Raw genomic sequence first — 144,179 nt, 5'->3', positions numbered from 1 at the left:
TCTCTCTCTCTCTCCCCCCTATCCCCCTCCTCTCTCTCCCCCCTCTCTCTCTTGTTGGACTTACACTTTGTACATGGTCATAAGAATGGGATATTTTCACTTCTTCTACATGCTGGCTTCCAGTAGAACAAGCCCTATTTTTGAAAAATGATATGTTTCTTCCTTTGGATGATTTTATCTCCTTTACCAAAGATCAACTGATAGGTGTTTAGGTTCATTTCTGAGTCTTCAGTTCTATTCCACTTCTTGATCTGTCTGTCTCTGTACCAACACTATGCAGTTTTTTTTTTCACTGTTGCTCTGTAATACTGATTGAATTCTGGGTTGATGATTCCCCCAGAAGTTCTTTTATTGCTGAAGATAGTTTTCACTATCCTGGCTTTTTCTTAATCCAAATGAATTTTCACATCACTCTTTCTATCTTTATTAAAGAATCGAGTTGGATTTTTGATGGAGATTGCATTGAATGTGTAGTTTGGTTTTGGCAAAATGGTCACCTTTACTATATTACTACTGTCAATCCATGAGCATGGGAGCTCTTTCTATCTTCTAAGACCGTCTTCAAATTCTTTTTTTTTTTTTTGGTTCTTTTTTTCGGAGCTGGGGACCGAACCCAGGGTCTTGCGCTTCCTAGGCAAGCGCTCTACCACTGAGCTAAATCCCCAACCCCCAAATTCTTTCTTCAGATACTTGAACTTCTTGCATACAGATCATTCACTTTTTTGGTTAAACTCACACCAAGATACTTTATATTATTTGGGACTATTGTGAGGTGTGAAATCACTATTTTCTTTCTCAGCCTGTCTATGGATACATTGAGGAGAGGAAGGCTCCTGGTATTTTGAGTTCATTTTATACCCTGACATTTTTCTGAAGTTGTTTGTCAGGTAAAAAAGTTATCTGTTGGAACTTTTGGGATCACTTAATTACACAATCATATCATGTGCAAATAGTGATATTTTGATTTCTTCCCTTCCAATTTGCATCCCTTTGTCTTCCATTTGCTGTCTGATTGCTCTGGATATGACATGAAGAACTGTTGAATAAGTAGGGACAGAGTGGGCAGCCTTGTATAGTCCTTGATTTTAGTGAGATTGCTTCAAGTTTCTCTCCATTTAGATTGATCTTAGCTAGAGGTTTTCTGTATATTTCTTTCACTATGTTTAGACATGGACCTTCAATTCCTGATCATTCCACGACTTTTATCCTGAATTGCTGTTGAATTTTGTCAAATGCTTTCTCAGCATCTAATGAAATGACCATATGTCCTTATCTTTGAGTTTGTTTACATGTTGGATCACATTGATGGTTTTCTGTATATTAAAACGTTGCTGCCTCCCTGATCATGACGGATGAATATTTTGATGTTTTTTTAGATTTGGTTTACAAGTATTTTATTGAGTATTTTTGCATAAATATTCATAATGGAAGTTGATCTGAAGTTCTCTTTCTTTGTTTGGTCTTTGTGTGGTTTAGGTATAAGACTAATTGTGGCTACATAGAAGCTATATGATAGTGCACTGTTTTAATTTTGTGGATTAGTTTGGATAGTATTTTTATTAGGTCTTCTATGAAGGCTTAATAAAATGCTGTACGGAACCCAACTGGAACTGCGATCTTTTTGTTTGGGAGACCTTTAATAACTGCTTTTATTACTTTAGGATTAATGGGGTTGTTTAGATGGTTTATTTGTTCCTGTTTTAACATTGGTACCTGGTACCATTGCCTCCATATTTTCCAATTTTCTCGAATATAGGCTTTTATAGTGGAGTCTCATGATTTTTGCAATTTCTTCAAATTCTGTTATTATGTCTCCCTTTCATTTCTCATCTTGTTACTGTGGATACAGTCTCTGTGACCACGGGTTAGTCTGACTAAGGGTTTATATATCTTGCTGTTTTTCTCAAAGAAACAGCTTCTGGTGTTGTTGATTATTTGTAAAGTTTTTTTGTTTCTACTTGGTTCATTTCAGCTCTGAGTTTGATTATTTCCTGCCTTCTACACCTCTTGGGTTTACTTATTTCTTTTTGTTCTAGAGCTTTAAGTGTGCTGTCAAGCTGCTGATATATGCTCTCTACTGTTTCTTCTACCAAGCATTCCGAGCTATAAGTTTTCCTCTAATACTGCTTTCATTGTGTCACATATGCTTGGGAATGTTGTATCTTCATTTTCATTAAGTTCTAAGAACTCTTTAATTTCTGTCTTTTTTCTTCCTTGACCAAGTTGTCATAGAGTAGAGCATGGTTCAATTTCCATGTATACATGAGCTTTCTGTCATTATTGTTTTTGTTCAAGACCAGTCTTAGTGTGTGGTGATCTTATAGAATGCATGGGATAATTTCTATCTTCCTGTATATATTGAGACCTGTTTAGTGACCAATTACATGGTTAATTTTGGAGAAGGTTCATTGAGGTTCTGAAAATAATGTATATCCTTTTTTCTAGGATGGAATGTTCTATAAATATCTGTTAAATAAATTTGGTTCATAACTTCTGTTACTTTCTCTACATCTCTGTCCAAATTCTGTTTCCATGATCTCTCCAGTGATGAGAGTGGGGTGTTGAAATCTCCTACTGTTATCTATTATGTGAAGTGCAGTGTATGCTTTGTACTTTAGTAACGTTTTTATGAATGCAGGTGCCCTTTCATTTGGAGTATAGATACATAGGTTTGAGAGTTCATCTTGGTGGATATATCCTATGATGGCTATGAAGTCATCATCCTCCTTATCCTCCTTAGAAAGCCATTTCCTTCCTTATCTTTTGTTAAAGACTTTTATTTGAAATTCAATTTTATTTGATATTATATCCAACTTCAGCTTGCTTCTTCAGGCAATTTTCTTGGAAATTTGTTTTCCAGCCATTTACTCCCAACTTCAGCTTGCTTCTTCAGGCAATTTTCTTGGAATTTGTTTTCCAGCCATGTACTCTGAGGTAGTGTCCGTCTTCGTCTCTGAGGTGTGTTTCCTGCTACAGCAAAATGCTCGATACTCTTTATGTATCCATTCTGTGAGTCTGTGCCTTTTCATTGGGGAATTGAGTCCATTGATGTGGAGAGATATTCATTTTTCTAATTAGAGGTAGAATTATGTTTCTTTGTCTCTCTTTTCATTTCATTGCAAGGACATTATATTCTTGTTTTCGGTATGATGTATTTTCTCTCCTTGTGTTGGAGTTTTCCATGTATTTTCTTTGTAGGCCTGGATTTGCTGTAAGAGATTTCATAAATTTGATTTTGTCATGGAATATCTTGGTTTCTCTGTGTATGTTACTTGAATGTTTTACTGGATACAATAACCTGGTCTGGCAATTTTGCTCTCTTAGGGTCTTTTTGACATCTGTCCAGGATATTCTCACTTTCATAGTCTCTTGTGAGAAATCTGGTGTAATTCTTATAGGTCTGACTATATATGTCACTTGTACCTTTTTCCCTTACTACTTTTAATATTCTTTCTTTGTTTTGCACATTTGGTGTTTTGACGATTATGTGATGGGAGGAATTTCTTTCTCCTCAAATCTATTTGGAATTCTCTGTGCTTCTTGTTTGTTTATGGGCATCACTTTCTATAGGTTATGGAAGTTTTCTTTTTTAATTTTGTTGAAGATATTTACCGGCCCATTAAGTTGGGAGTCATCTTTTTCTTCTATACCTATTAACCTCAGGTTTAAACTTTTCATTTTTTTCCTGGATTTCCTTTATGTTTTGGGCCAAGAACTTTTTGTTTTTACATTATCTTCATCAGTTGAATCAATGATTTCTATGGAATGTCCTGCCTTGAGATTCCTCTTCTATCTCTTACATTCTGTTGGAGATTCTTGTATCTCCGGATCCTTGTTTATTCCTTTGTTTTTCTATTTCCATCTTTGTAAACTTTTGCTTTCTTTATTATTTCTATTTCTATTTTCAAGTCGTCCACCTATTTGGTCATTTTTCCTGTAATTCTTTCATGGATGTTTGTGTTTCCTCTCAAAGGGCTTCTCCTTTTTCACTTTTGTTTTCCTACATTTTTCTAATAGATTTCTTTTGGTATCTCTCCATCACTATCAATAAATGTGATTTGAAATCTAAATCTTGCTTTTCTGGTGAGTTTAAATATCCAGTGTTTTCTTTGGTGGGATAACTGGGCTCTGCTGATGCCAAGTAGTATTGGTTTTGTTTCTTAGGTTTCTACGCTTGCCCCTAGGCATTGGGTTTTCTTTGGTGGTCTTTCTCATGTGTGTAGGCAGCTCTCTCACCTATGGGATTTGGGTACAGGGAACAGTTTGGCCATTCAGCGAAGTCCTCATTGCAGACCAGAATTGTGTGTACCGGTGGCTGACTGTTCCTATATCCCAGTGTCCAGAAGCACTGTTCAATATCTCCTTGCATCAGGGATCTGGGCTGAGGTGCGCAGCTGTGTCAATTTGTCCTGCAGCCTCAGGATTTCTCGCGAATCATTTTTATTGCACAAATTTAAATGTAAGTATAACATTCTGGTTCTTGAGTTGATTTTCTGGAAATTTAACTGTAAGTGGAAAGGCCACACTCTCTACCTAAAGAGCTTCCTTTACAAATACAGAAACTACTAATGAAAAGGAAGTTTCTTTATAAATATTTCAAATTTAAAAAAGTATTCATTTTCTGTGTTAGCTGTGGGAAGGTTGTTTACTTGTTTTTGTTTGTTTTAATTTAATATTGAGAAATATTTACAGTACATCAAAATAAGTGTGAAATGCATCCCAATAGAATCCTCTACATTCCAGCAATTTTTCTAAAGAGCAGAGTCCACTGAAATGTCAAGTATGTACAACAGACCTCCTGCTACATAATTGTCAGAGCTTTAAGTCTGTCTCATGTTCTCTACACTTAGATTTTTATAAATTTTGCATGAATGGATGCAGATCTAATCTAATAGATCTAATAAGCTAGTATAACTGATTGTGTCTCCTGCCCCCATGGGAAACTATGTATTGCCTTGATTTTGTTGTTGTTGTTGTTTGGGGAGCTGTGTTTTTTTATTATCCCCATAAAAATTAATCTTGTGATGAATTAGTGAATAGAAATGAAAATTATGTACGATGATGAGAAATTCCCCAAAACAGAGTGTACACAAAGTTAAATCTGAAATGTGTGTGAGTAGACATGCACACATTCTCATGACCCATGTAGCTGAGAAACATTCAACACCAGCTCAACATAAGTGATTTGGGAAATTTACTTATTTCAAACACAATCAAACTCATTGGGAATACATTGTTTTCTCAGCCTTGTCTTTAAGTGACCAAATGGTAAAATGGATGTAAACAAATACTGTTACCCTGCATTGTTGTTTATACTAACATTTTAATTCATGTACAATCTCCATGTGCTCTTTTTGTATTCTGTTTCTCTGTGTCTGTGTTTCTGCATGAATATATAGGAACACATGTGTATGTGGCATACATGTGAGTGTGTGTGCATGTGTGTGTGTGTACGTGTGAGTGTGTGTGTGTGTGTGTGTGTGTCTTATATGGTATTTGTAAACATAGGTAACATGTGTATTTGTAATTTGGAAATACTGAAACTCACATTTGATTTGTGGATCAACCATGCAACTGATCTACTCACATATCTCTGAAATTCCATTATATCCAGTGAATAGAGAGAAAACCTAATAGGCTTGTGGTATCTCCTATTCTACCTTTATCAGGAAAAAGTATTTTTTGGCAAGAAAACCCAAACTTCAGCAAAGACATATACACCCTACAAAACAGGAAAGGTTATGTCATTTGAAGGGAAAAGATTTCAGACTGGGAGAAAAATGAGTTTGCCACATCTCCAATACTTGAGAGACATGAGATTGAACTTCAGAAGATATAATGGGAAGGGACAGGCAGAATCCCAAAGGAGCCAAAATAAGCTAAACACTGGAGCTTCTCATTACATGAGAACTCATGGATTGGTATGGTGGTAAACATAATGATAAGAATGTTGCAGTACATACTCAGTCTCCATATAAGGCTACAATGTGAACGAGATGAAAAGTAGTCGCCACCACAGTGCTAACAGCTACTTTAAAAGATACACTGTGAAAAACAGAATGTAACTATAGAAAGAAGAAAGATGTAACTGTAGAAAGAAGAAAGAGTGGTATCTGAAAACAGACAAGGCTGTGCTGGAATTGAACATGTTTCCATGTAAGTTACCAAGCAAGCACACAGCAGCTGCCATATGCAAAAGTGAACAAAGAGGAATGAACTGTATAGATACTATGTGTATGGAAATACAGGCAATTTGGTGGAATTCTAAGATGTTGAGATAAAAGGATAGGAAGAAATTTCTATCAAGTCGGGCACCATGTCTTGCTTTTTGAATACTCACATTCAAGAGACTGAGGGAGAGAAATAAGGAATTTCATGTTACCCTGGAATACATATCAAGACAACACCTCTTTTTTCTCTTTTTTTAAATTTAAATCAATAGTCTGATTGATAGAATATCATGAACAATATTAAGAAAACAGAAATTTAATGCCTACGCAGTGATACTTTCATTAAGAAAACATGTTCTATGAAGAGACAAACTATTAAGTTACAGATAACAACTGCCATATTGAAGGCAGTTCAGAATGAAGGGTTATGGTCCTGTTTGGTTGATCCTTCTTCTCTTTCATGGCTCAGATGTGTCTCTGACCATGTCATTATTGTTCAGACATCTAGATGTACCTTGGCTTTAAATTTATGTATGTAAACCAATAAACTTTTTTTAATCAAATGATTATTTGATATTACATTACTTTCAAAAATAATGGGTCTTGAGGAAATTATACCTTTATTGTGTGGGTTTGAATATTCATAATAGCAACAGAGAATAATTGGGGTCCAACACACACACACACTGGGTGGTTGGAGACTATACCTGTGGCAACACGAAAGCATAGAAATAAGTAGGTTGATCTGTTTTTCTGCCTAACATTTTTAACTAATTAATGATTAGAATGGGTAAAAAATTGAGATACAGTCAACTTTTTCTTTTCCGTAATTTGAAGGATTGTTTACACAGCATGTGAATCTGAACTCAGACCCATGGTAAATCTTCAGCCTGAACTTCATTAGTGCCAAGACTACAAGTTTGCACCATCTATGTAAATATTTGGACACATTGCTCAATGCTTAGCACACTTTGGAAAGCACCCTGGTGTTAAGAAAGTATTAGATATGAAAATCTGTGAGAATAAATCACTTCTAAGCTTTGATTTTTGTGAGTATAGAGAAAGACTTTGACTCCGATGCAAGTGAGTGTCTAAAAGTATTAAAAAATCAATATTTCTTTTCTGCAAGTATTCTTCTAATTGCTTACTGCTCTGTCTTCCAGAAGATGAGTGTCAATTGTGTCAATTGCTCTTTGTGGCAGGAAAAGGGCTTGTCTTTCGAATGGTTTACAATTGCCAAGAACTTTGAGGTTCCTGGAGAATGCTTCATCCTGTTAACCCTCATTCTGCTCTCATAGCATTTGCTATCTACACAAATCCAACTCGACACACCCCCATGTACTTCTTTCTGGCAAACTTATGTATCCTGGAAATTGGTTACACTGTCTCTGTCATACCCAAGATATGGAGAGCCTTGTAAGTGAGATCTGAGGAATCGCTCAGGAGGGATGTGCCAAACAAATGTTTTTCTTCACACTTTTAGGTATAACTGAGTGCTGCCTTGGCAGCCATGGCCTTTGACCACTGTATGGCCCTACTTCACTATTCAACACAAATGAGCAGTGAGGTATGTTCCCGTTTGGCAATTTTTTCCTGGGGAATAGGTAGCCTTGTAGGGTTGGGACAAAACTACTTGAGACCCAAATGTAACCACCCACAAGTAGTTGATAAATTCTTGGTCATCTTCCATACTACTGTGATATTCATGCTGAACCCCATCTTCTATAGCTTAATGAACCAAGAAGTCAAGGCAGCACAGAGAAGAACTCTGGGTCAGAAGAAAGGTCTGATAATAAATAGGTAATTAAGAGTCCTAAAGTGCTCTTTCAAAAAGGTGCAAATTCTGTGAAAGAAAGAAAACAAATCCACTATGCTCTTTCTTGCTGTCTTCAAACTTTAAGTAACATAACTTTGTTTTTTTTTTTTTATTAACTTGAGTATTTCTTATATACATTTCGAGTGTTATTCCCTTTCCCGGTTTCTGGGCAAACATTCCCCTCCCCCCTCCCCCTCCTTACTGTGTTCCCTTTATTCACCACCATGCTTAATTGCAAACAATTGTAAAGCATGCTTGCTACTAAATTACTTTAGTAGATTAGTCCAGTACTTAAACGTTTTCATCTGGTCAGAGTTTAAACCACATACTAATCTCTCAGGGGCCTTGAAAATTCCCTATATCCATTCTTAGCTCTTTGAAATCTTCCAGAAATTGTTTGTAAATGATCTCAACTCATTATGCTACAATTCCATATTCCTCAGTACATGTAAATTCATTGCATTGAACTGGAACTGGTAAGTAGTTTTCAGGACAGTGAATTGTTATCCTCTGCTTTGTGTACTATTTGGTCAGTCCATACTTCAGTTCTGGGCACCCAGGTCCTATGATTTTGGAACATGAGTCGTCTTTCCTCCCCTTTTTGATTTCTAATAAGGCAGTGGAAAAGAATTTCAGCTGGTTGATTCTCAACTTCAATATCATAGTTTCAGATAAACAAACACAGACACACATACACACACACATGTACAAACACACATGTACAAACACACACACACACATACACACACAGACACACACACACTCACAAACACAGAGACATGCAAAACTGCTCTTTACTTAGTTTACTTACTTACTTACTTACACACACACACACACACACACACACACACACACACACACCTGCTTCTTACCTTCAAGGTTACCTAGTTATTTTCATAGTTATTTGTTTATTTATTCACTTTACCTACTGCACACTCCCCCCCTCCAGTTCACCCTTCTCACAGTTTTTCTCCTAGCCCTTTCTCCTCTGATCAGGAGTGGACCCCACGGGTATCTCCTCACCTTGCATATCTAGTCTCTGTGTTCACATCATCTGCTACAGAAGCCAGATACAGCAGCCTAGATGGATATAGGTGTGGAGGTAGAGGTCATATCCAGAAAGAGGCAGAGAGCTGGGGTAAGAGATGCCCATGAATCAATGAGTGTTTCCTTAGCTGAGACTCACAGCCTCAGTGATATGGACCTGAAGAAGCCATCTCCTGTAGCCAGAGAGCAAACCAAATGGAATGATAGAGACACCAACTTTTGACCCAAAATTTATTGTGACCACAAGAAATGAATTTCCGTGAATAGAGCAGAGAGTGTGGAATGATTGACCAATGGTTAGTGCAGATTAAGACTCACCCCATTGATGAGCACCGATCCCTGACACTATTAATGAAACTCTGTTATGTTTGGAGAAAGGAATCTAGGTTGACTTCCCTCTGAGATACTCCACTAAACTGCTGACTCAGACAGAAGCAGACATCAACTAGACAAACTCTAGATAGAGCTTGGGACTCTGATGGAAGAATAGAATGAAAAGGATTATGACATCTAAGGACATAAGCACTCCAGAGTCTTCACGTGGGTACCAAAAAAATAGAATTGGGCTTTCACAAAACATGTTGTCCATAGATGGGACATCTGTGTCTTTAAAATACATTTATTTATTTATTCACATTACATCCCAATATCACAGATGTGCATTCTGATCTTTTAAAGCAGATATGACATATTTATACAGATGTTTAGATTTCTGTTTTTTTAAAGATTCTTATAAGAGTAATTATAAAGATAAATAATACAATACTTAACCATTTATTTCTCTGTAAATTCAAATTGCTTGCTTATGAAGTTGCGTTGGCCTTGGGAGTAATTTGTTTTCTTTATGTGTACTTTGTAATATTTGTTCTAATACAGTATTGGGTATCACTTTTTTCATCACTAAGCAAGAGAAGAAAACTAGAACATAATCACAATTGTGTAATACAATATTCAATAAATTAGTGGTCTATATGGAAAATACTGCCTGTTGGGAAAAAGAGAAAACATAGAATATTGAACTGTAAGTCACATGAATGAACCTGGGAATAAAAATATTATCTAGAAGAATCTCCTAAACTTTTGTTTCTAAATCATTTCTACCCATGCCAAGCCCCAGACTAACTTTCTCCATTCAGAACATGTAACCATTGATGAGGACAAAAGAAGTCTCTAGACTTAGAGAGATGGAGTACATAAAGGTTTACCCTGTGTCACAAGAGAGTCTCCTGGAAAAGGCACTCTCAAAACTGGTCAGTGTAAGGAAAGCTGTTCAGCAGGTAGGCCAGGGCAGTTCTCAGTGACATTATCATTAGGCCCTCCCTGAAAAATCTCTTTTTTCCTGGAGAGCCCTAGCTCCTTCTGTAATGTCACAAGTGTTGCTGTGACAGCAAATGCCTCTCAGATATTCTTTCAGTACCTCTAGGGCTTACTAATTGGCCTTTAATTCAGAGTAAACAGCCATTTGGGAGGGAGAACAAAGAGGATGAGGAGATCAGAGATGGGGAGAAAGAAGCTGCCCCTCTCTATTGGTATAAAAAGGAAGAAATATGTGGTCCATTGCAGAGCTCAGTTAGCACAGGGTAGGGGTTTAGTGGGTTCCCTGAAGAGACAGCCTTGATCTGAGCCTTCCACATATGGGAATCCGGAGATGGAAGCATCTTAGAAGCATCTGGACTTCCCTGATCTTATGGTTCCTGAAAATCAGAGAGTTTATATCATTCATTTCTTTATTCCAAAAGCCATGTTTTGGGAATGGCACAGTTGTTTCTTGAGAGCCCATGGCCATTATTCTTTTTGTCAAGAAGAAAAACATCTTAAGGAAGAGGGATGGACAAGTATTTTGTCCTTAGCTCAGAGTAAACTCCTCCAGGATTATGATCCCTGTAGTGCAGTTTGTGTATGACACTGATATCTGGGAGAGAGAAGTGCTTCTAGTTCAGTCTTCATCATCTCTGTCTTTCACTAGTATTGATCTGACTACCATTCCCTGACAGTGACTCTCTAGACTTCAGAGTCAATCGGTGTGATTAGCTGGCAGTTTCTTTTTTTCATTTTCTTTTTACTTTTTACCAAATATTATTACTTTTGTGATTGGATATTTCTATAATAACATTTCAAATATTTTTCCTTTCTCAATTTCCTGTACAAAAGTTCCCTAACAGGTCCCCCTCCCCTTCTTCTATAAACCCCTTGCATACCTTTGACATTCCCTTGAACAGGGTGTCAACAAAGGAAAAACCAAGGAATTCTCTTTCCATTCGTGCCCACCAAAGCCATCCTCTGCTTCATATCCTGTTTGAGCCACAGTTCTCTCCTTGCACATTCTTTGAATATGAGTTTAGTACCAGAAATCTCTGGTTCATTGGCTTTGTTTTTCTTATGGGGTTGAAAGTCCCTCCAGCACTTGTAATCCTATCTCAAAATCTACCAACAAGAGACCCTTTTCAAGTTTACTGGTTTGACAGTAGCTTTCCTTTCTGTATTTGATATGCTCTAGCTGTTTCTCTCAGGAAAGATCTATATCCAGTTCCTGGCATCAGGGACTTCTTAGCTTCATCAATCTTATCTAGTTTTGGTGGCTGAATATATATATATATATATATATATATATATATATATATATATATATATATATATATATACTTTTGGTGGCTCCTACAGATATGAGGCTAGGTGGAATTGTAACATGGATTCTGTGCAACTAGGCCAAGAATTTAAAATCCAGAAATGACAATGCCAAATAGACTCCATCCTGTACTTATGAAACTATTGAAGTTGAGGTTTCCCTTGACTTCAAGACATTCCTCTCCCTGCCCATCTTCCAGACTCTTATGTTTGGCCAGAAGAAAGAATCATGGTAAAACATCCAAAACCCTCAACTCTGGCCCTAGGAACATAGGAAGTTAGATATTATAGAACTAATATCAAATGGGACTATAGAACTGCATTCTATAGTCCATGTTGTCTTTTGCTTTACAGATGTCTCGTAATTTTTGGATGAAATATGCATTTCAGAGTTCATCATTTGAAGTAGGCACACAATATTTTCACTGTTCTGTTCACTACATAGCTGTGCCCCCTTTGTTACCAAAATCATTGCAAAAATTTAAATGGAAAACAGAATTTTTGAATGCACATTCAAGAATATATATATATATATATATATATATATATATATATATATATATTCCCCTATCATGTAATGTACAATTAGAAAATGTAATACAATAGTCATTCAAGTAAAGGTCTGAAGGAAAATCCTGGCCTTTGGGAAACATAGGAAAGCTAGGAAATTGAACTGTAAGTCACAGGAACAGACCTGGTAATAGGATAATGATCCAGAAGAATCTCCTCCACTTCACGTTCTGAGATCATTTCGACACATGTCAAGCCCCTGAATAATTTTCTCAATTCAGAGCATGTAACCAATAATGAAGCAAAGAGAAGTCCCTAGCTTTAGAGAGATGTAGCACGTAAAGGTTTCCACTGTGTCACAGGAGACATCCTGGAAAGGGCACCCTCAATACTCTTCAATGTAAGGAAAGCTGTTTAACAGGTAAGCCATTGCAGTACTCAGTGACATCATAAATAGGCCCTTCCTAAAAAAAAAATCTCTTTATCTTGCAGAGCCCTTGCTTCTTCTGTGATGTCACAATTGTTGCTGTGACATCATCTGTCTCTTAGATATTACTTCAGTCCCTCTAGAGTATACTAATTGATGTGTAATTCAGAGTAAACAGTCATTTGGGAGGGAGAAAAATGAAGATGAAGAGATAAGAAATGGGGACAAGTAACCTGGACTTCTGTCTTGGTATAAAAAAAGGAAGAAATACGTTGTCCATGGGAAACCTCTGTGAGACCTTTGTAAGGGTTGAGTTGGTTCGCTGAAGAGATAGCCTTGAACTGAGCCTTCCACATATGGGAATCAGGAGCTGGGAACCTCTCAGAAGCATCTGGACTTCCCTCCTTGTTATGGTTACTGGAAGTCAGAGAGTTTCTATCATCAATATCTTTATCCCAAAATCCAAGTGATGGGAAGGGCACAATTTTCTTCCTGAGAGCTCATGGGTTATATTCTTTTTGACCAAAAGTAAAAGGACCTAAGGAAGAAGGGAAGGACAAGTATTGTATCCCTAGCTCAGAGTAAACTCCTCCATGATTTCTATATCTATAGTGAAGTTTGAGTCTGACACTGATATCTGGGAGAGAGAAGTGCTTCTAATTGAGACTTCACCATCTCAGTCTTTCCAATATTATATCTGTGACTACCAATCCCTGACAGTGACCCATTAGATTTCTGTGTCAATAGCTGTGATTAGCTGGCTGTTTTCATTTCTTATATTTCTTTTTTTTAATTTTCTACAAATTTTATTTGTTTTTCTAAATATGTATTTCTCTATTTAAAATTATAATATTATTTCCTTTAAGAGTTTCCTCCCATAAGATCCCTAACCGGTCCCTATCCACTTCTTCTATAACCCTCTTATTGTCCCTTCAAATTTTCAATAAATCTGAATCAAACCAAGGGAGGACCAAGGGTTTCTTCTTCCATTGGTGCCCAACAAGGCCATTCTCTGCTACATATGCAGTTGGAGACATAGGTCTGTTCACGTTCATTCTTTCAATATTAGTCTCATACCAGAAAATTTTGGTTCATTAACATTGCTGTTCTTATGGGGTTGAAAGTACCTTCAGCTCTTGTTAGCCTTTCTCAAAATCTACCAACATGAGGTCCATTTTCAGTTCACTGGTTTGCCACTAGCATACACTTTTGTATTTGACATGCTCTAGCTGTGTCTCTCAAATCATATCTATATCCATTTTCTGGCAAAATGCACTTCTTAGCTTCATCAATCTTACCTATTATTGGCAGCTGTATGTATATATATATGATATATATATATATATATATATATATATATATATATATATATATATACATTTTTTGTGCCTACAGGTGTTTGTTTAGGTGGAATGTTAACGTGGATTCTGTGCAACTAGTTCAAGAATGTAGAATTTACAAAGGACAATGTTAAATAGACTCCCTCCTGTACTTGAAGTTGAGGTTTCACTGTTCCTCAAGCTTTCCTAACCCTGCCCATCCTCCTGTTCCTTATATTTAGCTTTAAGAAAGAATCATGGTAAAATATTTAAAACCTTCAAGGCTGGCCATGGGTACACAGGAAGGTAGATAGTGTAGTACAGATTACAAATATGAATAGAGAACTGAATTTATAGTCCATGAGGTCCTTTGTTTTATTGATGTCTGGTAATTTTTCGATAAAATAAGGATTTGGGATTTGATCACTTGACTTATGTACACAATATTTCCACTGTTGTATTGACTCAATAGAGCCAAGTTTTTTTCCGAATTCATTGCAAAAAATAAAAGAAATTGGAAATATGAAATTTTGAGTACGCATGCAGGAATGTATATAATGTCCACTGTTAATGAATGTACAATCAAAAAATGTAAAAAATATTCACTCATTTAAAGGTCTGTATGTAAAATACTGGCACATGGAAAACTGAGGAAACCTAGGGAATAGAATTGAATGTCACAGGATTGGACCTGGTTATAAAATTAATCTCCAGAAGAATCTCCTTCACTCCTTGCTCCTATATCTTTTCTACCCTTGCCATGCCCCTGAGGAACTTTCTCCATTCAGAGCCGTAATCACTAATGAAGCAGAGAGAATTCCCTAGAATAGAGAGATGTAAAATGTAAAGGTTTCCACAGGAGATTCTCCAGGAAAGTGCACCTCCAAATCTGGTCAATGTAAGGAAATCTGTTCAGCAGGTAGGCTATGGCAGTTCTCAGTGACGTCATCATTAGGCCCTCCCTGAAAAATCTCTTGTATCCTGGAGAGCCCTTGCTTCTTCTGTGATGTCACAAGTGTTCTTGTGACTGCAAATGCCTCTCAGATATCCCTTCAGTACCTCTAGGGTTTACTAATTCGCCTGTAATTCAGAGTAAACAGCCAGTTGAGAGGGAGAAAAAAGAGCATGAAGAGATCAGAGATGGGCGAAGGAAGCTGGCCTACTGTCTTGTATGAAGAAATGAAGGAAGATGTGGTATATGTGAAAGCTCAGTGAAACATGGGTAGTCATTGAGTGGCATCATTGAAGTGATAGCCTTGATCTGAGCCTTCCACATATGGGAATAAGGAGATTGGAGCCTCTCAGTAGAATCTGGACTTCCCTGCTTGTTATGGTTCCTGAAAGTCAGAGAGTTTATATCATTACTTTCTTTATTCCAAAGGACAGATTTTCATCTTGGCACATTTGTTTTCCTGACAGCTCATGGCTTTTACTCTTTTTGTCCAGAAAAAAACCCTCCTAAGGAAGAAAAGAAAGACAAGTATTGTGTCCTCAGTTCAGAGTAAACTCCTCCATTATTTGGATACATATAGTGAAGTTTGTGTCTGACACTGATATCTGGGAGAGAGAAGTGCTTCTAGTTGAGACCTCATCATCTCAATCTTTTGACTAGTATTACTCTGACTACTATTCCCTGACAGTGAATCTTTACATTTCTTAGACCATAGATGTGATTTGCTAGAAGTTGTCTTTTCTTTTATTTCTTTCATTTTTTATTATTTTAAAAACTTAATTGTATTTTTAATTGCTTATTTCTATATTTACATTTCAAATGTTATTTCCTTTCCCACTTTTCTGTCCAAAAGATCTCTAACTAGTCCCACTCCCCTTCTCCTCTAATACCCCTTACTGTCCCTTGACATTTCCTTGAACTATCAGTCAAACCTAGGGAGGACTAAGGGCTTCTCCTTCCATTTGTGCAAGACCATCCTATGCTACATATGCATTTGGAGCCAGAGGTCTGTCCACAAACAGTTTTTGATTATTGTTTTAGTTCCAGAACGCTCTGGTTCATTGACTTTGTTGTTCTTATGTGATTGAAAGCACAATTAGCTCTTGTAATCCTTTCTCAAAATCTACCAACAAAAGGTCCATTTTCAGTTCACTGGTTTGGCACTAGCATTCACTTCGCTATTTGACATGCTCTAGTTTTGCCTGCCAGGAAATATCTATATCTGGTTCCTGGCAGCATGCACTACTTCTTAACTTCTTCAATCTTACCTTGTTTTGTGCTGCACATATATACTCTTGTGCTGCTCTGACTATTATTCACCTGACAATGACCCTTTAGATTTCTGAGTCAATAGATATGATTAAGTGGCAGTTCTGTATTCAGGTATATTATCATAGGCTAGCTATGGAAGAGGCTTTGATGAGGGACAAGCTCACCTACACATCTCCTCCCACCCCAGGTAAGAATATTTTTGTCCTTCAGTCAAATGAGGCCAACATTCTTTTCTGCCTACTGTCCTGATGCCTTTGCTGAAAAATCAAGAAATTGTCACTCCTGTGTGCAAAGCTGGACAGTCAATTACTGGTAAGAGAGTGATATATTCATGAATAAAGGGCCAAAGACATGTGACTGGTGGGCGCCATTACTTGCTGCCTTATCCCATGACGGACCCTGGCTAAAAGAGTCTCTTGGCCATGTGACAAATATCACTCCAACCTAAGACCGACAAAGTTCTGGAGGGGTTCATTCCAGGATAAGCATGGCCATTTGACACATATTCTCTTGAGTATAGGAAGGGGGAGATGTTGGGATTGATGTCATTGAAGACCTATGTTGTTGATGTTATTATTATGGTTAGAATTAAGTATGACTGGGTTCATGCAAAATCCCCAGCCAGGTGCAGGAGCCTATTACAAATCTGGTGGTTAAGAAAAATAATAATATGATAAAGTTGTCCTGATGACTAATAATATGACAAATCTGTGAACTTTCTGACATCCTGTCAACATTGCCCGATTTTCTGACCACATGAATATTTTGTCCTTGTCCTACATAAGTGTTTCTTACTTCCCCCTCCCTCTGTTACCCCTGTTACAGTATAAATTCAGCTATGGTGAAAAATAAAATTGACGTGTGGTTCAGACTCTTGTCTTGGTGTCCTTCTTCACGTTGCTTGTCCCCATTTCTCTAACAGGTACCCTCAGACCCCTAACTTACACAGCTCCTGTAATCCTTTCTCAAAATTTACTAACAAAAGGTGCATTTAAAGGTCACTGGTTTGCCACTATCACTCACTGCTGTATTTGACATGCTCTAGCTGTGTCTCTCAGGGAAGATCTGTATAAAGTTCCGGGCAGGATGCACTTCTACCTTCATCAATCATACCTAGTTTTGGTAGCATACACACACATATTGGTGGAATATATACACATTTGGTGTCTCCTAAAGCTTGGAGGTAATGAGGAATTTTAACATGCATTCTGAGCAACTAGGTAAAGAATGTAGAATCCACAAATGACAGTGCCAAATAGACTTCCTCCTTTTCTGATGAAACTATTGATGTTGAGGTTTCCCTGGACCTCAAGCCATTCCTCTCCCTGACCCTCCTCCTATATTTTATGTTTTTCCTGAAGAAAGAGTTATGGTAAAACATCTAAAACCCTCAAGTCTGGCCATGTGAACACATGAAGGTAGATATTAGAGAATGATATCTAATGGAACTACACAACCACACTATGTAATCCATGTTGTTCTTTGCTTTACTGATGTCTGGTAATTGTTGGATAAAATAAGGATTAGGGAGTTTTTAATTTGGAGGAGGTCCACAATATTTACACTGTCATATTCACTCTATAGCTGAGCCCTCTTTGTTGCCAAAATCATTGCAAAAACTTGAATTGGAAAACAAATTTTTGAATACACATTCAGGAATATAAAGTCCCATATAAAGGAATGTACAATAAGAAAATGTAAAAAAAAATATTCACTCAATTAAAGGTCTGTAGTGAAAACACTAGACTTTGGAAAAAAGAGAAAACCTAAGAAATTGAATCATATGTTACAGGAATGGTTCACTGAATAAAATTATTATCCAGAAGAATCTCCTCCACACCACATTCCTAGAACATTTCTACCCATGCCAAGCCCCTGACTAACTTTCTCTATTCAGAACATGTAACCACTAATGAAGCAAATGAGGTCTGTAGCTGTAGAAAGATGTAGTACATAAAGGTTTCCTCTGTGTCACAGGAGACACTCCTGTAAAAGGCACCCTTGAATCTGGTCAATGTAAGGAAAGCTTTTCAGCAGGTAGGCCATGGCAGTTCTCAATGACATCATCATTAGGCCCTCCCTGAAAAATCTCTTGCGTCCTAGAGAGCCCTAGCTTCTTCTGTGATGTCACAAGTGTTGTCATGTCTTCAACTGCACCTCGTATATTCCTTCAGTACCTCTAGGGTTTACAATTACCCTTCTATTCAAGGTAAACAGCTATTTGGGAGGGAGAACACAGAGATTGAAGATATCAGAGATGGGGAACAGGAAGCTGGCCTTCTATCTTCATATAAAAAAGGAAGAAATACATGGTCCTTGGTAATACTCAGTTATTCCTGGGTAGAGGTTGAGTGGTTCCACTGAGGTGACAGCCTTTATCTCAGCCTTCCACATACGGGAATTGGGAGGTGTCATACTTTTCAAAGCATCTGCACTTTCCTCATTTTAATGGTTCCTGAAATTCAGAGACTTTAAATCATTAATTTCTTCATTCCAAAAAGCACGGTTTGGAATGGGCACAGTTGTTTACCTGAGAGCTCTTGGCTTTTATTATTTTTGCCCTGAAGAAAAAGGTGCTAAGGAAGAAGCCAAAGGCATGTATTGTGTCCTCATCTCAGTATAAACACCTCCATGCTTTGGATATCTATTGTGCAATTTGTGTCTGACACTGACATCTGGGAGAGAGAAGTGCTTCTAGTTGAGACTTCATCATCTTAGTATTTCCACTAGTATTACTCTGATTACCATTCCCTGACAGTGAGCCTTTAGATTTCTGAGTCAATATGTGTAATTAGCTGACAGATTTCTTTTCTTAATTTTCTTTCTTTTTTTTAATTTTTAGCAAATTTTATTATTTTTTTAATTGGATATTTCTATATTTGCATTTCAACTTTTATTTTCTTTCCCAGGTCCCTGTCCATAAGAGATCTAACTAGTGCCCCTACCCTTCTTCTATTACATCGCTTAGTGCACCTTGATATTCCCTTGAACTGAGAGTTAAACCTAGGTTGGACCAGGAAATTGTCCTTCCATTGGTTCCCAACAAGGCCATCCTCTGCTATATATGCAGTTGGAGCCATAGGTCTGTCCATGTACAGTCTTTGAATATTGGTCTAGTGTCAGAAAGCTCTTGTTCAATTGCATTGTTGTTCTTATAGGGTTGAAATCTCCTTCAGCTCTTGTAATCCTTTCTCAAACTATACCAAGAATATGTCCGTTTTCAGTTCACTTCTGTGCCACAAGCATTCACTTCTGTATTTGACAGATTCCAACTGTGTCTCTCAAGAAAGATCTATATCTGGTTACTTGCAGCATGCACTTCTTAGCTTCTTCAATCTTATCTGGTTTTCGTGATATGTATATATATATAATATTTATTATAATATATATACATATATATATATACACATATATATATGCATATATATATATATATATAAATGTATATTTTCCATGAGGATGTAATGCTCAGAATGGGATCCTTCAGTTTCTCCTCTAATTTCATAGATATTTTTGTTCCCCCTTTTAAAAAAGAGTGAAGCAAGCACATTTTGGGAGTCCTTCTTGGGCTTCCAGTGGTCTGTAGTCTGCATCTTCGGTAATTTGAGCTTTTGCGGCAATATCTATTTTTGGTGATTTCATACCATGTGTGTGTTTCTGTGGTTGTTACCTCAGTTAGTATTACATTTTCTATTTCAATCCATTTGTCTATGAATTTCTTGAAATCTTTGCTTTTAATAGCTGAATAGTACACCATTGTGTAGAAATACTATATTTTCTGTATCCATTCCTATGATTTGTGCAGTTAGGGTTCCTTCTAGCTCCTGGTATCATGAATAAGGCTGCTATGAACATAGTTGAACGTGTCTTTTTTGTTTGTTGGAGCATGCTTTGGTTAATGCCCAGCATAGGTATATCTGGGTCCTCAGGTAGTGAAATTTCCAATTTTTTGAGGAATCTCCAGACTCATTTCCAGAATGGTTGAATCAATTTTTAATCCCACCAATGAAGAAAGATCATTCCTCCTCTTGACAACTTTATCAATATCTGCTGTCTCCTGAGTTTTTTACTTCAGACATTCTTACATGTGTGAGATGGAATCTCAGGGTTGTTTTCATTTACATTTCCTTGATGACTAAGTACGTTGAACATTTCTTTAGATGCTTCTCAGATATTTGATTTTCCTCGGTTGAGAAATCTTTGTTTAATTCTGGAACATAATTTTAATAGGGTTATTTGTCTCTCAGAAGTCTAACTTATGAGTTCTTTGTATATATTGGTAATAGCCCTCCATCAGATGGAGGATTGGTATAGACCTTTTCCAAATCTGCTCCTTGCTGTTTTGTCCTAACAGTATCCTTTGGAAGACAGTTTCCTACTACAGTGAAGAACTGTCAGTTAGTAAACTAGAACACGGAGTGGCTCCTTCCTGACTTCCTGACAGTAATTGGGAAAACTAAACAACCATGTTATACTCCCTACAAGCATCCCTATCTATAGTAGTGGGTCTAGAGAGACTTATCTGTGATTGTGGGCATCAGTCAAAGAAATGTAGGCTGGGGGAGATTGCAGTTTTCATCCTGACTTCTTTAACTACAGGCTGTGGTGTTGTGAAGCCAAGATATACCATGTGCAGCTGTGAATAGGCCTGAGAAGGCTAACCTCTTGGATTTCTGAAGCATTGCTAAGGGATCCAGAGGAAATCAGCACCCCCTGCACAACAGAGCTCTGGGAATGCTGACACTCTTGCTTCATATCTATATGAAGCTAATTAAAAATATCACCTCTCAGGAATGTTCTTGAATATCCTTCAGTGTGCTAGCATTGGACTGCAATGAAATACTATGCAGGAGAGGTGTGGGAATCACCTGAAGTCTTCCATTCAGGATCAGAGCGATGAGCTGTATTCACATTCAATTGACTGTGTACGTTCCTGATCTTTTGCTTTGATCATGGAGATCTATTGTATCATACTTCATTGTTCATGTGGCCAAGTTGTGGGGGAAGCACGACACACTATTATTTCCCATTTTCTAACTCTTCATTTTAGGGTAATAGATTTTAGTGAAACCCTTCACATTTTATATTGTAAATCAACTGACCAACCTTTTCTTCAATAAACTCTTCTCTAATATCCATACACCGTGTGTGTGTTTGTGTGTGTGTGTGTTTGTCTACTTATATTTTTAATTTTTATGCAAGTTTACAGAAATCTTGTCACTGAAAGGAGTCTATGTAAGAAATTTAGAAACTGTGGATGAGGAAGCATCCAAATATTCTCCCAAACATGACCTTCTAGAAATAGTAGCATAATCTACAATAAAATAATACACTTGAAAGTAAAACTTGGAGGAAATGCCCTGGCATGGCTACATTATCACTGTTAACTGTTACATATTTCTTTTGGCTTCTTTGGCCAGACATGAAGGCTCTGAAGCAAAGGTGCATCCTGTTGATCTGTGAATAACCTGTAGCAGACTATCAATTGGTCATATGAATCATATGAAAGGAGTGACAAGAGAGTATCAGGCCATTGTGACACTGCTCTACCAATGGAAACATCGAAGGGTTGACAATCACAGAATGAGGTCTCATGTTTGAACTTTGACACCCAGCTTGGCAAAGTGTAATCAGTCAGTTCACTTCCTGAGTACCATCCACAAGCCAAGGGTAGGCTCAGATGATGGACCGTTGAAAATAGCTGCTATTCATTTTGAGCTACTTTTCAGGATAAGTGGAAGACCATTCATCCTCTTGTGATATGGGAGATCAGAGTAATGAGAGGGGACGGAGGGGACAAATCTGTGTTTTTTTTTGGACCACCATAACTACATTTTCCAAGCTAAGGATTTGCTCAAGGAAGTCTAGTGTCTCACATTGGTATAGACCAATTTTGTATGATCTCAATAGCAGAACTGGCTCCAGGTTTCTTTCTTAGTTACTGGGATTTACAGGCAGTCATTTATACTTTGTTTTCTAGATTGACAAATTATTTTCTGGCTTCTTATACAAAAGGCATAGTATTCTCTCTCTCTCTCTCTCTCTCTCTCTCTCTCTCTCTCTCTCTCTCTCTCTCTCTGTATGTATGTGTCTTTGCCTCTTTGTCTCATCTCTCTTTCTCTGTCTGCCTCTCTGTCCTATTTTCAGCTTTCCTACAACACTCTTTACTAATGATAACATATTTCATGTCATTTTATGCACTTGCTTCTCTCATAAACCCCAGTGTGTTCTGAACTTGCTGTCCACTGGAGAACCACAATTGAAAAAAGAATTTATGTCCAAATCTACTAGACTAGAACTTTAACAACTGAGAAGAAGTAGAATATTCAACAACTCACAACAAGCCTAGGGGCCAAGGATCATGTATGGAAGGAATATTGTCAGAGATCCAAGAAATGCATGCCAGGCTGACCATGGACTGTCTTCTCTTTACAGGGACGGCCAGCATCAGGAGAAAGGTAACATGGGGTTTTAATAAACATGCATCCTGTAATAATACCTAGTCTCCTCCCTTACTTTACCCTTCCCTGTCTGTGTTTTCCTAATGGATGTTGTACATAAATGTAGTAGTGACTGCCTTTCAGCAGTACAGAAGTTGTCACATGTGGCACCCAAATGAAGAATTTGACTTCTCTTCCCTGGCTGAAACTCCATACCAATGATCTACATACAACATCTTTTTCCCAATGATTCCTGCTTTGTTTTGTGTGTGTGAGTGTGTGTGTGTTTTTTTTTTTGCGTGTGTCTTTCTGTCTTTCTTTCTGTCTTTCTGCCTTTATCTCTGTCTGTTTCTTCCCCATGATACCTCTCTGTACTTCAGTTTGACAACTTAATTGCTCATTCCAAGATTGACCCATCATGTTTTCTCTGAGTGTTTGCTTTTGATGACTCAAATTACACCTGTCTTAATCAATGCACCAGTAGCCAGAACTGTGTACCACTGATGTCATCAAAACCATCCTCATGGCTAAAATAAGTAGTTTTCGAGGCTCTGAAGGAAGTTTTAACAGAATGTATGTTTTCTGTATTTTTTACCCCCTATCCAATCTGTTGTAGTCTGTGGATCTTCCCCAAGTCTTTGCTTAATTGTATTTATCTATGTACATGGCCTACTGGGAAGCCATCAACACAAACTACCAATATTACTTAGCAGGAGGAGTAGATGAAGAATTTGGATAAATTACTCATTGAGCTACAGAAGATGTCCCCTGAGATGGATTAACTGTGTTGAATCATCGAATCACTGACAAACAGTCTGAACTATGTTTTCAGTTTACTTTCTTCTTTGTCATTTTGAGTGTGCTACCGAAGGTGAGGGCAAAAATTTGTCGGCTATGTTTGAAAATTGAGTCTTCTCTCTTCATGCATGAATGTGGTAAAAAATACAATAGATCAGTGATATCTCTGGGTAAGAAGGGACAGTGATAGAAAGTCTTCCCTTGTGTCTCAGGCAAAAATCTTTGAAAGGGCAACTTGGCTTGTTTATTTGGATAAGATCTAGTTAATGGGTAGTTTTGTGCTGTTGAAGGGGACTCTCATCTGGATATTCTAATGTATGCTGGAAATTCCACGATAGTCTCTGTGATGTCTCTAGTGTAATGGAAACAGAAACTGCCCTTCTGGCATTTAGTAAGTACTTATTGGTTTACCCACAAAAATGTTTTTCAGTATGATCAAGCTATTTACAGAGAAAACAGAGAGCATGGAGAGGCAAAAGAGAGAGGAAGAATAAATTAAGATACTTTCTTGTTATAGAACTGAACACATAAATTATCTGGTGGGAAAGGGAGAGGGAGAGCAGTGGACTGGTTCTTAGGAGCTTCCTAGAGGAGGTGTTCTTGCCTCAGGCCTTCTAGGAGTAGGACTTATGACCTGAAGTCTCTGGATTCCTAAAGAAGAGACCCAGAGTCAGGAATACTTGATGAATTTTTGGCAGAGAGCCAGGAATTGTCAATCATGCAGCTGGTCTACTATGACTTCCTTAATTTCATTCTAAATGAGGAAGAATACCAATAAGATCTACAGGGATAAAAGCTTTGACTCTCAGGGTACAGTATTGAATTTTATCTTCAGAGGATTTCTGGACATGCCTTTGGAATATTATGACAAGGGCTACTTCTCTGGACATCCATCAAGGTCTCTGACTCTTTTTCTTTAACATGCATGATTAAGTCTTGGTGGTTCTAATCACTATGGACTCCAGGACTTACCTGCATCCCATCAGATAAGAACTTAAAATGTCCTCAATTTCTTCATGTATTGGACTGATTTTGTTGTTAGGTGACAGGGGGACTACAGAAAGGAGTGAGTCATATGTCTATCGATCATGGTTGGGAGAAAGAAAATAGCTAGTAGGCCAGCTTGAAGAGAGCTTTCCTCCTCATTCAGCGCTTCAAGTGTCTGTAGATTTCCTCTTTCATCAGGCTTCATTGGGGGATTCAGCATATTCTATCCTTTGTGTGGGCCTTTGCTGTGCATGTTCCCTGTATTTATCTACACGATCTGCAGGAAAGCTATCATTCCAAACTTCCACCATCAATGAGCAAGTACAACAGATTAAGAAGATGGAGAAACTGACTATTGAGATCCAAAAGATGAACTGTGAGTTGGAAAACTCCCATGTATACTGAACAATTGCACGAACAGCATTTGGATTTAAGTTAGTCATTATGCCCACTTCTTTGTATACAGTCCTGACACCTCTGTGTTAGCCTCAGTTTTCTCACACAACAGGAAAATTCAACTGTAATGTCCTCATGTACAAACTAATTTTATTATGTGGCTCTCAGAGCAAGGACATGAAGAAAGGATAGGAGTGTGATAAGAAGCTATTTAATTTCTCATAAAAGCAGAAGCTGTGTTTTGAATAACAGCCTAGGAATATGGCAAGTAATGTGTGAGCTCTCATCATGGATTTTAATAGACATGGAACACATTTTCTGTCCTCAGTGGAATACAAAAAGCTGGTCAGCTAAAGAAGCACAGTACTTAAACTTAGATAAGTAAACTTTTATTTATTTCTTTTTAAAGATTTTTATTATTTGATTTTTGATTATTCTGTAACTTTCAGACACAACAGAAGTGGGCATCAGATGCCGTTATACATTGTTGTATGCCACGATGTTTTTGCTGGAAATTAAACTCTGACTTATGGAAAAGCAGTCAGTTCTCTTAAATGCTGAATCATCTTACCAGCCTAAATTACTTTTGATGGTGATGGTGATTTTATTGATGATGCTGATGTTATTGATGATGATGATGGTGATGGTGATGATGATGATGATGATGATTAATATTATTATTATACTGCAACTCTAAATAGATCAAAACTTACCCTCCTCCCATGCTCTTCCCCCTATCCTGTCTCAAGAAGAACCTACAATAAGGAAGACACCATCAGAGCTGCCCATCCCCCCCAGCACTAAAGAAAGAAAAGATTTTCTTTGACTTGGTTATGGAGATTTTCTTGTTGACTGGGCTCATAACTTCAGACCTGAAGTCAGGTAAACTATGGAAATGGGAGCTCTTTTGGAGGAATCTGTTTATCTTGGAGTAACTGCGAAATAATGAGTAAGCATAAGATGTTGGTCCACCACCTTATCCCTTCCTGAGAATAAAGTCTCCTGAGAACTGGGTAAGTAGGGTAAGTACGCATGGTTAACAAGTCAATCCAGGTGGGTAAACGTTTGTCCAATAGGTATACAGGGGGAGCATTTCATTGACTAAACTCAATGTATCTCCTGTCCACTATGTCTAATCCCAAGAAAGGAAAGTATTGTTGATTTTGTCTATCCTGTGGCCCAGCAAGTGTTTTTCACATTCTGTGTGCAGTTTCTTCACTGATATGAACCTTGTGAGAATGGAGGGAGTCAAGGAAAGACACAGAAAACAACATTCTACATTCTAGAATGTCTAGGCCTTCTCATACTTTCTTGTAGCTGTGAATTCACCAGGGAGGAAAATTACAACCACCCTCTGATCATGCTGCATAAAAATTAGCATGAGATAGAAAAACGACTTAAAAATGAGTCAGATCTCTGATACATAGCAAGAAGTGGTCCCGGACAGTGTCACAAATAACATGAAGGTTATTTTGTTGATCAAGAGTTACTCTCCTGGAGTCCTCAAATGTTCATATGTGCTTGGAAATCTGTCATGGAAGATTGTATTGATATCATACTCTAATCCAGAGAGACCATACCCAAAAGTATATTATTTGTTCTGCAGTACTGAGTTAAAATTAATTCACTTCACACATTTGTATGTGAAGCTGAAATTAATGTTCTACATAGATAAAAGCATTATCTCAATACTTGTCTTAGTAATTTGTTTTGTTTTGTTTTGGTTTGGTTTGTTTTGTTTTATTTTTTTTTTAATTTGGAAAACGACTGAGTATTCTTCAGTTCCACAACTGAACTGTAGTCACTGTCATAACCTTAGATGGTATACATAGAGGACATCTGAGTAGTAGCTGACATTTTTAGTCGGCACGTCTCCCCATGGATATATTTGGGCCTGAATAAGCATGCATAGACTTATTTCAGTTACAGGATTCATGTAGTATCCAAAACATTACAGAATCCGTCTGCTGTAAATATTTTCTTTTACACAGGTGAAGGAAGGTGTATCAAAGGCTGTGTATCAAGGGTTGTAGATATGACACCATCAATAGAAGATAATATATCAAGAAGAATTCTGTAGGGCTACACAGATTGATCTAAGTATCCTCACCCAATTCTAAGCCAGGATGGAGAGAAAACACTTCATGGAGAAACTTAAAATAATCTGATGCTATGGTATGTGGACTGTTAATAGACAAAGAAAAATTTAAAAATTATCCGGAGGAATGCAAACTTCTAAAGCAACTTTAGAAATCAGTATGATGTTTCTTCATGAATGTAGAAATGGATACACCTAAAGATATACCTCGAGGACATATATCTAAATGTTGATTTATTCTAGTATAGAGACACTTGATAATTTGGAAATATTCAAGTTGTTCTTTAACTTATGAATGCATAAGGAAAATATAGTGCATTGACAGACTGGAAGAGGAAAGCATGTAATTTTCCGGACAGTGACTGGATCTTGTGAAAGTCATCATTGATGACTTAACCCAGATCAAAAAGGGAAAATGGGATACTTATTCACTTGAACCATAATGTTAATTCAGAAGACTCTGTATCTGTGTGATCAGTTTAGTGCCCGCTGTCCTCATTTTGGGAAGTACCAGTGTACTTATGTATTGCTGAGGGACACTGTAAGGAACACGAATATCAAATGTGAAGAGAGAGAAGAGGACGACAATGGAGGGAATATAGAGATGTACAACTAAAAGTGCGAGAAATTTGAGTCAGAGAATGGAAACCAAATTGAGTAGAAATACTTTTTTTTTACATTTTTATCAAGGTTAATAACAATTTATTATAGGTACAGGGACAGAGAATAAAATATTGATTGGTTTTATTTATGTAAATTTTCAATAATAAGTACATCTCAAAAATTATGGATTTCAGCTTTCAGTAAACCTGTAGTAGAGATAATGACTGTACAGTCCTTAAGGAGTGAGATGTGAATGTCTCTGTTGGAAACATATATGTATTATATTATAAACACTATATGTGTACAATAAACTATTCATTTGTTTACATTTCAAATGTCATTTCCCCAATTTGTCTTTCTTTATTGAATCACCCAAGCCATTCTGATCCTCTCTGTTTTTAAGATGCTACTCCCCCATCTAATTGCCCACTTCCAATTTAGTCTTCTACCATCCCCCTTCTCTGGGATATGACGTCGCCACAGGACCAATTGACTCCCTTCCCAGATATGGGAGATGAGGCAGTTGTCTTCTCCATACACTCTATGATCTATGTAGTAGAAGCCATGGACTGACCCAAGTATGCACTTGTCTGTGGTAAATTTCCTGAACCTCTGAATGGTAAACTTAATTGATAGTGTTATTCCTCATATTGGGCTCCAATCCCCTTCAGATCCTTCAGACAATCCCCTAACCATTCTTTTCTGGCTCTCAGTTTCTGTCAAATGGTTATCTGTATGTGAATCTGTCACTGTCAGTTGATGGCAGAGCCCCTCAGAGGACAGACATATTAGAGTCTTATCTGCAAGCACATCTTGATATCAGGAATAGTCTGAGGATTTGGAGTCTGTGGATGAAATTGTTTTTCTGGTTGGTTGGTCTCTGGATTGCCTTTCCTTCAGTCTCTGCCTCTTTTTTTGTCTTTGCAATTTTTTTTGGACTTTGAACATTTATAGGTTAAAGATTTTGAACTGTGTGGGCATCACCTGGTCTTCACAGGTGGGCATGTCTAGCGACCGGAGGCAGACTCTTGTGGTTCTATCTCTTTGCTGCTTATTATTTCAACTACCATCATCCCAATACATTTATGGGACCCTCTTGCATCGCTGGCATCTGTGACTTTCCTGGCAATACCCAAGTTCACCACCCACCACTGATGCTTATTGTTATTTATTCCAATTTTCCTCCAGACTTCTCTCTTTTCTCTTTATATTGTTTCTACTCCCCCTATTTTGTCCATCCTTCTCTACTTCTAGTAAGGTCCCTCCATCCCTCTGTCTTCCATTACCATTTTGTTCTCACTTCTTAGTGGGTTGCAAGAATCCACAGTTTGGACTTCTAACATTTTGCCCTCCATGTGATAAATGATTTGTGTATTGGGTATACTGATCTTTGGGGCTAACGTCTACTTCTTACTAAGTACATCCCATGTTATGTCCTTTTCGATCTCTGTTACTTCACTAATTTCCAGGTCCATCCCTTTGCTTAAAATTTTTTGGTTTCCTCATTTTTAATACCCAAGTAGTATTTCATTCTTTAAATATAGCACACCTTCTGTATTTATTCCTCAATTGATTTGACATATATCACGATTTTTCCAGTATTTGACTAAAAAAAGTAAGGCTGTCCTGAACATGTTCAACCCCATGTCACTGTTATATGTGGATCATGTTTGAGTATTTGCATTGAAGTGAGTGGTAAGGCCGGGTTTTCATGCAATGCTATTTGCAATATTCTCAGAACCTTCACACTGACATCCAAAGTGGCTGTATAGATACCAATCCCACCAGAAGTGGAGGAGTGTTCCATTTTCTCTACATCCTAGCCTACTCTGCTACTGCATTAGTTTTTGTCTTAGTCACACTGGTGTAATGTAGACTCTCAAGTTCATTTCTCTTTGCATTTTTCTGATAACTAAGGATGTTGAACATTTTATGATGTGTTTCTCAGCTATTGAGATACCTCAGTTGAGAATACTAGATTATCTCTCTAACCCATTTTAAGAGTTGGGTTACTTGGTTGTGTGGGAGTTTACCTTTCTGAATTATTTCTACATTTTTATTATGCCACACTACCAGATATAGGGTTGTTTAAAGTCTTTTCCAAATATGTAGATTTCTGTTTTGTCCTATTGGCAGTGTACTTTGCTTTAAAGAAAATGCTCAGATTGATGAGATTTCATATATTGACTGCTGATCTTAGAGCTTGAACCATTGGTATTTTTTCTGAATTTTTTCTCCTGTGCAAATGTGTTTTAGGCACTTTCTGACACTTTGCCTTCTGTTGGTTTCTGCATATATGGTTTTATATAGATTTCTTTGATGCACTTGGACTTAAACTTTTAAGAAAGAGATAGAAATGGATCAATTGGAACTCAGCTATATACAGAACAACAGCTAGGGTAGCATCATTTCTTAAAATGCTTTCTGTTATGTTCAACATACTTAGTCATCAGGTAAATGCAAATCAAAACAACGCTGAGATTCCACCTTACATTAGTTAGAATGGCTAAGATAAAAACTCAGATGATAGCAGATGCAGGAGAGGATGTGGAGAAAGAGGAACATTCCTCCATTGTTGTTGGGATTGCAAACTGGTACAACCTCTCTGTAAATCTGTCCTGAGTTTCCTCAACAATTGGACATTGCACTGACTGAGGACCAAGCTATAACTCCCCTGGGCATATACCCAAAAATGCTCCAACATATAACAAACAATCATGTTACACTATGTTCATATCAGTCTTATTCATAATATTCAGAAGGTGGAAAGAACCCAGATGACCTTCACCAGAGGAATAGATACAGAAAATGACATATATTTTCAGAAAGCACTACTACTCAGCTATTAAAACAATGAGTGCATGTAATTCATTGTCAAATGGATGGACCTAGAAAATATCATCCTGAGTGAGGTTTCCCAATCACAGAAAAACACACAAGGCATGAACTCATTGATAGGTCGATATTACTCCCAATCCTCAAATTACCTGGCATACAATGCACAGACCAAATGAAACTCAAAGAGGTCCAAAATGGAGATGATTCACTCCTTCCTTAAAAGGGTAACTAAAATATCCATAATAGGTGTAGGGCGGCATTGTTTTAGGAGATTGAAGGAATGGCCACTCAGAGTCTGCTGGACATGTGCTGGATATATATATATATATATATATATATATATATATATATATATATATATATATATATGTCAAAACTTGATAAGGTTGATGAAGCTAAGAAGTGCATGCTGGCAGGTAATGTTTATAGATCTCTCCTTAGAGACACAACCAGAGCATTTGAAACACAGAAATGAATGTCAGCAGCAAATCACTGAACTAAGCATAAGACCCCCTTTGGAGGAATTAAAGGAAGGACTGAAGGAGCTAAGGGACTTGCAACCTCAAAGAAAAAAAACTGCCAGCTAACCAGATATTCCAGGTACTAAACCATAACCCAAAGACTATACATGATCTGATCCGGGGCTCCAACTGCATATGTAGTCCTTTTGGGGCACCATTGTGAAGCCCTTGGTCCTATTAAGGTTGGACCCTTCATGTAGGGGAAAGTACAGATGGGTGATTTAAGGAAGGGAATGGATGTGGAGAGTACAACCACATTATAGAAGGGGAGGGGGAGAGGATAAGGCTGATGGCCTGGAACCACAGAAAAGGAATAAAATTTGAAATGTATATAGTAAATACCCAATTTAATAAAAATGGGAAAAAAGGTGTAATCTTAAACGTCAAAAATCTTACTCTTAAATAAATATAGCTTTTGTGATTTTAACACATTTATTTCCTATGGAGATTAGTATTGTGTATGCACATGGAATACAAGTGTTCAGCACTATATTAGCTAGTTATATGGAGCCTGAGAGTTGAACTCAGATATTCTAGAAATAAATTTCAGAATAATTTTAAAAAGTTTTTTAATTATTTCTACATTTATCTGACACTTCTTTATTGAATGTATCCAATTGCTATTTAAAAGATACAGAAAAGTACTTATGCTTATTACAAACATTATTACACATATTCCAGCACTGACTCAATGTTAATTCGGGTCGATATTATAAGGTATTATTTACCTACTGTCTTCCTATAAAAGTAAATTCTGTAACTATTTATTCATTGGATCTTTGATTTTTTTATTGTATGAAATATCAAAATCTACATTTGCATGCCATTGTCATTTACAAGAATATTAAATTAATTGATTGTAATATGGCCCACATGTAGTGGACTATGGGAGAAATGTAAGGATTGCTGAAGAGCATACAGTCTGCTCTTTGTTATGCTTGGTATGTATCAAAATCAGAAAAGTAAAGTGATTGATATTGATATGTAAAAACGAAGTAATTACATATGGTGTTTTATGCTGTTAAAATGATAAGCAAGCACAATATTCAAGATTTTTAATATTTAAAGGAAACAAAGTTGTGTTAGATTGCTTTTAATGGATATCCTTCTGAGGAGATAATGGGCATTAATAAGAAAGGCCCACAAATATGATACACTGCTATGTTATTATTTTAAATTAATAATACCTGGAGGAGGCAAATGCTATATGAAGTTTCATCCACTATACCCCCGTTTAGAGATTGGATATGTCAGAGATGAAAAGGGTTATCTTCGGTTCCTTATTGAATTTTATTTAATTAAATAAATGTACTTAAAAAGAAATATTAAATAATATAGTTTTCTCCCTCCGTGAATTTCACTATAGAGTCAAGAAATTTTGGGGGTTGGGGATTTAGCTCAGTGGTAGAGCGCTTGCCTAGGAAGCGCAAGGTCCTGGGTTCGGTCCCCAGCTCCGAAAAAAAAAAAAAAAAGAACCATAAAAAAAAAAGAAATTTTGTTAGTATATATGAGTCATTCATCAAATTATTCATCCACTAACCTTCAGCATGTTGAAATTAACAACATCAATATTGAAACCTGTACCAACTTTAACTTTATTTCCTTTTCTGCCCTATTACTATTTGTTGCCATTTTTCTAGTATTTACCATGGATTTGTAAATAAACATATTTATGTAGTCCACTCAGAATCACTTGTAAATATTTTTCAACAACTTTCACTCTATATAAAAGTTCAGGTCTTTTACATTTTTTGTTTACAATTGCATGACGCACTTCCCTGCATGAGGTCTTCTACAAGCTCTGCTTTCCCTTCCAGAAGTGTTATTCCTATTCTTCCTGTCACATGAAGCTATCTTCCACTCCACCCCCATTCTACCAGACCTCTCCACTCCCTGGGGTCTCAAGTCTCTTGACAGTTAAGTGCATCTTCTCTTGTTGTGTCCAGAACCAGCACCCCAGTTTTAGGGGCTTCATATTAGCTGGTGCATGATGCCGCATTGGTGTCTCAGTGTCTGAAAAATCACTGAGGTCCAGGTTAGTTAACACTGCTGGTCCTTCTACAGGGCTGCTCCCCTACTCACGTTCATCCAGTTTTTCCCTAGTTTGACCACAGGGCTTAGCAGCTTCTGTTCAATGGCTGAGTGTAATTGTCTGCATGTGACTCTTTCAGCTGCTTGTTGGGTCTTTCAGAAGGCAGTCATGACACGTATGCTGTAGGAATATTGCAAAGCATGAGTAATAGTGTCAGGCCTTAGGGGCCTCTACTTAATCTGCTTCTCAGATATGGCCGGTCACTGGAATTTCTTTTATTCATGCTCTTCTCTGGTTTTGTCCCTGAAGTTCTTTCAGAGAGGATTGTGGATGGCAATCTTATCCCTCACTTGATGCTCTCTCTTCCTCATGGAGTTAGTCTCTACAAGTTCCCTCTCACCACTCCTGGACATTTCACTGAGTCCTGATAGTCTGTTACGTCTCAGGTCTCTGGAATATTCTAGAGATACCACCCACCCCCAACCTTTTAGTTCCTGAAGTTGCCTTTTTCCATTCATTCTGCTGGCACTCAAGGCTTCAGTCCTACTCCCCATCCATACCTGACCATGTTCTCCTCTTTCCCTTACTGTCTCCTTTCTCACCCAGGTCCCTCACTCTTCTCTCCTGGGGTTTATTTCTTCTCCCTCTCATGTGGGATTGAGATTCATCACTTTGGCTCTTCAGCTTGTTAAACTATTATTTTTTCCTGTTATAAAAATTGGATATTTTTGTTTAATTTCAAATATTATTCACTTTCCCAGTTTTCCAGTCATAAGACTCCTATCCCTTCCCCCACCAGTTCCTCTATAAAGATGTTCCCCCTCACCAACTACTCCCTTTCCCAGCATCCCCTGACATTCCCCTACACTGGGGGTCCAGCTTTGGTAGGCCTAATTGCTTCTCTGCCCATTGATGTCCAAACAGGCCATTCTCAGCTACATATGCAGTTGGAGCCATAGAACTGTCCATGTACAGTGTTTGAATATTAGTTTAGTATCAGAAAGCTATAGGTCATTGTCATAGTGTTCCTATGGGCTTGAAAGCCCATTCAGCCCTGGTAATTCTTTCTCCAAATTTACTAACAAGAGGTCCGTTTGCATTCCAATGGTTTGCCAATAACCTTCACTTCTGTAATTGGCATGCTCTACCTGGGTCTCTCAGGAAAGATCTATATCCTTTTCCTGGCAGCATCCACTTCTTAGCCTCATCAATTTCATGTAGTTTTGTGGCAGATCTATCTATCTATCTATCTATCTATCTATCTATCTATCTATCTATCTATCTATCTCTATATCAATTTCCAATTTCTATATCTTTATCTATATCTTTATCTATATCTATATCTATATCTTTCTCTATATCTATATATGTATATATTTGGTGGGTCCTACAGCTATGTGGTTATGTGGAATTTTAGGATGGATTCTGTGCAAATAGGTAAAAATGTAGAATCAGCAAAGGCCAGTGCCAATGAGATTCCCTCCTGTTATTATGAACCTATTAAAGGTGAGGATTCTCTGGACATCAAGCCATTTCTCTTCCTGCTCATCCCCCTGAGACTTGTGTTTGGCCTGATGAAAGAATCATGGTAAAACCTCCAAAATCTTTAAGTCTGGCCCTTTGAACATAGGAAGGTAGATATTATAGAACTGATATCTAATGAGACTAGAGACCTGCATTCTATAGTCCATGATGTCCTTTGCTTTACTGATGTCTCATAAATTTTGGGTAAAATAAGGATTTAAGAGTTTATCATTTGAATTAGGTATACAATATTTACACTGTTATATTCACTCTATTGCTAATTCATTTCAAAAAATGGAATTGCAAAACAGAATTTTTGAGTACATATTCAGGAAAATATATATATATATATATATATATATATATATATATATATATATATATATATATATATATATATATATATATACACACACATATAGTCTCTTATAAAGGAAAGGACAATGCAAAAATGAAATACTATTCAATCAATTAAAGGTCTGTAGGGAAAACACTGGACTTTTGGAAAGAGAGAAAACCTAGGAAACTGAAGTGTATGTCACAGGAATGGACCAGGGAATAGAATTATTATCCAGAATAAACTCCTCCTCCCCATGTTCCTAGATCTTTTCCACCCATGGCAAGTGCCTGAATAACTTTCTCCATTCAGAGCATGAAACCACTAATGAAGCAAGAAGAAGTCTCTAGCTTTAGAGTGATGGAGTATGTAAAGTTTTCCCCTGTGTCACAGGAGACACTCCTGGAAAAGGCACTCTCAAAACTGGCCAATGTAAGGAAAGCTTTTAAGCAAGTAGGCCAAGGCAGTTCTCAGAGACATCATCATTAGGCCTTCCTGAAAAATCTCTTTTAACCTGGAGATCCCTATCTTCTGTGATGTCACAAGTGTTGTCCTGACAGCAACTGCCTCTCAGGTATTCCTTCAGAACCTCTAGGGTTTATTACTTGGTCTCTACTTCAGAGTAAACATCAATTTGGGAGGGTGAACAAAGAGGATGAAGAGATCAGAAATGGGGAGAACGAAGGAAGCTGGCCTTCTGTCTTGGTATAAAAAAAGGAAGAAATACCTGGTCCTTGGTACAGCTCAGTGAGTACTTGGTAGGGATTTAGTGGGATTGCTAAAGGGATAGCCTTGAACTGAGCCTCCCACCTATGGGAATCAGGAACTTGGAGTCTCTCAGAAGCATCTGGACTTCCCTGTTCTTACGGTTTCTGGAAATCAGAGAGTTTATATCATTAATTTCTTTATTCCTAAAGCCAAGTGTTGGGAAGGACACAGTTATTTTCCTGAGAGCTCATGGCCGTTACACTTTTTGAGAAGAATAGAACGGTCCTAAGGAAAAAGGGAGAGACCAGTATTGTGTCCATAGCTCAGAGTAAACTCTGCCATATTTTGGGTATCTATAGTACAGTCTGGGAAGCAGCAGTATTATTAGTTGTGACTTCATCATTTCAGTCTTTCAACTAATATTTCCACTAACACTTTACTTTTCTGAGTCAATAGGTATGATTAGCTGTCAGTTTCTCTTCTTTCATTTCTTTCATTTTTTATGTTTTAGCAATTTTTATTGCTTTTTTAACTTGACATTTCTATATTTACCTTTAATATTATTTCATTTCCCATTTTATTACCATAGGATTCCTAACCGTATCCTTCTCCTTCTTCTCTAACCCCCCTGACTGTGCCTTCACATTACCTTGAACTGGGAGACAAACCTAGAGAGGAACAATAGCTTCTTCTTCCATTTATGATGAACAAGGTCATCCTGTGCTACATGCAGTTTGAGCCATAGCTCTGTCAGAGTACATTCATTGAATATTGGTCTAGTACCAGAAAGCATTGACATTATTGTTCTTGTGGGTTTTAAAGCTCCTTTACCTCTTGAAATTCTTTCTCAAAATCTGCCAACAAGAGGTCTGTTTCAGTTCATTGGTTTGCCACTAGCATTAATTTCTGTAGTTGACATGATCTACCTGTGTCTCTCAGGAAATACCTATATCTGGTTGCTGGCAGAATGCACTTTTTAGCTACAAAAATCTTATCTAGTTTTGGTGGCTGATGTACATATATACTTCTGGTGGCTCCTACACCTATGTGATTAGGTGGAATGGTAACATGGATACTGAGCAACTAGGTCAAGAATGTGGAGTTCAGAAATGACAATGCCAAATAGACTCCCTCAAGTTCTTATGAACCAATTGAAGTTGAGGTTTCACTGCTCCGCAAGCCATTCTTCTTTCTGCTCGTCCTCCAGTATCTTATGTTTGTCCTTCAGAGAGAATCATGGTAAAACATCTGACCTTCAAGTCTAGCAATGGGAACCAGGAAGGTAGATAGTGTAGTACTGATACCAAATAGGACTAGAGAACTGAATTCTATAGTCATTTTGTCCTTTGCTTTGGTGAAAATGGAATTGGAAACAAAATTTTTGAGTACACATACAGGAATATTAATAAAGTCTCATATCATGGAATGTACAATGAGAAAGTGAAATAAAATATTCATTCAGTTAAGGTCTGTAGGCAAAATACTGTGCTATGGGAAACAGAGAAAAACTGGGATATTGAACTGTATGTCACAGGAATGAACCTGGGAATAAAATGTTATCTAGAAGAATCTCCTCCACTCTATGTTCCTAAATCTTTTCCAGCCATGCTAAGCACCTGACTAATTTTGTCCATTCAGAGCATGTAACCACTAATGAAGCAAAGAGAAAACTCTAGCTTTAGAGAAACATAATATGTAAATGATTCCACTGTTTCACAGGAGACACTCCTGGAAAGGGCACCCTCAAATCTGGTCAAGGTAAGGAAAGCTGGTTAGCAGTTAGGCCATGGAAGTTCTCAGTGACATCATCATTAGGCCTCTCTGAAAAATTTCTTGTATCTTGGAGAGCCCTAGCTTCTTCTGTGATGTCACAAGTGTTGTCCTGACTGCAACTGCCTTTAAGATATTCCTTCAGTACTTCTAGGATTTACTAATTGGCCTCTAATGCCGAGTAAACAGTCATTTGGGAGGGAGAACACAGAGGATGAAGTGATTAGACATGGGGTGTAGGAAGCTGGCCCTTTGTCTTGGTATAAAAATGAAGAAATTTGTGGTCAATGGGAAAGCTCCTTGAGTCTTGGGTAGGGGTTTAGTAGGTTCACTGAAGAGTTAGCCTTGATCTGAGTCTTCCACGTATGGGAATCAGGTATTGGGATCCTCTCAGAAACTTCTGGACTTCCCGGCTTATTATTTAACTTGGAAGTCAGATAGTTTATATAATTCATATCTTTATCCCAAAAGCCAGGTGTTGGGAAAGGCACTATAATTTTTTCTGAATTTTTTTGCCAAGAAGGAAAAGATCCTAAGGAAGAAAGGTAAGACAAGTAATGTGTCCTCAGCACAGAGTAAACTCCTCCATGCATTGGATTCTAATAATGCAGTTCGTGTGTGGTACTGATATCGGAGACGGAGAAGTGCTTATAGATGAGACTTCATAATCTCAGTCTTTCCACAAGTAATACTCTAACTACCATTCCCTGACAGTGACCCCTTAAAATTCTGAGTCAATAGGTGTGGTTGGCTGGTAGATTTCTTTTCTTTTATTACTTTCATTTTTTATTTTTTAATAAATTTTATTGCTTTTTAATTGTATATTTCTAAATTTACATTTAAAATATTATTTACTTTTCCAGTTTCCTGATTATAAGATCCATTACCAGTCCCCTTATTCTTCTCTTATAAACCCCCTTACTGACCCTTGACATTCCCTTGAACTGGGAGTCAAACCTAGGCAGGACCAAGGGTTCTCCTTCCACTGTTGACCAACAAGGCCATCTTCTGCAACACATGCAATCGGTGCCATAGGTCTCTTCATGTACATTCTTTGAATATTGGTCTATTAACAGAAAGCTCTGTTTCATTGGCATTGTTGCTCTTATGGGGTTGAAATCACCTTCACCTCTTCTAATCATTTCTCAAAATCGACCAACAACAAGTTCGATGTCAGTTCACTGGTTTGCCACTAGGGTTCATGTTGTGATTTGCCCTGAAGTTATCTGTGTTTGATGCTAATTCCACTACCCCAACGTCAGCTACATAGTTCTCTACTCAGAACTCAGGTGAATTCACCAGAACCACCTCCCTATTGAATTTGTAAAGTATATGTGAGTGGCAGGAATAGGATAGAAGGACGGTTATCATGGAGGAGAAGGAAGAATGGGCAGGAGAGATATTTGAAGGAAGAGGAAGAGACAAGAGGAAAAAAAGAGAGAAAGGAATGTAACAGAGTGAGAAGCCATGGCAGGTGAATTTAAGATTCTGCTCTGTGTATTTACAGGTCTTTATTAATGTTCCTAAGTGATGGATAGTACCCGACGTTGTATGTTTCAGTGGGCAACTATATCTAATCAACTAAATCAAAGATTATTGTGCTGTGTGTTTTTTATGTGAGGGTTTGAGTATAGGAGAGTGTGTGACGGCATGAAACACTCGGTAGCCGAGGAGCAGGGTGGTGTTTCTCCCAAGATATCTAGCAGAGAATTTCAGACTCTTCAGTGCCAGAGTTAGCAGGGTAAAACAAAATTTTACTTTTTTTATTTTATTTTTATATTTTTAAAAGAACACATTCAGTTCTCTGTATAATATGCTCTAGCTGGGTCTCAGGAAATATCTATATCTGGTTCCTGGCAGAAAGCACTTCTTAGCTTCATCAATCTTATCTAGTTTTGGATATATATATATATTCTTCTGCTACTTGGGTAGGGGGAATTTTCACATGGATTCTGTGTAACTAATTCAAGAATATAGATTCCACAAAGAACAATGTCAAATCCCTCCTGTTCTTATGAACATATTGAAGTTGAGGTTTCACTGGACGTCAAGTCATTCCTCTCACTGTTCTTCGTCTTGTATCTTATTATTCCTCAAGAAGGAATCATGGTAAAACATCCACAAACCTCAAGTCTGGCCACGGGAACACAGTGAGGTTGATAATGCAGAACTGATATCAAATGGGACTAGAGAACCATTGAATTCCATAGTCCATGTTGTCCTTTGCTGTACTGATGTCTGGTAATTTTGGGATAAAAATAAGGATTTGGAAGTTTATCATTTCAAATAGGTACACAATATTTACACTGTTATACTCATTCTATAGCTGGGCCACATTTGTTGCCAAATCATTACAGAAAATGGAATTGGATAACAGAATTTTTGAGTACACATTCAGCAATATTTATAAAGTCCCATATCGATTAATGTACAATAAGGAAGTGAAATACAATATTCATTCAATTGACGGTCGGTAGGGAAAATACTGGCCTTTGGGAAATAGACAAACCTACAAAATTGTACTGTATTTTTCAGATTGTACCTGGGAATAAAATTAATATCCAGGAGAATTTCCTCCTCTCCATGTTACAAGATCTTTTCTACCCATTCCTAGCCTTGACTAACTTTTTCCATTCAAAGCATGTAACCATTAATAAAGCAAAGAAAAGTCTCTAGCTTTAGAGAGATGGAGTGCATAAAGGTTTCCACTGAATCTCAGGAGACATACCAGGAAAGGGCACCCTCAAATCTGGTCAATGTAAGGAAAGTTGTTTAGCAAGTAGGCCATGGCAGTTCTCAGTTACATCATCATTAGGCCCTACCTGAAAATCTCTTGTAACCTGGAGAGCTTTATCTTCTTCTTTAATGTCTCAAGTATTGTCAAGTCTTCATCTGCCTCTCAGATATTCCTTCAGTACCTCTAGGGTTTAGTAATTGGCATCTAAGTCTGAGTAAACCACCATTTGGGAGTTAGAACAAAGAAGTTGGAGAGATCAGAAATTGGTAGAAGGAAGCTGCCCTTCTGTCTCGGTCTAAAAAATGGAAGAAATATGTGTGTGTGGGAAAGCCCAGTGAGTCCTTGGTAGGTGTTGACTGGTATTGATGGACAGATACCACTGATATGAGCCTCCCACATATGCAATCAGGAACTGGGGTCCTCTCAGAAGCATCTGGACTTCTCTGTTCTTATGGTTCCTGGAAATCAGAGAGTTAATATCATTATTTTTTTTTATTCCAAAGCCATGTGATGGGAAGGGCACTGTTGTTTTCCTGAGAGCACATGGCCTTTATTCTTTTTGACAAGAAGAAAAAGGACCTAAGCAAGAAAGGAAGGAAAAGTATTGTGTCCCTTGCTTAGAGTAATCTCCTCCAAGCTTTATATATCCTTTGGGCAGTTTGTGTCTGACACTGATATCTGGGAGGGAGAAGGACTTCTAGTAGAGACCTCACCATCTCACTCTTTCCATTATTATATCATTTATTTCTCATATTTTTTATTTTTTACAAATTTTATTTGTTTTCTTAAACATATAAATTTCTATATTTACATTTAAAATATTATTTCCTGTAAGAGTTTCCACCCATAGGGGCCCTAACAGGTTCCTCTCCACTTCTTCTATAAACCACCTCACTCTCCCTTCACATTTCTTTTAACTGCGAGACAAACCAAGGGAAGACCAAGGCCTTCTACTTCCATTGGTGCCCAACAAGTCTATACTCTGCTACATATTCAGTTGGATGCAGAGGTCTGTCCAATAACAGTCTTTGAATATTGGTTTAGTGCCAGAAATCACTGGTTTTTGGCATTGTTGTTCTTATGGGGATCAAAGCTCCTTCAGCTCTCATTATCCTTTCTCAGAATCTACCAACAAGAGGTACATTTCAAGTCACTGCTTTGCCACTAGCATTCACTTCTTTATTTGACATGCTCTAGCTGTGTCTCTCAGGACATATCTATATCTGTTTCCTGGCAGAATACACTTCTTAGCTTCATCAGTCTTATCTAGTTTTGGTGGCTGATATATATGTATGTATGTATGTATGTATGTATGTATGTATGTATGTATGTATATACTTTTGTTGCCTCCTACAGCTATTTGGTTAGGTGGTTAGGTGGAATGTTTACATGGATTCTGTGCAATGAGATCAAGAATTTAGAATTTACAAATGAAAATATCAAATAGAAATCCCTCCTGTACTTATGAAGGTATTGAAGTTGAGATTTCACTGTTCTTCAAGCCTTTCATCTCCCTGCTCATGCTCCTGTTTATTATATTTGGCCTTAAGAAAGAATCATGATAACACATCTAAAACCTTCAAGTGTGGCCACGGGAACACAGGAAGGTAGATAGTGTAGTACAGATATCAAATGTGTCTAGAGTTCCGAAATGTATAGTCCATGTGGTCATTTGCTTTATTGATGACTGGTAATCTTTGGATAAAATAAGGATTAGGAGTTTATTATTTGAGTAGGTACACAGAATTTACACTGTTATACTCACTCTGTACAACAGCCTATTTCATTGCCAAAATCATTGTGGAAAATGGAATAGAAAAACAGAATTTTTGAGTACACATTCAGGAATATTTATAAAGTCCCCTATCAAGGAATGTACAATAAGAAAGTGAAATACAATATTCATTCACCTAAAGGTATATAGGGAATATACTGGCCTTTACAAAACAGAAAACCTAGAAAATTGAACTGTATATCACAGGAATGGACCTGGGAATAAAAATATTATCCAGAAGAATCTCCTTCACTCCAAGTTCCTAAACCATTTCTACCCATGCCAGGAACCTGACTAACTTTCTCCATTCAGAGCATGCAACCACTATTGAACCAAAGAGAAGTCTCTAGCTTTAGAGAGAAGGAGTACATAAAGGTTTCCCATGTGTCACAGGAGAAACTCCTGGAAAAGGCACTCACAAAACTGGTCAATGTTAGGAAAGCTGTTTAGAGGTAGGCCTTGGCAGTTCTCAGTTATATCATCATTAGGCCCTCCATGAAAAATCTCTTGTATCCTGGAGAGTCCTAGCTTCTTGTGATGTTACAAGTGTTGTCATGTCTGCAAATGGCTCTCAGATATTACTTCAGTACCTATAGGGTTAACTAATTGGCCTCTAGTTCACAGGAGGCATCAATTTGGAAGTGAGATCAAAGAGGATGAAAGGCTCAGAGTTGGGGAGAATGAAAATGGCCTTCTGTCTTGGTATAAAAATAAGGAAGAAATATGTCGACCCTGGGAAATCTCACTGAGTCCTTGGTAGGAGCTGAGTAGTTACGTTGAAGAGATAGAATTGATATGGGCCTTCAACACATGATATAAGGATCTTGGTGCCTGTCACAAGCATCTGGACTTCCAAGCTTCTAGTGGTTCCTGTAAGTCAGAGAGTTTATATCATTAATATCTTTATCCCAAAAGTCAAGTGTTTGGAAGGGCACTGTTCTTCCTTTAGAGCTCATGGCTTTTATTTTTTTTGCCCAGAAGAAAAAGGTCCTAAGGAAGAAGTGAAAGACAAGTAATGTGTCCTCAGCTAAGAATAAACTCCTTAATTATTTGGATACCTATAGTGCAGTTTGTGTCTGATACTGGTTTTGGGAAAGAGACGTGTTTCTAATTCATCATATCAGTCTTTCCTCTAGTATTACTCTGACTCCAGTTGCCTGATAGTGACCCTTTATATATCTCAGTCAATGTGTGTGATTAGATGGCAGTTTTCTTATCTTTAACTTATTTTTTTATTATTTAGCAATTTTTTAGACCAAGGGCATCTCCTTCCACTGGTGCCGTACAAGGCCATTCTCTGCTACATATGCAGTTGGAGCCATAGGTCTATCCATGTACAATCGTTGAATATTCGAACAGTACCTGAAACCTCTGCTTGGTTGGCATTGTTTTTCTTATTGGATTGAAAGCTCTTTCAGCTGTTATAATCCTTTCTCAAAATCTACGGACAAGAGATCTTTTTTCAGTTCACTGGTTTGCCACTACCATTCACTTCTGTATTTGACATGCTCTAGCTGTGTCTCTCAAGAAAGAGCTATATCCATTTCTACTAATCATGGAAGTCTATGCTTCATCAATTTTATCTAGTTTTGGTGGCTGATATATATATATATATATGTGTGTGTGTGTGTGTGTGTATTTACATATATCTATATATCTATATTTATATCTATCTATATATATACATATATATATATATATGTATGCATATATATATATATATATATATATATATATATATATATATATATATATCCTATAGATATGAGGTTAAGTGGAATTTTAGCATGGATTCTGGGAAATAAAGTCAAGAAAGTAGAATCCACAAATGACAGTGCCAAATAGACTCTCTCCTGTTCTTATGAACCTAATGAAGCTGAGGTTTCACTGGACCTCAAGCCATTCCTCATACTGCACATCCTCATGAATCTTATGTTTGGGCTATAGAAAGTATCATGGTAAAACATCCAAAAACCTCAACTCTCTTCCTGGGAATACAGGAAGGTAGATATTAGAGAACTGATATCTAATGGGACTACAGAAACACATTCTATAGTTCATGCAGTCCTTTACTTTAATGATGTTTTGTGATTTTTGGATAAAATAAGAATTTTGGAGTTTATCATTTGAAGAAGGTACAAAAGATTTACACTTTAATTGTTGGTAGCCACCCATACAGCTGTTGTCTGTTACTACAGGGTACAGCTATTGTCCCCCCCCCAAAGGACGAAGTGCGCATGCGCAAAGGTTTGTTCACGCCAAGTCTTTGCCCACTCTGGGGCGTTCCAATGAGAATACGGCTATGCAGCCAATCAGGAAGGAACACGTTGCTTTGGGGGATAAAAACTAACACTCTCTGGGGCCGCGGTGCCGCTCCTCTTCAAGATGCAATAAATGCTTTCCTGCACAAGGATCCTTGTGGCCGTGTGCGTTCTTGCTGGCAAGACAATAGCGCGGGTCATTTAATATTCACTCTATAGCTGTTCCTCCTTTGTTGCCATAATCATTGCAAAAAGTCAATTGGAAAACAGAATTTTTGAGTACACATTCAGGAATATATGTAATGTCCCCTATCAAGGTATGTAGAAAAAATTTAAATCAATATTCATTCAACTGAAGGGCTGCAGGAAAAATAGTTGCCTTTGAGAAGCAGAGAAAACTTAGGAAATTTAAGAGTATGACACAGGAATGTATCTAGGAATAAAATTATTATCCAGAAGATTCTCCTCCAATCCATGTTCCTAGATCTTTTGTACCCATGCCAGGACCCTGACTAAATTTCTCCATTCACAACATGTAACCTCTAATGAAACAAAGAGAAGTACTTAACTTGAGAGAGATGGAGTATGTAAAGGTTTCCACTGTGACACAGGAGAAACTCCTTGTAAGGGAACCCTTGAAATTGGTCAATGTAAAGAAAGCTGTTCAGCAGGTAGGCCATGGCAGTTCTCAGTGACATCATCATTAAGCCCTGCCTGAAAATTTTTGTATCCTTGAGAGTCCTAGCTTCTTTTGTAATGTTACAAATGTTGTCCTGACAGCAACTGCCTATCAAATATTCCTTCAGTACCTCTAGAGTTTACTACTTGGCCTCTAATTCAGAATAAACAGCCGTATTGGAGGGAGAAGAAAGAGGGTAAAGAGAATAGTGATGGGGAGAAGGAAGCTGGCCTTCTTTATTTGTATAAAAGAGGAAGAAATACTTGGTCCATTGGAAAACTGAGTGAGCCTGTTTAGGGTTTGAGTGGGTTAGCTGAAGAGTTATTCTTTATTTGAGCCTTCAACATATTGGAATCAGGAACTGAGAGCCTCCCAGAAACAGCTGGACATCCCTGCTTGTTATGGTTCCTTGATGTCAGAAAGTTTATATCATTAATTTCTTTATACCAAAAGCCAGGTGTTGGAAAGGACCCAGTTGTTGTCTGAGAGATCATGGCTTTTATAATTTTTCCTAGAAGAGAAAAGTCCCAAGGAAGAATGGAAAGACATGTATTGTGTCCTCAGCTGTGTAAACTCCTCCATGATTTGGATTCCTATAGTGGAGTTTGTGTCTGACACTGATATCAGGGAGAGAGAAGTGCTTCTATTTGAGACTTCATCATCTCAGTCTTTCCACTAGTATTATTCAGACTATCTTTTTCTGACAGTTACCCTTTAGATTTCTGAGTCAATAGGTTTGATTGGCTGACAGTTAACTTTTCTTTTTTTTCTCTCATTTTTTTAATTCTTAAGCAACTTTTATTGCTTTTTCTAATTGAATATATTTAAATTTACAATTCAAATGTTATTTCCTTTCCCAGGTTCCTGACCATGAGATCCCTAAACAGTCCCACTAACCTACTTCTATAAGCCCCCTTACTGCACCTTGACATTCCCATGAACTGGGGGGGCAAACCTAGGGAGGAGCAAGGGCTTCTCCATCCATTGGGGCCCAACAAGGCCATCATCTGTTACCTGTGCAGTTGGAGCCATAGGTCTGTCCATACACTGTCTTTGAATATTGGTTTAGTACCAGAAAGCTCTGCTTAGTTGAATTGTTGTTCTTATGGGGTTGAAAGTTTTTTCAGCTCTTGTAGTCATTTCTCAACATCTACAAACATGAGGTCCATTTTCAGTTCTCTGGTTTGCCACTAGCATTCACTTCTGTATTTGACATGCTCTAGCTATGTCTCTCAAGAAAAATCTATATTCAGTTCCTGGCAGCATGCATTTCTTAGCTTCAACAATAATATCTAGATTTGGTGCCAGGTATATCAATATATATATACTTTTGGTGGCTCCTCCTACTATGAATTTTGATGGAATATTTATTGGAATCTGTCAAGAATTGAAACCAGGTCAAGTATATAGGATCCAAAAATGACAATTTCAAATAGACTACCTCCTGTTCTTATAACCTATTGAATTTGAGGTTTCACTGGACCTCAAGCCATTCTTCTTGCTGCCCACCACCCTGAAACTGATGTTTGTCCTGAAGAAAGAATCATGGTAAAACATCCAAAAACCTCAAGTCTTTCCCTGGGAACACAGGAAGGTCGATATTAGAGAACTGATGTCTAATTGAACTACAAAACCCCATTCTATAATCCATGTTGTCCTTTGCTTAACTGATGTCTGGTAATTTATGGATAAAATAAGGATTTGGGAGTTCATCATTTGAAGGACCTAAACAATATTTACACTGTTATATTCACTCTATATCTGGTCCCCGTTTGTATCCAATTTTATTGCATAAAATGGAATTGGAAAAATGAAATTTTGAGTACACATGCAGGAATAAATTATATATATATATATATATATATATATATATATATATAGTCCCTTATCAATGAATGTACATTCAGAAAATGTAGCACAAAAGTCACTCAATTAAAGGTCTCTAGGGAAAATACTGACACTTGGAAAACGAGAACACCTAGGGAATTGAACATTATGTCACAGGATTGGACCTGGGAATAAAATTAATCTCCAGAAGAATCTCCTTCTCTCCACATTCCTAGATATTTTTTACCCATGCCAAGCACCTGACTAACTTTCTTCTTTCAGAGCATGTAACCACTAATGAAGCAGAGAGGAAGTCTCTAGCTTTAGAGAGATGTAGCTTATAAAGGTTATCACTGTGTCTCAGGAGACATTCCCAGACAGGGAAACGTTGAATCTGGTCATTGTAAGGAGATCTGTTCAGCAGGTAAGCCATGGCAGTTCTCAGTGACCTCTTCATTAGGCAGTGCCTAAAAAAACCCTTGTATCCTGGAGAGCCATAGCTTCTTCTGTGACATCACAAGTGTCATCTTGACAGCCACTGCCTCTCATATATTCCTTCCTTATATCTATGGTTTACTAATTGGCCTCTAATTCAGAGTAAATAGCCATTTGGGAGGGAGAACAAATAGGATGAAGACATCAGAGATACAGAGAAGGAAGCTGGGCCTCTTCTTGGTATAACATAAAAGAAGAAATATGTGGTTCTTTGGAAAATACCCTGGGAAGATGACTTTAGTTCATAAAAATCTAGGTGCACCGAGCTCTTGGAGAAGTTGCTGAATATCCTTAAGACTTTTGGGCAGAAGAAGACTTTTGGTAAAGTTTGTAGATACCCCTTTTTAGATTTCAATTGTCCTGGGGATTGTATGGCAAATGGTAAATGTTTCCCAGGAAGAGTGCTAGAGCCCGATTGATTTTTAGATGTTTTAGAAGACATGTGATTTTTCTAGTATACTTAGGCTAATGGCATAAAGTCCAAATGATTTTCTTTTCGATGTGGACATTCCTTCAGACCTTTAGAAATATAAAAATTTTTGTATTTTTGAAGTGTAATTTGCACAATGAAAAAATCACTTTGAGCATCATTGGACGACATGGGATGTCCAGCATTCCCTTGAATGGATTGGTAACTTTTCACATTTCCTTCGTCATTTTTTGAAAATCCAAAGGCCCTTTGGACAGATGGAGAAGGTGTGGGACTCACCTGAAGAGTAGTTGTAGCTTTTGGTGTCTCTTTTGCAGAAAAAGATGGCACAAGATTCCTTTTGGCAGAAGGGGGATGGTTGAAACTGTCTTCCTTAGAGGAGAAATTTTTCAAGACTCCATGAGAAGAATAAAATCTTAACCCTTTGTTTCTAGAAACTGGATGCCTGTGGTCCACTTTGGTTGAGGGAGGATGTCGACTATTTCTCCCCAGAGTGAACATGTGAAATAAATCTACTTGGGTAAATGGGGATAGTTGTAAAGAATGGTGTTCAGACTCAGTAGATCCTAAGACATCCTCCTCAGGTGAGGAAGGTCTTAATGTACTGTGTATATGTGGAGAAATCCTGACTGAAGTCAGAATGGGGGTTAGGTATTAGAGCTTCCTCTGAAGAGCTGACCTCTCCTAAAGCATCATGGACATATGTGAGAAGTCTGAGAGTCTCATGAGCAAATAAGGATGTTTCTATATATTGTTCTGAAATTGAGGAAGTTCCAAGAAAAATTACTTCTGCTGGAAAAGAGGAAACAGACTTTAGTATAAAAGAGTCAGTTTATCTAGCCTGATTGATAGGCAAAACAGGTTCCAAGGCCCCTTCAGGAGATTAGGGAAAATCCAGAGACTTTGAGGTATTTGGCAGATGTTCTGGGTCCCCTTGTGGGTATAAAGAAGGACAGGAAACCCTTTGTGCACATTTGGAAGAGTGTGTAGCATCTTCTGTAGTTGGGGAAGATGGCTGATCAGGAGACAAGGGAGACAAGGAAGTTCCCATATCCTCCTGTGAAATTTGAAGAGGTCGTATGCATTCTTTTGCACAAATGGAATCCAAGGATTTGGTTTCCTCAGATGTCGAGGATGCTACAGACACGGGTGTTCGCATATTATGTTCCACCACTACTCTTTCACATATGGTTGGATCCATAATGTTCTCTACAGATGGAATATATCCAAGAAAATCTTTTGTATACGTGTCACATCCACAAGCCGTTTCTTAAGATGTGGCTGTAGGAAGAATGCCTTTAGTAGATGTTTCTTGTCCCACAATCTCTTTATGAGATAGAGTACTCCTCAGAGTATCCTGCTTAGTTTTGAGAAATTCTAGCATCTCTGATGTATATGTGGAAAATTTTGGAGCCTCTCCTTTTGGACAGAATGACCTAGAGTCCCCTGTGGAGAAAGGGGATATTTACTCTTCTCTATACATTGTGTAAATATGGAGTCTGCATGGCTCATTGACTGTGTGTTGTGATAAACTTGTCTCTTCCTGGTCTAATGACAAGTCAGGAGGGTCCTTTTGGGTGGTACAGGATATTTGAATGATTCTCTGATGTATAAGGATATAGGAAGCACTCGGGGAGATGGTGAGGGCAGTACATCCCATTTTTTTATAAGCACAAGGCACAAGAGACCCTTGGGTAGACTCAGAATTTTCTACCACATCTTGTGTGTTGTGGAAATCTAAAGAGCCCCTTCTAATTGGCAATGGTCCTTGATCTAATGGTGTACATGCAGAAAGGTTTCTCTCTTCTTGGGCTTGTATGTGTCTTATGAGGTTCACTTGGGGATTTGTGACTACATTTTGACCCCTTGGACCATAAGTGATGATTTAAACCCATTTTTAATAGTGTAGTACATTGAAAGTCCTCTTTGTTTAATAGGAAATTTCTGAAATTCCCTTTGTCAGCAGAATCAGGTTTCAAACTCATTTAACCGAAATCTGATTGCTTAAGACACTGTGGTGGAGACGGGGAACATCTTAGACTGTCTTTCTGAGTGAACACAGCTCTGCCCTGCTTTGACAGGTGGCAAAGGTATTAAAGTCTCTTGTGGAGAGAGGCAGGAATTAATCCATTTGTGGAATATGAGAAATCACTGAAATTACCTTTAAGAGAAGAACTTTTGCAGGCGTCTTTGTCTGATGCGGCCTGTTGTACCTCCCCTTGATTAGAGGGGTCTTCTCCAACACACTATGGAGGAGAATTGGAAAGACTGGAGACCTGCAGGATAGGTAATGAACATTTCAACCTCCTTTGGAAACTCTGTGGGACAGAGAGCTGATCACCCAGAAGAGTGGGCAATATTGAGATCTCAGGGAAGGAGAGACTCCCACTTCTGTGCACCTGTGCCCACATCGCTAGCCCAAGAGGAAACTGCATAGTGCCTCTGGACAGATGAATATAGGAGCAGTCAAGCTGCAGGAGCCTTGCAGTCCAAACTGCTCCTGTATATGAACTGGTCCAAACAGTATTCTACACCCTAATCTCGTGTGGGGTGAGGAAGTCTTAGACCATGAGAGGGGAAGAAACTCCTGAGAACTCTGCTCACTTTCCTGAATCAAGAAAAAAAGACCTAGCTCAGTGTGGGCCTCCTGTGCATAGGGACCTAGGAGCAGTAGAGGCAGAACATTTCTGGTTTCAGCCTTCATGGAAAGCTGCAAGTCAGCCCAATGAGCGAATTCAGGCCTGCTCAAAGTGAGCTGACTCGTGCGCTCAGGACAAGCAAAAGAAAAACTACCTCGGGACCAGGCACTCCAGTTTCTAGCTGGCTCCTGAACCTCCGTGATCCCTGCCCAGAGCTCCCGATCCTAGATGCTGTGGAAGAGATAGCTGATCACCCAAGATTTTGGGCAATACCGAGCGTACAAGGCACAGAGACTGCCACTTCTGCCCACCATTGCCCACACCTCTAGCCCAAGACAAAACTGTCTAGTGCCTCTGGACACAGCAATGTAGGAGGAGTAAAGCTAAAGGAGCACCATATTCCAGACTGTGCCTGGATATGAACTGAACTGGTCAAACAGCTCCCTGTACCAAATCCTGAGTGTGGGGGAACTAGACCTTCAGAGAAGTAGACACTCCTGGGAATCCAGAGAGGACTACACTCTGCCCAGATTCCTGACTAAAGAGGAAAGCATTTTGTGCCATCTGTGACCCCATCCTCTACAGAGGGACCTAGGAGAAGTATGGTAATTTCCTTCTGGTTCCTGCCCACAGGGACAGTTGAAAGCCAGTGGACAGGACCACCTACATGCCTGAGAGCAGAATAATCTGTTCCCATAACTAGGTTAAAAAAAAAACAGGAAAACAGGTCTACAGCAATCCTGACACATGAGCCTAAAGGGCAGTCAATCACTGTCAGAAAGACCAAGACATGCTAAATGTAGAGACAACCTGATGGCTAGTCAGGAGCACAAGCAACAGAAATCAAGACTATTTAGGCAAAACAGAACCAAATTCTCCCATCAAAACAAACACTGTATATCTAAACACACCAGAAAAGCAAGATCTAGATTTAAATTCACATTTTATTTTTACGATGGAGGATGTTAAGAAGGTCATAAATAACTCCCTTAAGAATATACAGGACAATAGAAAATTCAGAACTAAACAAGTAGAATCCCTGAAAGAGAGTACTCAAAAATACTTTAAAGTACTTCTGGAAAAACAGCAAAACAGGAGAAGGAAATAAATAAAACCATCTAGCAGTTAAAATAGAATTAGAAACAATAAAGAAAGCACAAGGAAGACAACCATGGAAATGGAAAACCTAGGAAAGAGAACAGGAGTCACAGATGTGAAAATCACCAACAGGATAAAAGAGATAGAAGACATAATCTAAGGAGCAGAGGATTCCATTGAAATCATTGACACAACTGTCAAAGATAATGTACAATGGAAAAGCAGCTAGCCCAATACATACAGGAAATCCAGGACACGATGAGAAGATCAAACCTAAGGATAACAGGTATAGAAGAGAGTGAAGACTGTCAACATCAAGGGACAGTAATATCTTCAACAAAATTATACAATAAAACTTCCCTAATCTAAAGAAAGAGATACCCATAAACATATACAAAGCCTACAGAACTCCAAATAGATTGGAACAGAAAAGGAAATCCTCCCATCACATAATAGTCAAAACAACAAAATCAAAAAAATAAATAAAAATATTAAAAGCAGTAAGGGAAGAGGTCAAGTAACATATAAAGGCAAACTTATCAGAATTAAACCAGAATTCTCACCTGATAGTATGAAAGCCAGAAGATTCTGGACAGATGTCATACAGACACTAAGAGAACAAAAACGCCATTCCAAGCTACTGTATTCAGCAAAACTGTCAACTGGAGAAAGCAAGATATTCCATGACAAAACCAAATTTGCAGAATATCTTTCTACATATCCAGTCCTACACAGGACACTAATGGCATAACCCAAAAAAAGAGGCAAGTAAAATTATAGATAAAGCAAGAAATTAATATTTTCAGAACAAAACAAAGATAAGAGAAGCACACAAACATTAACTAACCTCAAATTATGAAAATAAAAGAAAGTGACTGTCACTATTCCGTAATATCCCTCAACATCAATGGACTCAATTCCCCACTCAAAATACACAGATTGACCCACTGGATATCTAATGAGGACCCAGCGTTTTGCACTACAGGAAACACACTTCGGAGACAAAGACAGACACTACCTCAGAGTTAAAGTCTGGAAAAAACTTTCAAAGGAAATGGTCTGAAGAAGAAGCTGAAGTAGCCATTCTAATATCATATAAAATTGACATTCAACCAAAAGTCATCAAAAAGCATAGGGAAGGACACTTCATATTCACCAAAGGAAAAATCCACCAAGAATAATTCAAAATCATAAATATATATGCTCCAAATACAAGGGCACCTGCATACATAAAAGAAACCTTACTAAAGTTCAAAGAACATATGGCACCGCAAATAATAAGAGTACGAGATTTCAACACCACATTCTCACCACTGGACAGATCACAGAAAGAGAAATTAAACAGAGACATAGACAGACTACCAGAAGGTATAAACCCAACGGACTTAACAGATATTTAGAGAACAATCTATCCAAAACAAAGAATATACATTCTTCTCACCACCTCATGGCACTTTCTCCAACATTGATCATATAATCAGTCAAAAAGCAGACCTCAAATGATACAGAAAGATAGAAATAGTTACATGCACTCTATCAGACAACCATGGGCTATCGCTGTTCTTCAATAAAAATTAGGAAGGAACACTTACACATACATGGAAGTTGAGCAATGCTCTACTGAATGATAACTTGGTCAAGGAAATTTTAAAGGAAGAAATTAAAGACTTCTTAGATTGTAATGAAAATGAAGGTACAGTATACCCAAACTCTTGGAACACAAAGAAAGCTGTGCAAAACGAAAACTCATAGCTCTGAGTGCCTGCAGAAAGAAACAAAAGAGAGCATACATCAGCAGCTTGACAAGACACCTAAAACCTCTAGAACAAAAAGAAGCAGATATATGCAGGAGTAGTAGAAAGCAGGAAATAATCAAACACATGGCTGAAATCAACCAAGTAGAAAAAAAGAGACTATACAAAGAATCAACAGAACCAATAACTGGCTCTCTGAGAACAGGATACATTAACCCATAACCAGACTAGCCAGAGGATACAGAGAGTGTGTCCAAATTAAGAAAATCAAATATTAAAAAGGGAGAAAAAACAGCAGAATCAGAGTAAATTTAAAAAAAAATATTATTGTACTACAAAAGCCTATGTTCAGTAAAACTTGAAAATCTGGAAAACAAGGAAAATTTTCTGGACAAATACAATGTACCAATGGTAAATCAGGAAAAGATAAACCATTTAAACAACCCAAAACTCACAAAGGAAAACAAGAAATCATCAAAACTCTCCAAACCAAAAAGAGTCCAGTATCAGAAGGTTGTAGTGCAGAAATCCATCCAAAATTAACTGAAAATTTCATAACAATACTGTCCAAACTATTCCGTAAAATTGTAACAGATGGAGTACTACCAAATTGCTTTCATGAAGGCACAATTACTCTTATAACTAAAACACAGAAAGACCTAACAAAGAAAGAGAACTTCAGACCAATTTCTTTTATCAATATGGACGCAAAAATACTCAAAGAAATTCTTTCAAACCTAGTCCTACAACACATTAAACAATAATCCACTATGATTAAGTAGAATTCATCCCATGCTTGCAGGGATGCTTTAATATACAGAAAACCAACAACCTAATCCACTGCATAAAAAAACAAAAAGATGAAAACCACATGATCCTTTCATTAGATGCTGAGAAAGATTTTGACAAAATTCAACATCCCTTGATGATAAAAGTCCTGGAAAGGACAGGAATTTATGTCCCATACCTAAACATATACAGCAAATCTGTAACTAATATTAAACTAAGTGGAGACAAACTTGAAGCAATCACACTGAAATCAGGAACTAGACTAGACTGCCCACTCTCTCACAACTTATTCAATATAGTTCTAGACATCTTAGCCACAGCAAGCAGATACTGAAGGAGGTCAAAGGGAAATAGATCGGAAAGGAAGAAGTCAGAATAACACTTTTTGTAGTTGATATGATACTATACTTAGTGACCTTAAAAGTACCACCAGAGAATTAATAAGCCTGATAAAAAATTTCAGCAAAGTGGATGGGTATAAAAAAAGAAAAAACAAACAAACAAAAAAAAAAACTCTGCAAAAAAGCTAAACAAGTGGAGAAAGAAACTAGGGATATGACACCCTTCATTATAGCCCCAAATAATATAAAATATCTCAGGTGACTTGATCCAAGTTAGTAAAAGATGTGTATGAGCAGAACCTCAAGTCTCTGAAGAAACTGAAGGAGATTTCAGAAGATGGAAAGATCTCCCATGCTCATGGACTGGCAAGATTAATACAGTAAAAATGGCCATTATACCAAAAGCGATCTACAGATTCTTTCCAATCCCCATCAAAATTCCAATCCAATTCTTCATGGAGTTAGACTGATCAATTTATAAATTCATCTGGAATAACAAAAAATACAGAATAGCTAACACTGTCCTCAACAATAAAAGACTTCCTTGGGAATCACTATCCCTGAACTCAAGCAGTATTACAGAGTAACAGTGATAAAGACTGTATGGCATTGAGACAGAGCCAGGCAGATAGACCAGATGAATAGAACTTGAGACCCAGAAATGAACCCATACACCCATGGTCACTTAATTTTTGAGAAAGGAGCCAAAACCATCCAATGGAAAAAAAGATTGCATTTTCAGCAAATGGTGCTAGTCCAGCTGGGAGTCAGTATGTAGAACGCAAATTGATCCACACTTACTGCCCTGTAGAAAGCTTAAGTCCAATTGGATCAAGGACCACCCCATCAAACCAGATACACTCAAACTAACAGAAGAAAAAGTGGGGAAGCATCTCGAACACATGGTCACTGGAGAAAATTTCCTTAACAAAACACCAAAGGCTCATGCTCTAAGATCAAGAATAGACAAATGTGATCTCATAAAACTACAATGCTTCTGTGCGGAAGAGGACACTGTTGTTAGGACAAAATGGAAACCAACTGATTGGAAAAAGACCTTTACCAATCGTACAACAGAGAGAGGGCTAATATCCAAAATATACAAAGAAATCATGAAGTTAGACTAAAGGGAGTCATAAAACCCTATTGAAAAATGCGATTCAGAGCAAAACAAAGAAATCACAGCTGAAGAATTTAGAATGGCAGTGAAACAGTTAAAGAAATCTTCACTATCTTTAGTCAAAAGGGAAATGCATATCAAAACAACCCTGAGAATCCACCTTATACCAGTCAGAATTGCTAAGATGAAAACCCAGGTGATATAAGATGCTGGTGAGGAAATAGAGAAAGAGGAACACCCATCCATTGTTGGTGGGATTGCAGACTGGTACAACCATTCTGCAAATTAATCTGGAGGTTCCTTAGAAAATTGGACATTGAACTATCTGAGGACTCAGCTATACCTCTCTTGGGCATATACCCAAAAGGTGTCCCAACATATAACGAAGACACGTGCTCCACTATGTTCATAGCAGCCTTATTTATAATAGACTGAGGCAAGAAAGAACCCAGATTCCTTCAACAAAGTAATGGATACAGAAAATGTGGTACATCTACACAATGGAATATTATTCAGCTATCAAAAACAATGACTCTTCTAAATTTATAGGCAAATGCATGGAACTGGAAAATACCATCCTGAGTGAGGTAACCCAATCACATAAAAACACACATGGTATGCACTCATTGGTAAGTGCTATTAGCCGAAATGGTCGAATTACCCTAGACGCACAGAACACATGAATGTCAAGAAGGATGACCAAAATGTGAATGCTTCACTCTTTCTTTAAAAATGAGACAAGAATACCCTTGTCAGGGAATAGGGTGGCACATTATAGAACAGAGGCAAAAGGAACATCCTCTCAGAGCCTGCCTCAAATGGGGCCCACACATATACAACCACCAAACGAGATAAGATGGATGAAGCAGGACAGAAGTGCAGGCTCACAGAAACCAGATGTAGATCTCTACTGAGAGACAAATCCAGAATATGGGAAACACTTAGGCAAATGCCAGCAGCAAACCACTGAACTGAGAAAGGGATCCCAGGTGAAGGAATCAGAGAAAGGCCTGAAAGAGCTGAAGGGGCTTGAGACCCCATATAAACAAAAGTGCCATCCAAGCAGAACTTCCAGAAACTAAGTTAGTACCCAAAAACTATACATGAACTGACCCTGTACTACAAATTCATACGTATCAATCACTGCCTATTAGGGGCACCAGTGGAAGGGGAAGTCTTTGGTCCTCCCAAGACTGAACACCCCGTGAATGGCATTTTTGGGAGAAAGGCAGTAATGTGGGGAAGGATCGGGAGAGGAACACCCCTATAGAAGAGGAGGGGGAGGGACTAGAAAAATGTTAACGGGGAAACCTGGAAAGGGAATAACATTTGAAATGTCCCAAGTAAATAATTCCCAAGTTAATAATGATTGAAAAAAAAAACACTCCTTCTGGAAGAGGAGAATGTATGATTTTCCGTTCAGGATGTGTGGTTGGAATTTTGGACACCTTGACAAATGTGGAAAAAACCTATAGAACATTGGAAACATTTAGTTATTTCCGGAAAGTCTTGGGTGGGTAGGAACATCTTGGGGAAAAATGGGAGATCCAAGTTCTCCATGTCTAGATAGGGAATGATGTTGGGAACCTGTAATGTGTGGGGAAATTACCTGTGCCAGTTTGTCAGTAGAAGAGTCAGCAGATGGTGGCCCAGGCACGGTGTGATCTTCTTTGAGACTTTCACTGCTCTCTCCACTACTGTGTTTTGTAGATGTTGCAGGCACTCTGGCTACCAACTCGTCATAGTCCACATGTTCTTCAAACCCAGTAAACAATCTGCCTTTTTTTTTTTTTCATCTTCCCAAGAATGGGCACTAAAGATGAGGCCACTCTTTTTCTAGTAGCAGGATGTAAAGCAGATGTTCTGGTATCCCTGGCCAGTGGGTTACTCAGTGATGTGCTAACCTTGGTCAGTGGATTACTCATGCCCTCAGAAACCCTCAAAGGAAGTGGAACTGTCCATTTCTTGTACTCCGTCAGTTCCCTTCTGGGGTTTAGGGCCCTCTTATTGACTGAAGCCTTTATATGATCTTTGAGTTTCTGTAGCTTTTCTGTAACACGAGCATCAGGTTTTTTTAATCTCTGGTCTTCATAAGGTTTTGTGCATCTGAACTTGTGCCGAGTCCTTCTAAGATGTCCCGGAGGTGCAAAGTCCCTCGGGTTTCTGCTGTTCAAGTGTTTCCCCAGTTGGGATAGGATGTTGCAATCTGGTTGGTGGACACTGAAGGGGGTCCAGGCGGCGGTGGCTGGGAACCCTTCAAGTGCTTCCACCATTGGAGTCCTATGTTATAATCATCTTGGAGGGCACTGAAGGGGTTCACAGGCTGTGGAGGCTGGGATATAGGCGGTGCATGGTCTGAGGGTAAAGTCCGGTATGAGGCTTGCTGGTCCCTCTCCACACGTTTGCCCATTGAGTCATTAAGGAAATTGAACAAGAAATGTCAAATGGCCTACTACCCCGTGAAGGGGCAGTGAATGTGCTTTCCAATGGTGAGTCGTGGAGAACATCAGTTAAGCTGTACTCTTTGAGTATGGCTCTCTCTCCCAAGAACCATGGACACTTCCTGAACTGGAAGCAGGCCGAACTCAAATGTACATTGATCTCGAGAAACAAGCAAAGCTCGAGAGGGACTGTTCTCGAGACTGCACCGGCCGTCAGGAGCTGCCTCACTTGACAGTTCTGCTTATAGTAGCCGGGCGATCATCCAAGCTTTCTGAATAAGGGGGAACCCTGTCGACTATCTTCCTTTGAGTTCACCACAGGAGGGATACGGATCACCTCATTATTCTACAGCTGCCCTGGCAAGGGGACAAGCCTGCGCATGTGGCATAAACTGATTATTACCAGACAGGACTGGATGTGGGCACCATCTTTATTTTACCGAGCCGCTCCCTACCCTGAAGGGTGGTTGAATTTTGTCAAATGCTTTCTCAGCATCTAATGAAATGACCATGTGTCCTTATCTTTGAGTTTGTTTACATGTTAGATAACATTGATGGTTTTCTGTATATTAAAACATCCCTGCATTCCTGATCAAGATGGATGATTGTTTTTAGATTCGGTTCGCAAGAATTATATTGAGTATTTTTGCGTCAATATTCATGAAGGAAATTGGTCTGAAGTTATCTTTGTTGGGTCTTTGTGTGGTTTAGGTATAAGAGTAATTGTGGCTTCATAGAAGCAATTTGGTAGCGCTCCGTTACAATTGTGTGGACTAGTTTGCACAGTATTTGTATGAAGTCTTCTATGAATGTTTAATAAAATTCTGCCCGGAATCCTTCTGGAACTGGGTTTTTTTTTTGTTTTGTTTTTTTGTTTTTTTGGTTTTTTTTTTGTTTTTTTTTTTTTTTTTTTTTGCTTGGGAGACCTTTAATAACTGCTTCTATTTCTTTAGGATTCATGGGGCGTTGAGATACTTTATTTGATCCTGATTTAACGTTGCTATCTGGTATCTGTCTAGAAAATTGTCCATTTCCTCCATATTTTTCAGTTTTCTTGTATATAGACTTTTATAGTGGAATCTCCTGATTTTGTGAATTTCTTCAGATTCTTTGTTCTGGATCCATTTCATTTCTGATTTAGTCAATTTGGATACATTCTCTGTGACCATGGGTTAGTCTGTCTAAGGGTTTATATATCTCAAAGAAACAGCTTCTGGTGTTGTTGATTCTTTTAAAGTCCTTTTTGTTTCTACTTGGTTCATTTCAGCTCTGAGTTTGATTATTTCCTGCCTTCTACACATCTTGGGTTTACTTTTTTCTTTTTGTTCTAGAGCTTTTAGGTGTGTAGTCAACCTGCTGATATAGGCTCTCTCCTATTTCTTCTCCCAAGCATTCAGAGCTATATGTTTTCCTCTTAGCACTGCTTTCATTGTGTTACTTATGTTTGGGACTGTTGTATCTTCATTTTCATTAAGTTCTAAGAAGTCTTTATATTCTTTCTTTATTTCTTCCTTGACCAAGTTGTCATAAAGTAGAGCATTGTTCAATTTCCACATATACGTGAGTTTTCTGACATTATTGTTATTGTTGAAGACCAGTTTTTGTGTGTGGTGATCTGATAGAATACATGTGATTATTTCTGTCTTCCTGCATATGTTGAGGCCTGTTTAGTGACTGATTATATGGTAAATTTTGGAGAAGGTTCAATGAGGTTCTGAAAATAATGTATATCCTTTTATTTTTAGGATGGAATGTTCTATAAATATCTGATAAATAAATTTGGTTCATAACTTCTGTTAATTTCTCTACATCTCTGTCCAATTTCTGTTTTCATGATCTCTCCAGTTATAAGAGTGGAGTGTTGAAATCTCCTACTGTTATCTATCATGAGAAGTCCAATGTATGCTTTGTACTTCAGTAAGGTTTCTTTTATGAATGCAGGTCAACTTTCATTTGGAGTATAGATACATACGGTTGAGAGTTCATCTTGGTGGATTTTTCCTTTGATGACTATGATGTCATAATCCTCCTTTTCCTCCTTAGAAAGCCATGTCCTTCCTTATCTTTTTCTTAAAGACTTTTAGTTGAAAGTCAATTTTAATTGATATTATAATCTAACTTCAGTTTGCTTATTCAGGCAATTTTCTTGAAATTTGTTTTCCAGTCATGTACTCTGAGGTAGTATCCGTCTTTGTCTCTGAGGTGTGTTTCCTGTCTACAGCAAAATGCTCGCTACTCTTTATGTATCCATTCTGTGAGTCTGTGTCTTTTCATTGGCGAATTGAGTTCATTGATGTTGAGAGATAGTTATTTTCCTAGTCAGAGGTAGAATTATGTTTCTTTGTCTCTCTTTTCATTTCATTGCAAGGAAATTATATTCTTGTTTTTGGTATGATGTATTTTCTCTCGTTGTGTTGGAGTTTTCCATGTATTTTCTTTTGTAGGCCTAGATTTGCTGAAAGAGATTTCATAAATTTGGTTTTGTCATGGAATATCTAGGTTTCTCTGTCTATGATCCTTGAAAGTTTTACTGGATACAGTAACCTGGTCTGGCAATTGTGCTCTCTTAGGGTCTATTTGAAATCCGTCCAGCATATTCTCACTTTCATTGTCACTAGTGAGAAGTCTGGTGTAAATCTTATAGATCTGACTATATATTTCACTTGGACCTATTTCCCTTACTGCTTTTAATATTCTTTCTTTGCTTTGCACATTTGGAGTTTTGACTATTATGTGATATGAGTAATTTCTCTTCTGCTCCAATATATTTGGAGTTCTGTGGGCTTCTTGTTTGTTTATGGGCATCACTTTCTTTAGGTTAGGGAACTTTTCTTTTTTAATTTGGTTGAATATATTTACTGGCCCTTCAAGTTGGGAGTCTTCTCTTTCTTCTATACCTATTAACCTCATGTTTGAACTTTCATTTTATCCTAGATATCCTGTATGTTTTGGGCCAGGAACATTTGTTTTCCATTATCTTCATCAGTTGTGTGGATGATTTCTATGGAATCACCTGTCCATGAAATTCTCTTTTCTATATCTTGCATTCTTCTGGTGATTCTTGTATCTACGGTCCTTTGTCTCCTCCTTTGTTTTCCTATCTCCATCTTTGTCAACATTTACTTTCTCTATTATTTCTATATCTATTTTCAAGTCATCTTCCTGTTTGGTGATGTTTCCTGTAATTCTTTCATGGATTTTTTTTTTCCTCTTGAAGGGCTTCTACTTGTTCACTTGTGTTCTCCTGCATTTTTCTAAGGGAATTCTTTAGGTTCCCCTCAAAGACCTCCATCATTGTCAACAAATGTGACTGTAAATCTAAGTCTTGCTTTTCTGGTGTGTTTAAATATCCAGTATTTTCTTAGGTGGGATAACTGGGCTCTTCTGATGCCAAGTAGTATTGGTTTTTGTTAGTTAGGTTTCTTTGCCTGCCCCTAGTTATTGGGTTGTCTTTGGTGTTCACTTGCCTTACTGTTTCTGTGAGTGACTTGACCCTGCTGTAGCCCTCTGTGTCAGCACTGTGGTAGAACTCTTTTCTTGTTTTCTTTCAGCCTTTCCTGCGAACAGGTGTTCTGTTCCCATATGTGTAGGCACTCCTGGAGACCTTCTTCCAGCTCTAGGAACAGGCAGGAATCAAATGATCATGACCCTGACTGTTCCTGTATGTACTTACCCTCCATGGGCAAAGTTGGCACTGTGCAAAACCCTCTTGGGTCTTTATGGTGGGAAGCTGGGTATTCTCCTCTGACATCTCAGGATTATCCACACTCCTGAGGGTCCAGCTCTCTCCACTAAGGGATTTGCGTACAGGGAACTGTTTGGCCATTCAGTGCAGGCCTTGGTACAGACCCGAATCGTGGGTACCGGTGGCTGACTGTTACTGTATCCCAGTGTCCAGAAGTACTGTTCAATTTCTCCTTGCATCAGGGATGTGGGCTGAGGTTTGTTTTAATTTAATATTGAGAAATATTTACAGTACATCAAAATAGGTGTGAAATGCATCACAATAGAATCCTCTGCATTCCAGCAATTTTTATACAAGACCAGAGTTTACTGAGAGGTCTGTACAACAGACCTCCTGCTTTATAATTGTCAGAGCTTTAAGTCTGTCTCGTTCTCTACACTTAGATTTTTATAACTTTTGCATGAATGGGTGCAGATCTAATCTAATAGATGTAATAAGCTAGTATACCTGACTAAGTCTCCAGCCCCCATGAGGGACTATGTATTGTTTTGCTTTTTTGTTGTTGTTGTTTGGAGAACTGTGTTTTTCAGTATCCCCAATAGAAAATTAATCTAGTGATGAATTAGTGAATAGAAACGAAAATTATGAATGATTATGAGGAATTCCCCAAAACAGAGTGAACACAAAGGTAAATCTGAAATGTGTGTGGGTAGACATGCACACATGCTCATGACCCATGTAGCTGACAAGCATTCAACACCTGACCAACTTGAGTGATTTGGGAAATTAACTTATTTCACACACAAGCAAACTCATTGGGAATACATTGTTTTCTCAGTCGCGTCTTTAAGTGACCAAATGGTGAAACAGTATGTAAACAAATACTGTTACCCTATTTGTTGTTTATACTAACATTTTAATTCATGTACAATCTTCATGTGCTCTTTCTCTATTGTGTTTCTCTGTGTCTGTGTTTCTGCATGAATATATAGGAACACATGTGTATGTGGCATACATGTGAGTGTTTGTGCATGTGTGTGTGTATATGTGTGTGCATGTGTGTGTGTGTTTTATGGAATTTGTAAACATAGGTAACATTTGTATTTATAATTTGGAAATACTGAAACTCACATTTGATTTGTTGATCAACCATGCGACTGATCTACTCACATATCTCTGAAATTCCATTATATCAAGTGAATAGAGAGAGAACTTAATAGGCTTGTGGTATCTCCAATTCTACCCTTGTCAGGAAAAAAATATTTTTTGGCAACAAAACCCAAACTTCAACAAACACATATACACCCTACAAAACAGGAAAGGTTATGTCATTTAAAGGGAAAAGATATCAGACTGGGAGAAAAATGAGTAAGCCACATCTCCAATACTTGAGAGACATGAGATTGAACTTCAGAAGATATAACGGGAAGGGCCAGGCAGAATCCCTAAGAAGCCAAAATAAGCTAAACACTGGAGCTTCTCATCACATGACAGCTCATGGGTTGGTAAGGATGGTAGACTATACTCAGTCTCCATATAAGACTACAATTTGAACAAGGTGAAAAGCCTACAAAGTGCTAACAGCTACTTTACAAGTTACAGTGTGAAAAACAGAATGTAACTGTAGAAAGAAGAGAAGGATGATATCTGAAAGCAGACCAGGCTGTGCTGGAATTGAACAGCTTTCCATGTAAGTAACCAAGCAACACAGCAGCTGCCCTATGCAAAAGTGAGCAAAGAGGAATGAACAGTATAGATACTATGTGTATATAAATACAGGCAATTTGGTAGATTTTTAAGATGTTGAGATGAAAGAATAGGAAGAAATTTCTATCAAGATCGGCACAATGTCTTGCTCTTAGAATACTCACATTTAAGAGACTGAGGGAGAGGATTAAGGAATTTCAGTTTACCCTGGAATACATATCAAGACAACACCTCTTTTTTTCTCTTTTTTTTTAAATTCAAATCACTAGTGTGATTGATAGAATATCATGAACAATTTTAAGAAAACAGAAATGTAATGTCTATGCAGTGATACTCTCACTAAGAAAACATGTTCTATAAAGAGACAGGTATTATTAAGTTACAGATAACAGCTGCATTATTGAAGGATGTAGCATGAAGGGTTATGATCCTGTTTGGTTGATCCTTCTTCTCTTTCATGGCTCAGCATCTCTGACCACATCATTATTGTGCAGACATCTAGATGTTCCCTGGCTTTAAATTTATGTATGTAAACCAGTAATCATTTATATATCCAATGATTTTTTGATTTTACTTTATCTTCAAAAACGATGAGTCTTTAGGAAATGATACCTTTATTGTGTGGGTTTGAATATACATAATTGCAATCAGAGAATAATCTGGGCTCCACACACACACACACACACACAGGATGGTTGGAGATACTATACTTGTGGCATCAGAAAGCAAAGAGATGAGTGTTTTGATCAGTTTTTCTGTATAATATTGATGACAGGTTAATGATAAGACTGGGTAAAAATTGAAATACAGTCAAGGTTTTTTTTTTTCCTTCCTTTGATTGATAGCTTGTACAGCATGTGAAACTGAACTTAAACGCAAGGTAAATCTTGTGCCTGAGCTTCATTAGTGGCAGGACTCGATGTTTCCACCTTCTCTTGTAAATATATGGACACTTGGCTCAATGCTTAGCACACTTTAAAAGAATCCCCTGGTGTTAAGAGAGAAAGTATTAGATATGGAATTATGTGAGAAAAAATCTTTTCTAAGCTTTGATTTTTTTACTGCAGAAGAAGACTTTGACTCTGATGTAAATGAGGCTCTAAAATACTAAAAAAATAATATCTCTCATCTGCAAGAATCCTACTGACTTCTTACTGCTCTGTGTTTCCGGAGATGAGTGTCAATTGTGTCAATTGCTCTTTGTGGCAGGAAAAGGTCTTGTCTTTCAAATGCTTTGCAAATGCCAAGTTCTCTGAGGTCCCTGGAGAATGTTTCCTCCTGTTCACCCTTATCCTGCTCTCATTGTCTTTGCTATCTGCACCAGTCCATCTCTACGCACCCCATGCACTTCTTTCTGCTCAACTTATGTAACCTGGAAATTGGCTACATGGGCTCTGTCATACCCAAGATATGGAGAGACTTGTCAGTGTGATCTGAGGGCTCTCTTAGGAGGGATGTACCACACAGATGTTTTTCTCCACACTTTTTAGTATAACTGAGTGCTATCTATTGGCAGTCATGGCCTTTGGCTATGGTATTGGCAAGATTAACTATGCAATCCAAATGAGTCATGGGGTATGTGTCCATTTATCAATTATTTCATGGGAAATAGGTTCCATTGTAGGGTTTGGACAAAATTTCTTGAGGCCCGAATATAACCACACATCAAGAGTTGATAAACTCTTGGTCTATACAGCAGTGACATCCATGCTGAACCTCATCATCTATAGCATAAGGAACCAAGAAATCAAGGAAGCACCAGGAAGAAATCTGGGTTTGAAGAAAATTGTGATAATAATTATGTGCATAGTCTGTGAAAGAAAAAAAACAAAACACTGTGATCTTTCTGGCTGTTTTGAAAGAAACTTTAAGAAACATAACTTTGTTTTAGAGTGTTCTCTATATTCACCACCATTCTTAATTGTAAACAATATTAACGTTTGCTTGCTATTAAATAACTTTAGTAGATTAGTCCAGTACTTAAAGATTTTGATATGGGCAGAGTTTAAACCACATGCTAATGTCTCAGGGGCTTGAAAGTCCTCTGTATCCTTTCTTACATATTTGGAAATCTTCCAAGAAAATACTTCAGCACATTATGTTTCAATTCCAAACTCTTCAGTACATGTAAATTCAGTGCATTCGACTGGAACTGCTAAGTAGTTCTCAGGTCAGTAAATTGTTAGTCTCTGCTTTTTGTACTATTAGGTGAGTCCACATGTCAGATTTGGGCACTCAGGGCCTATTATTTTGGAACAGGAGTAATCTTTCCTCCCTTTTATGATTTCTAACAGGGCGGTGGAAAAGAATTTCAGCCAGGTGATTCTCAAAATCAACATCCGTGTTTCAGATAAACACACACACACACACACACACACACACACACAAACACGCACACACTCACACACTCACACACACACACATACACATGCATTTATCTGCACATTATACAGAAAATTAAGTGGGGTTACAAGTGACAGAAGACTAATATAAATGGTCAGCTTGTGTCAGATAATTAGATTCTGGTTGTTATTCCCAAATAAAATAAAATAAAATAAAATAAAATAAAATAAAATAAAATAAAATTAGAATAGTGTATAATGAAAGAAAAATAGAATTCTTTTCAAGTGTGCAGAAAATATGGAAGACTTTAAAATATAAATTACAATGACACTAAATCTAGAGTATTATTTTAGGCATGAGTCACCCATACAGAAAGACAATGATTAGATTCTCCTCAGAATCATTGTTCTCAGTCTACTTACACGCAGTAAGGACCATTAAGGCCAGAGAGTTGGAAAAAAATGACGGAGAAGCTGAAAACAAAGCCTAAAGTTTTGAAGAGACACACAGTCTTTCCATAGTCTTCAAGTACTTCTCCTATAACTTCTATTACTTTAAAAGAAAATTTAAAAGAAAAATACATTGAAATATTTTAAACTACAAAAGAAAAATAATTTAAAATAATTTCATTGCTCCTTAATTGGGTGTTATTAAGATGCCAGTCATCCACCTAATGCTGAACTGAGATAAACAAAGCAGGAAACACTTTTTGGCATCTTTGCCAAGTACATAGAATCTCGACCTAAAAGAGAAAAAACACTAGGCAAATCCAAATTCAGAGACATTCTAGCAAAGTAATTATTTCACTTCAAAGGTGTAGTCACAGAAGATAAAAATAGTAATGAATTATCACAGAATAGAATAAACAAAGATATGTAATGATTAAGGGTCAACTGGATTTCTGGATTTTATACGGGCATAGAACATGTACAGTAGTAGAACCATTGCTTTTATGATTTGCTCAAATCACTGTGGTACTTGTAATATGTTAATGTTTTTCAATTATCTGATTTTTGAGAATTACTCATTAGATGGATTATGGAATATAAAATTGAGGAATTAGATTACGATAAAAAAAGAGTACTGTTTCCTATCAATTAAATTTGATTTTCCTGTACATTTTGACTTCAGCTTTATTTTTGGTATTTATTCATTTTTTTTAATTTATATCTCAAATGTTGCCCTCCTTCCTGTCTTCCCCCACAGAGTCCTTTACCTCAACCCCCATCCCTTTCTGATTTCTTCTTCTAAAATGACAGAACAACAGTAGACATAAGGCATGATTAGTTCCTGAATAGCTGTTTTACATGTATTTGAAAATCTACAACACCGATAGTACAGACATCAGGAAATAGTTTCAAAAATGATCTTCAAAAATTAAATATTCTCAAGTTATCAGCTATAAGCTATCAGCTTGACAATACTGGAAAGATCCAAGAACATAAGTATCTTTGTCATATACATAGTTAAAAATGATCAGACAAGAAGAAAAACATATAGCAAACTTCCTAGATTCAACATAAGAGAGCCTCAACAGAGATTATGGGATAATACCTGGAAATGAACTCCTACAAAAACCAAGAACAAACTAACCACAAACTGCAATATTTATAAAAGCCAAACAATAGGTGGAAAGTATTATTTTCAGCTCTATATGAGAATATTAATGTTTATTAATTTGTATATTAATAAAATTTTAATTTCATGACTGCAAATTTTTATTGCAAATTTTTAAATCAATAGATTTTAAGTGACTCGTGATCATTAACTTTAGTGGCTTTGATTGCATTATAGATTACTAAAGTATTTATTTGACTGTGATTATCACTATGAATATTCACAAAAATCAAATTATGTCAATCAGGAACTGCTCTTCTGTTTTTATTCTTTTTGTTCTACATATGTAAGAGTTTTACCTGCTTGTTCACGTGTGCAACTCATCCATGCCTAGTATCCAGGAGGTTGAAGAGCGTGTCAGATTCAATGATGCTGAAATTACAGCCACTTGTGAGCTGTCACTCGGGAGCTGTATATCGGCACTGGGTTCTCTGGAAGAACAGATAATGCAATTAATCACCGAATCATACCTTCATCTTCAGCAACGCCATTTTTTTCTTAATATAGTGCCTAAACTGTCCTGTCTTCTGCATAAACCACTATTTTCTCAATTGTGATAAGTTAATATTAAACACATAGCCACCTGCTTCTTGCCATCATATATATATATATATATATATATATATATATATATATATATATATATATATATATATATATATGTGTGTGTATATATATATATGTATATATATACATATATATATGTATATATGTATATATATATGTATGTATATAATATAAACACACAGACACACACACAGACACACACACAGACACATTCACAACTGCTCTTACTTTCAAGTTTACTTACTTACACACATACACAGACACATGCACAACTGCTCTTACTTTCAAGTTTACTTACTTACTTACATACACACACAAACACACACACACACACACACACACTGCTTCTTACCTTCAAGTATACTTAGGTATTTTCAAAGCTATTTGTTTATTTATTCACTTTACATACTGCACACTGCCACCCTCCCGTTCACCCCTCTCACAATCCTTCCTCTAGCCCTCTCTCCTCTGAGCAGGAGGGGACCTCACAGGTATCTCCTCTGCTCGCATATCTAGTCTCTGTGATCACATCCTCTGCTACAGAGGACAGACACAGCAGTCTACATGGATAAGGGTGGTAAGGTAGATATCATATCCAGAAAGAGGCAAAGAGCTGGGGTAAGAGATACCCTTGAATCAATGGGTGTTTCCTTAGCTGAGACTCACAGCCTCAGTGATATATACATGAAGAAGACATCTCCTGTAGCCAGAGATCAAACCAAATGGAATGATAGAGACACCAACTTTTGACCCAAAATTTATTCTGACCACAAGAAATAAAAAGGCAGTGCATAGAGCAGAGAGAGTGGAATGATTAACCAATGGTTAGTGCAGATTGAAAACCACCCATGGATGAGCCCCAATCCCTGATACTATTAATGACACTCTGTTATGCTTGGAGAAAGGAGTCTAGCATGGCTTCCCTCTGAGAGACTCCACTAAGCTGCTGACTCAGTCAGTAGCAGACATCAACTAGCCAAACTATGGGTGGAGCTTAGAACTCTGATTGAAGAACAGAATGAAAAGGATTATGGCCTCTAAGGGTATAGGCACTCCACAGGCTTTGTCTTCATGTGGGTACCGAACAACTAGAATTGGGCTTTCCCAAACAAGTTGTCTACAGATGAGACATCTGTGTCTTTAAAATTTATTTATTTATTTTCTCACTTTACATCCCATCTTCAGGGTACACCAACACCCATTGTCGGGGGAACCCATAAAAAGAAAAAAAAAGCTACACATTTCCTTCCTATGTCCTAAGGGCTCAGGTTCAGTACAAGTTCACTCTCTGGTTGGTGGTTCAGTGTTTGGCAAAACACAAGAGTCCCTGTGAGTTGACTTTATTGGTCTTCCTGTGGAGTCCCTCATAATATCTGGGCCTCGAATCTTCACCTGTTTTTTTAAAGACTCCCCAAGCTCCAGCTAATGTTTGGTGGTGAATCTTTACACTTCTTTCTCTCAGCTGTTGGGTGGAGTCACTCAGAGGACAGTTATGCTAGGATTCTGTATGCAAGCATGATAGAGTATCTGTAATAGTGTCAGCGATCGGTGATTGCCCACGGGGTAGATATCAATCTGTGCTAACCATTGGTTGGACGTACCTACCATGTCTGCTCTATCTATCTTTGTCTCTGAAGGTCTTGTAGGTTGTGTTCATTTTGGACTGAAGGTTTTTTGGTTGTTGTTGTTTTTTTTTTTTCTTGTCACATCACTGGTAGTCATGTGTGGCAACAGAAGTGGCATTTTAAGAATCCTTATCCCCATTGCGAATGTCACCCTAATAGACACCCTGGGGATTTGCCTTTCCCAGGTCTCTGGCACTTCTTAGAGATGCACACCCCACACTTGTGATTTCCATTCCCTTTTCCCTTCATTCACTATACCTAGTTCCTCCAAACCCACTATATCCAATTCCTCCTACACATTCCCTTCTCTACCTCCCCTCCCATTCAGTTTCCTCCTTTCCTCCATCCGCCTCAATATCTATTCTGCTGAATACATTTTAAAGTCAATATTTAGGAAAAATACTGAGTAAGTATAGGGAGAATTTCAGTAATTATGGTCGATGTTTAGGCAAGATATGAACATATTAAATTTTATAGAGGCCACAATTACTACATATATTGATATAAGAGTCACTGTCTTTATTACATTCAACTTGAAGGAAAACCATTTATATATTCTATTAAGTTATACAAGGGAATCTGTTAAAAGAGTTACATACATCACACAACTTTATTACTTTGAATGCTCTCTTTATTGCAAATATTTACGAAATGAAAAGTACAACGGTTTAAACTCATGTAAGTGTACTTTGTTGTAAAGTTAAAGTTTATATATACAGGTTGATGACTACAGTCATCTCAGATTCACAGGAGATAAATACACCAGGGAGTCATCTATTACCTTACCTGTCTTCTTTCCTTTATTCCTGATGAAGACTCATCTCATTTGCAGCCCCTCATGTGAGAGATGGATCAGAAAATGCTGAGTGTCTACAACCCAGTATACAACGATAGAAAAGATAAAAGACAACATCTCCAAATAGTATACACAATCGAAACTTTCTTGTAGATCTTGAAACAAAATGCAAAGAACAAACCCACATCTTAGGATATTACCACATATAGGAAACGGTAGCTGGAGGAAGCATTCTCAGGGTATTTTAAACATTTGCACCTAGGAATGAAACTGGCTCCGTGAACATGAAGATTTACTCTTTTGGCAAGAAAGTCAGTCTGTCTCCTGATAGTCATGTCATCTGTCCATCACTAGAGCAACGGCCATGCTTTATGAATGTGTACAGATAAACACATACTGGTTTCCACGTTTTTCAAAGAATTACAAGAAGAACCTGAAAAAGAATACATAATTTTCCAGAGATGAAATATGGAATTTAAATTAGTCATCATACATATGTTGTTAAATTTTTCAGCCTACTATTATTTAATAATTATGACTATTCCTGCTATGAATGAAGAGATGGTTATTTAATGTCTACCAATCCTCAAAGCCTGAAACATTGTGAAAAATTGTATTATTTCTCCCTACCTTGTGTCTTTGGTCACCAACCTTTCCATTGCTCGTCCAAATACTCTTTCTCAAATAGATCAGAGGACTACGTGAGGGTGTCAGTCTCATGAAGAAGACCAAGGAACTTTCTGTACTTGCATGTATTTGCTCTACGGAACATGTAAATAAAACTTTCAGTTTCAAGAACTAAAACAGGGCCGTCCATTGGGGCCCACATGAACCATAATCTTCCTGGCATCAGTGAATATTAGCAAACTAGTAACAGCGCAGACAATAATATAATGGAATAATTCTGGGATAATAATAATAATAATAATAATAATGATATATAATGATGATGACAATAATAATAATAATAATAATAATAATAATAATAATAATAATAATAATAATAATGGAATATTCCCCTCAAGGGATCACAGACTAAGGAAAGTAAATGTAGAGACGTTTTTTTCAAGGGTTATTGTATCAATTAAAGTAATTCTCACTAGGACAGACTCCTCATACATGAAAATCACTCAACCTGTCATGTCTTCACAGAGAGTTGAGAACCAGGGTGGTCTTTTCTTAGGACAAGAGAAAGATTTGCCAACCTTCCAAAAAGAAAAGCAAACCAGACAGTCTGTGTGTAAGGATGGTTAGCTTGTGCATGACTAACACACACACACACACACACACACACACACACACACACGCATGCACACACACACACAGGCACACACACACACATGCACACAAACACAAACAGACACACACACGCATACACAAAGATACACAGAGAGACACAGACCGATAGACAGACAGAAACACACACACAGAGACACAGACACAGAGACAGACACACATACACACATATACAGACACACATAAACACAGAGAGACACACAAAGAAACACACACATACAAACTCTCCCACACATAAAAATACACACACAGACACACACACACAGACTCACAGAGAGACACACAGACACACAATCACACATAAACACTCACACACATAAAAATACACACACACAGAAACACACAGACACAGACACAGACACAGACACACACACACACACACACACACACACACACACCTCTGATGTATGCTTCCTAGAGTGTTTAGGTGCAAAAGGATGAAGTGGCCCCAGGAACTAGTCGGTCAACACAATATTGGTCAGCCTGCAAGTGAGTTGGGGGTTGCTCCAAGGTATTCAGTGTCACAACTCTCTTAGAAGGTATTCAGGGACGTGCTGTGTGCATATATTTTACTCAGGTTGAACAAGGGCTACACAAATCTTGGAGAGGGGGAAGGGGTTTTCGGGTGCATTTACATCGATAAGAGGCTTAAGGTACCAGGAAGGCATCATTTGCTTGAGCTTTTATAATCTCTGTCCCAGCATCCATCTGTTGTTCAGGGATCTCCATTTGACTTCCTCAGAAACGGACTCGACTGAATGTGACCATCCCCAATCCTGAAGTCCTACTCCCTTGATTTCAAAGGATTGAAGGTTCGGACTCTGCGTTCTCTATCAGATTACATCCTCGGGAGGTTGCCCTCTAGATGCCGTGAATAAACCAGTTCATCCATCAAGTTTCTGCACTAACCCGTATGTCCCCTAACTCTGGCCGGTTCTCTTTGCACCGCGCTATCTCTCCTTCTTCCCTTCTGACCTTCTGCTCATGTCCTCAGTCGCCCTCACTCATCCACAGAATCTCTTCCAGTTTTCCTTTCAGAGAGGTCAATGCTTTCCCCTCACCGGCCTTCACCTTTCCTGTGACCTCTCTCCATTTGTGGATTGTAGATAGAATAAGATTTATCTCACAGCTGATACTATCCATAGGTAAACGTGCGCCATGTTTGTCTCCCTAGGTCTCAGTTCACTCTCGGGGTGTTTTTTTTTTCCTAATTTCAACTATTTTCCATGATGCTTCATGATATCATGCCCTCATCACGATGATATCATGCCCCCACCTCCATGATGTCATGTCCCACTCTCATGATGTCATGTCCCACCCACATGATGTCATGCCCAACACCCATGATTTCACGCCCCCATCCCAGTGATGTCATGCCTGCGCCCCTTGCTTGAATAGTTGCATATATTCAACAGGTAACATTCTGAATGCTGCCCTTTCACCACACTCCTCCAGGCTCCACCCATTTACAGCCCCTCCTTCTATTCACTCCCCTTCTTCTCTAACAGAGTGGAGGGCCCCTCTTGGTGCAACCTCTCCCCTGGCACATCAAGTCTCTGCAGAACTAGATTCATTGTCTCCCATCAGGTACTGAAAACGCAGCCCGAGTAAGAGAACAGGATCCACAGACAGGCGACAGGTTAAGTGAACACACGTGAAGACCATTGTGCTCCTCTACTTTGTCAGTCCTTCCTTCAGCTCTTCAGTGAGAATCACTGAGCTCCTTCCGGTATTTGGCCGTGCACCTCTGCTTCTGTGTCTGTCGGCTGCTTGATGGAGCCTTGCTGAGGACATAACGCGACCCTCCCGTCTGCAAACACAAGAAAGGACCATTAATAATGTCAGTGTTTGTCGTTTGCCATTAGGATAAGGCTCACATCCGGGCACTTATCCTTTGGCCATTCCCTCATTTCCTTTTCTATTTCTGTCCATGTGTTTCTTATGGTGGAGGCAATTTCTGAGTCAAAATTTTGGGGGTGGCTTTGAGTCCTTATCCTTCCACCTTGGGTCCTCTCTGGCTGAAGAAAGTGAACATTTCAGTATCTGTATCCCCACTGTTAAGAGTCTCAGCTAAAGTCACTCTCATGGACGCAGGGGTAGTCTCACCCATCCCAGATTGCAGGGAAATCACAGAGATAGCACCCACCCTGCCCAGTCTTTGATTTCAGTTTATTCTCTTGGCCCTCTGTCCCACTTGCCCGTCTCTCCCAAGAAATGATTCTCAAACCCCATTTCCCTTCCCATCCCCTTAGGCACACAGTCTTTTCCTTCCATCTGCCTCTTCTCATTAGTTTATTCCTCCTTCTGAGTGAAATTAAAGAATTTTTCTTGGCCCTTTCTTCTTCTTTATCCTCTTTGGTTCTGTAGATCTTAGTGTGTGAATTCTGTAGTTTATGCCTAACACCCCCTTTAAGTGAATATGTACATGTTACTTTGGGTCTCAGTAACCTCATTCAGGATAATACTTTCTCATTCCATCTACTTGACTGCAGCTTCTCAAAGTCCTTATTTTTAATATATGTGTAGTATTCCATTGTGTAAAGGAACCACATTATCTGTAGCCATTGTTTGGTTGAGGGGCATCTGGCTTATTTCTATTTTCTGTTCATTATGAAGAAATCCACTATGAACATAATGGAGTACATGTCCTTGCGGTATGGCAGAGGTCTTTTCAGATATAAGACAAGATGTAGTATAGCCGGTTCTTTAGGAAGAATATTCCCCATTTTATCAGAATCCACTGGATAGATATGGAAAGCATTATAAGTATTTGCTCTTCCCCCAGCAAAAGTAATTTGTATCCTGATATTTATCTGCTTCCTCAAAGGAGGTTTCCCCCCGACTGGCCCTCTGTCATGGACTTAGGAGATGTCATATGAACCTTCTTCCCATTATAACCGGTCAGTAAATGCTAGAGCCTATTACTGAGAGCCAGAGGGGAAAGTTGGTACTGGAGGTTTGGCTGCGGGGTTAGGTAGAGAGGCAGAAGAGGGTAAGAGGGAAAGGCAGAGGACTGAAGAAAAAGAGGAGGAAGTAATGATGGAAAGAATCCATATGTCCTTGAGAAAGCACATGTAGCAACGTGTTTTCTGGTTGGGGAATACATTATGATAGCGTTAGATCTGCCCAATACACACGTATAGATTGTAATTATAATAACCAGATTGTGTGTTTTCTTATGGGTTCATTGGGTTCAGAAATTCCAACAAGCTTTCCTCAACAGTATTTCTGGATTAAATTTTCTGTTAATAGAGATCTCCCCTTGTAGGGTCTCTAACCATTGCTCCATAGTCCAGTAGACAAAGTTGTTCCTTCTTCGGTCATGTCTCTTGTAATTTCTATGGAATTCTGTGTCTTCAGTGACCCAGGCCCAGTGTTCCCTTTTCTCGAGGTCTTCAATGATCTCACTCAGAGGTTTCAGGTTTCTCAACTCGTTCCATCTAGTTGACTGCAGCTTCACAATGTCCTTATTTTTCACAGCTGCATAGTATACCATTTCAAATATTTCCTGATAATAGTGAACCGTAGCAAGCAGCTAAAATTTCCCAAGAGAACATTAAACATTCAGTATCTAAATTTAGATCTCCTCATCCAATGATGCTTGGGCTGATTGAATGGTGTGGCATGAGCAGTTTGTTCTTACAGACGCCAAATCCATTTCCTTCTCCAGTAGTGGCTGCCATCCCTCTGTTAGAGATTTTTACCCTGGTTATTTTCGGTGACTTATGTGATTTAGAAATTGTGATACCATCTGCATGTTAGAAAGCTAGAGATGTTTCAGGTTGACCCTGCCTCCACAGCCAATGAGGTAACATGTGCTCATTGGGCAACCATGTCACACCCAAATAGCAAGATGTCGTCTTTGACTCCACACATGACTGCAAGATTGCGTCTTGTCGTGCATGCACTTTGGCAACCATGTCATACCTGACAGTGAGATAGCAACTTTGTATCTTCACCCAAAAGTAAGATGGCCTCTTTGAATCTCTTAATCCTACCTGTCCATGAGCATGGGAGGTCTTTTTGTCTTCTGCTACCTTCCTCAGTTTCTCTCTTCAGAGACTTGGAGTTCACACCAGACATGTTTCTGATGTGCTAGGTTAGAGTTATTTTATATTTCATATATATATATATATATATATATATATATATATATATATATATATACATATATATATATATATATATACATATGCCCATTGTGAATGGCATTGCTTCCCTAATTTCTTCTCAGCCTCTCTGTTATTTGCATGACAGATTATTTTCATTTTATTTTTCATCCGTCCACTCGGCTGAAGGTGTTATTCATATGTAGGTCATTTCTGGTAAATCTTTGGGATCACATATGTTCACTATTATATGATGTGTGAATGGTGATACACTGCGTTCTGATTTTCCAATATCATCCCCTCGACTTCCTTTGGTTGTCTTATTGCTCTAGCTGGGAATTTAAGGACTTTTCTGAAAGGATGCTGCGAAATGAGCAGTCTGTTCTCATTCTCCAATTTAGTCGAATTGCCTTTTGTTTCCCCCCCATATTTGGTATTAACTGGTGGACTGCTTTATTTCATTTTATGTAATATTTTTGTATTTATTTTAGTATTTTATTGCATTATGTATGTGCCTGTCATCCCTGGTCTCCCTGAGACCAAAAATAGCGAAGGACGATTTATTCTGTCAAAGGATTTTCAGCATCTAAAGAGATAGTCTTGCATTTTTTTCTTTGTTTCTTCAATTCTGCTCCTTCACACCATTGTGTAATAGTGCATATTAAAAATTAATATTAAATATATTAATAATTAATATATTAATTTTGAAATATTAATGTAATATTTCATTTAATTTATTATATCACTATTTATTAATTTAATATTGTAACATAACATATCAATATTAATTATATTTACCATATTAATATAATTTAATGTATAATACAAAATGTTAATATTAATATAATACATTAATATTAGTTATATATTATAATATTAAGATATAACAATTTAATATGTTACTATATATATATATATATATATATATATATATATATATATATATATATATATATTGCATGATATGCAACTACCAAAAAGTAAAATCAAAGGAGAGCTCCCACGTTAATGGAAATTGCTGAGGGCAGAATTTTTTTTTCAGTTCAGTTTGTTAATATGGTGGATTTCTTTGATCAGTTTTCATCGATTGATCCACTCCTGCATCCTCAGGAGCAAGCCTACTAAATGTCGCTGGATGGCGGATTGAAATGTCCTTGGATTTTGTTTTCAAGCATTTTACCTAGTCTTTTTTCCACCAATGTTCGTCAGGGAATTCGTCTGAAATTCTTTCTTTGTTGAGTTGATTTGTGATTTTGGTGTCAGGGCGACAATGCTGTCATGGAATCAGTTTGGTTATTTTCCTTCTGTTTCTGTGTTTAGGTGTAAGTTGAGATATCTTTGAAAATCTGGTAGAAGTCTGTGCTCAATCAATCTGGCCCTGGGAATTTTACAGTGGGGAAACTTTTAATTACTGTTTAAAGGTTAAATTACTCTTTAAGTGTTGTAGAGCTATTCACATAGTTTATCTGACCTCAGTTTACCTGTGGTCAGTGTTATCCTTCGATACAATCATCCATTTAATTCAGAGATTCTAATTTTGCAGACAGCAGGTTTTTGACACCTAATGATTCTGTGACTTTCATCAGTGTGCATCTATGCAGCTCCCTATTCATTTCTGATTTTGTTATTTGGATGCTGTCTTACCTCCTATTACATTATTTGTTTAGGGCTTTGTATGTCTGCTTGATTTTCCCAAGGAACTAGCTCTACTTTTTGTTAATTTTTGTATTCACTTTGTTTCTGATGGATCACTCTCACCCCGAGTTTGATCATTTCTTTCTGTCCCCTACTTTAATATGTATTTGGTTATTTTTATTTTAGAGATTTAGGGTATGCTGGGAAGTTGCTAGTGTGCGGTCACTCTGATTTCTTTATGAAAGCTCCCTGTGCTGCATATGCATGTTCCCCTTAACACTGCTTTCCTTACGTCCCTTAAGTTTGGGGAAGCTGTGCCTTCATTTTCATTAAATTCTAGGAATGCTTTTTCTTTTTCTTGTCTTCTCTGAACTTGTGGTTCTTCAGTTTGGAGCTATTGAATTTCAATGAGTATATATATATATATATATATATATATATATATATATATATATATATATATATATATATATATTTTTTTTTTTTCCGGAGCTGGGGATCAAACCCAGGGCCTTGCACTTGCTAAGCAAGCGCTCTACCACTGAGCTAAATCCCCAACCCCTATATAATTTTTCTTATTGTTGAAGTCCAGTTTTAATCCCTGGCGATCTGAGAAGATCCAATGCTTAGCATAGTCTTTCTGTATCCGTTGTGGCTTGTTTATAGTGGGAGAACAAGGTCAGTTTAGGATAAGGTTCCATGAGGTACTGAAAAGGGAGTGTATACTTTTGTGTTCATGTGAACTATTCTGTAGATATCAGTGTGGTCAATTTAATTGAACCCCGTGTTAGGGACATCATTTATTTATTTATTTATTTATTTATTTTTAGTTTCTGTTTCAATGGTCTGCCCTTAGTGAGAGTGGGACATTGATGGACCCCACTATTAATGTTGAGCTTCGATGTGATATTTAAACTTCAGCAATATTTCTCTCAGCAATATTGCTGATTTTGTCTTTGTCTTATAGACATCCAGAATTGAGATGCCATTTTGGTGGATATTTCCTCTGATGCATAATAAGTGTCCTTCCCAGTCTCTTTTCATTACCTTTGGTAGAAAGTCTGATTTGCTGGATTTTAGAATGGTTACACCATCTTGTTTCTTGTGTCCATTTGCTTGGAAAAACTTTTCCAACCCCTTGGTCTGAGGTTGTGTCTAGCTCGGTACCTGGATTGTGTTTCTTGGGTGCAACAGAAGGATGTTTCCTCTTTTTAAATCCATTGTGTTATCCTGTGTCCTTTTACTGTTGAGTAGAGGACATTAATGCTTAAAGGTATTAATGAGATGTTGCGGAAGCATGGTTTTTTTGCTTGCATATTTTTGGTTTTTGTGTTTTCGATTGGGATGTTTGAGAAGGTATGTGAGTATTACTTCTCTTCAGTGGGGTGCATGTTTTTTTTGTTTGTATTTTTTGTTTTTGTTTTCTGGGGAGCTATTGGAGTATGCATGTAAATGTGAGATACTTTCTGTAGTTTATGCTGTGTAATTATTAATTTCTAGTGGGAGGCAGGGATGGTTCAATTTCTGAAAATCCATCAATATAATTCACTATAAAGTGAAACTGAAAGAGAAAAACTACATGATAATCTCATTATATGCTGAAAAAGCTTGCAAAAATATTCCAACCCCCATTCATGTTAAAAGCATGAGACCAATCAGGGATACGATTCCTATGCAGAAACATAATAGAAGCAATGGACAGCAGGCCGGTACCCAACATCAATCTAAAGGGAAAGAAACATAAAGCAATTCCATTAAATCAAGGACAATGTAAGGCTGCACACTCTCCCTATTCTTTGTAGTATTTGAAATTCTATCCAGGGAAAAGCATAGTTCAAAATTGATTCTGACATGGAGTATGGCCAAGGCCTGTGATGGAGGCTTTACACACAGCTTTAGAACTCCTGGGGTATGGCCCACTCTTCAGCACAGTCTCCTTGGACCTTGGTGAGTCATGAACCCCACGAGAACTTCACACAGAGTGTCACTCAGTTATTGCAATCATTCTCTCTTAATCTAAGAAGTGCATGAAAATCCTCATGGAGCTTCCCACCACTCAGAGGGCAGAGCCATTGGCATTTGCAATAACCGTGGTCCAGGTCTTTTAGCAATTGCCCCTGGGGTAGATCAGTGCTTCTATCGTTGACCAAGGAAATGTAGAATTGTCACAACCCTTAAAAAGGACCACAACCCTTAAAAAGCATTTGGAAAAATAAAATTGATTGTGAAGCTGGCTAAGATCTTTTCCATACTGACTCTGTTATAAAAAACAATGTATGGAACAATTGGTAGTTCAGAAAGGCTGGGATCTTTTAAGGTCAGGGATCAAGAACAATGGCGGCACAGACTTATGGTGTGACTGTCAAAAAGGCTGGAATGTTGATGACTGATTTCTGAACCAGTTTTACCCTCTGCTTCCTGATAGGATTTAATAATGATTCCCAATCACAGATGTGCATTCTGATAATTTGAGGCAGATGACATTTTTATACAGATGTTTATATTACTGTTTTTTTAAAGATTCTTATAAGAGTATTTTTGAAGATAAATAATACAATACTTAACCATTTCTCTGTAAAATCAAATTGCTTACTTATGAAGTTATGTTGGCCTTGGGAATAATTTGTTTTCTTTAGGTTTCTATGTAATATTGGTTCTAATACTGTATTGGGTATCACTTTTTCAACACTATGCAAGAGAAGAAAACTAAAACATGATCACATTTTTTGTAATACAATATTCAATAAATTAATGGTCTATAGGGAAATACTGCCCATTGGGAAACAGAGAAAACCTAGAAAATTTAACTGTATGTCACTGGAATGAACCTGGGAATAAAAATGTTATGTAGAAGAATCTCCTATACTTTATGTTCCTAAGTGATTTCTACCCATGTCAAGTCCCTGACTAATTATCTTCATTCAGAGCATGTAACCAGTAATGAGGCCAAGAGAAATCTATAGATTTAGAGAGATGTAGTATGTAATGGTTTCGACTGTTTTGCAAGAGACTCTTCTGGAAAAGGCACTCTTGAACCTGGTCAATGTAAGGAAATCTGTTCGGCAGGTAGGCCATAGCAAGTCTCAGTGACATCATCATTAGGCCCTCCATTAAAAAGCTCTTGTATCCTGGAGAGCCCTAGTTTCTTCTGTGATGTCACAAGTGTTGTGACATCATCTGCCTCTTAGATATTCCATCAGTACCTCTAGAGTTTACTAATTGATCTGTAATTCAGAATAAACAGCCATTTGGGAGAGAAAAAAAAGAGGATGAAGAGATCAGAGATGGGGAGAAGGAACCTGGCCTTCTGTCTTGGTATAAAAAAGAAGAAATATGTGGTCCATGGTAAAGCTATGTGAGACCTTTGTAGGGGTTGAGTGGGTTCTCTTAAGAGACAGCCTTGACCTGAGCCTTCCACATATGGGAATCAGGAGCTGGGAAACTCTCAGAAGCATCTGGACTTCCCTGAATATTATGGTTCCTTGAACTCAGAGAGTTTCTATCATTACTTTATTTCAAAAGTGTTGGGAAGGGCACAGTTTTCTTTCTGAGAGCTCATGGCTATTATTCTTTTTGACAAGAAGAAAAAGGACCTAAGGAAGAAGGGAAGAACAAGTATTTTGTCCCTAGCTCAAAGTAAACTCTTCCATGCTATTTATATCTATTGTTTAGTTTGTGTCTGACACTGATATCGGGAAAGAGAAGTGTTTCTAGTTGAGACTTCACCATCTCAGTCTTTCCAATATTATTTCTCTGACTACCATTCCCTGAGAGTGACCCATTAGATTTCTGTGTCAATAGCTGTGTTTAGCTGTCAGTTTTCTTTTCTTTTATATCTTATTTTTTTTAATTTTTACAAATTTATTTGTCTTTTTAAATGTTTATTTCTCTATTTATAATTATAATATTATTCCCTTTAAGAGTTTCCTCCCATTAGATCCCTAACCAGTCCTTCTCAACTTCTTCTATAACCCCCCCTTACTGTCCCTTCAAATTCTCTTTAACTGTGAATCAAACCAAGGGAGTACCAGGGGCTTCTTCTTCCACTGGTGCCCAACAAGGCCATTCTCTGGATTTGGAGACATAGGTCTGTTCACGTAGAGTCTTTCAATATTAGTCTCGTACCAGAAAACTTTGTTTCATTAGCATTGTTGTTCTTATGGGGTTGAAGGTTCCTTCAGCTCATGTTAGCCTTTCTCAAATTCTACCAAAATGAGGTCCATTTTCAGTTCATTGGTTTGCCACTAGCATTCACTTCTTTATTTGACATGCTGTAGTTGTGTCTCTCAAAACATATCTATATCCGTTTTCTGGCAGAATGCACTTCTTAGCTTCATAAATCTTATCTATTACTGGTGACTGATACACACACACACACACACACACACACACACACACACACTTTTGGTGCCTCCTCCAGCTATTCGGTTAGGTGGAATGTTAACATGGATTCTGCACAACTAGGTCAAGAATGTACCATTTACAAATGACAATGTTATATAGACTCTTTCCTGTACTTGAAGTTGAGGTTTCACTGTTCCTCTAGCTTTCTTCACCCTGCCATCTTCCTGTTTCTTATATTGGCCTTAAGAAAGAATCATGGTAAAATATCTAAAACCTTCAAGTCTGGCAATCAGCATACAGGAAGGTAGATTTTGTAGTACAGATATCAAATGTGACTAGAGAACTGAATTGTATAGTCCATGTGGTCCTTTGCTTTATTGATGTCTGGTAATATTAGGATCAAATAAGGATTTGGGAGTTGATCATTTGACGTATGTACACAACATTTCCACTGTTTAGTCACTCTATAGTTGGGCCAAGTTTGTTATCGAATTCATTGCAAAAAAAAGGAATTGTAAAAATGAAATTTTTGAGTACACATGCAGGAATATATATGTCTCCTGTCAATTAATGTACAATCAGAAAATGTAAAACAATATTCACTCGATTAAAGTTCTGTGGGGAAAATACTGGCATATGGAAAACTGACGAAACCTAGGGAATTGAACTATATGTCAAAAGATTGGACCTGGGGAAATAATTAATCTCCAGAAGAATCTCCTTCACTCCTTGTTCCTAGATCTTTTCTACCCATGCCAAGCCCCTAACAAACTATCTCTATTCAGAGCATGTACCCACTAATGAAGCAGAGAGACGTCTCTAGTTTTAGAGAGATGAATATGTAAAGGTTTCTACTGTGTCACAGGAGACACTCTTGGAAATGGCACCTCCAAATCTGGTCAATGTAAGGAAATCATTTAGCAGGTAGGCTATGGCAATTCTCAGTGACATCATCATTAAGCCCTCCATGTAAAATCTCTTGTATCCTGGAGAGCCCTAACTTCTTCTGTGATGTCACAAGTGTTGTGCTGACAGCAACAGACTCTTGGATATTCCTTCAGTACCTCCAGGGTTTCATAATTGGCCTTCAATTCAGAATAAAGAGCCAATTGGGAGTGTATTTGTATAAAAAAATAAAAAAAAATACTTGGCCCAGAGGAAAGCTCAGTGAGCCCTGTTTATGGGTTGACTTGGTTTGCTGAAGAGATAGCCTTTATCTGAATCTTGTCATAAGGGAATCAGGAACTGAGGGCTTCCCAGAAGCATCTGGACATCCCTTCTTGTTATGTTTCCTTGATTTCAGAGAGTTTATATCATTCATTTCTTTATTCCAAAATCCAGGTGTTGGAAAGGGCCCAGTTGTTCTGTGAGAGCTCATGGCTTTTATAATTTTTTCCCAGTAGAGAAAGGTCCTAAGGAAGAAGGGAAAGACAAGTATTGTGTCCTCAGCTCAGAGTACAGTCCTCCTTGCTTTGGATTCCTATAGTGAAGTTTGGGTCTGACACTGATAACTGGGAGAGAGAAGTGCTTCTATTTGAGATTTCATCATCTCAGTTTTTCCACTAGTATTACTCTGACTACCATTCCCTGACAGTTACCATTTAGATTTCTGAGTCAATAGGTATGATTAGCTGGCAGTTAACTTTTATTTTTTTCTGTCATATTTTTTTTTATTTTTTAAGCAATTTTTATTACTTTTCCTAATTGGATATTTTTATATTTACATTTCAAATGTTATTTTTTATCCCAGTTTCCTGTCCATGAGATCCCTAAACAGTCCCACTAACCTTCTTCTATAACCCCCCTTACTGTACCTTGACATTCCCTTGAATTGGGAGGCAAACCTAGGGAGGAGCAAGGGCTTCTCCTTCCATTGGGGCTCAACAAGACCACACTCTGTTACCTATTCAGTTGGAGCCATAGTCTGTCTATGCCCAGTCTTTGAATATTGGTTTAGTACCAGAAATCTCTACTTAGTTGAATTGTTGTTCTTATGGGGTTGAAAGTCCATTCAGTTGTAATCCTTTCTTATCATCTTAAAACAAGAGGTCCATTTTCAGTTCTCTGGTGTGTCACTAACATTCACTTCTGTATTTGACATGCTCTAGCTGGTTCTCTCATGAATGATCTATATCCAGTTCCTGGCAGTATGATCTTCTTAGCTTCAATCATCCTATCTAGTTTTGGTGCCTGGTATATCTATATATCTATATCTATCTATATCTATCTATCTCTATCTCTATCTCTATCTCTATATCCTTATCTATATCTATATCATCTATATCTATACCTAAAATATATATCTATATCATCTATATCTATAACTATATCTATATCATCTATATCTATAACTATATCTATACATATTTCTATATCTATCTATACCTATATCTATATCTATCTATCATATATATACTTTATATATACTTTTAAACTTATATATACTTTTGGTGGCTCCTACAACTACGATTTTTGATGGAATATTTACATGGATTGTGCCTAACTAGGTCAAGAATATATGATCCACAAATGACAATGCCAAATAGACTCCCTCCTGTTCTCATAACATACTGAAGTTGAGGTTTCACTGGACCTCAAGCCATTCCTCTTGCTGCCCATCACCCAGAAACTAATGTTTGGCCTGAAGGAAGAATCATGGTAAAACATCCAAAATCATCAAGTCTTTCCCTGGACAAACAGGAAGGTTGGTATTAGAGAAAAGATATATAATAGAACTACAGAACCAAATTCTATAGTCCATGCTGTCCTTTGCTTAACTGATGTCTGGTAATTTATAGATAAAATAAGGATTGGGGAGTTGATCATTTGAAGTAGGTACACTATATTTCCACTCTTATATTCACTCTATAAGTGGGCCCCATTTGTTGACAAATTCATTGCAAAAATGGAATTGGAAAAATGAAATTTTTGAATACACATGCAGGAACATAAATGATGCCCACGGTCCATGAATTTCCAGTCACAAAATGTAGCACAATATTCATTCAATTAATTCTGTAGGGAAAATATTGGCAACTAGGAAACAGATTAAATCTAGGGAATTGAAATTTATGTCAGAAGGTTGGAAATTGGAGTAAATTAAATCTCGAGTAGAATCTCCTTCCTTCCTTGTTCCTAGAACTTTTCTACCCATGACAAACATCTGAATAAATTTCTTCATTCAGAGCATGTGATCACTAATGAAGAAGAGAGAAGTCTCCAGCTTTAGAGAGATGTAGCATGTAAAGATTTCTACTGTGTCACAGGAAACACTCCTGGAGAGGGCACTTCCAAATCTGGTCAATGTAAGGAAAGCTGTTCAGCAGGTAGGCCATGGAACTTCTCAGTGACATCATCATTAGGCCCTCCATGAAAAATCTCTTGCATCCTGGAGAACACTAGCTTCCTCTGTGACATCACAAGGTTTATCTTGACAGCAACTACCTCTCAGATATTCCTTCTATATATCTATGGTTTACTATTTGGCCTCTAATTAGGAGTAAAGAGCCATTTGGAAGGGAGAACAGATAGGATGAAGAGATCAGAGATGGGGAGAAGGAAGCTGGCCTTCTGTCTTGATATAAAATAAAAGAAGAAATATGTGGTTCTTGGGAAAATACCCTGGGAAGATGACTATAGTTATTTTGTTCTCTAGGTGCGCCGAGCTCTTGGAGAAGTTGCTGAACATCCTAAAGACTTTTGGGCAGATGGTAAAGTTTCTAGATACCCCTTTTTCGATTTCAATTGTCCTGGGGATTTTATGGCTGGTGGTCAATGTAATCCAGGAAGAGTACTAGAGCCAGATTGATTTTTAGATGCATGGGCTAATGGCATAAGGTCCAAATAATTTTTTTTTTGATGTGGACATTCCGTCAGACCTTTGGAAATATAAAAGGGTTTTGTATTTTTGAAGTCTAATTTGCACAATAACAAATCACTTTGAGCATCTTTGAAGGACATGAGATGTCCAGCATTCCCTTGAAAGGATTGGTAACTTTCCACATTTCCTTCGTCATTTTTTGAAAATTCCACGGCCCTTTGGACAGATGGAGAATGTGTGGGACTCACCTGAGGAGTAGTTGTAGCTTTTGGTGTCTCTTTTGCAGAAGAAGATAGCAAAAGATTTCTTTTGGCAGAAGGGGGAAGGTTGAAACTGTCTTCCTTAGAGGAGAAATTTTTCAAGACTCCATCAGAAGGAACAAACCTTAAACCACTGTTTCTAGAAACTGGATGCCTGTGGTCCATTTTGGTAGAGGGAGAATATCGAGTATTTCTGCCCAGAGTGGACATGTGAAAGAAATCAATTTGGGTAGATGGGGATAGTGGTAAAGCATGCTGTTCAGATGCAGTAGATCCTAAGACATCCTTCTCAGATGAGGAAGGTCTTAATGTACCTTGTACATGTTTAGAAATCCTGACTGACATCAAAATGGGGTGCATGTATTAGAGCTACCTCTGAAGATGAGACCTCTCCTGCAGCATCATGGGTATATGTGAGAGGGCTGAGAGCCTCGTGAGCAGATAAGGATGTTTCTACATATTGTTGACTAATTGAGGAAGTTCCAAGAAATATTTCTTTTGCTAGAGAAGAGGAAACAGACTTTCGTATAGAAGAGTCAGTTTCCCTAGCCTGCTTGACAGGCAAAACACGTTCCAAGGCCCCTTCAGAAGGTAAGGAAAAGTGCAGAGCCATTGAAGTACTTTACAAATGTTCTGGATCTGCTTGTGGGTATAAAGAAGGACAGGCAACCCTTTCTGCATATTTGGAAGAGTGTGTAGCATCTTCTGTAGTTGGGGAAGATGGCTAATCTTGAGGAGATAAGGAAGTTCTATAGACTCCTGTGAAGTTTGCGGAGGTCATATGCATTCTTTTGCACTAATGGAATCCAAGGAATCCCTTTCCTCAGATTTCGGGGATGCTACAGACACTGGTGTTTGCATATCGTGTTCCCCTACTCCTGTTTCACATATGATTCGACCCATAACCTTCTCTACAGATGGAATATGTCCTAGAACATCTTTTGCACATGTGTCCAATCCACAAGCCAATCCTAAAGATGTGGCTGTGGGTAGAACTCTTTTGTAGATGTTTCTTGTCTCACAGAATCTTTATGAGATAGAGTACTACTCAGAGAATACTGCTCAGTTTTGGAAATTCTAGCATCTCTGATTTATATGTGGAAAATTTTGGAACCTCTCCTTTCAGGACAAAATGACCTAGAGTCCCCTGAGGATGTAGGAGATGTTTTATCTTCTCTGCACATTGTATAAATATGGAGCCTGCATGGCTCATTGACTGTGTTTTGTGATAAACCTGGCTCTTTTGAGCCTAATGACAAGTCACGTAGGTCCTTTTCAGTGGTAGAAGATATTTGAATAATTCTCTGTTGTATAGGGACATTTGCAGTACAAGGGGAAATGGTGAGGGTGCTAGAACATATTTTTTATGTTCGGAAGGCGTAAGAGTTACTTGGGTGGACTCAGAATTTTCTAACACATCTTAAATGGGTTTGGAATTCTCAAGAGCCCCTTCTGAAATTGGCAGTGGTCCTTGAACTAATGGTGTAAATGCAGAAAATTTTGTCTCTGCTTGGGCTGGTATGTGTGTTATGAGGTTCACTTGGGGATTTTGTCCCCCTTGGACCATAAGTGATTATTTAAGCCCATTTTTAATAGTATAGGACATTGAAGGTCCTCTTGGTTTAATAGGGAACTTCTGAAATTCCCTTTGTCAGCAGAGTCAGGTTTCAAACTCATTTTACCCAAAGCAGATTGCATAAGGCACTTTGGTGGAGATGGGAGGCATCTTTGTCTGTCTTTGTGAGTGGACATGGCTCTGATCTCTGCTTTGGCAGCTGGCCAAGGTAGTAAAGTCTCATGTGGAGACAGGGCAGGATTTAATCCATTTGTGGAATATGAGAAATCACAGAGATAACCTTTAAGAGAAGAACTTTTGCAGCCCTCTTTGTCTGATGGGACCTGTTGTACTCCCCTTGAACAGAAGGGTCTTTTCCAATACACTTTGGAGGAGAGTTGGAAAGACTGGAGACCTGTAGGATAGGGAATGAACATTTGAAACTCCTTTGGAAACTCTGTGGGACAGAGAGCTGATCACCCAGAAGAGTGGGCAATACTGAGACCACAGGGAAGGAGAGATTGCCACTTCTGATCACCGGTGCACACATTCCTAGCCCAAGAGGAAACTGCAGAGTGCCTCTGAACACATGAATATAGGAGTAGTAAAGCTTCAGGAGCCCTGCAGTACAAACTGCTCCTGGATCTGAACTGGTCCTAACATTATTCTACACCCTAATCTCATGTGGGTTGAGGAAGTCTTAGATTGTCAGAGGGGCAGAAACTCCTGAGAACTCTGCTCACAGTCCTGACTCAAGAAAAAAACACCTAGCTCCATCTGGGCCTCCTTTTAATAGGGACCTAGGGGCAGTAGGGGCAGAACATTTTTGGTTGCAGCCTTCATGGAAATCTGCAAGTCAGCCCAATGAGTGACTTCAGGCCTGAGACAAGAGGTGAACCAAACTTTTCTGCTTGAAGTGAGCTGAGTGGTGGTCTCAGGACACACAAAGGCAGAACTGCCCTGGGACCAGGCAGTTCCAGTTTCTTGCAGGCTCCTGAACTTCTGTGGTCCTGGCCCAGAGCTCCCTGATTCTAGATGCTGTGGGAGAGAAAGCTGATCACCCAGGAGTGTGGGCAATACCAAGCGTACAAGGAACAGAGACTGCCACTTCTGCCCACCATTGCCCACACCTCTAGCCCAAGACAAAACTGCCTAGTGCTTCTGGACACAGGAATATAGGAGAAGTAAATCTAAAGGAGCACCATGTTCCAGACTGTGCCCGGATCTGAACTGAACTGGTCAAACAGCTCCTTGTACCAAAATCCTGAGTGTGTGGGAACTAGACCTTCAGAGAAGCAGACACTCCTGGGAAACCAGAGAGGACTACACTCTGCCAAGATTCCTGACTCAAGAGGAAAACATTTTGTGCCATCAGTGTCCCCACCCTACAGTGGGACCTAGGAGAAGTATGGGAATTTCCTTCTTGTTCCCACCCACAGGGAAAGATGAAAGGGAGTGGACAGGAGCAACTACATGCCTGAGAACAGAATACTTTGTTCCCATAACTGGGTAAAACAAAACAGGAAAACAGGTCTACAGCAATCCTGACACACAAGCCTACTGGGCGGTCAACCACCGACAGAAAGACCAAGAGAAGCTAGCTACAGAGACAACCTGATGGCTAGTCAGGAACACAAGCAACAGAAATCAAGACTACTTAGGCACAACAGAACCCAATTCTCCCATCAAAACAAACAGTGTATATCTAAAAAAAAAGCAAGATCTAGATTTAAATTCACATTTTATCATGACGGGGGAGTGTGTTAAGAAGGTCATAAATATCTCCTTTAAGAATACAAAGGACAATAGAAAATACAGAAGTAAACAAGTAGAATCCCTGAAAGAGTGAACTCAAAAGTACCTTAAAGAACTACTGGAAAAACTGCAAAACAGGAGAAGGAAATATACAAAACCACCCTGGAGTTAAAAATAGAAATAGACACAATAAAGAAAGCACAAGGAAGACAACCCTGAAAATGGAAAACCTAGGAAAGAGACCAGGAGTCACAGATGCGAGAATCACCAACAGGATAAAAGAGATTGAAGACATAATCTAAGGAGCACAAGATTCCATAGAAATCATTGACACAACTGTCAAAGATAATTTAAATGGAAAAGTAGCTAGCCCAAAACATAAAGGATATACGGGGCACAATGTGTAGATCAAACCTAAGCTTAACAGGTATGGAAGAGAGTGAAGATTGTCAACATCAAGGGACAGTAATATGTTCAACAAAATTATAGGAAGAAACTTTCCTAAGCTAAAGAAAGAGATGCCCATAAACATACACAAAGCCGACAGAACTCCAAATAGATTGGACCAGAAAGGAAATCGTCCCATCACATAATACTCAAAACACCAAAATCGAAAAACAAATAAAAATATTAAGAGCAGTAACGGAAGAGGTCAAGTAACATATAAAGACAGACCTATCAGAATTAAAACAGAATTCTCAGCAGATACTACGAAAGCCAGAAGATCCTTGACAGATGTCATACAGACACTAAGAGAACAAAAACACCATCGCAGGATACTGTATCCAGCAAAACTCCTAATTAACATAGATGGAGAAACCAAAATATTCCATGACAAAACCAAATTTCAGAATATCTTTCTACATATCCAGTCCTACAAAGGACCCTAACTGGCAAACCCCAAAACAAGGAGGCAAGTAACATCATAGATAAAGCAAGAAATTAATCTTTTCACAACAAATCGAAGAGAAGCACACAATCATTTTCTAATCTCCAATTATGAAAATAACAGAAAGCGACCATCACTATTCTTTAATATCTCTCATCATCAATGGACTCAATTACCCACTAAAAATACACAGATTGACACACTGGATATGTATTGAGGACACAGCGTGTTGCACTACAGGAAACACACTTCAGAGACAAAGACAGACACTACATCAGAGGAAAAGACTGGAAAAAAACTTTCCAAAGAAATGGTCTGAAGAAGCAAGCTGGAGTATCCATTCTAATATCATATAAAATCAACTTTCAACCGAAAGTCCTCCAAAAGCATAAGGAAGGACACTTCATATTTATCAAAGGAAAAATCCACCGAGATGTACTCGAAATCATAAATATCTATGCTCCAAATACAAGGGCACCTATATACAAAGAAGAAACCTTACTAAAGTCAAAGAACATATGGCACCGCAAATAATAAGAGTATGAGATTTCAACACCCCATTCTCACCACTGGACAGATCACGGAAAGAGAAATTAAACAGATACATAGAGAGACTAACAGAAGGTATAAACCAAATGGACTAACAGATATTTAGAGAACATTCTATCCAAAACAAAAGGAAATACATTATTCTCACCACCTCATGGCACTTTCTCCAACACTGATCATATAATCAGTCAAAAAGCAGGCCTCAAAGGATACAGAAATATAGCAATAATTCCATGCACTCTACCAGACTTCCATGGGCTAAGGCTGTTCTTCAAAAACAATCGGGAAAGAACACCAACATATACATGGAAGTTGAATAATGCACTACTCAATGATAACGTGGTCAAGGAAAAATTAAAGGAAGAAATTAAAGACTTCTTATAATTCAATGAAAATGAAGGTACAATACACCCAAACTCTTGGGACACAATGAAAGCTGTTCTAAGAAGAAAACCCATAGCTCTGAGTGCCTGTAGAAAGAAACAGGAGAGAGGATACATCAGCAGCTTGACAGCACACCTAAAACCTCTAGATTAAAAAGAAGCAAATACACACAGGATGAGTAGAAGTCAGGAAATAATCAAACACAGAGCTGATATCAACCAAGTAGAAAAAAAGGGACTATACAAAGAATCAACAGAACCAATACCTGGCTCTCTGAGAAAATCAACAGTATATATTAACCCACAGCCAGACTAAACAGAGGATACAGAGAGTGTCCAAATTAACAAAATCAAATATTAAAAAGGGAGACTTAACAGCAGTATCAGAGGAAATTAAAAAAAAATCAATCTACTACAAAAGCCTATGTTCAACAAAACTTGAAAATCTGGAGAAAAAAGAACAATTTCCTAGACAAATACTAGGTACCAAAGCTAAATCAGGAAAAGATAAACCATTTGAACAACTCATAACTCCCAAAGGAATACAAGCAATCATCAAAACTCTCCCAACCAAAAAGTCCAGGATCAGATACGTTTAATGCAGAAATCCATCCAAAATTCACTGAAATTTTCATAACAATACTGTCTAAACTATTCCATAAAATTGAAAAGATGTAGTACTACCGAATTGCTTTCATGAAGCCACAATTGCTGTAATAACTAAAACACAGAAAGACCCAACAAAGAAAGAGAACTTCAGACTAATTTCTCTTACCAATATCGACACAAAAATACTCAAAGAAATTCTTGCAAACCTAATCCTACATCACATTAAACAATAATACACTATGATTAAGTAGGATTCATTCCAGACTTGCAGGGATGTTTTAATACAGAAAACCAACAATCTAATCCATTGCATAAAGAAACTCAAAGATGAAAACCTTTCATTAGATGCTGAGAAAGATTTTGACAAAATTCAACATCCCTTGATGATAAAAGTCCTGGAAAGGACAGATATTTAAGGCCCATACCTAAATATATACAGCAAATACATAGCTAACATTAAACTAAGTGGAGAGAAATTTAAAGCAATCACACTGAAATCAGGGACTAGACAAGGCTGCCCACTCTCTCACAACTTATTCAATACAGTTCTAGACGTCTTAGCCAGAGCAAGCAGACACTAAAGTAGGTCAAAGGGATAAAGTTTGGAAAGGAAGAAGTCAAAATAGCACTCTTTGTAGATGATATGATAGTATACTTAGTGACCTCAAAAGTTCCACAAGAGAATTACTAAGCCTGATAAACAATTTCAGCAAAGGGACTGGGGATAAAAATAACTCTGCACAAAAGCTAAACAAGCGGAGAAAGAAACTAGGGATATGACACCCTTCAAAATAGCCTCAAATAATATAAAATATCTCAGGGTGACTTTATCCAAGCAAGTAAAAGATATAAGCATATGAGCAGAACATCATGTCTCCGAAGAAAGTGAAAAAGATTTCAGAAAATGGAAAGATCTCCAATGCTCATGGACTGGCAGGATTAATATAGTAAAAATGGCAATTATACCAAAAGCAACCTACAGATTCATTCCAATCCCCATCAAAATTTCAGTCTAATTCTTCATGGAGTTAGACAGAACAATTCATAAATTCTTCTGGAAAAAAAAAAACCAGGATAGCTAAAACTGTCCTCAACAATAAAAGGACTTCCCTGGGAATCACTATCCCTGAACTCAAGGAGTATTACAGAGCAATAGTGATAAAAACAATATGGCTTTAAGACAGAATCAGGCATATAAACCAGTGGAATAGAATTGAAGACCCAGAAATGAACCCATGGTCACTTAACTTTTGAGAATGGAGCCAAATCCATCCAATGGAAAAAAAGATAGCATTTTCTGCAAATGGTGTTGGTTCAACTGGAGGTCAGCATGTAGAAGAAGGCAAATTGATCCATACTTACTGCCCTGTAGAAACCTTTAGTCCAACTAGATCAAGGACCTCCACATCAAACCAGATACACTCAAACTAAGGGAAGAAAATTGGGTAAGTATCTCAAACACATGGGCACTGGAGAAAATTTCCTGAATAAAACAAAAATGGCTCATGCTCTAAGATCAAGAATTGACAAATGTGATCACATAAAATTGCAAAGCTTCTGTATGGCAAAGGACATTGTTGTTAGGACAAAATGGCAACCAACAGATTGGAAAAAGATCTTTACCAATCCTATAACAGATAGAGAGTGTATATCCAAAATATTCAAAGAACACATGAAGTTAGCCGGCAGGGAGACAAAGAACCCTATTGAAAAATGGGGTTCAGAGCAAAACAAAGAATTCACATCTGAAGAATATCGATTGGCAGGGAAATACCTAAAGAAATGTTCAACATCTTTAGTCATAAGGTAAATGCAAATCAAAACAACCCTGATATTTCACCTCGCACCAGTCAGAATGGCTTAGATCAAAAACTCAGCTGATAGCAAATCCTGGCGAGGATGTGGAAAAAGAGGAACACCCCCCATTTTTGGTGGGATTGGAGACTGGAACAACAATTCTGGAAATCAGTCTGGAGGTTCCTCAGAAAATTGGACATTGATTTATCTGAAGACCCAACTACACATCTCTTTGGCATATATCCAAAGATGCCCCAACATGTATCAAAGACACGTGCTCCACTATGTTCATAGCATCCTTATTTATAATAGGAGAAGCTGGAAAGAACCTAGATGCTTATCAACAGAAGAATGGATACAGGAAATATGGCACATGTTCACAATGGAGTGTCATTAAGAGATACCAACTAAATAACGATGGAGAAACTTTACTGGCTCTTTATCTGATGTATGGATCATATCTATAAGACACAAAATACCTTATTCATCAGAAATAAAGTAATGCAATTAAATATGCAATATGGTTGATTAAATGCTTAAAATAATGGCACAGTAATTATCAAAAATTATATGAAAATTACTAAACCCACAAATTGTTGATGAAGTACAAATACAAATGACAGTGTTTGTATAGTTTTGCTGGAACAAAGAACCCTGGTATATGTTTGTTGGATCTAAAATTCAATATAGCTACTAAAGAAATTAATATAAAACTGAAAACTGAAATTATTTGTGATTCAATAGTAACACCGAAGGAATATGTACCTTGAGGAATATGTCTATTCCAGGTATAACTCCATGACTGTATTTACCTTCTCACTGTTCAAAATATCCATGTTACAAAATTGGAAAAATAATTTATATAGGCACCAGACCTTTTTTTTAACCATCAAAAGAGCAAAATTATATCATTGGCATGGATATTGATGAAACTAGTTATCATTGTGCCAGTTGAAAATCCAGAAATATGAAGACAATTATATAAATTTTATGAAAATGGCCAACTGCTGTTTGTTTGACTTTGAAGCCTCTACTATAGAAGGAAAGTCAGATGTCATGTTGTAAACACGGTCACATTTTCCCCATGGCTCACATGGCCATAGAGAGGATCCTACTATTCCTGTTTTGCTAAATGGCCATGTTGTTATACTGCCTTCCAATACTAACTGTTTTTATCCATACATTACTACTTTTAATGATCTGTGGTCAGAGAAATGTATAGGTGTACTGTGCAGTAATTACTGTTGATCTGTGTAACTTATATAAGTGCTAAGACCATGAGAAGAAGAAAGCTGAGCATAAGGATGGGGAAACAGCAGAAAAGGAGAAGGCCAAATTGGGGAGTGAGAGGATCCAACCGTGACATCTATAGATGAAACAGTTGTTGGACCAATGGACTCACTGCATCTACAGTCGTATGCACAAGTCCTGTACACAGTTAAGACAATGAATTAGGGAAGATCCCAACAGGCAGTAATCAGTGAACCAATAGATTATAAAAAAAATAAAACAGGAAAATATAAAGAACATGAAGCTGGAAATGGAATGAATCCAGAGAGAGTAGAACCAAGTTAAGGATCGGTGTGATCAAGGTACATTGTATTCGTGTGTGAAGAATAAATAAAATTCTAAAATAAGGAAAAAGTTCTGAAAATATATTAAGGATTTTTATATCCTATGGAAGTCATTTTTTGCCCAAAAATAGAATGGAGAATCCTAACATTTTGTAAGTTGCAGAATATTCAGTGAAAAAATGTAGTTACATTAGTTCAGTGCATGCTGTCTGCATTATGGAAATATCAAACTGAGACTCATTAATCTGTACAGTTAACTTATATCACCTGTTCAAATAAAATAAAATAAAACACTGTGTAATGATCCACCAAAACCAAACTGCACACTAGAGATTGAAATGCAAACCTAAAAATGCCCTGTTCTTAACCTCAACAATTTTACTCTTTGAATCTCCAAATACTTATGAATATAAAAGTTCTAACCTGATAATCAGCATATATTATGGTGTCTCTGTGACTTATATAGTAAGACTTTTAGAGTTGCACATTGCCATCAATTATGTCATTCACTTTTAAAATCCTAGGACAACAAGATCTAAAATTCATGGGCTTTGGTCCTGACAGCCAGGGAGTGCACTCTGTACATGATCACTTTATATTAATTAGCTAAACTCTGAAAGGCAATTTGCTGCCTCACATAATTAAATTGATTCATTGCTATGGTTATGGTAAGGGTTTCATGTATATATATATATATATATATATATATATACATATATACACATATATACATATATATAAATATATATATATATTTCTCAGGACAAATTTGCTTTCTCTTGTAATGGATAGTGGGCTATTGATGAGCTTAAACCTCTTCCTTCCCAACATAGCACTTACAATAGATTATTTTTCACTCTCGATCCTAGACACAATAAAGATAGGAAAAACACTGAATATAGTATGGGCTTTGTTCTCTGTCCCAAAAGATCGTTTTTGACTTCTTCATCATATTCACCACCACAACCAACACCACCACCAACACCACCACCCCCTCCACCACCATCATCAACATCAACATCATCATCTTCATCTAATTTACATGAAATTGAATTTGGAATCTTGTTATACCAAAGGATGAAATGAGAAGTATTTTGCTTGAAGAAGAGATGTTGATTAACACTAACTCCTGTACAGTTATTTTAATGTTATAAAGACATTATCAAGGTTTCTTCAGATGATTGATTGAAATGCTAGCATGCTGTACATCAGGGTTTGAAATTCCTGTTGAGAGAGAATGATCTTTTACAGCAAGGCCTTCATTATCAAACTTTAATTTAACCAACGAAGTGAAATTGTCCCAGAAATAAAGTAGTGCCTCTCCAGAAACAGCTTTTATCCACTGATACACATCTACTTCTATTTCTTAATTGTCATGCTGATGTGGGCTTAGGATACAATATATTCTGAATTATTAATGGTATTTTAGTATTATTTGGGTTAATTGTGAAAATTTCAAAGGATCATACCTCTTCCTTGATTGTATCCCATACATTTAATTTGATCTTGAAGAGTTGCATGAAAACTGAAGTATCGAAAATGTATATCTTCCCATTGAAAATTTCTAACATCCATCATGTGAAACTCCCACTGGACTTCCGTGGATTAATATCTCTGAAAGCATTTAAAGAATTTCCTATTGCAATATTGCAACTCTACAGAAGCTTCACTCCCATAGTTGTAGTTCCAGATTGGCTGTAAACAAATAATTTTCCTTGCCTTGGAAAGGCTTTAAAATATTTTTATTAACTTTTAATATAAAATTTGTTAAGCCTTTGAGAAAAGTGGGCAGACAGGCACTAGAAAGTATGTTTTTTAAAATTCTTTTCTTAAAATTTGACTTTTTCATGCAATGTATTTGAATTATGATTTCCCTTTCCTCTATTCCCTCCTTCTTCTATTCCTCTCCAGTCATCTGTATCTATATTCTTCTGACTCTCACTAGAAAACAAACAGTCATCTAAGGGATAAAAATAAAATGAAAGTTCATGAATTTGAATAGAACAAAACAACAGATAGAAAAGAGCCAATGCAGGCTACAAGAATCTGATACAGACACAGAGACACAGACTTCCATTCACACAATCAGGTATTTCATGGAAACAGAAAACCAGGAAAAAATATATACACAAAACATACAGAGTAAAAATTAATAGATAAATAAATAAATAAATAAATAAATAACAAAAGGAAAAAGACATTCCAAATAAAAACTCCTGTCATATTATGAGACAAGGATCCCCCAAAGATGTTGTTCAGTTCCCTTATTTCTTTATACGAATTCTACCCTTAAAATTAGTTTGGTTACCCAGTGAGATTCCCTTGGAGAACACTAAGTTTTCATTTTCAAATGATTATCCACCGGAGATAACTTCCAGTGTAGAGATAAGGTGATATGCAGGGCTTGGCCTCTTTCAAGGGCTAATTAATAGGTAAGGAAATCTGTGAGGTGCTGTCTTCTGAGCTTGATACAGTTGTGGCACTCAGGAACTCAGAATACTTACATCTATCTGAACAGACCCTATATAATATTGACCCTGCCTATTCAAAGGAACTAAGCGAAGTGTTGGAGAATAGAAAATGATGTAGCCACTGGTGTCTTACCAGTTGTTAAGTGTATAGCTTCATGGTCTTTTTCACAGAAGTGACTCAGGTTAAATCCAGGGGGTCATGAAAGAAAAATAAAAGATATGCATGTGCTGAGGGGATTTGGTCTAAAGAGGATATTTTGGTTGGGGAAGATAAGATATTGGGAGTGTAGTGGGCTTCCATACATGTGTTGTGCATGTATGGAATTGTCAAAGAATAACTTGCTTTCTTAAAACTTCCAAATGTAACCACTAAGATCGGTTTGGCAGATATTCTTTCAAATCAGATCTATTTGTTTTTAAAATTGGATCTCATTGTGTAGCTCAAAATGACCTAGAACTCCCAGTGTTCTGTCTACTGCCTCCCATGCTCTTGTATCAGGTTTACTCTACATTGACAAAATTATAGAATATATGTTAATCTTCTGTTTATAAAGTTTAATTACATAATGCAATATTCTCTCATTTGTTTTTCATTTAACAATATATCTTGAATACATGTGCATGAGGAATTTCTTCATGGAATATCATGCATTTAATAAATGGTAGATTACTCATTTGTTTAAATAATAACCTAATTGTGGCATTCAGATTATTTTCATTTTCATTAAGTAAGGTTCGCTACAGAAAATCAGCATGGACACTGACTTTGGCACTGTACTCAGTGGTGATTATTTACAATATATTTTGTTTAAATTACAAAACACATTGTTGGAATGATCTCAATGCTGTAAAGTAATGAAATACTTGTATAAATACTGCCAAATTTCCATCTCTGAAGACTATGATAAATACATAATGCTATCAATTTTTTGTGAAAGAACCCATAGTGTACCATTCAAAATTAAATGATACATATATTTTAAAACGGTATCTGTCTCTGATTTCTGTCAGTTGTTGGATTAGGGGAAGGATTGATGAAGTTGAAGTGGGGGGCAACCTCTATAGGAAGACCAGCAGTCTCAACTATTCTGGACTGTTGATATCTCCCAGACACTGAGCCAACAACCAGGCAGCATACACTATCTGCTCTGATGCCCTGACACATGTATAGCTGACGACTGCCTGGTCTGACCTAATCCTTGAGAGTTTTGAGGCCCCAGGGATTATGGGGCCTGGCAGAATCTGGGGAACATCGTCTTGGAGTCAGGGAAGGAAGAGGTGGAATGGGATGAGTAACTGTGTGAGGGGACAAGGAGATTGTACAATGGAAGGAATGTATTTAAATAAAATAATTTATAAAATAGTTTTACTCATAAATTCAAATGTTAGATTTTTTTAACATCCACATTGCAATTCAAAAGTGAAGTTTAACATTTTATCCTTACTGAACTGTGTAAGCTTTAATCCTTAATTTACTCTTCATACTATTTGCGAATTGTCTTCTTTCTTATTATATTGTAGCAATTGTGTTTGCATATGTAGAATGCTTACTATTCATAATATGTGCAGAAAATACATTCATGAATCTTTTTTATTTGAGTGATCTGTTATGTGTGAATGCGTATGAATAGATTTGTGCACATGGACACAGGCACCTGGGGAGACCAGGAGATGTCAGATCCCCTGGAGCTGCTTTTACAGCTGGTTGCAAGTGGCTTCGTGGATGTTGGAAAATGAATGTGTTTGCTCTTATGAGTATAAGTGCTCTTAACCACTAAGCTAATATTACAATACTTATTCCATAATAAAATCAACCTATTTATCATTTTCTCATGTATTTCTGGTGTCTTTGTATTTGAAACATCTTGGCACATTCTAGGTGCTGAGACTACACTCAGCCATCATTTTTTCCAGTTTTCTTTCCTTTATCATCGTAAGATGTGTTTGATTAAATATGTTAATATTATACTGTAGATCTTTCAAATTTTTCTTATAGAACCTTGGATAAGTGTCTGTTTCTGTCCTCTGCACAATCGATCTCATGTGTTTTTGCTTTCATATAGAATGAAGTAAAAGCCTGTTAGTTTTCCTTTGAATAGTTAGTGTACTAAGAAAAAGTGTTTAATTTCCTATTTTAAGACCAATACAATATATTATTTATTTAAAATGTTCCTATAGTTTTGTTTTTTTTTCTTTTTCTTATTATTATTGTTCTCATTAGTCTCATTATTAATATTCTGTGTAGCCTTTTATGTGTGCAGGTGTTGTGGTGAATATTGAAGTCTTCAAAACATATATGTGGGGCAGCAGAGTTTTGACCAGCGGATCCCGGCCCGCAGCAGCTCTCTGCACCCAGACCAGTGAGAGAGAGAGACCCAACCGCCTGGTCAGGTGGGCACTCCTGAGGCTGCAGAGCGGAAGAGACCACCAACACTGCTCACCCCTGCCCACATCCCTGGCCCAAGAGGAAACTGTATAAGGCCTCTGGGCTCCCGTGGGGGAGGGCCCAGGAGCGGCAGGACCCCTGCACCTGAGACACCGCCGGAACCTGAAAGAAACAGACCGGATAAACAGTTCTCTGCACCCAAATCCCGTGGGAGGGAGAGCTAAACCTACAGAGAGGCAGACAAGCCTGGGAAACCAGAAGAGACTGCTCCCTGCACACACATCTCGGACGCCAGAGGAAAAAGCCAAAGACCATCTGGAACCCTGGTGCACTGAAGCTCCCGGAAGGGGCGGCACAGGTCTTCCTGGTTGCTGCCGCTGCAGAGAGCCCCTGGGCAGCACCCCACGAGCGAACCTGAGCCTCGGGACCACAGGTAAGACCAAATTTTCTGCTGCAAGAAAGCTGCCTGGTGAACTCAAGACACAGGCCCACAGGAACAGCTGAAGACCTGTAGAGAGGAAAAACTACACGCCCGAAAGCAGAACACTCTGTCCCCATAACTGACTGAAAGAGAGGAAAACAGGTCTACAGCACTCCTGACACACAGGCTTATAGGACAGTCTAGCCACTGTCAGAAATAGCAGAACAAAGTAACACTAGAGATAATCTGATGGCGAGAGGCAAGCGCAGGAACCCAAGCAACAGAAACCAAGACTACATGGCATCATCGGAGCCCAATTCTCCCACCAAAGCAAACACGGAATATCCAAACACACCAGAAAAGCAAGATCTAGTTTCAAAATCATATTTGATCATGATGCTGGAGGACTTCAAGAAAGACATGAACACACTTAGGGAAGCACAGGAAAACATTAATAAACAAGTAAAAGCCTACAGAGAGGAATCGCAAAAATCCCTGAAAGAATTCCAGGAAAACACAAACAAACAGTTGAAGGAATTAAAAATGGAAATAGAAGCAATCAAGAAAGAACACATGGAAACAACCCTGGATATAGAAAACCAAAAGAAGAGACAAGGAGCTGTAGATACAAGCTTCACCAACAGAATACAAGAGATGGAAGAGAGAATCTCAGGAGCAGAAGATTCCATAGAAATCATTGACTCAACTGCCAAAGATAATGTAAAGCGGAAAAAGCTACTGGTCCAAAACATACAGGAAATCCAGGACTCAATGAGAAGATCAAACCTAAGGATAATAGGTATAGAAGAGAGTGAAGACTCCCAGCTCAAAGGACCAGTAAATATCTTCAACAAAATCATAGAAGAAAACTTCCCTAACCTAAAAAGAGATACCCATAGACATACAAGAAGCCTACAGAACTCCAAATAGATTGGACCAGAAAAGAAACACCTCCCGTCACATAATTGTCAAAACACCAAACGCACAAAATAAAGAAAGAATATTAAAAGCAGTAAGGGAAAAAGGTCAAGTAACATATAAAGGGAGACCTATCAGAATCACACCAGACTTCTCGCCAGAAACTATGAAGGACAGAAGATCCTGGACTGATGTCATACAGACCCTAAGAGAACACAAATGCCAGCCCAGGTTACTGTATCCAGCAAAACTCTCAATTAACATTGATGGAGAAACCAAGATATTCCATGACAAAACCAAATTTACACAATATCTTTCTACAAATCCAGCACTACAAAGGATAATAAATGGTAAAGCCCAACATAAGGAGGCAAGCTATACCCTAGAAGAAGCAAGAAACTAATCGTCTTGGCAACAAAACAAAGAGAATGAAAGCACACAAACATAACCTCACATCCAAATATGAATATAAAGGGAAACAATAATCACTATTCCTTAATATCTCTCAATATCAATGGCCTCAACTCCCCAATAAAAAGACATAGATTAACAAACTGGATACGCAACGAGGACCCTGCATTCTGCTGCCTACAGGAAACACACCTCAGAGACAAAGACCGACACTACCTCAGAGTGAAAGGCTGGAAAACAACTTTCCAAGCAAATGGTCAGAAGAAGCAAGCTGGAGTAGCCATTCTAATATCAAATAAAATCAATTTCCAACTAAAAGTCATCAAAAAAGATAAGGAAGGACACTTCATATTCATCAAAGGAAAAATCCACCAAGATGAACTCTCAATCCTAAATATCTATGCCCCAAGTACAAGGGCACCTACATACGTAAAAGAAACCTTACTAAAGCTCAAAACACACATTGCACCTCACACAATAATAGTGGGAGATTTCAACACCCCACTCTCATCAATGGACAGATCATGGAAACAGAAATTAAACAGTGATGTAGACAGACTAAGAGAAGTCATGAGCCAAATGGACTTAACGGATATTTATAGAACATTCTATCCTAAAGCAAAAGGATATACCTTCTTCTCAGCTCCTCATTGTACTTTCTCCAAAATTGACCATATAATTGGTCAAAAAACGGGCCTCAACAGGTACAGAAAGATAGAAATAATCCCATGCGTGCTATCGGACCACCACGGCCTAAAACTGGTCTTCAATAACAATAAGGGAAGAATGCCCACATATACGTGGAAATTGAACAATGCTCTACTCAATGATAACCTGGTCAAGGAAGAAATAAAGAAAGAAATTAAAAACTTTTTAGAATTTAATGAAAATGAAGATACAACATACTCAAACTTATGGGACACAATGAAAGCTGTGCTAAGAGGAAAACTCATAGCGCTGAGTGCCTGCAGAAAGAAACAGGAAAGAGCATATGTCAGCAGCTTGACAGACACCTAAAAGCTCTAGAACAAAAAGAAGCAAATACACCCAGGAGGAGTAGAAGGCAGGAAATAATCAAACTCAGAGCTGAAATCAACCAAGTAGAAACAAAAAGGACCATAGAAAAAATCAACAGAACCAAAAGTTGGTTCTTTGAGAAAATCAACAAGATAGATAAACCCTTAGCCAGACTAACGAGAGGACACAGAGAGTGCGTCCAAATTAACAAAATCAGAAATGAAAAGGGAGACATAACTACAGATTCAGAGGAAATTCAAAAAATCATCAGATCTTACTATAAAAACCTATATTCAACAAAATTTGAAAATCTTCAGGAAATGGACAATTTCCTAGACAGATACCAGGTATCAAAGATAAATCAGGAACAGATAAACCAGTTAAACAACCCCATAACTCCTAAGGAAATAGAAGCAGTCATTAAAGGTCTCCCAACCAAAAAGAGCCAAGGTCCAGACGGGTTTAGTGCAGAATTCTATCAAACCTTCATAGAAGACCTCATACCAATATTATCCAAACTATTCCACAAAATTGAAACAGATGTAGCCCTACCGAATTCCTTCTACGAAGCCACAATTACTCTTATACCTAAACCACACAAAGACACAACAAAGAAAGAGAACTTCAGACCAATTTCCCTTATGAATATCGACGCAAAAATACTCAATAAAATTCTGGCAAACCGAATTCAAGAGCACATCAAAACAATCATCCACCATGATCAAGTAGGCTTCATCCCAGGCATGCAGGGATGGTTTAATATACGGAAAACCATCAACGTGATCCATTATATAAACAAACTGAAAGAACAGAACCACATGATCATTTCATTAGATGCTGAGAAAGCATTTGACAAAATTCAACACCCCTTCATGATAAAAGTCCTGGAAAGAATAGGAATTCAAGGCCCATACCAAAACATAGTAAAAGCCATATACAGCAAACCAGTTGCTAACATTAAACTAAATGGAGAGAAACTTGAAGCAATCCCACTAAAATCAGGGACTAGACAAGGCTGCACACTCTCTCCCTACTTATTCAATATAGTTCTTGAAGTTCTAGCCAGAGCAATCAGACAACAAAAGGAGATCAAGGGGATACAGATCGGAAAAGAAGAGGTCAAAATATCACTATTTGCAGATGACATGATAGTATATTTAAGTGATCCCAAAAGTTCCACCAGAGAACTACTAAAGCTGATAAACAACTTCAGCAAAGTGGCTGGGTATAAAATTAACACAAATAAATCAGTTGCCTTCCTCTATACAAAAGAGAAACAAGCCGAGAAAGAAATTCGGGAAACGACACCCTTCATAATAGACCCAAATAATATAAAGTACCTCGGTGTGACTTTAACCAAGCAAGTAAAAGATCTGTACAATAAGAACTTCAAGACACTGAGGAAAGAAATTGAAGAAGACCTCAGAAGATGGAAAGATCTCCCATGCTCATGGATTGGCAGGATTAATATAGTAAAAATGGCCATTTTACCAAAAGCAATCTACAGATTCAATCCCCATCAAAATACCAATCCAATTCTTCAAAGAGTTAGACAGAACAATTTGCAAATTCATCTGGAATAACAAAAAACCCAGGATAGCTAAAGCTATCCACAACAATAAAAGGACTTCAGGGGGAATCACTATCCCTGAACTCAAGCAGTATTACAGAGCAATAGTGATAAAAACTGCATGGCATTGGTACAGAGACAGACAGATAGACCAATGGAATAGAATTGAAGACCCAGAAATGAACCCACACACCTATGGTCACTTGATTTTTGACAAAGGAGCCAAAACCATCCAATGGAAAAAAGATAGCATTTTCAGCAAATGGTGCTGGTTCAACTGGAGGGCAACATGTAGAAGAATGCAGATCGATCCATGCTTATCACCCTGTACAAAGCTTAAGTCCAAGTGGATCAAGGACCTCCACATCAAACCAGACACACTCAACCTAATAGAAGAAAAACTAGGGAAGCATCTTTAACACATGGGCACTGGAAAAAAGTTCCTGAACAAAACACCAATGGCTTATGCTCTAAGATCAAGAATCGACAAATGGGATCTCATAAAACTGCAAAGCTTCTGTAAGGCAAAGGACACTGTGGTTAGGACAAAACGGCAACCAACAGATTGGGAAAAGATCTTTACCAATCCTACAACAGATAGAGGCCTTATGTCCAAAATATACAAAGAACTCAAGAAGTTAGACCGCAGGGAAACAAATAACCCTATTAAAAAATGGGGTTCAGAGCTAAACAAAGAATTCACAGCTGAGGAATGCCGAATGGCCGAGAAACACCTAAAGAAATGTTCAACATCTTTAGTCATAAGGGAAATGCAAATCAAAACAACCCTGAGATTTCACCTCACACCAGTGCGATTGGCTAAGATCAAAAACTCAGGTGACAGCAGATGCTGGCGAGGATGTGGAGAAAGAGGAACACTCCTCCATTGTTGGTGGGATTGCAGACTGGTAAAACCATTCTGGAAATCAGTCTGGAGGTTCCTCAGAAAATTGGACATTGAACTGCCTGAGGATCCAGCTATACCTCTCTTGGGCGTATACCCAAAAGATGCCTCAACATATAAAAGAGACACGTGCTCCACTATGTTCATCGCAGCCTTATTTATAATAGCCAGAAACTGGAAAGAACCCAGATGCCCCTCAACTGAGGAATGGATACAGAAAATGTGGTACATCTACACAATGGAATATTACTCAGCTATCAAAAACAACGAGTTTATGAAATTCGTAGGCAAATGGTTGGAACTGGAAAATATCATCCTGAGTGAGCTAACCCAATCACAGAAAGACATACATGGTATGCACTCATTGATAAGTGGCTATTAGCCCAAATGCTTGAATTACCCTAGATCCCTCGAACAAACGAAACTCAAAACGGATGATCAAAATGTGAATGCTTCACTCCTTCTTTAAATGAGGAAAAAGAATACCCTTGGCAGGGAAGGGAGAGGCAAAGATTAAAACAGAGACTGAAGGAACACCCATTCAGAGCCTGCCCCACATGTGGCCCATACATATACAGCCACCCAATTAGACAAGATGGATGAAGCAAAGAAGTGCAGACTGACAGGAGCCGGATGTAGATCTCTCCTGAGAGACACAGCCAGAATACAGCAAATACAGAGGCGAATGCCAGCAGCAAACCACTGAACTGAGAATAGGTCCCCTATTGAAGGAATCAGAGAAAGAACTGGAAGAGCTTGAAGGGGCTCGAGACCCCAAAAGTACAACAATGCCAAGCAACCAGAGCTTCCAGGGACTAAGCCACTACCTAAAGACTATACATGGACTGACCCTGGACTCTGACCCCATAGGTAGCAATGAATATCCTAGTAAGAGCACCAGTGGAAGGGGAAGCCCTGGGTCCTGCTAAGACTGAACCCCCAGTGAACTAGTCTATGGGGGGGGCGGCAATGGGGGGAGGGTTGGGAGGGGAACACCCATGAGTAAGGGGAGGGGGGAGGGGGATGTTTGCCCGGAAACCGGGAAAGGGAATAACACTCGAAATGTATATAAGAAATACTCAAGTTAATAAAAAAAAAACATATATGTGTAGGTATCAAATTTAGGTTCTTGGTTTTTCAAGGCATGAAATTTTATCTGCTGGGACACCTCACTGGAACACACTATAAAACTTTAAGGTGACATATAGCTCCAGGCTGCTTTTATGTAAACAATATTTTCATCATTTTGCTTTTAATAAATATTTATGGTTATTCTAATATATTTTATTTTCCATTTATACTTGGTAACCCAAGTATGCTTATTTTAATATTTAATTAATAATTTAATCATGATTATAATGCAATTGAAACCTAGCTAATATGATATAATCTTATATACAATTGAATAAATGCAATTATTTACCTAAAGCATGAAGCTTGGTACGTAATTTTGTTCATTATTCCTATGTATTTGCATAAAGCAGAGAATATTTCATCGTTATAATCCTGATGCCAATTTTAGAAAGTATGACAGCTACCAACTACATGTGACTTTCAATCACTTAAAAGGTGTTTGGATTATACTATTAAATTATATTTCCCCAACATCAAGTAAATATTTATTTTGCTTCAATTAAAAAGCGCTCTATAGCAGGAAAAAGTTTAATTTCCTTTTGTTAGTTTAAGACTAAATTTAACTTTTACATTCTCCTGAGTATCAGAAAGTAACTATTAAAGAGAAAGATGTGCCAGGCACAGGTCTAATTTCTAGTATAGCATGTAATTACAATCACCAGTCTTGTCAGTTTCAAGTGATTGTTCACATCATGCCTGTAAAACACAATGATCAACATGACAGGATAAACATAAGGGCAGTGCAGTGGCAGAAATAGCTTGCTGATAGCCAACAGCTCTCTAATTTTGCTTAAGTCCTGTTCAATGAACATGGATGGTACTGGTAATTTAGCCACATAAATAAGGCTATTGCAGCTGTGACTATGGGGGAGTATATACAGTCCCTTACTTACTTAAGCCAGTACCATACCTAACATCAATCAAAGTCATGTGTCCTTATATACAGAATTAATTACAGTCTCTGCAACAAAGATCACAGTAAAAATCCCAGCCTTTCAAAATGCAGGATAGAAATTTCAGGTGCAGTCTCAATGCATCTATCTATAAAACGTCACTTGATTCAAGGCTGAGAAACATTACAGAAGAGGGGAAAGAAGATTGTAAGAGACTAAAGTAAACTATGAGATGGTGTTCCAAAGTAACACCAGAAATTACACTTATAGAATCTCACTAACATGACTGTCTAAACAACAGCTGAGGAAGAGAGGGAATGGGGAAGAATGGAAGTTTATTTTTCTTTCTCTTTCAATTCCTTCTTCTTCTTCTTCTTCTTCCTCTTCCTCTTCCTCTTCTTCTTCTTCTTCTTCTTCCTCTTCTTCTTCCTCTTCTTCTTCCTCTTCCTCTTCCTCTTCCTCTTCCTCTTCTTCTTCTTCTTCTTCTTCTTCTTCTTCTTCTTCTTCTTCTTCTTCTTCTTCTTCTTCTTCTTCTTCTTCTTCTACTTCTTCTTCTTCTTCCTCTTATTCTTCCTCTTATTCTTCCTCTTATTCTTCCTCCTCTCCCTCTCTCTCTCTCTCTCTCTCTCTCTCTCTCTCTCTCTCTCACTCTTTCTCTCTCTCAGTGTTGGATATTTCCTGTTTACATTTCGAATGTTATTCCCTTTTCCAGGTTTCCAGTCCACAAGCCCCTTAACCCTTCCCCCTACCCTTCTATAAGGGAGTTCACCTCTCCACTCACAGCCTCCCTACACCTCCCCACATTCTCCTACACTGGGGGTACAACATTGTCTGAAAAAAAATTGTTTCTCATTCCATTGTTTCTCAACAAGACCATCCTTTGCCACATGCAGTTGGAACCATGGGTCAGGCCATGTATAGTCTTGCTGTTGGAAATTTGGTCCCTGGAAGCTCTGTTTGGTTGAGATTGTTATTATTAACTTCAGTTCTTTCAATCCTTTCCCTAATTCCTCCAACTGGGGTCTGATTTGGTTCAGTGGTTTGCTGATGGCGTTTGCCTCTGTATTTGACATATTCTGGCTGTGTCTCTCAGGAGGGATCAATATCCAGTTATCGTCAGCCTGCACTTCTTAGCTTCATACATCTTATCTAGTTTTGGTGACTGTATATGTATGGGCTACATGTGAGCCAGGCTCTGAACGGCAGGTCCTTCAATCTCAGTTATAAACTTTGCCTCCTTATCCCCTCCCATGGGTATTTTGTTTCCACTTTTAAAAAGGAGTGAAGCATCTGAATTTTAATCATCCTTCTTGAGTTTCATGTGGTCTGTGTATTGCACGATGGGTAATTCAAGCTTTTTGGATAATATCTACTTACCAATGAATGCATACCAAGTACGTTTTTCTTTGATAGAATAACCTCATGTAGGATGATATTTTCTAGTTTATTCTATTTGCCTATGAATTTCATGAAGTCATTGTTTTGATAGCTGAGTAATAATCTACTGTGTAGATGTACCACATTTTCTGTATCCATTCCTCTCTTGAAGGGCATCTGGGTTCTTTCCAGCTTCTGACTATTTTAAATAAGGCTGCTATGAACATATTCGACTATATTGCACTGTTGTATGTTGGAACATCTTTTGGTTATATGGCCAAGAGAGGTATTACTGGGTACTCAGGTAATGGAATGTCCAATTTTCTGAGGAAACTTCAGATGATTTTCAAAAGGGTTGTACCAGTCTGTAATCCCACAAACAATGGAGGAGTGTTCCTCTTTCTCCACATCCTTGCCAGCATCTGCTGTCACCTCAGATTTATATCTTACTCATTCTGACTGGTGTGAGGTGGAATCTCAGATTTGTTTTGATTGAATTTCCCTGATGACTAAGAATGTTGAAAATTTATTTAGGTGTTTTTTGGCCAGTTGAAAACCTTCAGCTGAGAATGTCTTGTAACTCACTCTACCCCATTTTTAATAGGGTATTTTTGCTTTCTAGAGTCTAACTTCTTAAGTTCTTTGTATATTTTGGATATTATCCACTGTCAGATATAGGATTGGCAAAAATCTTTTCCAATCCGTTGGTTGCAGTTTTATCCTAATGACATTGTCTTTTGCCTTACAGAAGCTTTGCTGTTTTATGATCTCCTATTTGTCAATTCTTGATCTTAAAGCATAAGTCACTAGTGTTTTACTCAGGAAATGTTCTCCAATGCCCATGTGTCCAAGATTCTTCCCCACCTTTTCTTCATTAGTTTGAGTGTATCTGGTTTTATGTGTAAGTCCTTGATTAACTTGTACTTAAGATTTGTACATGGTCATAAAATTGGGATTATTTTCATTCTTCTACATGCTGACTTCCAGTTGAACCAGCACTATTTCTGGAAAATGCTATGTTTCTTCATTTGGATGGTTTTATCTCCTTTGCCAAATATCAAACGATAGGGTGTGTGGGTTCATTGCTTGGTCTTCAATTCTATTCCACTGGTCTATCCATCTGTCTCTTTACCAATACCATGCAGTTTTTTTAACACTATTGCTCTGTAATACTGCTTGAGTTCAGGGGTGATGATTCCCCCAGAAGTTCTTTTTTTGTTGAGGATAGTTTTAGCTACATGGCTTTTTTCTTATTCGGAATGAATTTGCAAATTTCTCTTTCTAGCTTTATTAAAGAAGTGAGTAGGAATTTTGATGGAGATTGCATTGAATCTGTACATTGCTTTTGGCAAAATAGTCATCTTTACTAAATTAATCCTGTCAATACATGAGCAAGGAATCTCTTTCTATGTTCTGAGATCTTCCTCAATTCCTTCCTTCAGATACTTGAACTTCTTGTCATAGAGATCATTCATTTGCTTGTTTAAACTAACACCAAGTTATTTTATATTATTTGGGACTATTGTGGAGTGTGTGATTTCATTATTTTTCTCAGTGTGTTTATCCATTGAGGAGAGGAAGGATACTGGTATGTTTGAGGTAATTTTATACCCTGACACTTTGCTGTAGTTATTTATCAGGTTGAGAAATTCTCTGGTGGAACTTTTGGGGTCACTTACGTATATACAATCATATCATCTGCAAATAGTGATATTTTGATATCTTCTCTTCCAATTTGAATCTGGTTGAACTCCTTATGCTGTCTGATTTCTCTGACTATGGCATGGAGTCTTGTTTAGAATGAGTAGGGGAGAGTTGGACAGCCTTGTCTAGTTCCTGGTTTTAGTGTGAATGCTTCAAATTTCTTTCCATTTAGTTTGATGTTAGCAACAGGTATGCTGTATATTTCTTACACTATGTTTTTTTCTTTTTGGTTCTTTTTTTCAGAGCTGGGGAAAGAACACCGGGCCTTGCGCTTCCTAGGTAAGCGCTCTACCTCTGAGCTAAATCCCCAGCCCCACACTATGTTTTGATATGAGCCTTCATTTCTTGATTTTTCCAGGAATTTTATCCACAAGGATTGTTGAATTTTGTCAAATGCTTTCACACCATCTAATGAAATGTTCATGTGCTCTTTAATTTTGAGTTTGTTTACATGATGGATTACATTCATGGATTTTACTATATTAAACCATCCTTCCATCCCTGGGTTCAAGTCTACTTGATCATGATGGATGATTTTTTTGATGTGTTCTTAGATTCGGTTTGCAAGAATTTTATACGTATTTTTCATCAATATTCATAAGGGATATTGGTCTGAAGTTCTCTTTCTGTGCTGAGTATTTTTGTGGGTTAAGTATAAGAGTAATTGTGGATTCATGTAAGGAATGTGGTAGTTCTCTGTCTGTTTCAATTTTGTGGAAGAGTTTGGATAATATTTGTATGAGGTCTTCTAAGAAGGTCTGATAAAATTCTGCACTGAACCATCTCTACTTGGGCTCTGTTTGGTTGGGAGACTTTCAATATCTGCTTCTATTTCTTTAGGAGTTATGGGGTTCTTTAGATAGTTTATTTGTTCCTGTTTTAACTTTGCTACCTGGTATCTGTCTACGAAATTGTCCATTTCCTCCAGATTTTGTAGTTTTGTTGAATATAGGCTTTTATAGTAGAATCTGATGATTTTTTTTTTTTTACTTTCTTCAGATTCCCTTGTTATGTCTCCCTTTTCTTTTCTGATTTTGTGAATTTCGATACAGTCTCTTTTACCTTTGGTTGGTTTGGCTAAGGGTTTATCTATCTTATTGTTTTTGTCAAAGAAACAGCTCCTGGTTTTGTTGATTCTTTGTATGGTCCTTTTCATTTCTGCTTCATTGATTTCATCTCTGAGTTTTATTTCCTGCTTTCTACCCCCCTTGGGTTTACTTAGTTCTTTTTGTTCTAGAGCTTTTAGATGTGCTATCAAGCTCCTGATATATGCTCTCTCCTGTTTCTTTTCGCAAGAACTCAGATCTATAAGTTTTTATTTTTAGCTCTGCTTTCATTGTGTCACATATGTTTGGGAATGTTGTGTCTTCATTTTCATTAAGTTCTAAGAAGTCTTTAATTTCTATCCTTATTTCTTCCTTGACCAATTTGTCATGGAGTAAAGCATTTTTCAACTTCCATGTATACGTGAGCATTCTGACATTATTGTTATTGTTGAAGACAAGTCTTAGTGTGTGGTGATCTTATAGAATGCATGGGATTATTTCTATCTTCCTGTATCAGTTGAGGTCTGTTGAGGGACCGATTGTGTGGTCAATTTTGAAGAAGGTGCCCTGACGTTATGAGAAGAATGTATATTCTTATATTTTAGGATGGAATGTTCTATAATTACCTGTTAAATCCATTTGGTTCATAACTTCTATTATGTTCTCTACATCTCTGTTTAATTTCTGTTTCCAAGATCTCTCCAGTGATGAGGATGGGGTGTTGAAATATCCTACTATTATCATGTCAGGTGCAATGTGTGCTTTTAGCTTTAGTAAGTTTTCTTTTATGAAACCTCAGGATTTCTCGTGAGTCATTTTTATTGCACAAATCCAAATGTAAATACAACATTCTAGTTCTTTAGTTGATATTCTGGAAATTTACCTGGGAGAAGAAAGGCCTCACTCTCTAACTAGAGAGCTAACTATACAAATACAGAAATTACTAATGAAAAGTAAGTTGCTTTAAAAATATTTCATATTAAAAATATAGTCATTCTCTGTGTTCGCTGTGGGAAGGCTGTTTATTTGTTTTGGTTTTTTGTTTCTTTTATTTTAATATGGACAAATATTTACACTACATTAAAATAAGTGTGAAATGCATAACAATAGAATCCTATGCATTCCAGCATTTTTTTTTTCTACAAGAACAGAGTCCACTGAATGGCCAAGTATGTTCAACAGCACTCTCGCTTCATAACTGTCAGAGCTTTAAGTCTACCCTATGTTCTCTACACTTAGATTTTTATAACTTTTGTATGAATGGGTCAGATCAATCTAATAGATCTAATAAAGTATTATACCTGACTATGTCCCCTGCCCCCACAAGAAAATCGTGTATTGTTTTTCTTTTTTTGTTGTTTTTGTTGTTTTGGAGAGCTGTGTTTTTTCATTAACCCAAATAGAAAATTAATCTAGTGATCAATTATTGAACAGAAACGAAAATTATGTATTGTGGTGAGAAATTCCCCAAAATAGCGTGTACCCAAATGTAAATCTAAAATGTTTGTGGCTAGACATGCACACAAGCTCATGACCCATGTAGCTGACAAGCATTTCACACCTGATCAACTTAAGTGATTTGGGAAATTAACTTATTCATACAGAAGCAAACTCATGGTGAATGCTTTTTTTCTTAGCCGTATTTAAAAGTGATCAAATGGTGAAGCAGGATGTAAACAAATACTGTTATCCTTCATTGTTGCTTATACTAACATTTTAATTCATGTACAACCTCTACGTGCTTTTTTCTATTGTGTTTTCTGTGTCTCTGCATGAATATATAGGAATACAAGTGTGTGTGTGAGTGTGTGTATGTGTGTGTGTGTGTGTGTGTGTGTGTGTCTTATATGGTATTTATAAACATAGATAACAGTTTTATTTATCTAAAATTTGGAAATACTGAAGATCACATTTGATTTGTGGATTAACCATGTGCTGATCTACTCACATACCTCTGACATTTCATTATATCAAGTGAATAGAGAGAGAACCTAAGAGGCTGGTGATATATTCTACTCTACACTTGTCAGGAAAAAGTGGTATATTTTTTGTCAAGAAAACCCAAACTTCATCAAAGACATATACACTCCACAAAACAGGAAAGGACATCTCATTTGAAGGGAAAAGTTATCAGAGTGTGAGAAAAATGAGTTTGCCACATTCCAATATTTGAGGGACATGAGACTGAACTTCAGAAGATATAATGGGAAGGGACAGGCAGAATCCCCAAGGAACCAAAGTACGCTTAGCACTGGAGTTCCTCATTACATGAGAGCTCAGATATTGGTAAGGATGGTAAACATAATGATAAGAACTTTGCAGTCCATACTCAGTCTCCATATAAGGTAACAATGTGAACAAGATGAAAAGTAGTCACCACCACAGTGCTTACAGCTACTTTAGCAGTGACATTGTGAAAAACAGAGTGTAACTATAGAGAGAAGAAAAGGTAGATATTTGAAAACAGACTAGGCTCTGCTGGAACTGAACAATTTTCCATGAAAGTAACCAAGCAATCACACCACAGGTGCCATATGCAAAAATGAGCAAAGAGGAATGAACTGTATAAATACTATGTGTACAGAAATACAGGTACTTTGTTGGAATTCTATGATGTTGAGATTAAAGAATAGGAAGGAATTTCTGTCAAGTCAGGCACCATATCCTGTTCTTAGAATACTCACATTCAAGAGACTGAGACAGAGAAATTAGGAATTTCAGGTTAGCCCGGACTACATATCAAGACAATACATCTTTTATTCTTTTTTTTCTTTATTTAAATCAAAAGTCTTGTTGATAGAATATCACAAAAAATATTAAAAAAATAGAAATTTAACGCCTATGCAGTGATACCCCTGCTAAAAAACATGTTCTATAAAGAGACGTTAATTATTAAGTTACAAATACCATCTGTCATATTGAAGGTTGTGGCACGAAGGGGTATGGTGTTGTTTGGTTGATCATTCTTCACTTCCATGTCTCACTTTACACATCTTAAAAAGCTTCTCTGATGACCTCCTTACTGTGTAGACATCAATATGTGCCTTGCCTTTAATTCTATGTATTAAAACCAGTTATCATTTATTAATCAAATGATTATTTGATTTTGCATTATCTTCAAAAATAATGGGTCTTGAGGAATTTATACCTTTATTGTGTGGGTTTGAATATTCACAATAGCAATCAGAGAATAATCGGGTCCCAACACACACACAGGGTGGTTGGAGAGACTATACCTGTGGCAATACGAAAGCATAGAAATAAGTAGGTTGATCTATTTTTCTGCATAACATTTATAACTAGTTACTGATTAGAATGGGGAAAAAGTTGAGATACAGTCAAGGTTTTCTTTTCCTTAATTTCAATGATTGCTTATAGAGCATGTGAAACTGAACTCACCCATGGGAAAATTTCTGCCTGAACTGCATTAGTGCAAAGACTACAAGTTTGCACCAGCTTTGTAAATATTTGGACACTTGACTCAATGCTTAACACACTTTGGAAAATCTCCTGGTGTTAAGAGAGAAAGTATTAGATATGAAAATCTGTGAGAATAAATCACTTCTAAGCTTTGATTTTTGTGACTACAGAGAAAGACTTTGACTCTGATGTAACTGAGTGTCTAAAAGTACTAAAAAATCAATATCTCTTATCTGCAAGAATCCTTCTAATGGCTTAATGCTCTGTCTTCCAGGAGATGAGTGTTAATTGTGTCAATTGCTCTTTGTGGCAGGAAAAGGACTTGTCTGTCAAATGCTTTTCAATCGCCAAGAAGTTTGAGGTACCTGGAGAATGCTTCCTCCTGTTCACCCTCATCCTGCTCTCATTGCCTTTGTTATCTGCACCAGTCCATCTCTACACACCGCCATGTATATTTTTCTGATGAACTTATGTATCCTGAAAATTGGTTACACTAGTTCTGTCATACCCAATATATGGAGAGCCTTGAAAGTGAGATCTGAGGAATCTCTCAGGAGGGATGTGCCACACAGACGTTTTTCTTCACACTTTTTGTATAATTGAATGCTGCCTATTGCCAGCCATGGCCTTTGTCCACTGTATGGCCCTGCTTCATTCTGCAGCCCAAATGAGTAGTGAGGTATGTTCCCACAAGACAATTGTTTCTTGGGGAATAGGTTGCCTTGTAGGGTTGGGAAAAAACTACTTGAGATCCAAATCTAACCACCCACAAGGAGTTGAAAAATTATTGGTCATCTTCCATACCACAGTGATATCCATGCTGAACCCATCATCTTGCTTAAAGTACGAAGAAGTCAAGACAGGACTGAAACGAACTCTGGGTCTGAAGAAAGTTCTGATAATAAATAGGTAATTAAGGATCCCTAAGTGCTCTTTCAAAAAGGTGCAAAGTCTGTGAAAGAAAGAAAAAAATAATAACTGTGCTTTTTCTTGCTGTCTTGAAACAAACTTTAAGAAACATACCTTTTATTAAAGTGTTCTCTTTATTCACCACCATGCTTAATTGCAAACAATTGTAAAGTATGCTTGCTACTAAATTACTTTAGTAGATTAATCCTGTACTTAAGTGGTTTCCTCTGGACAGAGTTTAAACCACATGTTAATGTCTCAGGGTCTTGAAAATTCTCTGTATCCATTCTTAGCTATTTGGAAATCTTTCAGAAATTGTTTGTACATGATCTCAGCTCGTTATAATACAATTCCATATTCCTCAGTACATGTAAATTCTTTGCATTGGACTGGAACTGCTAATTAGTTCTCAGGAGAGTGAATTGTTAACCTCTGCTTTGTGTACCATTTGATCAGTCCATACTTCAGTTCTGTTCACCCAGTGTCTATTATTTTGGAACAGGAGTAGTCTTTCCTCCACTTTTTGATTTCTTTTTCTTTTTTTTTTTTTTTTTTGGTTCTTTTTTTCGGAGCTGGGGACCACTTTTTGATTTCTAAAAGGGCTGTGGAAAAGAATTTCAGCCAGGTGATTCTCAACATCAATATCATAGTTTCAGATAAACAAACACACACGTACACACACACACACACACACACACACACACACGCACACACACACATACACACATGCACTTACACACACACATCCACACACACACAAATATGCATTCACATACAGGAACTGAAGTGGGTTTACAAGTGACCGAATACAAATATAAAAGTCAGCTAGAGTTATATAATTAGATTCAGGTTGCTATTCAACAGTAAAATAAAATAATATAAAATTAGAATCTTGAGTCTTTATGAGTATAATGAAACAAAAATAAAATTCCATTTAAGTGTGCTGAAAATATTGAAGACATTGACAAATTACCATGACACCAAAACTACAGTATTGTTTTTGGCATGAGTCACCCATACAGAAAGACAGTAATTATATTCTCCTCAGACTCATTGTTCTGAGTCTACTTACATGGAGTAAGGACCATTCAGGGCAAAATGTTGGTAAAAAAATGACGAGATGTTGAAAGCAATGCATAAAGTATTGAAGAGACACACAGTCTTTCCATAGGCATTAAGTAATTCTCTTTTAACTTCTATTACTTTAAAAGTAAATACAAAAGAAAATACATTAAAATATTTTAAATATGAAAGGAAAATAATTTAAAATAATTTCATTGCTCCATATTTGGTTCTTGTTAAGATGACAGATATCCTCCTAATGCTTAACTGCGATAAGCGAAGCAAGAAACACTTTGTGGTATCTGTGTCAAGTACATATAATCTCAACCTAAAAGAGGAAAACCTCTGGGCAAATCCAAATTCAGAGACATTCTTGCAAGGTAAGTAGTTATCTTCAAAGGTGTGGTCACAGAAGATAAAAATAGTAGTGAATTATCACAAAACTGAATGACTTAAGATATGTAATAAGTAAATGTTAACTGGATTTCTGGATTGGATATGGGCATAGAAAGTGTACAGTTCTAGAAACATTGTTGTTATGATTTGGTAAACCTACTGTGTTACTTGTAACAATTTTTTTTCAATTTTCTGATTTTTGAGAATTAGTCATTAGATTGCTTAAAGTATAAAAATTCAGGAATTAGGACACGATATAAAACCATACTGTTTCCTAGCAATTAAATCGGTTTTTCCTGTATAGTTTGAATTCTTCTTTATTTTTTGTATTTATTTATTTTTTTAATTTATTTATGTCTCAAATGCTGTCCTCCTTCCTGTTTTCCCCCCAGAGTCCCTTAAAACAAACAGCATCCCTTTCCGATTACTTCTTTCAAAAAGACAAAGCAACACTAGTTAAAAGTCATGTTTAGTCCCTTGATAGCTGTTCCTTTGGCCACACATTTGAAAATCTATATCATTGATAGTGCAGACATTAGGAAATATCTTCAAAAATGATCTTCAAAAATTAAATATTCTCCAGTAATCAGCTATCAGCTATCAGCTTGACAAAAGTGGAAGAACCCATGAACAAAAATATCCTTGTAATGTACGTAGAGAAAATTGATCAGACAAGAAGGAAAACATGTAGCAACCTTCCTGGATTCAACACAATAGAGCCTACGTTCCTGTAGCGTATTCTTCATGAGTTTATAGAGTTTATGTGCTAATACCTGGAAAAGAACTCCTACAAAAACCAGCAGCAAATTAACCACAAACTGCAATATTTATACAAGCCAAAGAAATATGTGTAAAGTATTATTTTCAGCTCTATATGAGAATATTAATATTTTTAATTCGTATATTAATAAAATTTTAATTTCATTTCTGCAAATTTTTATTGCAATTTTTTAAATAAATAGATTTTAAGTGACTTATGTGATCATTACCTTTTAGTGGTTTTGATTGCACTATAGAACAATAAAGTGTTTATTTGACTGTGATCATTACTATGAATATTCACGAAAATCAAATTATGTCAAGCAGGAACTGCTCTTCTGTTTTTATACTTTTAGTTGTACATATGCTTGTTCACATGTGCAACACATGCATGCCTACTGTCCAGGAGGTTGAAGAAGGTGTGAGGTTCCGTGATGCTGAAATTACAGCCACTTGTGAGCTGTCAACGGTTTCTCTGGAAGAACAGATAATGCTATTAATCACCGAATCATTCATTCATCTGCAGCAAACACCATTTTTTGTAAATATAGTGACTAAATTGTCCTGTCTTCTGCATAGACTACTGTTTTCTCAAATGTGATAATTTAATATTAAACATACACCCACCTGTTCTTAACTTCATATATATATATATATATATATATATATATATATATATGTATATATATGTATATATATGTATATATGTATATATATATAACACACACACACAAATACATACACAGCCACACACACTCACACTCACACACACACACACACACTGCTCTTACATTCAAGTTTACTTACTTACTTACACACACACACACCTTCTTCTTACCTTCAAGTAGACTTAGTTATTTTCATAGTTATTTGTTTATTTATTCACTTTACATGCTGCACACTACCCCCTCCAGTTCACCCCTCTCACAATCCTTCTCCCAGCCTTTTCTCCTCTAAGCAGGAGGGGAACCCTCGGGTATCTCCTCACCTTGCATATCTAGTCTCTGTGATCACACCATCTGCTAGTGAGGACAGATACAGCAGCCTAGATGAATGGGTTGAGGAGGTAGAGGTCATATCCAGAAAGAGGCAGAGAGCTGGGGTAAAAGTTGCCCATGAATCAATGGGTGTTTCCTTAGTTGAAACTCACAGCCTCAGTGATATGGACCTGAAGAAGCAATCTCCGGTAGCCAGAGAGCAACCCAAATGGAGTGATAAAGACACCTACTTTTGACCCAAAATTTATTCTGACCACAAGAAATGAAGGCGCCGTGCATAGAAAAGAGAGTGAGGAAATATCAACCAATGGTTAGTGCAGATCGAGACCCATCCCAGGGATGAGCACCAATCCCTGACACTATTACTGACACTCTGTTATGCTTGGAGAAAGGAGTCTAACATGGCTTCCCTCTGAGACACTCCACTAAGCTGCTGACTCAGACAGAAGCAGACATCCATTAGCCATACCAGGGGTGGTGCTTGGGGACACAGATGGAAGAACAGAATGAAAAGGATTATGGCCTCTAAGGATATAAGCAGTCCACAGGCTTTGTCTTCATGTGGGTACCGAACAACTAGAATTGGGTTTCCCCAAAACATGTTGTATGTAGATGGGACATCTGTTTCTTTAAAATTCATTCATTTATTTACTCACTTTACATCCCAAGATCGGTGCTCCATCTTCAAGGTACGCCAACACCCATTGTCAGGGGAACCCATAAAAAGACAAAGCTATATATTTCCTACCTATGTCCTGGTGGCTCAGGCTCAGTCCATATTCACTCTCTGGTTAGTGGTTCAGTCTTTGACAAACCCCAAGAGTCCCCATGAGTTGATTCTATTGGTCTTTCTGTGAAGTCCCTCATATTATCTGGGCCTCGATTCTTCACCTGTTTTTTTAAAGACTCCCCAAGCTCCAGCTAATGTTTGGTGGTGAATCTTTACACTTGTTTCTCTCATCTATAGGGTGGAGTCACAGAGAGGAAAGTTATACTAGGAATCTGTCTGCAAGCATGATAGAATATCTTTAATGTATCAGAGATAGGTGATTGCTCACGCGGTAGGTCTCAATCTGTAATAACCATTGGTTGGAAATTCCTTCCATGTCTACTGTTTCTGTCTTTGTCTCTGAAGATCTTGTAGGCTGTGTTCACTTTGGATTGAAGGTTTAATGGGTGGATTTTTTTCCTTGTCACATCACTGTGAGTCATTCCTGGCTACAGAATTGGCAAATTAAGGATCTGTACCCTCATTGCTACAGTCACCCCAATAGACATCCTGGGGACTCGCCTTTCCCAGTTCTCTGGATCTTCCTTGAGATGTGCACCCCACACTTGTGATTTCCATTCTCTTTTCCCTGCTTTCCCTATAACTAATTCCTCCAAAGCCCACTCCCTTCCCTACCTCCACTCCCATTCAGTTTCCTCCCTCCCTCCATCCTCCTCAATATTTATTATGCTAAATGTATTTTAAAGTCAATATTTAGGAAAAAACACTGAAAAGTGTAGGAAGTATCCCACTCACATGTTGCTAACAGTGGACTGTGCTAGTGGAAATTTGTCTCTACAACCTCTCAGTACTAGAAGTCGTCTTAGGCTTCCTATGTGTATAGATATTTGGTCTTTCTCAGATTTCTGGCGCGTTTGGAGACTGATTATAGTCTCATTGCTTATCAGGCCGTATAAATCTGGATATAGATAATTTTTGGATAGTTATCAGATAGTATAAAAGCTAGCCAAGACATAATATAGATTTTAAGCCTTTCTCAAGCTGAAATGAAGAACTAAATGTTATTTCTAACTGATATAGTAACAGACTGGGTGTTGAATATATCAAATGCTTTATAAATTGTTGAATGGTAATAATCTTACTCAATTGATATATAAATGAAAAGTCTGTTTAACTGGACAAAAAGGGGGAAACATTGTTTACACTGATGTTATCTGTATTTTGATGCTAATCCACTGCTCTAAGGACAGCTGCCTTGTCCTGTACTCAGAACTCAGGTGAATACTGCAAAACCACTTTACCATTGAATTTGTGAAGTACAGGTGAGGGGCAGGTCCAGTATAGAAGGAGGCCTATCATTGGAGGAAGGAAGGATGGGCAGGAAAGAAGTTTGAAGGAAGTAGAAGAGGCTAGAGGAAAAAGGAGAGACAGAAAGAGGAGAGGTGAGAAGCCATGGCAGGTGAAGTTAAGATTCTGCTCTGTGTATTTACTTGTTGTTATTAATGTTCCAAAGGTATGGATGGTACCAGGCTTGGTATGCTTAAGTGGGCTATTATATCTTATCAATTGGGTCAAAGATTATTTTGTTGTGTGTTCTTTTATGTGAGGATTTGAGTGTAAGAATGTGTGTGGCAGTAAGAGACACTGGGCAGATGAGGAGTAGGGCTGTATTCAACCAAGATATCTAGCAGAGGCTTGGGAAACAACAGTGACAGTGTTAGCGGGGTTAAAGACTACTTTTATTTTTATATTTTTGAAACAGCACATTCACTTCTGTATTTGACATGCTCTAGGTGTGTCCCAAGGAAAGATCTACATCTGGTTCCAGACAGAATGTGCTTCTTAGGTTCATCAATCTTATCTAGTTTTGGTGGCTGATTTTATATATATATATATATATATATATATATATATATATATATATATTTAACATGGATTCTGAGCAGCTACGTCAAGAATGTAGAATCCACAAATTCCAATGCCAAATAGAATCGCTCCTGTTTTTTGAGCCTATTAAAGTTGAGGTTTCACTGGACCTCAAGTTCTTCCCTCCCTGTCAATCCTCCTTTATCTTATCTTTGGCCAGAAGAAAGAATCATTTTAAAACATCCAAAATGCTGAAATATCACCCTTTGGAACACAGGAAGGTAGATATTACAGAAATGATATCTAATGGGACTACAGAAACATTTTCAATTGTCCCTGCTCTCCTTTTATTTACTCAGGCAGCTATGTATATGCATAAAATAAAAATTTGATAGTTTATCATTTTAAGTAGATACACAATATTTACACTTGCAAATTCACTTTATAGCTTGGCCACCTTTGTTGCCAAAATCATTGCAAAAATCTAGAATTGGTAAACAGAATGTTTGAGTACACATACAGGAATATCTATAGAGTCCCCTAAAAAGGAATGAACAATTAGAAAATGAAATACAAAAATCACTCAGTTAAATGCCTCTAGAGAAAAAAATGGCCTTTGAGAAAGAGGGAAAATCTATAAAATTGAACAGTTTGTAACAGGAATGGACCCGGTTATAGAGTTATTATCCAGATGAATTTCCTACAACCCATGTTCCTAGATCTTTTCTACCCAATACAAGCCCCTAACGGACTTGGTCCATTAAGAGCCTGTAACCACTGATGAAGAAAAGAGAAGTTTCCAGCTGTAGAGAGATATAGTACAAAGGTTACCACTGTGTCACAGGAGACTCTCCTGAAATAGGCACCCTTGAATCTGGTCAATATAAGGAAAGCAGGTAGGCCATGGCAGTTCTCAGTGACATCATCATTTGGCCCTCCCTGAAAAATTTATTGTACCCTGGAGAGCACTAGCTTTTGTGATGTCACAAGGAACTGCATCACAGATATTCTGCAGTACACCTAGGGAATACTAAATGGCCTCTATTTCAGTACAAACAGTCATTTGGGAGGGAGAACAAAGAGTATGTACATAACAGAAATGAGTAGAAGAATGTTGGCCTTCTGTTTAGTTTAAAAAAATGAAATATGTGGTACATGGGAAAGCACAGTGAGTGCTGTGTAGGGGTTGTGAGGGTTCACTGAACACATAGCCTTGATCTGAACCTTCCATATATGGGATTCAGGAAGTGCGAACCTCTCAGTAGCATCTGGTTTTCCTTGCTTGTTATGGTTCCTGGGAATCAGAGATTTTTTATCATTAATTTTATTATTCCAAAAGTCAGGTGTTGGGACAGGTATAGTGTTTTTTTTTTTTTCTGAGAGCTCATGCCTTTTATTTTTCCCCCAAAAGGAAAAAGACCTAAGGAGGAAGGGAAAGACAGGTATTGTATGCTCAGCTCAGAGTAATCTCCTCCAGCTTTGGATTCCTATAGTACAGTTTCTGTCTGACACTGATATCTGGGAGAGAGAAACGCTTCTATTTGAAACTTCATCACCTCATTCTTTCCACTAGTGTTATGCTGACTACCATTCCCTGACAGTGTCCCTCTAGATTTCTGAATCAATATGTCTGATTACCTTGCAGTTTTATTTACTTATATTTCTTTGATTTTTTTTTAATTTTTAAGTAAATTTTAATATTTTTTGGATATTTCTATATCTACATTTTAAATGTTTTTTTCCTCTCCCAGTATCCTCTCCATAAGAGACCTGAACGTTTCCCTTCCTTTACATTTAAACCCCCCTTACTGCCCCTCGACATTTCCTTGAACTGGGAGTCAAACCTAGGGAGAACCAAGGGCCTCTCCTTCCTTTGGTGTCCAACAATGCAATCCTCTGCTACATATGCAGTTGGACCCATAGGTCTGCCCATGTACAGTCTTTGAATACCTGTATAGTACCAGAATGTTCTTGTTCATTGTCATTGTTCTACTGATGGGGTAGAGCATCTTCAGCTCTAGTAAACCTTTCTCAAAATTTACCAAGAAGAGGTCCATTTACAAATCTCTGGTTTGCCACTGGCACTCACTTGTGTAAATAACATGCTCTAGCTGTGTCTCTCAGGAAATATATATAACCTGTCCCTGGAATCATGCACTTCTTAGCTTCATTAATCTTAATCATATCTAATTTTGGTGGCTGATCTATCTATCTATCTATCTATCTATCTATCTATCTATCTAGTTATCTATCTAGATATCTATCCTTGTCTCTGTCTCTGTCTCTGTCTCTCTCTCTACATATATATATATATATATACATATATATATATATATATATATGTATATATATATATATATATATATTTGGTGGCTTCTACATCTATGAAATTATGTGAAATTTTAATATGGATTCTGTGCTCCTAGGTGAAGAATGGAGTATCCACCAATGACAATACCAAATATACTCCCTCCTGTTCTTATGAGCCTATTGAGGTTGAGGTTTTACTGGAACTCAAGCCATTCTTCTCCCTTCTCATCATCCTGTATCTATTGTTTGGCTTGAAGAAAGTATCATTGTAAAACATCCAAAAGCCTGAAGTCTCACCCTTGGAACACAGGAATGTAGATATTAAAGAAATAATATCTAATGTGACTACAGAACTGCATTCTATAGTCCATGCTGTCCTTTGATTTACTGATGTCAGGTAATTTCTGCATTAAATAAAAATTTGGGCGTTTATCATTTGAAGTAGGTATACAATATTTACACTATTAAATTCACTCTTTAGCTTGGCCAGCTTTGTTGCGAAAATCATTGCAAAAAACTAGATTTGGAAAACAGAATTATTGAGTACACATTCAGGAATATCTATAAAGTCCCCTATCAAGGAATTAACAATTAGAAAATTAAATACATAATCCACTCATTTTAATATCTGTAGGGAAACAATGCCCTTTGGGAAACAGATAGAACTTAGGAAATTGAACTGTTTGTCACAGGAATGGACCTGGTAATAAAATTATCCAGAAGGCTCTCCTACATCCCATGTTACTAGGTATTTTCTACACATGCCAAGACCCTGAATAACTTTGTCCATTCAGAGCAGGTAACCACTCATAAAGTAAAGGGAACTCTCTAGCATTAGAGAGATGTTCTGCATAAATGTTTCCACTGTGTCAAAGGAGATACTCCTGGAAAGGGCACCCTAGAATCTGGTCAATATTAAGAAAGATCTTTAGCAGGTAGGCCATGGCAGTTCTCAGGGATAATGTCATTAGGCTGTATCTAAAAAATCTCTTGCAACCTAGAGAGCCCTAGCTTCTTCTGTGATATCAAAAGTAATGTCGTGACTGCAGCTGCCTCTCAGACATTCCTTTAGTACCTATAAGGTTTATTAATTGGCCTTTATTTTAGTTTAAACAGCTATTTAGGAGGGAGAACAAATAGGATGTAGATATCAGAGATGGGGGGAAGGAAGTTGGCCTAATGTTTTAGTTTAAAAAACGAAAAAATACATGGTACATGGGAAAGCTCTGGGTACTGTGTAGGGGTTGTGAGGATACACTGAACACATTGCCTTGATCTGAACCTTCAACATATTGGATTCAGGAGGTGAGAGCCTCTCAGTTGCATCTGCATTTCCTTGCTGGTTATGGCTCCTGGAAGTCAGAGATTTTTTATTATTAATTTCTTTATTCCAAAAGGCAGGGGTTCGGAAGGGTTCAGTTGTTTTTCTGAGAGCTCATGACTTTCATTATTTTTCTACATGAGAAAAAGTTCCTAAGGAAGGAGTGATGACAAGTACTGTATCCTCTGCTCAGTGTAAATTCCTCCTTGCTTTGGATTCCTATAGTGCACTTTGTTTCTGACACTGATATCTGTGACAGAGATGTGCATCTAGCTGCGACATCATCATCTCAGTCTTTCCACTAGTATTACTCTGATTACAATTCCCTGACAGGTGCCCTTTAAATTTCTGGGTCGATACGTATGATTCCTTGACAATTTTCTTTTCTTTTACTTATATCATTTTTTAAGCAATTTATTGTTTTTTTAATTGGATACTTCTATATTTTCTTTACAAATATAATTTCCTTTCCCAGTTTCCTCTCCAAAAGAGCCCTGACCTGTCCAATTCCCCTTTTTCTATAACCCCCTTACTGCCTCTTGACATTCCGTTGAACTGGGAATCAAACCTAGGGTGGACCAAGGGCCTCTTCTTCCATTGTTGCTCACCAAGACCATCTTCTGATACTTATGGAATTGGAGCCATTGGTCTGTAATGTGCAGTCTTGAATGTTGATTTAGTACCAGAAAGGTTTCGTTCATTGGCATTGTTCTTATGGGGATTAAAGTCCCATTCAGATCTTGTAATCCTTTCTCAACATTTACCAACAAGAAGTCCATTTTCAGTTCAGGATTTGCCGTTATCATTTAACACTGTATTTCACATACTCTAGCTGTGTCTCTCAGGAAAGGCCTATATCTGTTCCTGGCATAATGCACTTCTTAGCTTCATCAACTTTATATCGTTTGGTGGCAGATGTGTATATATATATATATATATATATATATATATATATATATATATATATATATATATATATACTTTTGGTGGCTCCTACAACTAGGTGGTTAGGTGGAATGTTAACATAGAATCTTCCCAACTAGGTAAAGAATGTAGAATTCAGAAATGACAATGTCAAATGGACTCCATCCTGTATTATGAACATATTGAATTTGAGGTTTGACTGGTGGTAATGCCATTCTTCTCCCTGCCTATCCTCCAGTATCTAAGGTTTTTACTTAAGAAAGAATAATATTAAAACATCCAAAACCCTCAAGTCTGGCAACGGGAACACAGGAAGATAGGTAGTACAGAATTAATATCAAATGGGACTAGAGAACCGAATTCTATAGTCCATGTGTTGCTGATGTCTGGTAATTTTTAGATGAAATAAGCATTTAGGAGTTTATCATTTGAAGTGAGTACACAGTATTTACACCATTATGCTCAGTCTATAGCTAGGCACAATTTGTTGCCAAATCATTGTAGAAAATGGAATTGGAAATCAATATATTTGAGTACACTTTCAGGAATATTTATGAAATGCCCTGTCAATGAAAGTACAATAAGAAAGTAAAATACAATATTCATTTAATTACAGGACTGTAGGGAAAATACTGGCCTTTGTGACACATAGATAACCAAGAAAATTGAACTCTATGTCACTGGAATGAACCTGGGAATAAAAATATTATCTAGAAGAACCTCCTACACTAGATGTTCCTTAAACTTTTCTACCCATGCCAAGGCCCTTATTAACTTTTTCCATCCCAAGCATGTAACTGCTTAAAAAATCAAAGAGAAATCTCTAGCTTAAGAGAGATGGAGTATGTAAAGGTTTCCACTGTGTCACAGGAGACATACATGGAATGGGCACCCTCGAATCTGGTCTATGTAAGGAAAGCTGTTTAGCAGGTATACCATTGAACTTCTCAATGACATAATCATTAGGCCCTCCCTGAAACATCTCTTGTAACCTGGAAAGCCCTAGCTTCTGTGATGTCACAAGTATTGTTGTGACTTAAACTCCCTATCAGATATCACTTCAGTACCTCTAGTGTTTACTAATTGAATTCTAATTCAGCGTAAACAGCCATTTTGGAGTGAAAGCAAAGAGGATGAAGAGATCAGAGATGGGGAGAAGGATGCTGGCCTTCTTTCTTGATATAAAAAAAGGATGAAATACATGGTCCTTGGGAAAGCTCAGTGAGTCATTGGTACAGATTGAATGGGATGGCTGAAGAGACAGCCTTGATCTGAGCCTTCAATATAAGGGTAACAGAAGCTGGGAGCCTCCCAAAAACATCTGGACTTCCCTGTTATTATAGTTCTTGGAAGTCAGAGAATTTATATCATTTATTTCTTTATTTCAAAAGCCAAGTTTTGGGAAGGGCACAGTTGTTTTCCTGAGATCTCATAGCCTTTATTCTTTTTGTAAAAAAGAAAGTGTCCTAAGGAAGATAGGATTGACAAGTATTATGTCCTCTTCTCAGAGTAAACTCCACCATGCTTTGGATACCTATGCTGCCGTTTGTGTCTGACACTGATATCTGGGAGAGAGAAGTGCTTCTGTTTGAGACTTCATCATGTCAGTCTTTCCACTAGTTTTACTCTGAATACCACTTTGGATTTCCGAGTCAATATATGTGATTAATTGTCAGTTTTCTTTCTTATCTTTCATTATATTTACTCTTTAGCAAATTTTATTGTTTTTTTTAACTTGTTGTTTCTATATTTAAATTTAAAATATTATTTCCTTTCCCAGATTCCTGCCCTTAAGATGCATATCTGTTCCCTTTCCTTGTTTTCAAACCCCCTTTTCTGCCAATTGACATTCCCTTGAACTAGGAGACAAAGCTAGGGAGGACAAAAGGCTTCTACTCCCATAGTGCCCAACAATGATGGGGAGAAGGAACCTGGCCTTCTGCCGTGGTATTAAAATAAGAGAAAAATACGTCATCCTTAGGAATGCTAAGTGCATACTTCATACGTGTTGACTGGAGTAACTAAAGAGATAGCCTTGAGATAGCCTTGATATGAGCCTTCACCATATGGGAATCAGGAGCTGAGAGCTCCTCAGAAGCATCTGTAATTCCAAGTTCTTATGGTTCCTGGAAGTCAGAGTGTTTATATCATTCATTGCTTTATTCCAAAAGCCAAGTTTTGGGAACAGTACAGTTGATTTCCTGTGACCTCATGGCCTTTATTTATTTAATTTTTTTTGTCCAAAAGAAAGACGTCCTAAGGAAGAAGGGAAAGACAAGTATTGTGTCCCTAGCTCAGAGTAAACACCTCCATGCTTTGGATTCCTATAGTGCAGTTTTTATCTGACTCTGATATTTGGGAGAGAGATGTGCTTCTAGTTGAGACTTCATCATCTCTGTCTTTCCACTAGTATTACTCTGAATACCACTTTAGATTTTCCAGTCAATGGGTTTGATTAGATGACTGTTTTCTTATCTTTTATATCTTGAGTTTATTTATTTTTTAGCAAATTTAATTGCTTTTTTTAAACTAGATGTTTCTCTATTTACCTGTAAAATATTATTTTCTTTCTAATTTTCCTTCTTGTAAAATCCCTACCTATTCACTATCCCTTCTTTAATGACACTTTCTGCCCCTTGACAATCCCTTGAACTATAAGACAATTCTGGGTTGGATCAAGGGCTTCTCCTTCCATTGGTGTCCATTAAGATCATCATCTGCCACATATCCATTTAGAGAAATTGGTCTGTCCATGTAAAGTCTTTTAATATTGGTCTAGTACCAGGAAGTTCTGGTTCATTGGTACCGTTGTTGTTATGGTGTTGAAAGCACCTTCAACTCTTGTAATCCTTTCTCAAAATCTACCAACAAGAGGTCCGTTTTCAGTTCACTGGTTTGCCACTAGCATTCACTTCTGTAATTGACATGCTCTAGCTATGTCTCTCAGGAAATATCTACATCCAGGTCCTGGTACAATGCACTTCTTAGCTTCATCAATCTTATTTAATTTGGTGGCTGTTATATATACTTTTGGTGACTCCTACAATTATGAAGTTAGGTGGAATTTTATCATGGATTCTGCGCAAATAGGTCAAGAAGGTAGAATCCACAAATGGCATTGCCAAGTAGACTCTCTCCTGTTCTTATGAACCTATTGAAGTTGAGGTTTCACTGGTCCAGAAGCCATTCTTCTTTGTGATCATCCTCCTCTACCTTCTGCTTGGCCTTAAGAAAGAAACATGGTAAAACATCCTAAACAATTAAATCTGGGCCTGAGACACTAGAATATAGATATTTTTGCAGATGATATCAAAAGTGACTAGAAAAGAAAATTCTATGCTCCATATGGTCCTTTTTTAACTGATATCTGGAAATTTTGGATAAAATATAATTTTGGAGTTTATCGTTTGATGTCGCTACACCATATTTACACTGTTATACTCAGTCTATTGCTGTGCGCCTTTGTTGAGAAATCATTGCAAAAAATGAGTTAGAAATTAGAATGTTTGAGTACACATTCAGGAACATTTATAAAATCACCTATCAAGGAATATACAGTAAGAAGTGAAATACAGTATTCATTAAAACTAAAGGTCTGTAGGGAAAATACTGGCCTTTGTGATACAGAGAAATCCTAGAATTTGAACTGTATTTCACAATAATGTACCTAGGAATAAAATATTATCTAGAAGAATCTCCTACACTCCATGTTCCTAAATCTTTTCTACCCATGCCAGGTCCCTGACCAAATTTCACCATTTAGAGAATGTAACCACTAATGAAGCAAAGATAAGTTTGTAGATTTAGAGAGATGGAGTTCGTAAAGGTTTCCATTGTGTCACAAGAGACATACCAGGAAAGGGCACCCTTGTATCTGGTTCATGTAAGGAAGCTATTTAGCAGGTAGGCTTTTTCTGTGATGTCACAAGTGTTGTTGTGACTGCAACTCCCTTTCAAATATTCCTTCAGGACCTCTAGAGTTTACTAACTGGCCTGTAATTCAGAAAAACGAGCCATTGGGGAGTGAGAAGAAAGAGGATGAAGAGATCAGTGATGGGGAGAAGGAAGCTGGTCTTCTGACTTGGTGTCAAAAAAAAGGAAGAAATATGTGGTCCTTGGGAAATCTCAGTGAATCCTTGGTAGGGGTTGAGTAGGATCACTGAAGAGATAGATTGGATCTGAGCCTTACACATATGGGAATCAAGAGCTGTGAGCCTCTCCGAAACATCTGGACTTCACAGTTCTTATGCCGCTGGAAGTCAGAGATTTTATATCATTCATTTCCTTACTCCAAAAGCCCAGTATTTGGATGGTCACAGATGTTTTCCTGACAGCTCATGGCATTAATTCTTTTCGTAAAATATAAAAAGGTCCTAAATAATAAGGGAGAGAAAAGTATTGTGTCCTCTGCTCAGAGCAAACTCCTCCATGCTTTGAATACCAATAGTGCAGTTTGTTTCTTACACTAATATCTAGGAGAGAGAAGTCCTTCTAGTTGAGACTTCATCATCTCAATCTTTCCACTAGTATTTCCACTGACTAACACGTAAGTTTTCTGAGTCAATTGGTGAGATAAGCTTGCATTTTTCCTTTCTTTTCTTTCTTTCTTTTTTTTAAATTTTTTAGCAAAACTCTCAAATATCATCCTGGGTGACGATGTAGATTAGACCCATCAGATGAAATGAAGAATTGAAAAACTCTCCTGGGGATGAAAATGGTAAGGAAATCACATTGATGTATCATAAATGCGGTGCCAAGAGCAATATTAATACTAGTCTGGGGAGATGCTGCCTTTATCAGAGACCACAGACCTTTAGTTTAGAATGATTCAGTACTAAACTGGGAATGGAAAATGATGGTTGATATGGTTCTAACAGATCTCATAACATTAAAAAGGGTCTCTTCCAGATCAGAGAATGATTATTGTAAAGCAACTTCCAGAATAAACTTATGAACCCACCATCAGCCTGTGAAATAATGTGCGAAAGAAGAAATTAGTGTCTCTTCAGGGACAAACTGTTGCTTTCAAACAAACAGTGAAGTTTCCATTCTATGAATGATACATAGATATATACACATTATAGCAGGATGAATACAGAGTTTCTTCAGGTCCATGAAAGAGGTATTCAGCAGTTGACCTGGCTCAGCAATAAAGTTATTTTTTGCCAACTCATGAGACCTGAGCTCCTTCACTAGGAGATCCATGATTGAAGGAAAGAACAAACTTCAGACAACTTGTCTCAGATTTCTATGTAGTTCAGATTTCCTGGTCTTGGTCCTCAGAAGGAAGGACATCTTGTTTTTCAATTCTTGTTCATCCTATAATCCTTCTCTCTGATGCACTAATGCAAATAAATTAGGGTGCATTTCATTGATAGATTACAATTGATATTTTAATTCTGTTGCCAAGAACTATAGAAAATAAGAAGGGCTGTATCAAAGCATCCTTTGAAAGTCAGACTACGGGAATGTGTCCATTGGAAATTTGTAACTGAGCTGAAACTCTTACTAGAGACAAACTGCCATAAAAGGTCTTCTCTAGATACCTGGTGTAGTAGTTGGTGTTCCCAACAGATAGTAAAGGATGAAACTCTCTGTATAGAGGAATCTGATTGTTCAAAATGATCACAGACTACGGACCACATAATTTAACAATGGCTGACTATTTGTAAACTCCTAGAATCCATTAGATTATTAGTCCAAAAGGCTTGGTGTCTCATCTGGTCATAAGTATATGGATAAATTTTCAGTATGCAGGTTCTAATGTATGTGAGGGTTTGGTAGCATTGTGAGTGCAAACATGAAAAAGTAAAAGCTTCATTCTTCCATGTTTTCTATGGGGATTCAAATAAAAGGCATAGCTAAGAATAGACTGGGATTGCCATTCTCAAACAGACCAGTATCTTCAACTGAACATTCATTTCTGGGAAGCTGCACGCTGTCAGAATGGCTCAGGTGTATGTGAACTGCAAGATCTAGTCTGGGAAGGCATTCCTGTTCATCAATCAAACCTGCCCCTGCTACAGAAACACCCAAGACTTCCTCAATCAACTTTTTTGGACACATGGTCTTCTGGGATTCGAAGATATTAGATCTACTAACAACAACAATGCGATTCAAGATTACTTACAACAGGTCACTGGAGTGAGAATAGTTCCTTGGATCTTTAAAGGTAGAGAAAGACTGCATAGGTAGTCACAGTGATCTAATCTCCCTGCAACAGAAAGAGGATATAATGATGTTGCTGAAGCAGTTTGGAGCTCTGCAGTTATGAAAGGGATGGCTGTAAAAGCCCATGCTGACAGCAGACATTCAACCATGCTGAGAGTTGAAGTGCGTCACAGATGACTTCAGTATTTTCATAGGACAGGGATTTAGAACAAATTGGCTTTTATTCTATTCCTCAGTGCAAAAAATCTGTTGCTGTTTGCCTCAAACCATGGGGTAGGGAAACTTAAGAGGCAACAGAGGTTTGATTTTCCAGTCTTCATGTTCTGACATGTCTCTACTTCTAAGTCCATGTTTCACAAGCCAGATCATTTAAATCTCCAGGGAATCAGTTACTGTTTGCCTACCATGCTGGTCTTCTGAAGTCATTTTACAGAAGTCCACTTCCTAGTAATTATTAAAGCAATGAATATTATGAAGTTGTTTATGATCTACACACAGGCCTTTCATGCCCCAAGCATGTACCATCCCACTTCTGCCTTGGCAACTCTCAGCCAGTGTTTTAACCTATTCATACAATAACCCACAGAAGTCCACACTTGTATGAGGATGTTGTTTGAAAAACAGATGAATAGCTTTAGCATGGTTGTTCTTCACTGTAGCCATATTAACACAGACGACAGAGTATATGATGAATTCAGCTCTGTTTGTCGTGTTTAATTGCCCATAAAGTCCCAAACAGCTCTGAGTTGATTGTGTCAGATTACGAGCAAAGTCAAATATAAAATGCAAAATTTCAGAACTCTCCTTCCAAGGCTGTTTGTGAAAGAAGTTGTTCGCAAAACACTGTCCTAATAAATTTATTCCATTCTCACTTTGATATTTTGATTTGATGTCTTGAAATGACATTTAATTATCATTGAAATGCAGGTTCTCTCTATGGTCTCTAGTGAGAAGGATTCATTTTTCAAAGGGATGTATCTGCAGATGCCTGAAAAAATAAATATAGAGAATAGATCTTGATAAAATTCTAGGGTAAAGATGCAACATCCTACTCCAAAGATCCATATAAGAAGCACATTTGACATTGACCTTATATTATTAAGAAATTCTTCACATATTCCCTCTATCATTGGGGATTAAATAATCTCAGATGAATAGTTGACAAACAAGAATAGCCTTTAGAATCATTTTACCCTCTTCACTAATAGTTTTTAGCAAATAGAACACTAAAAGATCACATAGAAGAAATGGTTATAATCAAAAGATACATGTGGGTCAGCTCTAACTCTCATGGTCAAGGTCAATTTGGACACGCTCATTGTGGTCATGGATTGCTCTCATAAGACTCTGCAGAAGGTTTTTCCTATTGCCTCAGTGTAAGCTCCAGGAAGACCAAGCTACCAGAGCTGATCAGGTTCCCTTAGAATGCACTTGAAAGCCACATACGCTGAGGAACTTTTGATGTGCTTTAGCTCTATTGTCAAGTTTTTTAAGCCTCTAACAAATAGCAAGCTGTCCTTTTTACTCCCTCCTCAACACCTCTAAATGAGCCCTAGCTCAATTGCTCAGTTTCATTGGTCATAGCTCAGCACCCCAATATGCCCTCATCTTACTGTGTTTCTAACATCCTGCCTGCTACACCAATGGCCACTCCATACTAGATCTCACATGACTGGTAGCTATTACTCCACCCTTAAATCCTTTCTTCACCCTTGTGTCTACTAGCCTGTTTGCAGGAATACTAGATATTCACACAACTGATTGGCCAAGAGCATCTTTATTGAACTATACAGAATCAATTTTGGAACAGGACCTTCAGTGTTTGCAGGAAGATTCCCGATCTAAGAATCAAAACGTGACCAAACAAGACTCAATCCATATCTCTGGTTTTGGGAGGGAGATAGAGCAATTAGAATTTCAGAGTTGAAATTCAAATAATTATAATATATTTATAGTATTAATTATGCCAAGATAAAAGGATCCAAAAAGTGGAAATGGGCAACATTAAAGGCAAGAGAAATTCCCTAGTACAGCAAACAATGTGGACATGGTAGAAAGACTGGGTTCTTCCCAGCCATCTGAATTTGAACTTGAAATTCTTCTGATCACTTCTTGATCTCTGTATGTACAAATAACAAAAAGAAAAAGAAAACATAATTAAACAAAAAAACAAACAAAATGAAACAAAAAGCAAAAGCAAAACCGAATCAACCCCAATCCTAAAAGAAGAAGACCGAGTGAAGATTGTTTGAGGTCCTCATTTTTAACTACACTACAAGCCACCAATAGCTTTCAATGCAAAAATTGTTCATTATTTTATTTGAAACTTCTCTTTGGGTCCAAGGAACAAGGTTTATAAGCTGCAAAAACAGGAAACAGAAACAAATAATACTATAGAGCTCACCACTGGTATTACTATGGTGACTGTGGGCAATGCGGAAAATACTGCTGTTTGACAATGGGTCTTATGGTTTTCTATATGCTGGCAATATCTATGACTCTGAAATGAGTTAGAGTCATCACCAAATCATGAATAAATGAACTGTTCCTTTTGTTTGGATTACAAGATATGGCAATCAGTTGACTGACTATGATTTGTATTTTGTACCTAGCCTCTGTGGTAAAGCTAAGGCTTCTGATGGAAAATCCTCCACCAAATACTCGATGTTCAATGGTGCTGCCAGCCAAAATCCATTTCCTGAGGCTACTTTTCAATCTCCAGAAGAGGTTTCAAAATGTCAAACTTAACAATATTTTATTTGTAGCTTTGTCTTGTCACTTTTATTTTAAATAATGTGTGATTTCTGGCATAATTCCTTCTAATTTCTTCCTCACATAGAACTTCACTTTTGACCTCAAATTCCATTCATGAAGGGGTACTCTTACCTTGCATTGACTAAGTTTTCTATTTTCCTTTTATGGCTTACTGTGATTGCTTATTGTGGCTGTCTAAACAATGCATTATTGAGCAACTGACTCCATCAGAATGGCTTGTAGGCATCAGTGTATTGCATTTTCTTGATGGCTAGTTTATGTATGGGGACTTTGCCCACTGTGGATGGTACCAGAACTAGTAAGCTGAGGAGGTTATAGAGAAAATGTAGCTGAGCAGATTAATAAGCAGAGTTCCTCTTTCATTTCATGCTGCTGCCTTGTGTTCTTTTCTTGGATTCCATTGATTATGAACTGGAACTTGTGTTGTGAATAAAACCTTCAATTTCCCACATTGGCATTTTATATTTACTAAAACATAGTAGTACTAACTAGAACATTTGGCATTTTCTTGAGATCTGATCCGATAGTCCATCCTCCTGCTGGTATGTAACCTCACTTTTAAAACAATAAATCAATCCTGGACGCTCCAATCTTTTGAAATATTTACTCTGCCAACAACATCATATGTATGTAACTCTTACTTTTTTTAATCTCATGATATTTTTCCTCCCTCTTTATTTCTCTTTAAAATTATCTCCCTAGACATGTTAGCACTTTGTATTTTAAAGTTGTCCTCTGTCCCATAGCAGAATAATTATAGTCAAATTCTTGATTTTCGTAAAAGTAGGTGATTTATTGTAGTAAAATTTTCTAATCAATATTTATTGCATTAACTTTTTAATTAATCAAAAATTGACATTATTATATTATCTACTTATCCTTAAAACTATAAAAGATTTGATTTATTCAAGTCTTTAAGGTTCTTCAGAACATCAGCTGGAACGTTCTTATATATATTCTGGATGGATCATGGTTACTTCATATGTCTTCTAACTAATATTATGCTTTAAAACTATGCTAATCTACGGTATTTTGTTATACACTTTAAGAGTGTTTCAAGTGGAATATTTCCTTGATTTCCCTCCTATGGTTTGAAATTGGAAAACAGGAAAGATAACGTGTTTTCTGTGTTCACTTTGAATTCTACTATTTTATGAATGTATTTTCAGTTTTAAGAAACTTAATCTTTCAGAGAACAATTGTCTCTATTCAGGATCACTTCTAGGTAATTCATAGTGCTCTTTGCATTTTAAATATTTTATCCACAATATTTTATTTTATATTTTCAGATTATTGTGAGGGGAATTTTACCTATATTTTCTCACAGTATGGTTTGGATTGGCATAAATGAAGGCTCAGGAATTATGTGTGTTCGTATGATATTCTACTTTTATGACCATATTTTTCAGTCTTAAGAGACTGACACATTTTTAGAGTTTTTAAAATGGTATCATGACATCTGCAAATGAGACCAATTTGATTTCTTCATTTTTTCTTTTGTATTCCTGGATCTTCTTCAGTTGTCATATTGTTCTAGCTAAAATTACAAATACTGTAATATATAGGTATGAAACCAGTGTATATACTTGTCTTCTTCCTGCTTGTAGTAGAACTGCTTTGAATTTTTCTCTCTTTAGCACGATGCTTGTGGTGGGCTTCTTGTACCTTGCCTTTACTATGTTGAACTATATCCTCCATACTTATAGCTTCCCCAAGACTAATCAAACTTGTAAGTCTGGGAATTGGAGAAAGCTTACCTGGTTGAAGATTATTTTTTAATGTTGTCTTGAATCTGTTCACAAGTATTTTATTGAGAATATGTGTGTATAGGTGCAAATTAGTGTGTGATAACTTCCTCTCTTTCTGCCAGTCTTCTGTAACTCTTTTTTCCTGTCGCTTCCAACCCTGACCAGCAGGAAAGGTGTGACACAATGATGTTCTTCCCAAAGCAGTTTATTCAGGAACCCTTTTTCTGCAAGCCAGAACAATGTCTCCATCCAGCCCCCGAGCCCACTCCCTTATATGCGCCCTCAACCACCTCAACCGTCCAGTCTGCATAACCTCCATTCATAGGTCCATGTCACATGGCCTGATCAATCGTCATGGTGCACCGGTGCAGCTCTCATGATGGGGCGTGCCTTAATTTCACGTGCTGGTCGGGAGACAGGGTAGCAGTCCCAAGCACCATCTTGGGATTTCCGCTAAACTCGCTTCCCACAGTAAATCACGAATGCTTTAAAAATATTCTAGATTTGGGACTGTAAATATAAATAGTCTGAGTTTTCTCCATGTTTCCTATATTCTCTTTCATTTTACTAATTCAAACCTTTCATTACCTAACATGGTCAGAGGGTATGACGATCTTGTTAATACCTTCCAAGAGTGACCTCTTCCTTTCTTTCATTATATAGTTGTCTACATTTTATTGATTTCAGCCATAATGAGTTGGATACACATGTTATACCCCTTCCCCAAGGCTAAAAAGCCATCCTGAAACAAGGTGCAAAGAGAGTGTAGGTGCCCAAATTGTGGATGGGATCAGACATGAAGCGTCTTCTGGATACAAGAAGTGCTGCCCTCATGTCACATAGCAGCTGTGGCTTCCTACACAGCTTCAAGCCAGTCAACAGTCAAGAATCCAGTGAAAAGACCTGAAAGCTGCTATAACTACCTGACATACTATGGACAGTTAGTGTCTTCTGTTGGAGGGTTGAAAAAATATTAGTAAGGGTTTATCATAGAGTTATTAAACACTATTTTAATGAAGAAGATATACACAGGAGGATTCAAAGAAATAGAGTGATATGTGTAAAATAAATGGAAAAATATCAAAATTCATTGGTGGAAATTCTCAAAGAGTAAAATATATAAACTATATTCCTCAATATTATGTATATAGAAAATGTTTTATTATATAGGGATATTTAATGAAGCTACGTTATGGTTTCTGTTGGTTACAACAGATCTGCCAATTCTGTGAGTTTAATGAGTGCATTTTGTAATTTTATCTTAATAAGTTTAAAGTGGTTTTTTTCAAAAATAGTAAGCTTTATTTCCATGTACATGTTCAACAACGGGCTTCTATAAATCATATTATAAAAACCAAAACACTATATATCAAGAAAACATAATTATATTGGGCTACATATCCAAACAAAATATTCAAAAGTGAAGAAATTCAAGTGACTAAGAATCGAAAGTGAAATATTTATCATCCTTATACATTACTGAAATGCAAATCAAAATTATTCTGAGATTTTTTTTCCTCCCTTTCTGAAAATTTAGTTTTATAACTCATGAGTCAACTTTTGTTTCTTGTGTTGTGGAGGGAGTGGAACATTCCTATTCTCCTGGAGGGGATGCAAACTTGTACAGCAACTTTGGAAATCAATATGATGTTTCTACAGGAATGCAGAAATGGAAATAACTCGAGGTAAATATATCCAAATGTTGATTCATCCTAGTATAGAAACCCTTGAATATTTGGTAATGTTCAAGTTGTTCCTTAACAAATGAATGCATAAAGAAAATGTGGTGCTTTTTACAGATTGGAATGGGAAAGCATGTAATTTTCAGGACAATGAATGTATTTTGTGAGAGTCATCATAGATGAGATAATCCAGATCAAAAAAAGAAAAATGGGATACATTTTCACTTTAATCTGAATGTTAAGTCTCCACACTGTATTGCTATGATTACTTTATTGTAAATGTCAAGGGATGTGGTCCAGACTGTCCTCACTTTGGCATTTACAAATGTACTTATGGATTGCAGAGGAACACTGTCAGGAACGGGAATGTCACATTTGAAGAAAGAGGGAAGAGGATGACAATGGAGGGAATATAGAGATGTACAGTTAAATTAGGAGACATTTGAGGCATTGAATGGAAACCTAATGAAACAGAAATAAAAAATATTTTTTTTATTTTTTTTTGTCGAGGTAACTAAAGATTTATAGCCATAAGGACAGAAAATAAAACATTGATTGGGTATATCTATGTGAATTTTCAATAATAAGAAACTCACAAAAATTATGGATTTCAACTTTCAATAAACCTATAGTATAGATAATGAAATATATATTCCTTAATGAGACAGATCTGAATATCTCTGTTGTAAACATAAATGTATTATATTATATACATTATATGTGTAAAATAATCCATTTTTTATTTACATTTCCAATGTCATTTCCCAAATTGGTCTTCCTTTCTTGAAACCCCTAAGCTATTCTGATCCTCATTTTTCTAATATTGTGCTACCCCATTTACATGACCACATCCCCCTTCTCTGGGATATGAAGTCTCCACAGGACCAATTGCCTCCCTTCCCAGATATGGCAGATGAGGCAGTTGTATTCCACATATGCTCTGATATCTATGTAGCAGAAGTCTTGGACTGGACAAAGCATACTCTAGGAGATGGAAAATTTCCTGAGCATCTAAAGAGAAAACTTAATGGATACTTTTGTTCTTCATATTGGGTTCCAATCCACTCCAGATCCATAATTCATTCCCCTAACTCTTCTTTTGTGGCTGTCAGGTGTTGTCAAATGCTTAGGTTTTTCTGCATCGGTCACAGTCAGGAGATGGCAGAGCCCCTCAGAGGGGAGACGTATTAGGGTCTTAATGCAAGCACATCTTGAAATCAGGAATAGTCTGAGGATTTGGAGTCTGTGGATGAAATTGATCTTCTGGTTGGGTGGTATCTGCATTGCCTTTCCTACAGTCTCTGCTAATTTTTGTATTTAGATTTTTTAGATTTGACATTTATAGATAAAAATTGTGAGCTGTGTGGGCAGCACCATCCCTTCACAGGTGGGCATGTCGAGCTACAGGAGGCAGTCTCTAGTTGTTCTATCTATTTTCCTGCTCGGTATTTAAACTACCACCATCACAGTAAGTTTCTGGGATATACTTACATCCCTGGCATCAGGGATTTTCCTGGGGATACCCAAGTTCACCAACAACAACTGATGCTTATTTTTATTTACTCCACGCTTCCTCTGAATTTCTCCACTGTCTCTTTAATTGTTGCAACTCCCACCACTTTGTCCATCATTTTCCACCTCTAGCTACTCTCTCTTCCTGCACTCCTCTGCCTTCCATGTTTATTTTGTTCTCCCTCCTAAGTGGATTGCAGGCATCCACAATTTGGCCTTCTAACATGTTACCCTTCATGTTATAAAGGATTTGTATAGCGGGTATTCTGTTAGCAGGGCTAAGATCTGCTTGTCATTGAGTGCATCTTATGTTTGGTCCTTTTCGATCTCTGTTACTTCACTATTTTCCAGTTCATCCTTTGTCTACAAAGTTCTTGGTGTTCTCATTTTTAATACCTGAATAATGTTCCATTGTTTAAATATAGCATATTTTCTGTATTTATTCCTGAGTGGAGATGAGGTATACCATGATTGTTTCCAGCATTCAAATATTATAAGTAAGACTGCTGTGAATATCTTCAATCACATGTCCGTGTTATGTGTGGATCAAGATTGAGTCTATTTGTTGAAGTGAGTGGTAAAGCTGGGTTTTCAAGTAAAGCTATGTGCAATTTTCTCTGAACCTCCACTTAGACATCCAAAGTGACTATCCAGCTACAAATCCCACGAGCATTGTAGGAGTGTTAAACTTTCTCTACATTCTAGCCCACTATGCTACTGCATTAATGTTTTGTTTTAGCCATCCTGATTGTTTTAACAAAGACTCTTGTGTTCATTTTGATTTGCCTTTTTGTGAACTAAGGATGTTAAACATTTCTCGATATGTTTTTCACTTACTGAGCTACCTCAGTTGAGAATTCTTTGTTAGCTCTGTAATCCAGTTTAAAAGTTGTGTTGCTTGATTGTCTGGGAGTTTACATTTCTGAGTTCTTTCTATATTTTTGGTTTTGGCCCTCTCTCAGATGTATGGTTCATAAAACTTTTTCCAAATGTGTAGGTTGCTGTTTTCCTATTGTCAGTGTACTTGACTTTAAAGAAAGTTTTCACAATGATGGGATTTCGTAAATTGATTGGTGCTCTTAGAGTCTGAACCTTTGGTGTTCTGTTCTTAAAATTTTCTCCTGTGCAAATATGTTCTAGGCACTTTCTGACACTGTCCCTTCTATTGGCTTCTGCATATCTGATTTTGTGAGGATTTCATTGATGTTCTTGGCCTTTAACTTTGAAGGAGAGAGAAATGGATCACTTGGCACAGAGATATATCTAGACCACCAGTTAGGAGAATATCATTTCTTAGAACGCTTTGTGTTATGTATAACATACTTAGTCATCACTGAAATGCAAATAAAAACAAATGTGAGATACCTCCTCACATCAGTCAGAATGACTAATGTCAAAATTCAGGTTACACCATATGCTGTCAAGTATATGGAGAAAGAGGAACACTCCTCCATTGTTGTTGGGATTGCAAACTGGTAAAACCTCTCTGTAAATTAGTCCTGAGTTTCCTCCAAAATTGCACTTGCTGAAGACGCAGCTATACCTTACCTGGGCATATACCCAAAAGATGCTCCAACATACAACAAGGACACATGTTACACTATGTTCATAGCAGCCTTATTCATAATATCCAGAAGCTGGAAAGAGCCCAGATGTACTTCACCAGAAGAATGTATACAGAAAATGGCCTATATTCACACAATGGACTAGTACGCAGCTATCAAAAACAATGAGTGCATGAAATTCATAGGCAAATGGATGGACCTACAAAATATCATCCTGAGTGAGGTTACCCAATCACAGAAAAACAAACAAAGTATATAATCATTGATTATTGAATATCAGCCTAAATGTTGTAATTAGCTATGATACAAGGCACAGACCACATGAAACTCAAGAAGGAGGAAAAAATGCACATGATTCACGCCTTCCTTAAGGGTAAATAAAATATCCATAAGAGGGGTAGGGAGGCATTCTTCTTAAGAGACTGAAGAAATGGCCATTCAGAATCTGCTAGACTTTTGGCACACACACACACACACGCACACACACACACACACGCACACACACACACACACACACATTATATATATATATATGCAACAAACTATTTTGGATTAAATAAGGATTTGAGAGTTTATCATTTGAAGTAGGTCCACAATATTTACACTGTTATAGTTACTCTATAGCTGGGCCCCCCTTTGTTGCCAAAATCATTCCAAAAAATGAAATTGTAAACCAAAATATTTTTGAGTACATAATTAAGGAATATTTATAAAGTCCCCTATCAAGGAATATACAGTAAGAAAGTGAAATACAATATTTATTCAATTAAATATCTGTACGGAGAATACTGGCCTTTAGGAAACAGAGAAAACCTAGAAAATTGAACTATATATCACAGGAATGAACATGGCAATTAATTATTATATAGAAGATTCTTCTCCACTCCATATTCCTAAATCATTTCTATCCATGCCAAACCCTGAGTACATTTCTCCATTCAGAGCATGTAACCACTAATGAAGCAAAGAGATTTCTCTAGCTTTAGAGAGATGGAGTACGTAAAGGTTTGCACTGTGTCACAGGAGACATACCTGGAGAGGGCACTCCAAATCTAATCAATGTAAGGAAAACTGTTTATCTATTAGGCCATGGCAGTTCTCAGTGACATCATCATTAGACCCTGCTTCAAATATCTCTTGGAGCCTGGAGGCCCTTAGCTTCTTCTGTGATGTCACAAGTATTGTCGTGGCTGCAACTGCCTCTCATATATTCCTTCAGTACCTTTAGGTTAAACTAATTGGTCTCTAATTCAACGTAAACAGCCATTTGGGAGGGAGAATAAAGAGGATGATGATATCAGTGATGGGGAGAAGAAAGTTGGCCTTCTGACTTGGTGTAACAAAAAAAGGAAGAAATATATGATACTTGGGATAGCTCACAGAGACTTTAGTAGGGGTTGAGTGGGATCTCTGAAGAGATAGCCTTGATCTGACCCTTCCACATATGGGAATAATGAGCTTGGAGCCTTTCAGAAACATATGGACTTCCCTGTTCTTTTGGTTCCTGGAAGTTAGAGATTTTATATCATTAATTTCTTTATTCCAAATTCCAAGTGTTCAGCAGGGCACAGTTGTTTTCCTGAGAGCTCATGGCCTTTATTCTTTTTGTCAAGAAGAAAAAGGTCCTAAAGATGAAGAGAAAGACAAGTATTGTGTCCTCCCCTCACAGTTAACTCTTCCATTCTTTGGATTCCTATAGTGCAGTTTGTGTCTGACATTGATAGCTCAGAGAGAGAATGATTCTAGTTGAGATTTCCTTATCTCAGTCTTTCCACTAGTATTACTCTGACTACCATTCCCTGACAATGATCTTTTGATTTCTGAGTTAATAGCTGTGATTACCTGGCAGCTTTCTTTTCTCTTATTTCTTACATTTTTTTTAATTTTAAGCAAATTTTATTCCTGTTTTATTCGATATTTTTATATTTACATGTCAAATCTTATTTCCTTTCCCAATTTCTTGCCCAGAAGATCTCTATCTGGTCCCCCTCCTCTTATATACCCCCCCTTACTGTCCGTTTTCAGCTCATTGATGTGCCACTAGAATGCACTTCTGTATTTGATGTGCTCTAGCTGTGTCTCACATGGAAGATCTATATACAGTTGCTGTCAGCATGCACTTCTTAGCTTTATCAAACTTATCAATTTATCTATTCTAGTGAGTGATATATATATATATATATATATATATATATATATATATATATATATATATACATACATACATACATATTTCTGCCACATGTTTGGCATGATCTTATATGGGATTCCATCAGTCTCTGCTATTAATTCATAGATAGTATCGTTCCACCTTTTAAAAAGGAGTGAACCATGCACATTTTGTGTGTACTTTTCTTAAGCTTCCAGTTATCTGTGTACTGCATCTTGGGTAACTTGAGCTTTTATGCCAATATTCACTTTCAGTGATTTCAAACAATGTGTATTTTTCTGTGATTGCATTACCTCAATCAGTGTGATATTTTCTAGTTCATTCCATTTGTCTATGTCTTTTTTGAGATCATTGGTTTGATACCCTAGTAGTACACCATTGCGTAGATGTACCACATTTTCTGTATTCATTCCTCTGATGAATGCCATTAGGGTTCCTTCTAGGTCCTGGGTATTATAAATAAGGCTGCTATGACCATAGTTGAGGTTGTCTCTTTTTTGTATATTGGAGCATCTTTTGGTTATATGCCAAGAAGAAATATATCTGGGTCCTCAGGTCGTGCAATTTCTAATTTTCTGAGGAATCTCAGACTGATTTCTAGAGTGTTTGAACCAGTTTGTAATCCCACCAACAAAGAAGGAGCATTCCCCATTTTTGACATCCTTATCAACATCTGCTATCTCCTGAGTTTTTATTTCAGCCTTTCTTACATGTGTGAGGTGGAATCTCAGGGTTGTTTTCATTGACATTTCCTAGATGACTAAAAATGATGCACATTTCTTTAGATGCTTCTCAAATATTTGATATTCCTCAGTTGAGAAATCTTTGTTTAGTTTGGACCACAATTTTAATAGGGTTATTTGTCTCTCTGAAGCATTACTTCTTGAGTTCTTTGTATGTATTAGATAATAGCCCTCTGTCAGGTGTAGGATTGGTGTAGACCTTTCCCCAATTTGTTTCCTGTCATATATATATGACAAAGTTGTTCTGAACCTTGACACCCACTGGCAAGTAGTCCAATAAGGTGTACAACAACAAGGAGTTGGTGAGCAACATTCCTCTATTAGTGGCTTTAGCAAGCTGACTGAATCCTCCGGCCTTCGTATGTGCTGGGTCAGG

The 144,179-nt window shown here is 37.5% G+C and overlaps 3 long non-coding RNA genes across 4 annotated transcripts in view; 2 read left to right on the top strand and 1 right to left on the bottom strand.

Annotated features, from left to right (window-relative positions):
• The first annotated feature begins 34,804 nt into the window (after window positions 1–34,804).
• Window positions 34,805–117,758, top strand: LOC134484727 (uncharacterized). Of its 2 annotated transcripts, XR_010062445.1 has the most exons (5): window positions 34,805–35,459; window positions 83,807–84,003; window positions 84,955–85,009; window positions 116,375–116,513; window positions 117,645–117,758. It is a non-coding gene; the product is annotated as an uncharacterized LOC134484727 (long non-coding RNA). The 2 variants fall into 2 exon arrangements; XR_010062446.1 differs by lacking the exons at window positions 83,807–84,003; window positions 84,955–85,009 and having other exon boundaries at window positions 34,814–35,459.
• Window positions 117,759–130,061: 12,303 nt separating this feature from the next.
• LOC134484726 (uncharacterized) overlaps window positions 130,062–144,179 on the top strand; it is a 38,915-nt gene continuing 24,797 nt past the window's right edge. Inside the window, exon 1 of the long non-coding RNA XR_010062444.1 lies at window positions 130,062–130,154. This is a non-coding gene — a long non-coding RNA (uncharacterized LOC134484726). The remainder of the gene's footprint in view (window positions 130,155–144,179) is intronic.
• The window catches only part of LOC134484725 (uncharacterized), a 134,826-nt gene continuing 122,131 nt past the window's right edge, over window positions 131,485–144,179 (bottom strand). The window contains exon 4 of the long non-coding RNA XR_010062437.1: window positions 131,485–131,651. This is a non-coding gene — a long non-coding RNA (uncharacterized LOC134484725). The remainder of the gene's footprint in view (window positions 131,652–144,179) is intronic.

The sequence above is a fragment of the Rattus norvegicus genome, assembly GCF_036323735.1.
Source record: "Rattus norvegicus strain BN/NHsdMcwi chromosome Y unlocalized genomic scaffold, GRCr8 chrY_unlocalized_38, whole genome shotgun sequence".
In the NCBI taxonomy this organism is placed as follows: domain Eukaryota; kingdom Metazoa; phylum Chordata; class Mammalia; order Rodentia; family Muridae; genus Rattus; species Rattus norvegicus.
Note: the sequence above shows the minus strand (reverse complement) of the source record. Positions and strands in the feature narration are given on the sequence as shown.